This window comes from Ailuropoda melanoleuca, chromosome 4, assembly GCF_002007445.2.
Source record: "Ailuropoda melanoleuca isolate Jingjing chromosome 4, ASM200744v2, whole genome shotgun sequence".
Classification (NCBI taxonomy): Eukaryota; Metazoa; Chordata; class Mammalia; order Carnivora; family Ursidae; genus Ailuropoda; species Ailuropoda melanoleuca.
In genome coordinates, this window is record NC_048221.1 from 74,024,026 (window position 1) to 74,168,204 (window position 144,179).

The 144,179-nt window shown below is 38.5% G+C and overlaps 2 protein-coding genes and 2 pseudogenes across 5 annotated transcripts; 2 read left to right on the forward strand and 2 right to left on the reverse strand.

The window, feature by feature from the left end:
• Nucleotides 1-41,762: 41,762 nt before the first annotated feature.
• Nucleotides 41,763-43,496, reverse strand: LOC117801965 (translation initiation factor IF-2-like). The gene is made up of 2 exons (XM_034659096.1): nucleotides 42,206-43,496; nucleotides 41,763-41,821 (listed from the first exon to the last, which is right to left on the reverse strand). The coding sequence occupies exon 1, from the start codon at nucleotides 43,078-43,080 to the stop codon at nucleotides 42,211-42,213; it is 870 nt and encodes a 289-aa protein (XP_034514987.1). The 5' UTR covers nucleotides 43,081-43,496; the 3' UTR covers nucleotides 41,763-41,821; nucleotides 42,206-42,210.
• On the forward strand, nucleotides 42,482-105,911 carry FOXN2 (forkhead box N2). Of its 4 annotated transcripts, none has more exons than XM_011217289.3 (6): nucleotides 42,482-42,596; nucleotides 76,226-76,776; nucleotides 87,849-87,973; nucleotides 90,363-90,427; nucleotides 98,613-98,681; nucleotides 101,456-105,911. In XM_011217289.3, the coding sequence occupies exons 2-6, from the start codon at nucleotides 76,240-76,242 to the stop codon at nucleotides 101,977-101,979; spliced, it is 1,320 nt and encodes a 439-aa protein (XP_011215591.1). In that variant the 5' UTR covers nucleotides 42,482-42,596; nucleotides 76,226-76,239; the 3' UTR covers nucleotides 101,980-105,911. The 4 variants fall into 4 exon arrangements, with proteins under 4 accessions (XP_011215591.1, XP_034514985.1, XP_034514986.1 ...); XM_034659094.1 differs by lacking the exon at nucleotides 42,482-42,596 and adding an exon at nucleotides 42,790-42,921; XM_034659095.1 differs by lacking the exon at nucleotides 42,482-42,596 and adding an exon at nucleotides 43,530-43,845.
• A 19,563-nt stretch (nucleotides 105,912-125,474) lies between these two features.
• LOC117801966 overlaps nucleotides 125,475-144,179 on the forward strand; it is a 25,307-nt pseudogene continuing 6,602 nt past the window's right edge.
• LOC100478028 lies at nucleotides 129,931-136,059 on the reverse strand (annotated as a pseudogene).

Sequence of the window (144,179 nt, forward strand, 5' to 3'; positions counted from 1 at the left end):
TAATTAATAATTATTAATAATGTAGAATAAAAATAGCAAAATAAATAAATAGAAATTTAAAAGTAGTAACTAAAACATTTGAAATTTTTCATAATAAAATGTTGATAGGGAAAAAGTGGCATTATAGTCCCTCCCAGGCCAACCTGGTCTAGGAAACTAATGCTCAGAGAGCGTGTCTGATCCTATTACTCCATTGTTCAAGATCCCTGAAGCCTTTCCATTCCCTGTACAATAAAATCCAAGCTCTTTGGGTTGGCACACAAGGCCCTTCATGACCCATCCTCTGACCTGCTCGCTGATCACATCTTCAACCCTTCAAGCATAAGAGCAGAGCCGTAATGCCATATGCGGGCAACTGAGGTGTGTAATAATTTGGTGCCCCTTGACATTTTTAAACTAATTTTTACTTATCAAAGCAATATATGTACATAATTTAAAAGGTCAGGTAGTGCCCAAAAGCCTGTAACAAAAAACCAAGAGTATTTTCACACACCTCTGTCCCACCCTCACCATCCTATTTTACAGACACAATCACTTCCAGCTTTTATAGTTGTTTCTATTTGCCTCCGTTTCTCGGCATGTGATCCTCTCTAGTCATCGAGTTAGATATTATCTATTGATTTTCTTTCACTGCAGGCAAGGCAATTAGCATTCTTCCTCTGCCCCTTCCCCCATCCCCCAACATAGTTGTATCATATATTTTGGCTAAATCCATATTCAGTGTTAATTAATAGGACTGTAAGTACTGTTTGCCGATGAGTCAAGAATGGTGATTGCATTTTCTTTCTTGGATGTCTTTTAGTTTGTCCTGGAGTTGATAACTGCCTCTGTTCTGTCTTTTTCTCAGATTTCATTGAGCAAATTGTGTTTCCATACCCACCGACAGTTCTAGAAAATGCTTCTTACTAAAAATTCTCATATGACGAAAGCAGTTAGATAATCTAGTAGCTCCGTTTTGTTTTTCCCTGACAGCATCCTTCCAGGAGCTCTCCATCCCATTTATTTTACATGGTGACTTCTGGGCCTCCCATATCACTTACTCTATCTGAGGTCTTCTGGGACTTCATTTTGCCATCATCCTGGAGAGGCCCTTTGCCTTACTCCTGTGTTGGATTCCCTCTTCCCTGGATCCACTGTGTTCTTTCTTGAGGTTTATTTCTTCATTTGGTGGAACATATCATCTAGTGATTTCTTGAGAAACGATATGTGAAAGGAACATCTTTTTGAGATTTTGCATGTATGAAAATGCGTATATCCTATCCTCACATAATCAGTGGTTTGTTTGGGTGGGCGAGTATAGAATTCTAGGTTGAAAAAAAGTTTTACTCAGGCTTTTTTTTTTTTAAGATTTTTATTTTTAAGTAATCTCTATAATCCAACATGGGGCTTGAACTCACAAACCCAAGATCAAGAGTCACATTGCTCCACCTACTGAGCCAGCCAAGAGCCCCATAACTTTTACTCAGACTTTTAATAGTGGTGTTAGTCTTCCTTCCCAATCCTGTGGAATGATTTTTTTTTCTCTCTCTGAAAGGTTTATCCCCCTCTGAGTTGTTGCTTTTGTTATTGTTCTAGTTTCTAACTTCCATTTGGAGGTTTTCCTCGGATATCCAGTGATCTTTGTCTATCCATTTATAACTTAAAATGAGATACTTAAAAGCTGTTTGGAAGCTGTTCATTTGAGGGTGGGTTTATTTTCTAGTGAAATGTAATACATGCAGGTGGCTAGCCAACCTTCTCATTTGGTGTCCCTAATTTTAATATAGGTAGGTCTGTTTTCTAACAGCGTTGAGTTTCTCCCATGGGAGGAGGAGGGGGAAAGTGCCATTAGAACTTGGCACTGAAGTCCTCACTTCCCTCTTTTCAGATTCTAGCACCTCACTGCCAGCTGTCCTCTGTGGCCAATTTCCTGAGACTTTCTAGTTTGGCTTCTCCGAAAACTCTACCCTCATCTCTGACGGTGGGGGAAAGTTAGCCCCTTTGTAGAGTGCATGAGAACCTACAGATCCAGCTGTTCCTTACACACTCTTAAACAGTCCCCACTCCACTCCCTAGCATCACCTCTGTCTTCCAGGTACATGGTGCCACCAATTCCTGAGACTTTGTGCAGTTGGGTGAAAGGAATCAGCTCCTTCTGATCAACAAGGCCCTGCACCAGGACTTCACTTTGACCTTCTTCCTCTGTGGTTCAGAGACAACTGTCTCTTAGTTTTATTAAAGATAAACTCTGTGTTTCTTATTATTTTTCTTATTGTTTAAAGGCAATTTTTAAGAGAAAAGGGAGTGTGGGGGGCAGATCCATCTTTATTTAGTCATCTGAAAACTAGAAGTCTTCCAAATGGATATTGTATTAAGAAAAAACCCAGTCTTTCTTCCTTTGTTTCTCCTTTACTCTCACACTACTACCACACTCACAACACTTCTGGTTTTTTTTTTTTTAAGATCTTATTTTTAAGTAATCTCTACACCCAATATGGAGCTCAAACCTACAACCCTAAGATCAAGAGTCACACACTCTACTAACTGAGCCAGCTCAGCACCCCCATATTCATAGCACTTCTGATGCCAGATCTGCAGGGTGTTTTCCTTCATCATGCAATTCTGTGACACCGTCTGGGTGCCCTACAATTTAACTCCATTCTGACACTATCTATCTGGAGATAGCCTTAGATCCCACAGATGGAGGGATCAGTCCCACAAGATTGACCCCCCCCCCTTCAGATGCCAATCACAAGTAGGTCCCCAGGTTGCCCATAACTTCTGTCTGACTTGGCTACAAATTGGAGAATCCCATGGCCTCCTCCCATTGAATTCAACTATTTGCTAGAGCAGGTCACAGAACTCAGAAAAACACTTACTTAGGTTTATCTGATTATTAAAAGATATAATAAAGGATACAGATGAATAGCCAGATGACAAGATACATAGGGCAAGGTCTAGGAGGGTCCTCAGAGCAGGAGCTATTGTCCCTGTGGGATCAGGGTGTGTCACCCTCCCAAGACATGGGATGTGTTCACTGACCTGGAAGCTTTCAGAACCCCGCACTTTGGGGATTTTTACAGAGGCTTCATCGGGTAGGCATGATCAATTATTAACTCCTTTCCAGGCCCTCTCCCTTCTCTGGAGAGTGGGAGGTGGGGCTGAAGGTTCCAAGCTTCTAATCATGGCTTGGTCTTTTTGGTGGCCAGCCCCCATCCAGGAGCCCACCGAGAATTACTGTTGTCACCCAGGAAATTCCAAGGGATTTAGGAATTCCTTGTCAAGAACAGGGGTCAAAGATCAAATATTAGAACAAAGGGTGCTCCTAATACTGTTATCACTTAGGAAATTACAAGGGTTTTAGGAACTCTGTGCTGGGAACTGGGGGCAGTGACTGATATATATATTTTCTATCATCTCACAAATATTCTTTATTATTTGTTCAAGAAGTTTTTGGAGGAGAGGCTGGGGGAAGAACAGGGAAAGGAGACCAACAGTGGTAGGGAGCTGAGCTCTGCCTGCTAGTAAGTCTTATACTTTTACTGGTTTAGTCCGAAAGGGAATATACTTGCTTATAAAACCAAACCACTGAAAGGGCAGGGGTGGCTGGATCTTACTAGAACTAGACACTTGATCCTCTCAGGACTCTCTAGAGATGGCTATATTCTTCAAGTAGTGGGGAATAACTTGTGCTCATACTTTGACATGAGTAGCAACAGAGAGGAAAGAACTGCTACTTACTATTCAGCTACTGGAAGAAAAAAACTTAGATTCTTTTTTTTTTTTTAAGGATTTTTAAAATTTATTTTAGAGAGACAGTGTGTGAGAGTAAGGGGAGGGGCAAAAGGAGAGCAAGAGAGAGAATTCCAAGCAGACTCTGCACTAAGTGGGGAGCCTGACACAGGCCTCGATCCGAGGACCCTGAGATCATGACCTGAGCTGAAATCAAGAGTCAGAAGCTTACTGACTGAGCCACCCAGGCGCCCCCCTACCCTGCCCTGCCAGAGAGATCCTTTGACTGTCTTGACTTATATCATAGACAGTGGCCTGGGAAGCTCCATTTGGGCCACAAGAGGGAGGGAGAAAAGCAGCAAATTTCTAAAGTAAGGGGAAACAGGGACTCCTGGGTGGCTCAGTCAGTTAAGTGTCCGCCTTCAGCTCAGGTCATGATCCCAGTGTCCTGGGATGGGGTCCCTCTTCAGGTTCCCTGCTCAGCGGTGAGTCTGTTTCTCCCTCTCTCTCTGCCCCTCCCCCCACTGCTGTGCTCTCTCTCTCTCTGACAAATAAATAAATAAAATCCTTTAAAAATAATAAAGTAAGGGGAACAACACCTATGTTGCCTGCGGGCACCATTGGTGTCCTATACCTTCACTGAACTGTGGACAAACTGCTCACCACTCTCTTTAAAAGGACTTCTCTTTTGTTCAGGTAGCCAGAAAACATAAGCTTCACTTATTACTTCAATTCCCAAATATCTATGAACATCTACTGATGCCATTGGGTACTGGGAATAAAAAGAAAAATAAGACCCAGTCACTGGACTTAAGGAGCTCATAGTCTAATCGTCAAGACAGCCATGTAGTATACAAACAATTGCAGGATAGTATTGTGAGTACAGCACCCCAGATGCCTAGAAGATGTACAGAAAGAGGAGGCTATATTTCCTCTAAAGGAGCAGTATTTTGGAGTGGTGATATAAGCTGGATTTTGGAAAACATAAATATGAGATCGTCAGCCAAAAAGGAACTGGGAAGACATTCCAAGTAGAGAAAAGAAAAAATCAAAACAAAACAAAAAACATGTGCCAAGGCTCACTTGTTCAAAAATATTTACTGATTACTACTAGATACCTAGTACTTGGTAGGCATTGGAGATACAATTCAAAATGAAAGTCATAGTCTCTGTTCTTGAAATTTGCAGTATGATGAAGTGAGACAACCAAATTTTCATACAAATAGATTAATTACAAACTGTGTTAACTACCACAAATTTTCATACAAATAGATTAATTACAGGGGCGCCTGGGTAGCACAGTCGTTAAGCGTCTGCCTTCGGCTCAGGGCGTGATCCCGGCGTTCCAGGATCGAGTCCCACATCGGGCTCCTCGGCTGGGTGCCTGCTTCTTCCTTTCCCTCTCCCCTGCTGTGTTCCCTCTCTCGCTGTCTGTCTCTCTGTCACATAAATAAATAAAATCTTAAAAAAAAATAGATTAATTACAAACTGTGTTAACTGTATGTGTTAACTCATACAATGCTATAGAAACCAACAGGGCTGATAGTGAAATAGGGATTGGGGTGTGAGTGGGCCACGATATGGAGTATTCAGGGAACCATAACTATTTCCATGTCGCTGGATAAGAACAGGAGGTCCAGCTGTCTTGGACAGGGCAACAAGTTCATTGCCTCCATTTTACCCTTAGGGCTCTTCCGCACTTGTAAATAGTTCTTCAAAACTCATGGGCAGATGATCATAAATTCTAGAGGTTTTTCCTTCTTTCAGCAAATTTAGCTTATCTGAGAACTTCAAAATTCCTTTTGAAAATTATGGATACTCAAGTCAGACCTATCTGTCATATTGCTCCCTGCTTCCATCAACAAGTTCAAGTACATCTGGAGTTTCTCAAAATTCTCCAGTGGGTTTTCTTTTTTCCTTTTCTTTTCCTTCCCTTCCTTTCCTTTTCTTTTTTCTTCTCAAGATCTTATTTTTAAGTAATCTCTGCACCCAAAATGGGGCTCATACCCACAACCCCAAGATCAAGAGTTGCACGCTCTACCAACTAAGCCAGCCAGGCACCCCTATGTTTTCTTTTTTTGACCTGTTTTTTCTTTTTTTTTAACTTCTCCCAACCATTCTGTCATCAATTCCCTTCTCCAATGTAGAATTTTTTATTTTTCAAATTTAAGATCAATTTTTAATTTAAACATACATACCATATAGAAATCTTATCTCATAAAAATATGCCCTGTATTAAATAATTTTAAGGATACATAATTACTTATGTATAATGCTTCCAATTAGTTTATCTATTATCATGAATACTTTTGGTTCCTGAACCTGCCTTTGTTTCCTCTCCTGAGGCTGGATATAAAGTATAACTGCCCCCATGGAGAGAGCAAGAAATCAAGGGTACTAAGGAGACTAGTCTCAGTTATCATTGATGATGCCAAGAGGCAGTCAGCACTAGGACCATGTTATTTAAATATAAATGAAAAATTAAGCTATATGAGTGACCTTCAAGGGGTTTGTCACATAAAGTGTATTTCATATCACTAAAGACTTAACTACTAACAAGCTATACCTAAGTGAGTTACCTAACTATTTCTGAATCCTTGGATATAACATCAATATTCAGCTTCCAGTTTCTACCCTTTGTTGAACCTCTTGTTGTTGAATGCATTAAGCACACCAAGAGCTGGAGACATTTTTAAAAGTTGACTTTGGATGTACTCTCCCTTCCACTATAAGAAATGACTAGTATTTTATTTTTAAGATTTTATTTATTTATTTGAGAGAGAGAGGGAGAGCACGCAAGCAGGGAGAGAGGCAGAGAGAGAGTGAGAAGCAGATTCCCCGCTGAGCAGTCAGCCCAACTTGGGGCTCTATCCCAGGACCCCAGGATCAGGACCTGAACTGAAGGGAGATGCTTAACCAACTGAACCACCGAGGTGCCCCCAAAAATGACTAGTATTTTTGATGCCATTTAGCAAACCAAGGCTATCAAGTTTTGTCCTTGTGTGTGATATTATCACGTTGTGGTGGGTAACTGGTCTGTCCCACAGAGCACTGGCTTCCTGGTTATGCCAAGTTGGGTTCCTCTGATTCATACTCTAACATCTGCAGTGTCCAGATTCACATTTACAGACAGCATCCATTTAGAGAAGTCTATTAAATGCTTCACCTAAAGATCATGGACAGAAGCACTCAGACCAGCTACCAAGGGCCCTCAGCAAAATGGCAAAGTAAGTATGCTGTATCTTTGGTGTCTTCCCAAAGCCTGCAGCTTTGCCACTCCCCATGTCCCCTTCTCCACAGCTGCAGTTTTTATGCCCTTAGCTCCTGAGAGAGGCATTGAGGGAGATGCCTTAGAGGAACTCTAACAGTAAATGATTCTTTGGGTTTGGGAGTACTCAATTGTCTACGTGTCTACACACAAACTGTACTTAGACATCTTGAAAAAGAGGCCACCAGGGCAGGAGGAAGGGGTCTGTGGGAACAAGATAACGGAGGGAAGAGGTGCAGAAAGGAGGAGCTCTGATGACAGCTCCACCCTCAGAGTCAGAAAAGGAGCCATCTACACTTCTGGGTACCCGATAAGGATAAAGTTAAATGCTGTGTAAGGTTTTTGGAGATTTCATAACTTCTTCATGTTGTTATTTTTTTAGTGCCTTCTGTTTCCCCATGATGCCCCCCAAAAAGCCCTTAAAATTGAAAGGGCCTATGTACTTGTTTTGGTGCACAGCAAGAGGGGAGATACATCCCACTCCATAACCACTCTTGGAGGAAAATGAGAACCAAGAAGTATAGTAGGTACTAATAGGTCAGAAAGAAAAAGAAGGAAAGCTGAATTTTTTAGACCCGTAGGAAGGAGGAAAGAGGTTAAGGAGTCGGGTCACTGAGAATCTAACTGGGAAGAGTTCCCCAACAACCCCTAGGGCAGTATAACCTTCCTCCCCCAGTGTCTGTCCTCCTTCCTTCTTCACACTTAATCCAAACTCCCATTTGGGCAAAAGAGCTACAGGCAGTACCTGGACCACCAGGTAAAATCGAGGAAGGCTTTGCAAAAGAGGAAGACACACATGAGCTCCTTAATTTGGCATCATCTCTAACAGAATTCTTGTATGACTGTACCTTGCTGGGTCAGCATCCATGGGATCTCTAGGGCAAACATCATTTTTCAAGAGGAATAGGTACTTTCTATATAGTTTTTGGAAGGAGAGGGTAGGGCAGCGCCCATCCCAAGAGAAATATCCAGTAAAAGAATTTCTCAGAGTCTCCTTCGGAGACTGTACTTTGGAGCATGATTTCCTTGCATTTATTCCTGTATATGATTATATTAGCCAGACACAAACAGCAAACAGTTCACCTTAATGACTGTAATTTGTGTTCCTTTTACCTTGCCAAGGCAAGTGTCTGTATCTTTTCCTTTTATTGGGTTAATTATCCAGCATAATGAAAAGCATCCTTGCAGTACTTTGTAGCAATACCAGATTTCTTATGCCTTTTCACACTTATTAGGAAATGAAGACCCTCAATCAGCCCATTGGAAGCAGGAGATCCGTTTCTTTAACTGTCTCATTCTATCTCTGGTCCTGAGTGTTCTTCTGATCTAACCATATATTTATCTTCCAGTTTTCTAGGATGCCCTGCCATATACATCCTCACCAGAATCTTCAGCAGCACTCAGGCTGTACCCCATTTCCAGCCTTGGTTCCCCCTCCCTTTATTCCTTGGGTTTGGACTGGTGGCTAGAAGGAACTATGAGAGTATGGTCTGCCCTTTGAGGGTAGGGCTCTATAGAGTTCTAGTTGGGAGAGGGACCTCTGTCATCTGACAGCATGCCTCAGAATCCTTCTCTCCTCTACTAATAGTAGTATTACCTTGAGCAAATTTCTAAGTTCCCAACACCCATAAAACGAGAATCAAAAAATCTTGACATGGCCAGGGTGACAGTGGTACCAACCTAATTTCTGCTAAAATAACAAATGATATAATGATTCCAAATTGGTTTTAATAATCCCCAAATGGACCCTGAGATGGTCTTCCAATGATCCACACCTCCAGGAAGGCATGCCCTAGTGGAGTTCTCTCCCACATTATATCAGAGTTGCTCTATGTGATGGATAGAACATGGTAGAAGTGATAGAATGTCACTTATGAGGCTAGGTTATAAAAGACACTGTGGCTTTTGACTTGCTCTCTCTTTGATTAGTCCTTCTGGAGTATACCAGCTACCATGGCTTGAGGCAGCCATGTGAGGAGTCTTCTGCCAACAGTCAGTAAGGAACTGAGGCTTCTGGCAAGAGCTACATATGTCAGCCATCTTGGAAGCAGATCTCATAATCCAGGTCAAGCTTTCAGATGACTACATCCTGGCTGACACTAGACTGCAACCTCATGAGACCTTGACCCAGAACCATACAGCTAAGTTGCTCCCAGGTTCCTGACCTTCAGAAACTATGACATAGTAACAGTTTGTTGTTTTCAGCTGCTAAATTTGGGGTAACCTTTGGGGGTACACAGCAATACACAACCAATATAAAATGTGTTCTCTATCTTGAACCTCAGCCCCCAGAACCAAAACTGTGCTGTATTCCTGCCCAGCACAAAGAAATATCCATTCAGAGCTTACTATGTGGTAATAAGAATGCCTATCTCATCAGGTTGGGAGGGTTGAGCATGATAATGTATGTAAAGTACTTAGTGTGAGTCTAGCTCATAGTAAGCATTCAACCAATGCTAGTTACCACTGTCATACAGAAACACAGGCCTGTGGGTAGTTGCTCTACATTCTGGAACCTGGGAGGCTTAGGGCATAGCATAGTGAATGAAGACTTAAAGTTAAGGGGGCAGAGAAGGAAATCCTAAGGCACTTCCTTCCACGCCTAGTAGTTCTTGGCGATCAGGACCCTAGCTGCTGCAGCCACGGCTCCCTTCCATGAGAGCAGTAGGGATAGGTCAGGGGAGAGACATCCCCTTTTATCGGCCTCCAAAATGACTAAAGCAGTATGTAAAAAGGAAGAAAAAGCTTAGTCAGTGGAAAGAGGGAAAGAAAACAAGAGATTAGGGTAGTAGAAGTCATCTTCAACTGCTTCTTACTTTTGCTTTGGTACTACCCATGTTTATTTTCAGCTTCCACCGAAAGAAGCTACGCTCAAGCAGAAGCCCAGAAGAAGCTATGCTCAGAAATACTCCTTATGATGCACAACCATACACTCTGCAGTTTATAACAAAGCACAGGTCTATTGTCTGGTATCTGTTCATGACCCAGGCCATTTCTGATAAGGACTGTACAGAAATGTGGTAGGGAGCTGCAAGCCAGGAAGATTATCACTAGGTCATTTTTTTCTCAGGAGAGACACAACTGAAGGGAAAGACAAGTTTTGGAATACTAAGAACAAAGTGAAGAATATGGAGAACAAAGTAAAATTTTGTCCATCAACGGGCCAAACTAAAGTATTCTTCAGAAAAGAAAGTAGAAAACATTTAAGAGCCAAGAGTGGTCAGAGACAGACTAAAATAAAAGGGTCAGTTAAAGCAATCTTGAAATTAATTTGGTGAATGTGGCTCATACACCGAATCATTATTTTTAAATACACTGGGGTGTAAGCTTCATAATTTTTATCCATTTCAATCACTGTCATGTTCCTAGTGCCTATCAGACCCTGGCACATAGTAGGAACTTCATAAATATTTTTTAAATAAATGAATGAAGATGTGACTCAACATACGTCAAGAAGTAGGGGTACATAGAGATCTATTATTTAAGTATATATACAGACTTATTTCTTAAGTTACACACTTTTGATTCACACTGTTTTTGGTCTGTATTTTGTTTTTTGTTTTGTTTTTTACTGATTTCCGATATATCTCAGCAGTCAATGTGTAGTATGTATCCCATCTGAAGACTTGGTCAGGTTTCAAATTCTTCCTGTCCTCAAACTTTGAGCTCCACTCACTTGTTAGACAACTTAGAAAGAATTCCATAGCTTTGTGGATTGTGGAAATAGGCCAGCTAGCTGTTTCAAATATATTATATGAGAAAATGATAGCTTGAATTCACAAGTCAGTGGTAACATATTAGCACAGAATTAATTGTCCTATACTTCCTTTGAGGGTTGTAAGCTATCATATCTTCAAGGGGTAGAAATACTCAACTGGTTGTCTAACGCATGCCCTAGTCCCCAGCCCTCCCACCCAAATGATCCACTCTCAGAGAAACTGCTTTGGTAAGACCAGCTGTTTAACTTAATCTAAGGCTCTATAGGGCCACTGCTTTACTGTTGTTCCATTTGTACAAATAAAGAGGAAACCTAAGGAACTTCAGCATTTTCTCTGTCATTTCTGGTATGGAAAAGAGACACGGACTGTATTTGTTTGACTAGAATCCTTTAGTCCTGGAGGACTATGTATCATTTCAAAAGTCTCCTGTGAGGTAAACAAATCTAGACAAGGAGGTCTTGCAGCATAAAGTTCAGGTCAGAGTACACACAGGAAACGCTCTCCACAGTTCCCCACAAGTTTCACTGATTGTCTGTCCATAGCCAACTTAGTTTGAGCTTCCTCAGAGCTCAACTTGGGAACAGTACAATCATCTGGAGCCATTCTGTGCCAAATTAACAGCCATCTGCTTCCCACGTGCCCTTTCTACTTGGACAAATAAAAACAATCACCCCACATGAAAACCCATGAATTCGTATTACCTCAAAGACACTCAGCCCCACCTCGGAGCAACACAATCTCTGACAGCAATTCTTTGGGTATTAAGAATGGATCACCTAGAACAAATTTCGGAAGTACTTAGAATGTTTGTGCATTTCCACAAGAAAAAGACTCCTTATTCCTTTCTGGGAAACTTTTATCTTCCCATCTGTCTATAATCGGATTACTCAAATGATGTACAAAAATTGGGCGAACAATAATTTATAAGCCTTCGCTTACAGCACTAAATTTTGACCATAGCAATATTATTTTTAAATGATGCATGATTTTTATAATCCTATTATTTATGTTAATAGCATGTTTCCTTATCTTCATAGATAATCCACTCTTTAGATATTAGGGGTCTGGGAGTGGTGGATAAAAGAATTTAATTTAATTCATTCATTCAACAAGTATTACTGTGCTTACTATATGTTGAAGGCCTGGTGGCAGCACTGGGATACAAGGGTGATTCTTTTTTTTTTAAGATTTTATTTATTTATTTGAGAGAGAGCGAGAGTGAGAGAGCACACGCAGGGGGAGTGGCAGAGGGAGAGGGAGAGGCAGGCACTTTGCTGAGAAGGGAGCCTAACATGGGTCTCGATCCCAGGACCCTGGCCTCATGACCTTAACTGAACTGGGATCATGACCTGAGCTGAAAGCAGATGCTTAACCGACTGAGCCACTCAGGCACCCCTCCGAGAGTGATTTTACGTTTATTGAGGGCAGACCCTGTGACTTTTTCACTTTTTTCCTCACTCAGAAGGTACCTATAGCTATGTATCTATCAATTAATTAATTTTTTTTAAAGATTCTATTTTTAAGTAATCTCTATACCCATTGTCAAGCTCAAACTCACAACCCTGAGATCAAGAGTGACACACTCCACCGACTGAGCCAGCCAGGCGCCCCTAATTGATTTTTAATATTATCTGCAGCATTGCACCAATTTGCCCTATAATTTTTTAAGAACAGAGTTTTATTCTTTTTATACTATATGTATCATAAACCTGGGGCAGTTTGTCTGAGGCAAATGTATTTAGTTTTCTTGTCTGTCAAATATTATATTGTTAAAATAAACAAAATCAGGAAAACACTTCCCTTGAGAATCAATGTTGTCACAGTACTATAAAATTTGCCACTTGGACACTATTGATGAAATAAATAACCATGGTTAAGACACAGCCAAATTCCCAGGCTTGTGGAAGCTTGGGAATTGCTTAGACCAAAAGATCAGGTGGTGAGAGAGCTCCAACATCAAAAAGAGAATCATAAAGGCAGAGGTTTACAGCTTTGGCACCACCCTACCTTTGAGAAATCTCTCTAGAGGGCAAAGGGCACTAAGGTGACTACTGACTTAAAAATAATCTCCCTAGAAGAGAGAGAGAGAGAGATGCAAATACACACATGTATATGTCTACATAGAGACATATACGTACATACGCATATATAACAGTGTATGTCTGAGAGAAAGAACTGGGGAGAAGTAAAAGAGTCAAACTGTGTGAATCCCCTCCCACCCCAGGATTTTGAAAGGTTCTACCTGACTTTTTGAAGAACGCACCTCCCTGAAAGGAGAGCAATCAGAAAGAATTCATACCTGCTGAACCTGTTTTGTTTTTTCTTTTCTTTTAATTTGCCTGGTACTAAGTAGCACAATGGGCTGGGAATTCTTTTTGGACAAAGGGTAGTTTAGTGCCTGCTATGGTGGGAAAGTTCGTGATTTTAGAGTACGTAGTTTGGGGGGAAAAGATGTATCCTGGGGTTTTTCCCTCATTCCAACTATTAAAATGTAAGTTTCACAAGAGCTCATAGCTATATAACCCCAGCATATGGTTGGTCTTCAGTAAATACTGCTGATTGAATACATGGATGAATAAAAGGATCAATCAATGAGACAGTGAGTACTGAGTGTTCTCTTTTTATTTAAAAATTTTTTTTCAAGATCTTTACAAGCAGGTGGAGGGGCAAGGGAGTCTAACACAGGGCTCAATCCCAGGACCCTGGGATCATGACCTGAGCCGAAGGCAGATTCTGGAACGGACAAGCCACCCAGGTGCCCCAGTACTGTTTTCTATATGCAATGAAGAATGCAAGAAAGTCTAAGACATAACTGCTGCCTTCAGGAAGCTTTCTAACCAGATAAGGACACAAAGTTAATAATCACAAAGTAGTTGGGGAACAGTACACAATAGTGGCAATAATAAAAGCTAGGTTATGCAGTTCAGTCTAAAAGGCTTTCATGGGTCTTGGAGAGCAGAGAGATGATGTGGAGCTAGGCCTTAAATAATGGACAGGATTTAAATAACTACCTGCTTACCAACCCCCTTCTCCAAGTGGCATCTTGGGAGTTCTGGGCATATCCTCAGAACCTCTCGGGCCCGTTCTAATAATTTAAAAATTTAAGAAAAAGTTAAATCCATCTGTCAGATCTACCCGCAAGTGCAGCAGTGTTTTCATTAAGAGTGGAAGGAGAAAGAGGATGAATGATTTTATAAAATAGGTATGGTGACCATATATTTGGGGCTCCAACCCCATATTTGAAATTGAGACTAATAAAGCAAAATCATGCTCAATAAATACTTGCGACTATCTGATCCAGATCCCACGGGCCTCTCTTCACTCATTGCAGGGCATGTGTTATTGCTTATACAGTAGAATCCAGTTCTTTGCTTTAATGAATACTTCAGGAAAGTTAGCTTTCAGAGAGATCTTGCTGATAACTTAAAGATTGATTTGGGTTGCAAACTGATCTCCAGGTAGCCCTTTGCAGCTTAAGAAAAGATCAGTGGATCAAATGGATGAAAGCCACTTTGTCTAATTTGAAAGAAGTGAAGCTGTAAACCTCAACAGACAGCGAGGGATTCTGTAGTTTCTCAGAAAGCTTTTATGATACTGCTGTACGAAATGCTGCCGTATCTATACCTGTGCTTTCCCAGTTTTGCCTAATATTATTTTTTGCAGGAATATGCTTGGATGGCAAAACATTTTTCTTTTCTACTTTGCTGATCTCTCAATTGCTTTCTTCCTACCCTGCCCTTCAGTCAGGTTGTAGACAGAAATGAGTTTGCCTATTATCCCAAGAATAGGCCTTGCTGAATTTAATGGGAAATGGGGTCACAGTAGCACTTTTGGAAGACACTGACAAGTATCCTGGAATGAAAGCAACATATGGCATGAAACTCTTCTAAAGCTCTTTGTTTGCACAGCTCTTAAAACAAAACAAACAAAATCAAAACACAAGACAAACTTCTTTTACTGAGAAACAAAACAGGTACAGAAAAACACACAAAACATAAACTTAATGAGTCATTATAAGGCAAACACCTTTATAACCACTACCCAGGCCAGGAAACAGAACTCTGCCAGCCCCAGCCCCTATCCAGGAGCCCCTGCATATACCCATCCCAACGATAACCTCCTATCTTGACAAAAGTAACCGCTATTTTGAGGATTAAAGCAATCCTTACTTTATGTTTATATTACCCAAATATAAGACATCCAAGTGTGCAACCTGAAGCTACTGTTTAGTGTTGTCTACTGTAAGTCTCTTAATGTATACGTTCCTCCTTCAATTCTTTTCTTCACATCTTATCTGTTGAAGAACCCAGACCCACTTGACCCATATACTCTCCTATGCTCTAATTTTTTTTTTTTTAGGGTTTGGACATAAAACCTTATTTTTATTCTATTTATTTTTTTATTTCTTTAATTACACTCCAAATGTTGTTGACTATGCACCCATAGGGCAGTTCAACAAGCTTCTCTGTCCTCTTTATTTCCTGCATATTGGCAGCTGGACCCAGAGGTATGATCAGGTTCGTGTTGGTTCCTTTGGGAAGACTATGTGCTATGGGCTGAATGTTTGTGTCCCCTCTAAATTCATATTTTGAAATCCTAACCCCCAAAGGTGATGGTACTAATAGATGAGGACTCTGGGAGATTATTAGGTCATGAGAGAGGAGCCCTCGTAAATGGGATTTGTATTCTTATAAAGGAGATCCCACAGAGCTCCTTAGACCTTTCCACCATATGAAGATCCAATGATGATAAATCTGCTGCCCAGAAGTGGGCCCTCACCCGACTATGCTGGCACCCTGATCTCAGACTCCTAGCCTCCATACCTGTGAGTAATACATTTTTGCTGTTTTAAGCCGCCCAGTCTGTGGCATTTTGTTATAGTAGCCTGAATGGAAAGATGGTTTTCTTTCACTGGAAGCACATGTTAGGTTGTCTCCCCTTTTGTGATGTTAGCAGACTGCTGATGCTCAGTGCCTATATCCATTAATTTGCTAAGGATTGAAAAATGGTGCTACTCTAATTCTATCTAATTTCTTTTCTTTCTTTAAAAAAATAATATTTATTTATTTTGAGAGAGAGAGGAGAAGGAGGAGCAGAGGGGTTGGGAGAAGGAGAGGGAAACTCTAGCAGACTCCGAGCTGAGCATGGAGCCCAACAGGAGGCTCAATCCCACCATTCCAAGATCATGACCTGAGCCAAAACCAGGAGTTGGATCCTTAACTGACAGCCACCCAGACGCCCCCCCCCTTTTTTTTTTAATAAGTCTCCATACACAGTGTGGGGCTTAACCTCATGACCCTGAGAGCAAGTCACATGCTCTACCAACTGTGCCAGCCAGGCACCCCCATCATTTCTTTTTCAATTATTAGTTGGAATACTTTTATAAAAAGATGCTTCCCCTTGTTTACTATTTAGTAACACAATGGCACTGTTCATATAGAAAAGGTAAAACAAATAGTTGATTCTTTTATATCATCGGTTCTCATGATAATGAATTAGTTCCCTGGCATCCTTTAAAGGAGACCGGTTTATTATATATATATATATATATATATCTATCTCTGACTGAGCCACCCAGGTGCCTGACCCTGGTAATCTTAATAAACTTCCTATTTAGTGTAACAAGATGTTTAAAGTTCATTTTATATATTTACTACCTGTTATGGGTTGAATTATATCCCCAAAATGCATCTCAGAATGTGACCTTATTAGGAGACAGGGTCTTTATAGAGGTAATTAATTAAATTGAGGTCATTATAGTGCCCTAATCTAGGTGATGTCTTTATAAAGAAAAGGCAATACAAAGATACATATAGAAATAAGATATTGTGAAGAAACATAAGGAAAAGGTGGCCATCTAGAAGCTAAGAAGAGAGTCCTGGAATAGAGCCTTCCCTCATGACCTTCAGAAGGAACCAACCCTGCCAATACCTTGATTTTGGATTTCTAGTCTCCAGAACTGTGAGACAATAAATTTCTACTGTTTACACTACCCAGTTTGTGGTACTTTGTACAGAATCCCTAGCAAACAAATATACTGCCCAAAACCGGAAATCAGACATTTCCTCAAGAAGTTCAGATTTCTTTTAGAGAGAAATGGCATCATAGGATTTCAAGACCACAATCTGGCTGCTAATGATGCTCATGGCCACAGGACTGGTCATTGTTTCTAGGTTTCTTCAGTGGACAGATATATGAAAATTTAAAATGAAAACCTCCTCAGGGCACCTGGGGGGCTCAGTCAGTTACGCATGTGCCTTTGGCTCAGGTCATGATCCCAGGGTCCTGGGATCGAGTCCCACATCGGGCTCCCTGCTCAGCGGGGAGTCTACTTCTGTCCCTCCCCCTTTGCTCATGCGCAGGACACGGGCGCACTCTCTCGCTCTCTCTCTCTCTCTCTCAAATAAATAAATAAAATCTTTAGAAAAAGAAAAAAGGAAAAGAAAAACTCCTCGTAAAACCCTTTTTTATATTAAACAACACACAGACACAGAGAAACATACATTTTAAACACAAAATACTCCGAGTTAATATTGATATTTCCAAGTCAAATTCACGACTACATGTTTTGTGTTTAAGCCCTCTTGCATTTAGTCTTCCACACAGGAAAATCTGGGTTTTCAAGGGCAGAGGGTAATAGACAATTTGAATATCCCAGAATTGCCATTTACTTTATCCCATGTTACATACATCACAGGTGCAGAAAAATAGTTACTGAGAACAGATAAAATTTTTTTCACATATTCCGCTCCCATTCTCCTCCCAGTTTGTTTTTTCTCTCAGTTTTAAGAGCTGTACGGTATCTCTGTTGTCAGAGAGCCATTACATACCATAGTCTACCTTTTAGCCCTTATTTAGTCTGAGTCCTACACGTAATTATTTGTTCAATGCTCATGAGCAGGCCTTAGGTCAATGTCTCTCTAGTCATTTTGGTTATCTGAAGCCTGGTCTCTAGTAGACTCCTCAGAGAAAAATGAGAGCACTATTCCCCGAGTTCTTGCATGTTGATAAACATTTATTCGTGCTTTTGACACCTGATAGTTTTGCTAAATACACCCTTGGTTCACATTTGATTTCTTTGAGTGCTTAAATATGTTACTCCATTTATGTCTGGCATTAACGTGTTGACAAGACTGATGACAATATAATTGTGTTTGTCATATAAACCACACATTCCTTTTGCCTAGATGCTTTCTTTATCCCTTTTTCTTTTTACCCCTTTTTCTTTAAAGTCCAATAATTTGAGGCATCTGGGTGGCTGAGTCAGTTAAGTGTCCAACTCTTGGTTTTGGCTTAGGTCATCATTTTGGGGTCATGAGATTGAGCCCTGTGTCAGGCTCCAGCCTCAGCAGGGAGTCTGCTTGGGATTTTCTTTCTCCCTCTCCCTCTGCCCCTCCCCCCCACTCTCTTTCTTTCTCTCTCTAAAATAAATAAAATCTAAAAAAAATGAAGTCTAATAATTTTACTAAATTATGTCTTGATGTTGGTTGTTCTGGGTGCATATTCTCAGATACAGGGTGTACTCTTTCTATATGTAATCTAAATTCTTGTTTCTTTTTGTTTCAGTTTTCTTGAATTAATGTTTTTAGTGTTTGTTTTGTTCCCTCAATTTGATTTCTCTTTTTTGAGGACTTCCTATATATGTTAGATATTCTTTGCCTTTAATTTGTCACTTTCTCTTCAGTTGTGTCTCTCTTTGTTAACTTCTTTTTCAGTTTTAAAATTCTTATTCTCTTAACATATTATTTGTAGGGGCACTAGCTGGCTCAGTTGGTAGAACATGTGACTCTTGATCTCAGGATCATGAGTTCAAGGCCCACATTGGGTGTAGAGCTCACTTAAGAAAAAAAAGATATTATTTTTATGTTCCTTTGTGTTCTTTTTAAGACTTCATTTCTGAAGTGATTTTTCTTTTATTTTAATTCTCTGAGTTCTATCATCTCATTTCTGAGTTTACAACAAAATCTGATTTATGGTTTTTCTTTTCAAGTCTTGATATCTTTTAGATTATTTTTCTTAATACCTTTTAGATTATTTTGAAATTCCTGATGTATGCCGCGAACACATTTCTGATGTGCTTTCACTGTCTGATGTCATTGTGCTCCTTATTCTCTTTCTTTTCATACAGTAACTGATATGCTGCCCATTTTTATGTGAAAAAGTTTTTCTGAATTTTTAGAAGGTGGCATGGCTCAGCGTAGCTTGGCTAACTTCACAGAGCTCTCTCTTTTATTTCGATAAAGTGTTTAAAAATTTAACGCTACTTTCTGAGATTTCCTGGCTGTGGCTCTTCTCTTTCCTTTGTTTGTATTGTCTTTATCCTGATCAATTTTGATTCTGCTCTCAGGAATCTGGGTCAGTCTCTATTCTGGAAGCAAGTGCTCGGTGGCCAGCTACATGAGTTCATTGGGACCAAACTGTTCTAGTGCCTTCCATCCTTACTGGAGACCTCTTGCATTCATCTGCCACTAGAGTGAGGGAACTACCTCCTAATTTCATCTGCTATTCTCAAATTAGTCTTTTGTACTTTCCAGTAGACATCTGTTGGTCATTTTTCTCTCCTCTGTTTTCAGGTTCACTTAGAGGCCGTTTTGCTTTCCTGTGCTTTCTACCATAGAAATGGCAGGACTTGTGGATTTTGGTGGCTTATTTTCATTCGTTTGTATTGTGGGGGTTTTCTAGGGATACCCTGTCACCTAATTTTATCATAAATGATTTTGGTCTTGCTATCTAGGGGCTCTATATTTTGTTATGCAGGGATTTGGAGAGATTAAAAAACTATGTCACTGCGGCCATTATCCCAGAATCTTCTCAAACCTAAAACATTTTTTTATGTATATTGTCAGCACAACAGTATTGTCCAGCACAGAGCCCACAGGAAGATGGCCTCCTGACCAGGCAGTTTGCATCAGAGAGCTTAAAGCTAGATAGAGCTTCAAGAAATCATCTGGACCAGTGCCTTGTTTTCAGGTAAGAAAAGCATCACCCTAAATTCAGAACAGATAGCAGGGGCACTTCAGAATTAAGTAGGACGTGGAACCTATCGTTTAGTAGTTTTAGATTTTGTGATTTTTCTTATAGTGTTCATAAAATAGAATCTAAATATATAAATATATACCACAAAATATTGCTCACTCAGATTCAACTTGAACATTCAAACAGTTCAGAAATACAAACAGCAGGTCGTATTATATCTGCGTATGGATGAGTGTTAAAATTTCTGCATTAGTTATAGTCATGAAAGAAATATTAATTTAAAGTAGCTACTTTTTAAGACAAATCTGAAAATCAGCTAAGAGTAACATCCAATTCAATCAGTTTGTGAATAGCTTTTTGAGTGAGCGAGAATATTTTAATGCAAATTCTTGTGAATTAACTAGGGAATAAAATCTCTGGTGATGATAAAATATTGGATTAACAAATGATAGAAGGATTTTTTTTTTAAAAAAAGGAAAGACAGCTCTCCATAATAACGAAAAGAAATAACTATAATACAAGACGAAAATAACCTAAAAGCAAACAGAACATGTCATTAATAGAGTCCTTCATTATCTAGCATGGGCTGTAATGGAGACCACGGCAAGTGTAATTCTGTTATCTCACCCTAGGCAGTAGCGCACACTGTAAAATCCATCTCTTCATTTTCTGGTTGAAAAGATCATTGTAAAAAAGGACTGCCAGGGAGTGGAGGTCATGCTGATTTATTGGCAATTAAACCTGCAGGATTTCTGCACTCCCTTCAAAACAAAGTATCTGAGGCTATTCAGCCAGGATGATTACATAGCAGGCTATCTACTAAAGCCCAGGAGTCTTTCTCTTAGTGCACAACAGATACAATTGACTTGGCTGTATTTAGAAGATTACTGCTATTTTCTGTGCAAATTCTTGTTGTATCTTACTCAAATCGTCTAGGCCCAAAGAATTACCTTGTTAGTCAGTTTAATAAGCAGAATTTTACCAAATAGTATATAATTCTGCTTGGGTGTATAAGAACTTTGGTATAAGTACAAATATGGACTCATATAAAGCAAATGAATGTATTACTGAATCTATGTAATTGGCCTATGGTGCCTCAGCCCTAGCTTTCTGAAATGTTTGAGATGATGTTTTTAGGGTTTGATACTTATGATGAACTGAATGTTTGTATCATCCCAAAATTCACATGTTGAAATTTTAATCCTTAGTGTGATGGTATTAGGAGGTGGGGCCCTTGGGAAATAATTAGGTCATAAGGGTAGAGCCCTTATGAATGGGTTTAGTGCCCCTATAAAAGGGACTCCAGAGAGATCTTTCACCCTCTTTTTGTGCTGTGAGGACACAATAAGAAGTCAGCAGTCTGCAACCCAGAAGTGGGCTCTCACCAGAACCTAACCATGCTGAAACCCTGATCTTGGAGTTCCTGTCTCCAGAACTGTGAGAAATAAATGTCTTTGGTCTATGGTACTTTGTTATAGCAGCCTGAACTAAGACAATCCTGGTCCATGTAACTAGCTTTTATCTATTCCACACCGAGACACAACCCAGGTTACTTAGGCTAGCTATTTAGATTATGGGTGCTGTAGGTATATAGATATTTCTGCTGGTCCTACAGATGGTGCCAGGCAGGCTTAGGTGCTAGGAATGATGGAATCTTAGCAACACACATAGGTGGGACAGAGAAGGAAGGAATGCATTAGCCGAGGCTGGAGACTAGTGATCAGGTTAACATTTCTGCCTCTGCCCAAATGATCTGATTATACCTGAGTTCAACTCTTTAGAAAGAGGAATATGGTCACTGTACATTGTACCATATTGGATTATCTCCCTCAGGCACTAGCCTGCCTGTACCAATCCTAGCTTTCTTTCCCTCCCTGCTGGTTTGTATTGCTAAGGTCTCATTTATTCACCCAACCATCCATCCATCCATTCATTCAGTAAATATTTATTGAAATTTTAATATATGCCAGTTACTGTTCTACACCCTTGCAATATAGCATGTCTCTATAATGTACTCTGTTTAATTTTTTAAAAGATTTTATTTATTTATTTATTTCAGAGAGAGAGCGAGCGAGCATGCATGGCGAGGAGAAGCAGAAGGAGAGGGACAAGCACACTCTGTACCTAGTGCAGAGCCCGACAGACAGCTTGATCCCCACAACCCCGAGACCTCGACCTGTGCTGAAACTGGGCGCCCCTCGAGTTTCTTTCACAAAGTCATTAATCCCATGAGCCCTCATGATCCAATCTCCTCCCAAAGGCTCCACCTCCAAAATACCATCCCATTGGGGATTAGGTTTCAGCATATGAGTTTTGGGGGAATGCATTCATCTATATAGCACATGCAGAAAGCAATGGTGTTATTGTATCAGAAATACCCTACCTCTCTATATAGTGAGCGTGCTTTTTACTGCAGACCTTCTAAAATATTTTCAGAATATTTTAGAATAACATGTTATTACTTAAAATATTTAATTACAGTTTTTAATAATAAAATCTCAATCACCAGCAAGATTGCCGTCAATACAGCCCCATATTAATTTCCTTCCCGTGGGTACCACATCAAGGTAAAAGTTTTGCATCGGTGGCTAGAAAAGAGCGGGGTCATTCTGAACTAGTTATCTGAAAAAGCTATTAGAAAGTCTCAGCCACACTTTCTCTTATCAAAATCGAGCTACTCTAGATCACCACAGGACCTAGGTAACTCAAAACTAAGAAAAAGGGAGTCATTCATTAGGAAGTGTGAGAAATGTCCTAGGGTTGATTTTGTTTAAATGCCAATGTGAATTGATCATTAGCATTTGCAAGAGCTGTGCAAATAACACCACCTAAGGGGCTAAACCAACATGGGATTGTTTCAAAGCAATTAATTCACTTCCAAGCTTTTTGTATTAACACCACCTTATTTCCCCAGTGTAGATATACAATTTGTCTTAAAAATCAACCCAAAACTGTGATATTCCACCAACAAGATTACAGGGGTGAAAGCACAACCCCCTAGTCAAATGCAAATTATAGTCATATTAGTATGCTAATGAGCTAAGTGATAAACCGTGGGTCAAATTTCCCCTTCTTCAGCTTAAATAGCACTTGAAAAGGCTTATTTCTAAATGTTTGGAAAACCTAGGAGCAGCAACAATTAAGGTTTATAACATGAACATTATCTGTTCAACAATATGAAAAATTAATAGACAGGACTAAACTAAAATGAGACATAATTCTTCCTAACGATCTGCAAGTTAATGGGAAACATGGCTTCAAGGAAACATATTTAATTATTCTAAATTTGGAGTGAACTCTTTTCAAAATTCCTTGTTTTACAATTAAAAAAAAATTAGGTCTGTTTTGTCTAATCAAAAGAAATTTCAGGAGAAGCCAAGGAGGAAAATAACCGAGAAAAAAACACTGAAAGGAGATAAAGGGTTTCATGAGAAGGAATGTTTAGAGATGTCAATTTCTCTCTTCTGACCACTTAGCAAAGAAGACTTTCTTGATTGAACCACCCATCACTGGATTTCATCAGGTCACAAAACAGCTATGTGCTTTATAGAGTTTTTCTACAAATAGTCATTCTTTTCTACATGTTCCCGTTCATTTTATAAATTCCTTAATTCCAAAGCAAGTTTGACTGTATTTTGCAGCATCCAGCTCAGCTCCTTGCCCACAGGACAGGCTGGGGAAAGCCCAGGGAAGACCCCAGATGGCCAGGAAGTGTGGTGGAGAAAACCTGAAAATGGGGTCACACAGACACCCCCCCCCCACACTCTGTTTTCTGTGCGTCCATGTCCAGCTCTACCCCCTGCCACTTCCACAAGTTGTGTAGCCACGGGCAAGTTATCGAATCTCCCTGGGCCTCAACTATGACAATTATAAAAGGAACATAGCTTTAGGTCCAAGGCAGTGGTCCCAACCTTGGCTACACAGCTGAATCATCTGGAGAACTTCAGAAACACTGCTGACTGGGTCCCACTCCCAGAGCTTCTAAATTTATCTGTGTGGCTGTTGCAAGGGCATAGGGAATTTTAAAATGCCCTAAGTGGTTGTAATGGGCAGATGAAGCCAAGAACCAGTGCTGTAGGGGTGTTACATGAATTAGCTCAAACAAAGAAAAACAGTACCTAACAAGTATTAGGTCAAAAATTATTTGTTTCCTTTTTTCTGTAGTTGGTTTTTCTATTTGTGCTGATAGCTGTGTTTGATCCTAACTGGAAGCTAAGAGAGAGAATTCATTCAAAGATTTGTTTTACTTTTTTATGCTTTTTATTTTGAAATTATCTTAAACTTAAGAAAGAGTTGCAAGAACAATACAAAGAATTCCTAGACACCTTTCACCCAGATTCACCAGTTGTTAGCAATGAACTACATTTACTCTATCACTCCTCCACATTCTCTATACACATATATTTTTTTTTCCTGAACTAGTTCAGAGGTAGTTGCAGAAAACATGCAACTTTACCACCAAAGAGCATGTATTTAAGAAGAACAAGGGCATTCTCCTACATACCTACAGGACAATTATTTGGCAAATTTAACATTGTACAACAGTATTATCTAATCTACAGTCCATATGTAACTTCTCCAATTTTTCAATAATATCCTTATAGCATCCTACCATTCTCTCCCCCCAACATTCAGGATCCAATCCAGGATCATGCATTGCAGATGGTGTCATGTCTTTTTCGTTTCTTTTATTCTGACATAATTCTTCTGCCTTTCATGATACTGAGACTTTTTGAAGTCTCAGAATGTCAAATATTAGAATTATACAGTACTGTATCTGGTCTTTTAAGTCTGACTTCTTTGACTTAGCCTAATGTTTTTGAGGTTCACCCATTTGCAGCATATCTCGGTAGTTCCTGGTTTTTTTGTTGTTGTTGTTGTTTTTTTTGTTTTTGTTTTTGCTGAATAGTACTGTTGTATGGATATACCACACTGATGGGCAACTTCTACGATGACCATAGATGACCCCTGCCTTGTGGTATTTATGACCTTGTGTGGTTCCTTCTCATTGAGGGTGGGCTGGACCTAGCAACTTGCTCCTAATGAATAGAATGTGGTGGGATTTCATTCTTGAGATTAGGTTATAAAAAGACTATAGCTTCCCTCTTTGGGGCTCTTATCCTCTCTCTCTTTCTTGAATCCCTTGCTCTGAGCTGCCATAAGGCTCATAAGCAGCCTTATGGAGCAATGCCCCATGGCAAAGGAACTGATGTTTCTGGCTAGAACTAATGAGAACCTGAGGCCTGTGAACACCACAGGAGTGAGCATGGAAGTAGATACCTCCTCCTTGCAGTCCAGTCTTCAGATGAGATTTTAAACCTGACCAGCTCTTTGACTGTAATCTTGAGAGAGACTAAATTAGAGTTACCCAACTAAGCAAGGTCCAGATTCCTGACCCATAGGAACAATGAGAAAACAAACATTTGTTGTTTTTAGCCAGTACATTTTGGGGGTGATTTGGGCATAGCAATAGATAACTAATATATCATATTTTATTTATTCTTTTACTAGCTGAAGGACATTTGGATTGTTTCTGGGTTTGGGCTCTTAATATTGCTATGAACATTCACATACATGTCTCAAAGGACTTTTTTTACGGCACCAAGCTCACTTGGCTTGTACTATTCCTATAGTTTCAATTACCACTTTGGTTTTTTAACTGTTTCCCAGCTTAAAGTACTCTCTTCTCTTGTCAAATAAAATTGTGCAATCTACCACCTATGCCCTACAATAATATTTTAAATCAGGACACAGTATGTTGGAGAAGTAAATTGACTTAATTTAAAAAATCATTAGGTTCCAAACTAAACAGAGCACAAACTACTTCTTGACAGAGTATTAATATTTCAGGATATGAAAAGACTATTTGGGAACAGCAGTGGTTATTTGCTTAATTTTATACTAGATATGTGTATGGGGTAAAGGGTAGTTTTGTGCCCTGGGAGAATTAAGGTCATATTTTCTTTTTCTACTTTCTTGCTCTCCAAAGCATATATCTCTTAGAAAAAAACATTTTTAATCTACTATGCCTGCACAGTGGCACCTGCATCCCTTTAATTCTTAACTAAGAATACAGTCACCATGACTATGTTTTCAAGATTTTCTTTGCATAGCTAAGATATGGACCAATTTCTAATAGTTAGCATCTAATGAGCCCTTACCATGTGCCAGGTATTATTCTAAACCCTTTATATGCATTACATTTTATTTAATCCTTATAATGATCTTGACTGTCACAACTCCCTCAGGGAGGTACTCATAACAGGACTGTCCCTTCGCACAATTCTAGGGGATGCCATTCATATGTTGGAGTCTATATGAATACCTGCAATTATATAGTGCTAGGCTGCTTGTTGGTATTGTCCATTATATTCTCTACTCAACAGATTATGAAGCACAGAACGTTAAGTATCTTGCCCAAGCTCACCTACTTTGTAAGTGGCTGAGCTAGGGTCTGCATCTAGGTTATCTGGCTTCACCCAGGGCATGAACTCTTAGACACTCTACTCTTCTAAAGAATCTTAATTTGGGGTTTTAAAGAAAGCCATGTTAGATACGATCATTTTATTTTTATTTTTTATCTTTTTATATGGTCATTTCAGATCATTATTTCTAGGGCATTGTTTCTCAAGGAGTGATCATTGGACTGGAAAGATCAGTATCACCAGGGAACTTGTTAGAAATGTGAAATAAAATGCCCTCATTCCATCCTGGACATACTGAATCAGAAAGTCTGGGATGGGACCAAGCAATCTGCACTTTACAAGCCTCCAGCTGATTCTGATGCATGCTTCAGTTTGAGAACTACTAAGTTTTAGGAAATAATGGTGTTGTTGATTTTTTTTTTAAGGGAAAAAAGGAAAAAAAATACTTAATGGTATTTAAAATCTTTTCTATTTGCTTTAGAGCAAGTTTATTTCAAGCAACCTACTCAAATTAGTCCATGTGTTTATCATACTCTTGATTTATACTATAAGAATTAATAATCTTACAGAATACAAGGAAAAGCAAGGGTGAGAACAGGGCAGTCACTCTCTCCAACTCCCCCTATAAAAGTGATGTAGCTGCCCACTCCCTCGGTTTCTGTGTCTCCTCTTTCAAATGTTCAAAAAGGAAAATTTGATTGATTTAGCCGTGCAATGGGGTGCATCTTCTTGGGCAAGCTTAGTGTCTACCTATGGCTTACTTGCCTCAGTCTGGGGGAGGGGTGAGGTCACATAGTACAAATAGGCCAGAAGGGCTCCGTTGTTATGGAGGCAAGTCAGAATCTTTTAGAGGGGAGGATGGATGGAATCAATGATTTGCATCTTTGATACACAATTTATTTTTAAAATAGTGTGATACATATAAAAAGAACACATTCGTTCTATCATGTTTGTTATGAACATGTGGCATTTGAGCTTCTTTTTTTTATTTAAAGTTTTTTTTTAAAGATTTTATTTATTTATTCGACAGAGATAGAGACAGCCAGCGAGAGAGGGAACACAAGCAGGGGGAGTGGGAGAGGAAGAAGCAGGCTCATAGCAGAGGAGCCTGATGTGGGGCTCGATCCCATAACGCCAGGATCACGCCCTGAGCCGAAGGCAGACGCTTAACCACTGTGCCACCCAGGCGCCCCTATTTAAAGATTTTATTTATTTGACAGAAAGAGATTGAGAAAGCACAAGCAGGGGGAGCAGCAGAGGGAGAGGGAGAAGCAGACTCCCTGCTGAGCAGGGGATCCCCCCCCCCCCGCAACGTGGGCCTCAATCCCAGGACCCTGGGGTCAAGATCTGAGCCAAAGACAAATATTTAACTGACTAAACCACCAGGCGCCTCGGCATTGGAGCTTCTTAATTGGTTTGGGAAAGGATTCTATGGACCTGGGTAGAGTAGAAGCCCAGTACAGAGCAGCAATGAGTGAGGTTCAATACATTCCTCTATCAAGTGGCAACACAGACACTGAAGTAAAATGAAGGGGAAAATTCATTTGCCAGATTAACTGAATTAAAGTTGGCATTTTTTTCTCTTAAAGTTCTGAAGATATTTGCCAAAAGAATATGAAATGCAGTACTGCTTATGAGAAAATAAGTCCAATGGTAGTTCAGACTTGTTCAAAGTGGCACCATCATTAGCTGAATTGTACATTATATCTAGCTATTACTTGAGCAGTGTGTAAACTTTGAACAAATCCTTACTGAGTAGTCTGGCTTCCCTGTTTTTATCACATATGTATTCTCCCAAGCCACAGTTGATTGGATCAAAGGTAGACATCTGACCAAGAAGAAACAAGCCATTTCAGCAAATTAGGTATTCTATCTCAGTACTTCCGTAGCTGAGGCACTTTAATGGTAGAGCACTAAAGCAAAGATCTCCAAAATCTTGATACTGAGAGTCTTGAAATGTATTGATTCCTGTCTTTCCCATGGCTTAGTCGTTCTCTGCTCTTTTGTGGACTATGAAAGTATTTTTATAATGCAACTCCTTTTAAAATAACATATTGGGGTGCCTGGGTGGCTCAGTCAGTTAAGCATCTGCCTTCGGCTCAGGTCATGATTCCGGAGTCCTGGGATCAAGCCCCTCATCGTGCTCCCTGCTCAGTGGGGAGTCTACTTCTCCTTCTCCTTCTGCCGCCACCCCCATGCCCTCTTTCTCAAATAAATAAATAAAATCTTTTTTAAAAAGGAAAAAAGAATTTTTACTTGAGCAAATTCAGTAGGTTTCTATTACTTTCATGCAAACATGTTCCAAGACCCATAGTTATTAAAGATAGTTTAATAGTAGTTTTCATTAAAAAAAAATAAGAGTATGTATGTATGTGTTTAAAGCATGATTCAAATGTCATTAAGCTCTAGGGCTAGAAGAAAACTGAGAGATTTTCTACTTCATTGAAGGTCTTTATTTAACAAAGATAAAATTGGGAGCTAGAAAGATTAAATAATTTGCCTATTTTATTCTTCTAATTCAGAATTCTGGGTTCTTTCTATCAAGCAATACCACTTCCCTAACAGGAGAAGAGACGGCAATCATATCAGTAAGAAATGCATATTTCAAAGTTTCAATTATTTTTAATGCTTATTTTATTCTTAGAAGACTTGACTGCCACGGAACTGAAAATAAATTCTCCTATGTAATATAATATCTATACATAAGCAACATTTTATATCATGATTGCTGGATATCAAGACCATTCAGAAAAGAAATTACTGCAATTTAAAATGGAATTTTACTGACAAGTACTAAATTTTCTTCCCTGCTTATTCATTTTAAATCATATAATAAAGTGAATTTAATGATAGAGTGATTCTTATGGGTATAGGAAAAAATTGCTTCCCCTTTGCTAAACCCATCAAAGGTAATTGAAGATTAATAATACTATATGTTGTAAAAATTGGCTTATTTTCAATAATGGAAGGCACATCATCACTCAGATGTTACATTCTGTTACTTGGAAAGGAAAAAGAAGTAGAATGCCTACAGATAGGACTGACCACATTATTTGTAGGGCCCAGTGAAATATGAAAATATGGCACCTTGGGGCGCCTCGGTGGCACAGCGGTTGGGCGTCTGCCTTCAGCTCAAGGCGTGATCCCGGCATTACAGGATCGAGCCCCACGTCAGGCTCCTCCGCTATGAGCCTGCTTCTCCCTCTCCCACTCCCCCTGCTTGTGTTCCCTCTCTCGCTGGCTGTCTCTATCTCTGTCAAATAAATAAATAAAATCTTAAAAAAAAAAAAAGAAAATATGGCACCTTGCTCAAAAAGCAGAAAAAGTGCCAATGCACTGCAATGCTAAAGATACTAAACTATAAAACATTTTTCCTTCTTCTTCTCCTCTCTCAACTCCTCTTGGTGTTTTTAATTCATTACTTAATGTCTTGCACAGGGATACCTTCAAGATAAGGGCAGCTCCTCATAGGCACCTCAGGGCCCCATCCCACGACTGTGTGCACTCACCATCCCCCAGCTGCCAGCGTCACCTCTCCCCAGTTGTGGGCCTACGTGCTGTGCCCTGGCAGGGGCAGGAAGTCAACCTTCCTTCACATGGCCCATCACCCTATCCCATGGCAGACAGGCAACGCCAGAAGACTGCAATCTCCACACCTAAAATGTTTCTTGTGTAGCCCTGCCATGGAAAGCCTCCACTTTTGCCCCATGTCAACGCTGAAGCAGGAACCAGAACATAGTCAGATCCCTTCAAAAGAAAATCCATCCATCAAATATTTATAGGCAATGTAGATTCTGCTAAAGATTTTGTAAAGGAGCCAGGGGAGGATTTCATAAACCACAGTGAAGAGCACACACTTTATTAATGCCATCCACCAATTTGTCTTCTTTTTCTTGTCCCATGGGGAGAGGAATAGCACAAATTCATCATTTTCCCCTAGATGAGCCAACTTCCAAATCTTCCTCTGTGCACCACTACTATTCTTTCCCTTCTTTACAGCATCAGTCCCAACCTGAACTATTGGCCTGAGAATGAGTGCCTCTTAGCCAATATGTAAGACCAGGCAGCCCCAAAATAATGGCTATTTAGACACAGAATTTGTGCTCTATGAACAGATTGGGTATGGCTGAGGACTAGAAGGAGGGTGGAAAGGGCAACATGGGCAGCACTGATTCCTAGGTGAGGAAATGTGCACATCAGCTTAAAGTAGAGTTGTATTCAGGACATTTGGGGGTTTCAGCATAGCATGAAGAAGAAATTGAAAACAAAGAGAAGCTGAAAGAAAATGGAAAAACCCCAACTGATGTAATCATTGGCTTTGTTAAATTATTGTCCATTTGTTTATTCTTTGTCCAAATAAGACAGTGCAACAAACACACAAACTAATAATCACGAAACTAATAAGTTAATTCAACAAATATTTTTCGAGTGTATGCTATATGCCAAGCAGTGTTCTAGACAATTATAATATATCAGAGGACAGAAGGAAGACTTGTCCTTGCGAAGCTTACATTTTAGTCAGGGAGTCAGACTTAATGAAAACATAATAAATAAGCTATCTAGTGTGTGGGAAGATGATGATTGCTATGGGAAAGATAAGGTACAGTAGGGAAAGGGGATTAAAATTCTTGGGACATGGTTGGGGACAATTTGCAGTATTAAATAGGGAGGTCAAGGCAAGCCTCATTGTGAAAGTAAAATTTAACCACAGATTTAAAGGAAGTGAGAGAGTTAGCTAAGCAGATATCTGGAAGAACATTCCAGGCAGAAAGCAAAGGTCACAGGGCTGGGTGTGCCTGGCACTGTCAAGAAAGCACGGAGGCCAATGGTGGTGGTAGTAGGGTTAGATCATGTAAAACGTGGTGGGCTATTATAAGGACTTTGGCATTATTCTGAGTGAAATGAGGAAGCCACGGAGTAGTTTTGAGTTGAGGCATTACACGAACTGACAGATTTTAAGAGGCTCACTTCTGCTGCTGTGGTAAGGAAATACCGCCTAGGCACAAGAGGAGAAGCAGGGACTTAGTAAGCATTAAAGTCATTCAGGTGAGAGAGGACTGTGGCTTTGAGCACGGTGGTGGCAGTAGAGGTGGGGAGAAGGGGTCAGATTCTAGACCTATTTTAAAGAGAAAGAGAGGAGCCAAAGGTGACTTCAAGGTTTGGGGCTTGCACAATCAAAGAGACAGAGTGAAGCAATTGACCACTGTTACTAAAAATGCCTAACTCTAAATGCAACACTACTGGGAACAAAAATTTGTATTTGCTACAATATAATTTGGAATCTCTTTAATGCTGCCTTCCCTAAACAATTACCTCATTTATCAAAAGTCAGTTTCACAACTGCAGTATTTAATTTTGAGTAAATTCTATTTACTAGATAGCCAATTGCTATAATTTGCTTTATTCTTCTAGCAGTGGAAAAGGAAACTGACTTCTCTAGCTTCTCTTATGCAACCCTTTGAGCAATTCATAAAATTGAAGTAGGTTGACTTTTTAGTTGTAATTCATTTAAAAAATAACAAGGGCAACTGACATTTACTGAACACTTACTATTCACCAGGTCATGTGCTCCTTGTTTCACATACATTAGCCTCATAGCACCCCTCGAAGGCTGGAATTGCTCTCTTCATTTTATTTTTTTTATTTTATTATATTTTTTAAATTTTATTTATTTATTCGACAGAGATAGAGACAGCCAGCGAGAGAGGGAACACAAGCAGGGGGAGTGGGAGAGGAAGAAGCAGGCTCATAGCAGAAGAGCCTGATGTGGGGGCTCAATCCCATAACGCCGGGATCACGCCCTGAGCCGAAGGCAGACGCTTAACCTCTGTGCCACCCAGGCGCCCCTCTCTTCATTTTAGACACGAAGCGGTTAAGAAAATGTTGAAATATTTTGCCAGGGCTAGTAAGTAGCAGAGCCAGGATTCTAACCTGAGTCTAAGCCTACAGCTTTTAAAAACTATACAAATTGTCTCCCCACTTGACTGCTAAGAAGGGAGGGACCAGGGAAGAGATATGGAATTTTAGCACTTTTTTTGTCCCTAAGAATTACTGAAGCTTAGGTTTCCCTCTGTTTTAGTCTATTCGCGCTCCTATAACACAATACAGAAGACTGGGTGGCTTATAAACAACAAATATCTACTTCTCACAATTCTAGACTCTGGGAAGTCCCACCATTTGGTGTCTGGTGAGAATTCAATTCCCAGTTCGTGGCCAGTCATCTTCTCACTGTAACATCCCATGATGGAAGGGGCATGGGAGTTCCATGGGGTCTCTTTCATGAAGGCACTCATCCTAGTCCGTAGGGCTCCCGTTTCGTAACCTAATCACATAGGAATGGGGGAGGGGCAATATTCAATCTATAGCAGCCTCTTTTGATTGATCAGTATAGTTTTAAAGGTGCCTATGTTTTTTTTTTAAAGATTTTTATTTATTTATTCGACAGAGATAGAGACAGCCAGTGAGAGAGGGAACACAAGCAGAGGGAGTGGAAGAAGCAGGCTCCCAGCAGAGGAGCCTGATGTGGGGCTCCATCCCATAACGCTGGGATCACCCCCTGAGCCAAAGGCAGACGCTTAACCGCTATGCTACCCAGGCGCCCCTAAAGGTACCTATGTTTTAATTGAGTTTTATTGGTTACATTCTAAGCCTTAGTTTCCCCATCTTTGAGAGAAGGGACCTAGATTGGTGATTTCCAGGTCTTTAAAAATGTCAACTCTTGGGATTTTTGGGTGGCTCAGTCAGTTGGGCGTCTGCCTTTGGCTCAGGTCATGATCCCAGGGTCCTGGGATCCCTGCATCAGGCTCCTTGCTCAGTGGGGAGCCTGCTTCTCCCTCTGCCTGCTGCTCCCCCTGCTTACGTTCTCTCTCACTCTCTAATAAATAAATACAATCTTAAAAAAAAAATTCAACTCTCTCGAGGCAGGATATACCCTATCACTATTAGGGATTCATTGTAGAAGTTCTCAATGAGGTAGAAAAGAGAGCCTGGGAGGGGCACCTGGGTGGCTCAGTCACTTGCTTCTGACTCTTGCCTCCAGCTCAGGTCATGATCTCAGGGTCATGAGATGGAGCCTGGCAATGAAGTCTGCGCTCAGTGTGGAGTCTGCCTGAAATTCTTGAGATTCTCTTTCCCTCTGCCCCTCCCCTACACCCCCCCCCCAACCCTGCACACTCTATTTCTCTCTCTCAATAAATAAATAAATAAATCTTTAAAAAAAGAGAGAGACAGAGTACCTGGGAATTTGACAGAGGCTGGCCCTAAAGATTCTAATAGTAGTTCTGCTCAAGCCATTAGATCAGTGGTTTTCGAACTGTGTTCCTGGAGGAACACTGGATGAAAATGCCTGGGCTTTCCCAGCCTTTCTCTGCCTTTCAGTATCAGCCCATTTTGAGCCAGAGCAGGTCCACTCTGATCTGTTTCATACAGTTGGGTTCCATGTAAGGTTTCATTCAAAGAAAGCAAAACCCTATTGTTCTATTTTGAATAATCTGAAAACTGCTATCCTAATTAAGTGCTCCTTATGCTTTAGTGTGTACATGAATCATCTGCAGGAGTTTTAAAAATGCAGATTCTTGGGGCGCCTCGGTGGCACAGCGGTTGGGCGTCTGCCTTCGGCTCAGGGCGTGATCCCGGCGTTATGGGATCGGGCCCTGCATCAGGCTCTTCGGCTATGAGCCTGCTTCTTCCTCTCCCACTCCCCCTGCTTGTGTTCCCTCTCTCACTGGCTGTCTCTATCTCTGTCGAATAAATTAAAAAAAAATTTTTTTTAAAAATTTTTAAAAAATGCAGATTCTTATTTAGTGAGTCTGGGGTAGGGCCTGGGATTCTGCATTTCTAATAAACTCCTGGTGATGCCAATGCTGCTGAGTGTGCTCGGACTATACTTTGAATACAGCAAGGACTAGAATGATCTCTAGAGCTTTACACACTCTAACCATTTTTCTACTCAACCGAAAAGACTGCGTATTTTCCTCGGAATGATCTTAGTTTACCAAAATGGTAAATTCTAGATTTTTGTCTCCTCCTACTTCCCAAGTCTTTGTCTGCCTTTGTCTTTCCAACTGTCTCATTCTCTCAATGCCTCTCTTCTCTTCCTCTTTTGGAAGGTAAATACTGAACCTTTTGGACATGCATTTAAAAATCTTTCGACATACCGTGAATATGGTGCCTCAGCCAGTTCATCTCAGCAAGAGCTATCTATGGAGGGTCTGGGAAATTTGCCACGAGTGAGTTATTTAAAGGTAGTTATGGTGACACTCTCTTCTAAATTTAGCATCTTAATGAACTTCTCCCGATTAAGGAGTAACTGTCTTGCACTCTTCCACTCTTTGTGTGAAAAATTTAGCACATACTTGAGACCGATTATTTTCTTTCCTGTGTTAGAGCCTTCAAACATTTCCTTTCTCAAAATTCTTCTTCAGCTGCCTTTCCCCCCACATTATCATTTTTCTGCAAAGAGGGGGAAGGGGTTATACATTTCTCAAAGCTTCGATTCCTGGAGCTGTCTCTCCCTTAGCCCCTACAGAGCCTTATGTCTCCACATCCAATTATCCAATGCAGGGGTCACCAATCTTTTTCTGTAAAGGTCTAGATAGTAAATATTTTCAGCTCTGTGGTCCATAGGTTCTCTGTTGCAACTCTTCGACTCTTTCTTGTGACGTCAAAGCAGCCAAAGACAACACGTAAATGAATGTGTGTGGCTGTGTTCCATTAAAACTTTATTTACAAAAGCAGAAGGCAGGCCAGATTTGCCAACTCCCCTTCCACCCCGCAAGGCCATAAGTTTGCTGACCCCTGATCTACATGCATGTTGAAACTGGACCAGTCAGATTGTACAGCTCCTGGGAATTTGGAGCTGGGACTGGGAAACAGGGTTAAGTAATAACTGTGGGTTGCTAAGCAGGAAAGTTGGGCAAACTGGGTGGAGGCCAGAGGTGGAGAGCAGGGGCCGCTATTTGGGACAGCCATAGTAGCATGCAAGCAGACAAGTAAGCAGAGAAGCCTGTCTGCAGAGGAAATGAAGCAGACATACGAAGAAAAGCTCAGATTAGTGACCAGAAGATGAGAGAGAGAAAGGGGGAAGGAGGGTTCTTATAATGTTGGCCGTGCTTCCCACAGTTTTGTCTCACATAATCCCTGCCTATTTTTACATTCATTCCTCCTTTACTTTAGCCAGCTGGCGTGAGTTTCTGTTTCTTGCAACCAGATAACCCCTAACTCGAGCAACCTTTTATACTCCAGACATTCCAAATGACTGACAGTTCTCTGACTTGAACAGTCATGCTTTGCTAGGTGTGGTTCCACTCCCCACCCCCACATTGCCACTTCTCCATATCCTTTTCTTTCTGCAAACTTTGCTCAGACTTTATCTCCTGTGGCTGAATTAGGACTTGGTTCCCACTGCTCCTTATGTAAAGCTTTATCATTGCAGTTACAATGCCACATTATATTTTCTGATTTGCTTGTCTGTAGTTGTAACTACAACTTTTATCTCTGCCATGTACAGGGCCTGGTACATAGTAGGAACTTAACAGAGGTAAAGTTACCCAGTGATAAATATAAGGATAGGTTCTAACCACCCTGAGGGCTCCAGATCCTCAGTTTTCCCTTCAGCTTCATGAGCCAAAACAGAAATAATATAAATTGAAAAATTTATTCATATGTAAAGGACTATAGAAAAGTACTCAATATGCCTTTATAGTCAACTTTGCTAATTGTTGTTCAAACCTACATTCTCACCGAATATTTTGTCTGCCTATTTTATCAGTAGCGGAATATGTTAATATCTTGCGCTAAAATTGTTATCTTTTTATTCCTCCTTATACTTCTGTAATTTTTGCTTTATGTGCTATGAGGTTATGTTATTAATGGAATACAATTTAGATTTTTTTAATCTTCCTGGCAAACTAAATCTTTATCATTATGAAGAATTTCCCTTTGTCTCTAGTAGTGCTTTTTGTGTTAGAGTTTACTTACTTTGATATTAATATAGTTATTCGAGCTTTCTTTTCAAATATTTCATGGTTTAGTTTTTTCCATCTCTTTTCTTTCAACCTTCCTGCATTTTAATGTTCTAGATATATCCCTTCCAAACAGCATACAGTTGGGTTTTGATTTTTTTGTTCAGTATGACAATCTACACTCGCTGGTTAACATGAATTGGTGGGCCCAGATTTATCATACCCACTAATATTTATACCCTTCTACAGTTCCCTCCCCTTGACTCTGGGATGGGCCTGTAATTTGCTTTATCCAATAGAATGTGGCAGAAGTGACCATATGCTACTTTCAAGCCTAATCCTTTTGGAAGCCTGGAGCTTGTTTGTAAGAAGTCTGCCTATTCCCCTGGAGAGACTATGTGGAGAGGCCAAACGGAGAGGAAGAAGTCATGAACTACTTACACAAAAAACAAAGAACTCAATCAACAGTGAGGACCAAGGCCCCATACATATAATTTCAGTGAAGCTGGTCCAGCTAACCTCCAGCCATTGGGGCTATCCTAGCTGAGATGCCAGACAGGAGAGTAAAGCAGCTATCCGGGATGTTTCAGCCCTAGCAGACATCACCCAGAGATGAGATGAACCATTCCCTTTGTGTCCTATCCAAATCCCTGACCCACAGAATCATGAAATATAATAAAATGGTTGTAGTTTGAAGTTACTAAATTTGAGGGTAGATTGTTAAATAGCAACAGATAACCAAAACAATCTTTTTCATTAAATTAGGATCTGTTTTCACGTAAGGTAATTAGTGATGTATTTGGGTTTAAATCTATCATCTTATTAAGTACTTTCTATTTGTCTTTCCTGTTGTATGTCCTCATATTTTTCCTAACTTGCATTAAGATTGATTACTTTTTAAAAATATTTTATTTTTTTATTTGTTTGTTTGAGAGAGAAAAAGAGAGCTTAAGGGGTAAGAAGGGCAGAGAGATAGAATCTCAAGCAGACTCCCCACTGAGCACGAAAACTGAGGCGGGGCTTGATTGTAGGAACCTGAGATCATGACTTGAGCCAAAATCAAGTTGGATTCCTAACCAACTGGGCCACCCAGGCACCTCTAGATTGATTACTTTCAATTACTCCATTCCCTTTCTCCCCCTTTTTGATTGGAAATTGCATAATGTGATGGTTAATTTTATGTGTCAATTTGGCTGTACCACAGGGTCCAGATACTTGTTCAAACATTATTCTAGATGTTTCTGTGAAGCTGCTTTTGGATGAAATCTACAGTTTAATTGGGGGACTTAGTGTAGAGAAGACTACCCTCCATAATGTGAGTGGGCCTCATTCAATCAGTTGAAGGCCTTACTAGAACAATGACTGACCTTTCCCGAACAAGAAAGAATTCCACCAGCAGACTGCCTTTGATCTTGAACTGCAACTCTTCCCTAGGTCATCCTGCCAGCCTATCCTGCAGATTTTGAACTTACAAAGCCTCCACAACCAGTTGAGCCAATTCCTTAAAAAAGTCTCTTCCTTTGTGTGTGTGTGTGTGTGTGTGTGTGTGTGTACATCCTGTTGGTTCTGTTCCTCTGCAGAACCTTGACTAATAACCATAGTCTTAGGGCACCTGGGTGACTCAGTCGATTAAGCATTGGACCTTGGTTTCGCCTCAGGTCATGATCTCAGGGTTGTGAGACTGAGCCGTGTGTCTGACTCTGCGCTCAGTGCAGAGTCTGCGTGAGATTCTTTCCCTCTCTTTCTGTCCCTTCCCCTGCTCGTGCTCTCTCTCTCTAGAAAAAAAAAAGAGTCTTTTACTATTCTCTCAATGATTATTCTAGAGATTACAAGATGCATTCTTGACTTAACAGAGTCTACTATTAATTGTAACTTTTTTCCATCCTCTTAGACAATGAACAGATTTTAGAACTTGATTCCATTCACCCTCTCCTAACTTTTATACCATTGTTATATATTTTTAAATATGAAAGACATTACTATTATTGGATAATATAGTCACAACCAAAATTCATTTAGATTTACCCACATATTTATCATTTTAATTGATCTTAGTTTCCTCATGTATCTCTGACATTATTATAACCAGGATCATTTTCCTCTGCCTAAAGAATGCATGTGAATCTGCTGGTGACAAACACTCTATTTAGTTTGTTTCAAAATTTCTTAATTTCACTTTCATTCTTAAAATATTTGCTTTCAGTCTTTTAAAGTTTTTGTGCCATCTTTTTCCGGCTTCAGACTATTCTATTGAAAAGTCAGTTCCAAGTCTATTGTTTCTTTAAAGATCAACTCTTATTTTCTCTAACTCTTCTTTTTTTTTTTAAAAAAAGATTTTGTTTATTTATTTGACAGAGAGAGAGATAGCCAGCGAGAGAGGGAACACAAGCAGGGGGAGTGGGAGAGGAAGAAGCAGGCTCCCAGCTGAGGAGCCTGATGCGGGGCTCAAACCCAGAACGCTGGGGTCATGCCCTGAGCCGAAGGTAGACGCTTAACACCTGCACCACCCAGGCGCCCCTTCTCTAGTTCTTCTTAAGATTTTTCTCTTTGTCTTTGGGTTTTAGCATTTTTTTCATGATGTAGCTACGTGTCAACTGTACGGATTAGAAAAAAAATATATATATGTATATATCCTGCTGGGGATTCATTAATTCAAATGTTATTTCTGTCCAATACTATCCTTCCTTTCCTTCCAGAATTCCAACTACATGCATATCAAACTTTATCACTATGTGCTTTCCCTGTGTTCTGTATTTTCCATCCTTTTTCTTATGTCTCATTCTGTATAGTTCCTTCTCATTTATCTTCTAGTTCACAAATTCTATCTTTATCTGTGTTTCATACGCTATTATACCCAACACTGAGTTCTTATTTTCAGTTAGTGAATTTTTTGGTTCTAAAATTTTCATTTTATTTTTTTTTAAGTTTCTAATTATCTATCTAAATTTTTAATCTTAGGTTTATTTATTTATACATAGAAAGCATTGTTATTTTAAAATCTGTGCATGATAATTTCACCACCTGAATTCCTTTTGCTCTGTTTTTGTTCCTTGTTGTTTCTGTTGGTTTTTTGTTTGTTTCTTTGTGTGATTGATTATTTTCATTGTGTGCTAGACACAGTTTTTGCAAAGTGGTACAAATAATTTGAGGCCTAGAACGGTATTACTTTACTCCAGAGAAAATTTCGGTTTGCTTCTGCCAAGGGCTTGGTGGCATTAGCTTAAAGGAATTACCCTAATCCAATCTCAGGGCTGAGATGATTTGAAATGGACATGTCTCCCCTTTACTTCTAGGATATAACCATTTGCATTGTATTGTATTGCATTCCTTGTACAAAGCAAGGGGGCTTCAACCGAGTCATCCTCCTTCCCCCTTTGCACATCTTGAACTCAAAATCGCTATCCCCCATTCCTGTTCATACTCTCGGCAACTTTCTATGGAACGGGTAAGTGGATTCCCTGGGCTTCCATCAACCCCCAGGTCATGGACTATAATTTCTATCTTGTTAGCTCTCTAATACCTTCAAGCTGATATTTTTTTATATTTTGTTAGGTTTTTCTAGTGTCCTTAGTAGGAGAATTGGTCCAAATTACTGCCAATAACAGGGCCTATAGAAATATAGGTACTGGGGCACCTGGGTGGTTCAGTTAGTAAAGTGTCTGCCTTCAGCTCAGGTCATGATCCCAGGGTCCTGGGATAGAAACCGGGGTTGGGTATCCCTGCTCAGCAGGTAGTCTGCTTCTCCCTCTCCCTCTGCCTCTCCACCCCCCTCCCTGGTTTGTGCTCTCTCTTGCTCACCCGCTCTCTCAGATAAATAAAATCTTTAAAAAATCAATCAATAAATAAAATTAAAAAAAAAAGAAATGTAGGTACTATCGAATACAGGTAGCTGCTCTTAGGAAGTACATTGAAAAAGATCCTCAAAGGAAAAAAAAAAATTAGACTTTCATTCACAATTCCATCTTTTTAGCCCAACGGGCAGACCAGTACCTAGGACTGTTGTATCCTAGTCCTGGTATCTTGGAATTTGAGAAAACTTACTTCTTTTATCAACAAATATTATTGACCATCACCTCTGTCCCAAAAACTGTTCCAAGAAATTAGACTATAAAAATGAAAAAGATATGGTCATTGACCTCAAGGGGCTTGAAGCCTACATTCCTTATTGGTAAACTGGTTATTTTTAGAATCACCAAGTGATGATCGAAGAGTCTTTGTTAAATATATGTAATACAATGATAAAGACATTTAAAATGTAAATATCTATATTTGAGCTCCTATCACTTTTCAGCCTAAATATGAGGGTATTTCACACAACATAGTTTTCTAATGCATTTGTCTTCCAGGAAAGTTTATTATTGAATATGTTCTTTTAAAGTATTTTGGAGAATGAAGAATACAAACTTCACGAGAGATCGTATATGCCAAGATCCTCTTTTTCATAAAGAGTTAAACTGTGGTTTCATAGCCTTCTTACTCTTGTAAACTCCTAGGAAAAGCTACTCATTCTAAATCATCATTAGTTTTAATCAGAGCTTTTCCTTGATAGGTATTCAAAGTCCTTTAAAATAGCCTTTAAGTATACAAGTGTCCCTGGACTCTAAACTAAGTATAACAGATTTCCTAAGGGACCTGAGCCTTATCCACAGAAATTATTTAAATGTTCCTAGCCTCTTTACTGAATCAGTCAGTAGAAAGGACCAGCAGAGATTTCTTAGTGGATGCCAATGCAGTACATTCATTTTTTGACCTTGAACAAGTTATATAACTGTTCTGGATTTGTTTTTGCATCTATGATAAACTGGGCTCCTAAATGACATATCTTTAAAGTATATATTAATTCCAGATCTCAAATTCTGTGATTCTTCCAGAGTTGAGCAGGACTGTTTGGTCACCTGAGTTTAAAATTGATCAGAAGGAAAAATAGAAACTAAAGTTCAATATACCAAATAAGATGCTATTACAATAATCTGTAAGGAGATGAAGACCTATATTTTATTAGTGATCACCATGGCCAGCAGAGATAAAAAAAGACTAAGCTATGAGGAGGCTGTGGCTCTCCAGAAGCCACCTCCTCTTAATCTTCCTTTCTTTCCTTTGCTCCCTTTCTACTACATTCTTCCTCTAGGAACTTCCTTCAGTTTGTCCACTCGAGGGGGCAACAGTGATTGCTCTGAAGGGAGAAAATGAAGCAACTTTTGCTTTAATTGAAGCTTATTGTATATTTGCCTTGTGGCCTCTTACTCTAAATACAGTTATGAGGCCTTTCAAGACAGTGTAATGAGAAACAAATGGAACTGGCAGGTGATTTTGGATAATCATATAGACACAGCATTCTCCCCTGTGGAATGAGGGCAGGACACTTCCATTTTTGTTTTTATACATTCTGATGCCTATAATTCTTGTGTGTCTCTGTCACCCTCACAGCCTGACTTGTTTTATTGTCAGTAGGCAGCTTGTTTCATAATCAGCTCACTTTATACTCACAGCCTGGCACATAGTGAATATTCAGTTAACATTCATTGTTCCGGGAGAATGTGAAGCTCCTATCCATCAGTCACTATGCAGGTCTCTTTACCTTTTCTTTCAATCCATTCAGCACATTTGTGAGATAGGTATGGCTACTCTAGTTTTTGAAGATGTGGATATAAATATTCAGAAATTTAGTGATCAGGATCTTAATTTTGGTAAAATGGAGCCTAAGTTCTGCCACTTACCTTATATTTGTCAGGTTATTTTTCTAAGCCATGGATTCCTTATCTGTAAAGTGGGAATTTGTAAGAGTTAGGATAGAGTTTGCAGATTTAGCAAAAACCAAAACAAACCAGGAAGTGTATCCCCAAATGGAACATTCTCTTATTAAAACAATGATTCTGCATTTATCCGAAATTCTGATTTAATTGGACACTCCTGTGTTTTATCTGGCAACGCTTATCTTAGCTTTATGGTTATTACAACGCATGTAAAGAATTTAGCTCAGTCCCTACCACTTACTGAGGGCTCAATAAATGCTATGCTTATTAAATTTAGGATCTGATTCCAAAGTCCTTTTTTTTTTCACCACAAACACGCTGAGCTCAGTTTTCACTTAAAATTTCAGTCAAGCGAGTGTAATACTACTTTTAGTTCATATTAGTGCTTTACCGTTCCTACAGAGCTTTCAAAGCCTGGCCAATGGCTGAAAGCTCTTGGGGAAACCCACGGAAGCTCAGGCTGTTGGGGGTCTGCCGTGCACTCCCAGCACCAGGCTTCACGGGCCGACCCGCAGGGGAGGCCACCCTAGCCACGCCCCCGCGCCATCTCGGCCACTCAGGGGCCGCGCCGCGCCCCGCCGCACTCCGATAGGTCCTTCCCGGACAGGCGAGGCTTTTCCATTTTTCCCGCCTTCCCAGCCCCTCCTCAGCCCGAAACCCGCACTGGCCCACGACGTCTCCGCCCTGCCTTCCGTGAGAACCCCGCCCTTCCGGACACTGCATCTCCCTTCCTTCCCACCAGCAGTTCAGAAAGGCCTGCGAGGTCCCGGGCCCGCCCTTAGGTAGGAGGTGGGAGGGGACACCGAGGGGCGGACCGAGCCCCCTCCGGAGGGGTCGCGAGAGGCGGAGACCAGAGGGAGGGGCGGGGCTAATCTCCTTGGCGCCGCGTTGCCATGGCAGCGGGGGAGGGTGCGGGGAGGGGGAGGAAGCGGGCGGGAGGGGGATGTGGTGCTGCCGCGGCCGCCACCGCAGCTGCCGCTGCCTGCTCTTCGCCGCGTCTTCCCGGAGGCGGCTGCTGGAAGCCGCCGGGAGCAGCTGCGGTGCTCTGCCATATTGTGTCTTCCCCTGCCCGTCCCTCGCCTCCCCGCTGCGGCGGCCGAGCAGACGGTGAGTCCCGTGCAGAGTGGCGCCTTCCTGGGCCGGCGCCGCCGGGCCCGGGCTCCCCGCCCCAACCCGCGGCACAGCTCCCGGGCGCGGAGGCAGGCGCGTGCGGCCGGCGGCCGGCGTGGGGCGCGGAGGCGGCTGTCCCGTGACGTGCCCGGACATTTTTGTCCTGTGAGGAATTGACTCCAGCACAGGGGTCTCCCCTGAGCGCGGCTTGGGTCCCGTGTGGGCTCCCGGGGGGTGTCGAACTAAGGGGAGCGCGGCCCCGTGAGGAGTTAGGAGTTTTCCGTGAGAGGTAATGACTACCCCGGAGTGGGTGCCGCGCGGCGGAGTCCGCGGGAGGGGTGTCGGCTCTCCGACAAGGCTCGGAGGTGGCCCCGAGAACGCTTAGAGCTCGACTCAGTGCGAATCTGCTGTTAGAGGAAGTGCCCCAAGCCCCTCGGGAGTGTGTGCAGCATCCCCTCCCCCGCCTCGAAGTGGAGCGAGACGTGCGGGGCGTGGAGTTCTGGTCCGGCCCCAGGCGGCCTGGCTGGGCCCCGCCAAGTAGTGCCCAGGAAGGCGCCGGACGCTGCCTGGAGTGAACTTAAAGCCCCGCGGCTGCCGGGCGTTGGGGGCACAGGGGCGGGTCCCGGATGTGGGGGTGGCCGACCCCGGCACCCTCTGGCCCCTCCTCCAGCGCCCTGGGGGCCTTGCCGGGTGGCTGTCTTGGTGGGGTGCGAGTTAGGGTTTTTCTGCGCTGCAATATGGACACTTCCTGTTCGCCGCCTCTCTCGGGCCCGTGGTTACTTCTGCCTTTCTGTCTTGTCTCTGGGAGGGTGAGAGGTCGTGGGGGCGTATGCGAGGCCCTCCGCCTGCTGGGTTCGCCCCACCGCAGCAGCAGCGAGTCTGAAACCCGGGATGACGGTGGGAGTCGGGAAAGCGGCCCCTGTGCGTAGCCCTCCGTCCTCCACTTACTCAACTCCACCTCTTTTGCTCCTCTGCGAAATGCCTCTGTTCCCACCTTAGCTCGCGGGAATGAGCGTAGCGAATTCAGTGGGGTACACTCTCGGGATCTTCTTGGACCTGATTTCAGCTTTAAAGTCTCTTTAAAGCAGCCCCTGTACTTCGTTTTCACCTTACAGGAGAAAAAAAGTCTTAGCGTGCGAAGAAACGGCACAGTCTTTCTTCTACCCCAACTCCGAGGTGGAGGGAGGAGGGAGGTTATTTGTTTCCAGCTTAGTTTGTGCTGTTTCTCTTGTCTTCCTCCTGATTGTGACAGCCACGTGGCCCGCTGAGTGTAATAGAGTGCCCTAGAGCCACTAGGTCTGAGGCTTCACTGGTACCAGGGGCTTTGTAAACGTGCTGTAGCCTCGCATCCACATTTATTTTGGTGTTTTCTGAGATGAGGAAGTGGAAAAAGCTGAACTGTCCATGTCTGTCTCTGTTCCATCCGAATTGTAAAACTTAATCTCTGTTACCTTGTAGTCCTTGTAAGATATATATTGCCGTTTTTGCCTTCCTCTGCTGTTTTGATGATTCATCTCTAACATCTCAGCAATGTTAGGTACCATTAAGGAGTGGTGGGAGAATAGAGTAGTACATTATGGAGTTCCCCAACTCTGGAAAAAAAGTCGTTTGTATTTCAAAAGTATCAGTGAGAGATTCTAATGCAATAAGAAATAATCATGTTCTGGAGTATTTCTTTTTGAGTTTTATCTTTATCTCTTTATCTTTTTTTGTCTTATTTTTTTCTTCTTACATATAAATTCTGACCTGAAAAAATATATTATGAGTGAAAATACTTGTTTAGGGATGAAGTAAATACCCGTTTGATTTGTGTATGTGCATTTTCTGAAGCTCTTTTTGGGAAAGTTTTAATGGTTGATGTGAATGTTAACATGAACAGATTTTATTTTAAAGAATGAAATTTAACTTTGAGAATATATGAAAGTAAAGGATCAAAGGTTTGAAGATTAAAAAAATCCAAACTTTTGGAGAGTTTGGCAAGTTTTAGAATTTAGATGTAACCCCTGGGTACTAATGCATGATGTTTCATTTTGTAAATGCTTTGGTGGATTTGCATTATTTCTGTAACAAATGTTTTTATTTGAATCAGTTTTACTTGAAGGGTGCTAAACCACAGGAAACATTTAGAATGTGTTAAAGAATTATGTAGAGAAGTTACAGCAGCACCATTTATTAGAATTTAATTATGCCATAACAGTGGTTCTCAATGAAGTTAATAGATAAAAAGATTGGAGAGGCTTCAGTGCAGAAAAGATAATGTGATTGAGAAATGAATATGTGTGCTGACCACTGAGAGCAATGCTTAGTTGAGAAAGAAAAGTAAATGAGATGATGAAATACTTATAGAAAGCAGGAAGCACTGAAAACATATGCTGTACGATAACAGCATTATTAGTTATGGGATCCGACTATCGAATGAAACTTTAAAAAGTGCCATCCAAAGGGACTTACTCTTGTTCTTACGGTGGCTTAGCTACTCACAGTATGTGTTGTGTTTTGCATTTAGATTGTTGTCTTTTTGGTGACTGGGTTTTGCACAAATGCAAAAAGTCTCCCACAAATAAAGTTTCAAGGGCCCAGTGCTTTGCTGATTTCTTAGGAAGAAACAGGTCTATGATGTGATCCCTATTCTTTGGTTGAAGAGACTAGATTAACACCCATGAAAATAAGAATTTATATTGTGAGAGGATATAGTTAGGAGTTAAATTATATAATGCAGGCAAGTACTGTAAGACTTAAAAGGTGAAGGAACCTAAAGGGTTTTGATTTAGATGGGAGGCTTCTTCAAGAAATAAGGCTCTTGCTTTCTAAAGTGTAACCATGTTACTCCCCTTAGATTATCTTCCTGAAAATTGTATCATTCTTATGTCAAGCGTGAACTGTATCACCCTTTATGTCAAGCATGAATACCAAATTTCTTCTCAGGACTTTTCAAACTTTCATCCCTGTCTTCTCCCATCTTATCTTCCACTAACCTTCAGGAACTGTTCCTTATTTACTACTTCAGTGTTGTATAACAATTTTACTTCTTACCTTTGCTGGTGTAACATTTTTCTGTTGGAAACAACGCACCTGCACACATCCTCCTAACCACTGAAGAAATACTCAAGCTTGAGTCTTGGCTGCCCTGAGAGCCTTAGAACCACAGAGATAAAGACCTGCCTTCACCTCTTGAACTGAAAATTCCTTACCTTGTCAAATAGCATGTAATTCTTGTGGCTGTAGCATTCTATACTGCCTTGTTTTCACTTAATAAATACTTTCCGAGCACTTCCCATGTGGCAGGCACTGTTACAGGAACTGAAAATACACCTTTGAATGAGACAAATACTGCTATGTTCTCTGTTAATCATCTTTTTAGGTTTTAATACCCCAAGGAAATTATAAGTCTTTGACCACCCAGAAGAATCTTATTTTCTTGTGTATATGTGATACGCTTAGTGAGTATTGAATTATTTTCTGAATAAAGGAAAGGCAGGACTTATGGTATGAGGTAGAGAGATGAATGGAAGGATCTTTATGAGTGAAGGGTACAAAAGCATAAGCAATGATGGATGGCCTTGAAAGTATCACTTCTGAATTTAAATATGGTTTAGTACCCAAAAAAAGATGGCATTTGAGCCTGGGAATATGATAAAATCCTTATTTGAGGAAGGTTCATTAGATAGCAGTGTATACTATTAATTATTAACCATGGGGATGGAGAAGCATGGGAAAAAGATCTATTGAGAAGAAATTAATAACTTTGAGAGGGAGGTTTGGAAGAGGAGCATTATCAAGAAGATGGTAAGTTTAGTTAGTTGAGTGTAAGGTGAGTGGGAGATAGCAAGAGGAATATGACCTTTAAGTGACGAAAGATTAGAGATATGGAATAGTCCATTCAATACAAAAGTGACAGCTAATGTTATGAATTTTTGTCATAGAGTGAAATGAAATGTTGAGGACTAAGAATGATACTTTGGGAAACTTAAATGCAGAGGGCATTTGCTTTGGTCATATGTAACTTCATAATTAATACTATACACTTATACAGTGCCTACAGTAGTGTTTTATTAATAACTTTATTTCCACTCTAGGAGAATGCTGTCTTTGTCTTACCACCAAACAGAGAGGGACCAAAAGAATGTTTATCATCACTCGCTTCCAAGGGATTTTGATTCATTCCTTATTTCCCTTACTCTGTTTTTATTTAAATAAACTTTTTTAGATTAGTTTCACATTTACAGTAAAGTTGCAAGATAGTATGTATGAGTATACATTACTCAGTTTTCATTTCATTTTCGTTGTTAGCTTTTTATATTACTATGGTACATTTGTCATAACTAAGGAAACAAAATTGCTACATTTCTAATAACTAAACTACACACTTTATTCAGATTTCACTAGTTTTTCCCTCCTGTCCTTTTTCTGTTCCAGAATTCCAAATTCTCAGATTTTTCTTGTTTTTATGACTGACAGTTTTGGGGAGTACTAGTCAGAAATATTAGAGAATGTCCCTCAATTGAGATTTATCTAATGTTTTCCTCATGATTAGACTGGGGTCATGGGTTTTAGGGATGTTTCCCCCCACCCTTCCATATTTCACTCTTTTAGAAACAAGTTGCTAAGCATATCCCATGCCTAAGGTCTTAACCTAATTTTGATTCATGTATTTATTTTATTTCCCCCAACCTAATTTTCTTTTCCATAAATAAACATTAAATTTGGATAGATATTTTTTGAGCATCTACTGTATTTCAGTGCTAAGAATATAGTGGTGAGCAAGAGATGTCATTTCTACTTTTCTGGAGTCTGCCTGATATAAAACATAAAATAGGATTTAGACCCTCATTTACGTAGGTGATGATTTCACTGTCAGTTATAAACATAGTGTTACTATAAGGCCTAAAAGGCTAAATAAATCTCTTTACTAAGGTAAAGAGTCAGTCACGTAGAAGATATGCTTATTATCATAAAGGTTAAATATATATACCATAAAAATAACTGCCTTTTTGTACCAACACAGAAAATGGAAAATTACTTTGATTCTCCCCAAATATATTCCTGTTAAATACAGCAGTAGGATAGTTTAATTACCATTAATTATCCTCATAACCTATAAAGTTTGCAGGTTGTATAAGAAAATTCTTGGCTTCTTGAGTGTATTTTTGTAGGTATTTGGTGTTTTTGCCACTTACAAGTGGTTTGGAAGGTGTGTTGGGGAAAACACACTGGGAAAAGAACAGACCCTGCACTCTTATGAGAGGCTGTGATTATTATTGAAAAGAAAATGAAGTTGAAGAAAATAACAGTTGAAGTTTTGGAAGTGATGATAAACTTTTTGGGAGGGAAGTCACTCTATACTTAATAGAAGAGTAATGCCATTCTAACATTGGGAATGTTTTTGAGAATATTATCAATAAAACAGTGCTGGTTTTATTGGACAATAAAATTTGATTAAAGGCCTATTGAATTAGGATTTCAATTAATTTTTTTCTAGTTAACTGGGTTAACTAGAAAGTGCTCTTACTTTGAACTCTTACTGAAATTCTTTCTAAAATGTTTTTAATTGATACATTGTACCTTTCACACTATATTGTACAGCCCACTGAGCGTAATTTAATATTTTAATTTAGAATTTTGACACAGAACTAAAATAGTACTTTTGAGTTTTATTCATAACCTTGGAGGTAGAGAATTGAGAAAATTGGTAAACTTATATCCTTGTGGTTTATCTTAAAAGAGGAAATACAGAAAAAGAAGTGATTTCTTGTAAATTAAGGTTTTCCTGTTCCTTTTGTTTGCCCCTTGCCTTTGTCCAGCTCCTCCATCCTTAAAAGTTTAGTTGAATGCTACCTTTCATATGGCTATTGAACAACTTTTATTGATAATCATAGCAGCAATCAGTATCTTTTAGTGAGCACCTATTATAGTCTGACATGGAATTATACTAGACACGTATTATATAATACATAGGGTATGTATTAATTCCTCATAACAACCCTACAGGAAGTATTTTTTGCTTATTGATAAAGAAAAAGATAATGAGAAGTTATATAAATGCAGTACTGCGTATTTGAATCCAAGTCTGTCAGACTTTAAAAATGCATATTCTGGGGTGCCTGTGTGGCTCAGTTGAGCTTTGGGCTCATGATTTTGGCTTAGGTCATGATCTCATGGGTCCTGAGATCTAGCCACATGGGCTCCATGCTCCATGGGACGTCTGCTTGAAGATTCTCTTCCTCTGCCTCCCTCCCCCTTCTTTCTCTCTCTAAGATAAATAAATCTTTGGAAAAAATGCATATTCTATGTACTGTGACCTGAAATCTTTAAAAAGGGGGTATTTGCCAGGATGAGACACGTTTTGATCTGTCTCCAGGAAGGAGTAGGGAAAAATACAGGGTAGGGAGAGGAAACTAATATTTCCAGGCCATTTTCACTCATTTGATGCCTAATTTATAGAATACCTCTTCTAGCATTGCTACTACTTTATTGTTATAATGAGTTAAGTAAGTGGTGTTAACTCTTTGGGACTCTAGGAGGTTAAGTCATCTTTCAGAGTTGTATAAGCTTGTTGGTTGATGGGTCTGCTTGATCTCAAAGCCTTGCTCTTTGACTTTTCTAGTACAGGATGCTGCTATATTTATTCATTTATTTAAACATTTGCTTACTAAATGATCTGTACTAGAGCATAAAAATGAATATATTGAGTTCTGCCTGCAAGGATTTATAGTCTAGTGCAGTATTTCTTAAGTGGATGATAGACCCAATGTAGTAAACTGTAATCAGCATTTCTTAAAAAAACCGAATAGAAAATTTCAGTGTATTGTATGTGGTAAGTGTAAAAGTGTAGTATCATTTTGTTTTCGTTATATATGTATGTCATGGATCTCTATAAAAATGTCATAAATAGCAAGTAAGTTCCATAATAGGGTTCTATATAGAATGCTAAGGAAGCATGATGGAAAAAGCAAATAATTCAAGAAGGGCTGGAGAGGTGACTTTAAGCAGTTCTAACAAATGGGGTAAAGAGCCTTAAGTACATCTAAAAGCCTGAAAGAGTAAAAGAGCATAGTACATTCAGGAAACTTGAAGTGGTATGAAATAGTGGCAAATAGGAGCCAGATTTTTCCCGGAGCTAATGGGCTACTGTACCAAAGATTTTAGATTTTATTAGGCCCATGGTGTTCTGGAGTCTCATGGTGTTCTTTTGTTAAAGAACACATACATGTATGTATTCGATTGTATCATATAATCTAGAAAGAGTTTTAACAATAGAAAATTTGACCGTATAACGTGTATGCAGTGTAAAATGGTGCCCATGAACATAACTGTTGATAAAAACAATCACAACCAAAAACTGGTTAAGTAGTTTTGAGGTGACTATCAAATAAATGTTCCTCTTTTACTTTTTCTTGTGTTATGTCATCTGTTAGCCATTGCTAACAAACTAATGGTAGCAAGCGCTAACGTTTTAAGAGAAACTTTGTAAGAGAGAAAGTTGTTCACTTTTTCTTTGAATTAGGAAGACAATTGTTTTTGCAGTTTTGAGGACACTCGGGGCAAGCTGTTGGAATATTAATGTCAGACCCATTTCTGAAGGCAGAGTTTGCAAATTTTGCCTACAGCTGTTTTTTGTTTGGGTTGTATTTTTTTTCCAAATTTTGCGTTATTTCCCAACATTTAAATATTGGTACATTTCACATGAAATAACTAGAGTTCTGTCATCTCTGGAAAATTGAACTTTGTAGCAACATTGGTTTCATGTTTCTACACAGCGGTAATTGGCTAAAGCTTATAAGGAGTTGTCCTTTTGACAGTTTCCATCACTCTCTGTTGTCTTGCACTAGACAAGCTTCACTCATTTGTGGCCCACCTTGTCCTTGTAAGGCATTTGAATTGCCTGTGTACTGTACTTTGTGAAGAGTTTTTAAAGGGGCTTTTGGTGTTTGAAAGATCATTCTGCCATTACTGGGGAGGATAGATGGAGGAATACGAGAAGGGTCTGGTTAGAATTTTTACGCAATAGGGCAGGTAAAATGCCCTTTTTTTCTTCGGAACCTGCAGTACCTTGTACCTTTCTTAAAGCAAGTACTCTGTATAGCTTTCTATTATAGGTGTTACTTATCTCTTCAACTGAAGTGTAAATAACTCATACATAATATATTCTGGATAAGCGTTGAATTTAATTGTATTTATTTTGCAGACCACCATATTTGTCACAAAGATGAGTTTTCTTGGCAGTTTTAGAGTATTTCCTAAAAAATCTTTTATGCATTTTAAAAATTATTAGTTGCAGTTTATTCTAAAAATCAGCCAATGTCAGATACTTTTTAAAGTGTGTGTTTCATGTGAGAAACAGAACAGGTAGGACTATATATTAAGATAGTAGACTTTTAATTCATCATCCTGTTTGCCAAACATAAGGACAAAACACTGAGAAAATTTGTCTCTTGGTTTGCCATGTTGTTTTATGAAGTTGGTTTGAAGATTATTTCAAAAATTTTTTATAACTATTTTCTATTGATACCTAGAAGTAGTTTTAAATTAATTTATCTGTAGTTTTTGATTTTCCTAAATTCCTTTTTTATCCTTTTTGCTGTAAAATAAAATATAGTTGTAGAAAACAAATGTGTAGCTTGGTGAATTTTCGCAAGACAACACCCATGTAACCATCTTCCAGGGTAAGGGATAGAATTTTGCCAGACACCTTAGAAGCCCTTCCATATCTGCCTCTTTCTCAAATATAACTCCCTTCCTTCAAAAAATAACTGCTGTTCCTGACTTGAAAATCACTAAATTTTCTTTTTTGTTTTATTACCAAGTACATATCCCCAGACACTAGAATTAAGCTTGCACCATTCCTTCCACTGCATTTCTTTTTGATTGTTTTCTTTTCACCCTCTGTTTTTCTTAAGGCTTTATCTTATATGTTTATTTTTTTTGTTTCTTGAGTCTTCATTTCTGAAATTATTTTTTCCATTTTATTTCAGATTCTTTGTCACTTTATTTCTGAGTTTTTATTTTGATACCTGTTTTTCTCTCATGTCTTGTATAATTTTTTTTTTTAAAGATTTTATTTATTCATTTGACAGAGAGAGAGACAGCCAGCGAGAGAGGGAACACAAGCAGGGGGAGTGGGAGAGGAAGAAGCAAGCTCCCAGTGGAGGAGCCTGATGTGGGCCTCGATCCCAGAACACCGGGATCACTCCCTGAACCGAAGGCAGACGCTTAACGACTGAGCCACCCAGGCACCCCATGTCTTGTATAATTTTTTTAAGTTCATTTTGAAATAGAAGCTCATTTTTATCTCTCCTGTGAGCATCCTTTTCTGGCATGCTTTGATTGTCTGTCGGATGTTATTGTATCCCACCCCTCCCCTTTTTAAAAATTTATTGCTGTGTTTGGGGAGCGGTAAGTACACTTATGAGACCTACCCTGTTAAAAAATGTTTAAGTGTACAATACAATATTGTTACCTGTAGGCACTATGTTGTATAGCAGATCTCTAGAACTTACTCATCTTGCATAATGGAAACTTTTTTTTTTTAATTTCTTTTTTTTTTATTTTTTATTTTTTTTAATTTTATTATATTATGTTAATCACCATACAGTACATCCCCAGATTCCGATGTAAAGTTTGATGCTTCATTAGTTGCGTATAACACCCAGTGCACCATGCAATACGTTCCCTCCCTACTACCCATCACCAGTCTATCCCATTCCCCCCCCCCCCCCCCGAAGTCTTCAGTTTGTTTCTCATAGTCCATAGTCTCTCATGTTTCATTCCCCCTTCTGATTACCCCCCTTTTCTTTATCCCTTTCTTCCCCTACCGATCATCCTAGTTCTTATGTTCCATAGATGAGAGAAATCATATGATAATTGTCTTTCTCTGCTTGACTTATTTCACTTAGCAGCATAATGGAAACTTTATACCCATTGAACAACTCCCATTTCCCCCTCTCCCTTGCTTCTGTGAGTTTGACTATCTTCCTGTTTCTTTTTTCTTAATGTAACTTTGTATGATATTCAGCCTCAATACTTTGACTTGTTTCTTTATATGAAAATAGCTGTCTTGAACTTTAAGGAGGCTTAGTTCAGATAGCTCTTCTAACTTCACAGATTTCTCTTTTGTTGTTTTTGTGTATTATTAAAAAAAATGGTAGATGGCTTTCTGAGATTTCCTGGCTCTGTTCTACTGTGACACTTCTGTTCGGACCTTCTCTTTCCTGTATCATGTTTGCCCATAACCTGCTCAATTTTATTTTCATTCCCAGCTTTTCCTCTTAAGTGTAGACTCGGTCTTAGAAGACAGCCCCAAATGCCAGTTTCAAGTGACCTGAGAGGGCCAGACTGCTCCAGGCCTGTAGGCCTTATTGTGAACTGCTCGCACTTAACTACAGGAGTAATTTTAGCTTCTCACAAATTGTGTCTCACTTCTTTCCGCTGAATACCTTTTGGCTATTTTGTACTTCTGTTCTCAAGTTCTTCATACACCTCATTACTTCCCCCTGCTTTCTCTCACTTAGACACCAATAGAAAACAAGTTGGGGGAGGAGTGGGGGAAAAGAGGTTGGGGCTGTTGGTGGTTTGTTTCAGTCCTTTGTATTATGGGGTTTGTGGTGAGACTGTCAAATAGTTTTGTTGTAAAAGTTACTCATGGGTTTTTGGGTTTGCTCTCTAATTGCGCTGTTTTATGTAAAGATTCACAAGGAATCAAAAATTTGCTGCCACCACAGCTGCCATTTTCCATAATCCTCTTCCCAATAATTTTAATTTGGGGAGTGGTTGTATCTCTTTTCTCCCCCTAAAATCTCGGCAAAAAACCTTATTTCTTCTAAAATTATTGCCACTTAATGCTGTCCATTGATTTTATATGTCACAGCGCTCTGAACCTGTTTTTCTGCTCTGATTATTTCTTAGTTGAGAGAGCATTTAAAAGTCTATTAAAGATCCTTTGGGAAATTTTGAAGGGGTCATGGGATTATCTTTCAGTTGCAAATACAAGTGTTAGGGCTTTGACATTTAATGCTTTTGCTCTTTCCAATATTTAAAAGCTAACCTACATTGTTTACACCTCGGGCTATTCTTAAATTATGGAGAAAGAATTAGTTAGTTTTGAGAACTTGTTGATTTTCCTTTATATAAGATAGTAGTTCAGAAATATGAAATAATCAGAAAGCTTAATGGGATGGTCTCTTGATATTTAGAAAAACAAAAAGATTTAAATAATTTGTTCAAGGTAAAGATACTTATTTAACAAACAGCAAATGCTTACTGTATGTTAGGAAATAGATGCATGTAAGTAAATAATTGCAGTGTGATACATACCCTTCTAGACACAGATTCAAGAGTAGTGTGGGAACACAGAAAGTAGAAACCAGCTTTCCCCAAAGAGTGGGATTAGGTAAGGTGAATTTTATAGTTATAATGGAGGTTTACCAATGGTGTATCATTACCTTTAATAAACTCATTTTCTCTTTGTTTTTGTGAACTTTTCCATTAGTAGTGCTTCATACAAATAGTAACTGTAGACTTACTTTAATTACTACTTCCAAATAGCATATTGTTCAGATGGAATTAAAATAATTAATGCTTGAAAAGTTTTCTGATACTATTTTCCAAATACTTCTTAAGTAGAGAACTAAAAGTTAAGAAGTGAAAGGCTCACAAAGAAGAATGGAAGACATAATATCTGGCATAGTATTCTGTACTTGAATGTTAATTGCTCAGTAAATATTTTTTAATGAATATCATTTTACTTTTCAAATTTTTCTTCTTTGGGCAAAAAAATATCCCTTGTTTAGTTGAAAAAAATTAACAATATGCTATAATTTGGGTTTTGCATGTCTAATCTAGTTGGCATCAAGTAAGAACCAGGTTATTTGCTTAAGTACTCTTCTTAGGGTTGTTGTGTCCATTGTTTTCTAGTTTTTTTGTTTGTTTGTTTTTTCATTCTGGAATGAATGAGTCTTTTTTTTAAGGTATAGAACTTTAGTGTTTATAAAGTGGTTTCATTTCTGTTGTTTGCTTTGAGCTTTTGACACAAATAACCACAGTAAAAAAAAGGACATATAAATGCAATTGGAACATAGGAGAGATAAACATTTCTAAAAGAAGTTCAGATGGTAATTGCATGGAGGAGTTGTTATTAGGGTTTTGGCTGAATGGTGGTAGGGAAGGTAGACAATCCGGATATTAGAATAGCAGGAGCAAGAGTGTAAATAGAGAAATGCACAAGAGGTATTTGGACAGAATTAGTCTAGTTTGAACTAACTTCAAGTAGAGGAGGATTAGCTTGAGGATATAGATATTGAGTCAGATATATTTATGATAGCATGTACTTTTTTTCAGTCTTTTGTACTTATGGAGCAATCTAAGCAGGGTGAAAGCTAGTGTAGTAGTGAAGAGTGTGAGCTCTGGAGCGATACTCCCTGAGCTTGGATCCCATTTGTGCCACTTTAGAGTTTGTGATAATGAACATAACCATTTAATCTCTCTGTATTTGTTTCCATATATAAAATGGACACTAATAATAGCAACTGATAAAGTTGTTGTGAAGATTGAAAGAGTTAATACTGGTAAGGCACTTAAAACAATTCCTGGTATCAGTAAGCATTCAGTCGATTTTTTTAATATAAGAAAGTACTAGCTCTCTCATTTACATAAATCATGTGTACATGATTTATACACACACACAGGAAATATACATATGAGTAGGATATATAGGTTTTACCATGTGTGTATCTACAGGAAATCTGGTAATATTTGAATTTCAGTTTTTGATGGCATTTAGATTAGTATAGAATGAAAATCCAACCATCTCATTTTGTAGATGTCCAAGTTATGTGGTAGCAGAGCTAGAACCAAGATCTGACAGACAACAAATATTTGAGGAGTAAACAAAGCAGATAACCAGCTCTACCATTGTGCAGCTTTCAGTCAGTTAGGAAAGATACATCTTAAGCCCTCTCAGGTATGATAAGTGTTATCAAAAGTATAGAATATTATGGAAGCACAGAATTTAGGGTCCTGTCTAGTCTGGGATGTAGAGAAGATTTCCTTTAAGATTTTAAAGCTTCAGTGTGAATGATAAATAGCAGCCAGGGCTAGGTGAAATGAAGAGTGTGTCAGGCAAAGGAAGTAACATTTGTAAAGGCCCTGGGGGAGGAGAAAGCATGGCCTACTCAGATATCTAAAGAGGGGAGAACGAGGGAAAGAGTGGCAAAAGATGTGGCCAGAGAAGATAGACAGGGGCCAAGTCGTGCCAGGTCTCATGTACCATGTAAAGGATTGTGCGTTTGGACCTAAGGGTCCCCTTGATGGATTAAGGAAGAAAGGGACATTGTCAGATTTGCATTTTATAAGATAATATTGTAGGGAACAAATTAAGAGAGGATCAGGCAGAGATGCAGGGAGACTAATTAAAAAGGTATTGTCAGAGGCTCTGTGTACATTTGTGCAGAACACAATTTTAAGGGGTACCATTCATGTAGACTACTATTATAGTGGTCTAGATGAGAAATGATATTGATCTGGGCTATTGTTGTAGCTGAAAATGGAGAAAAGTGAACATGTTTCATATTTAACTATTTCTCCAAAATCTATCCCCAGATCACACCTGTCTTCTGAACTTTAGATCACATATATCCCAAATGTCCACTCTATTTGAATATCTCACAAGCCATATTCAACAGGTCAAAACAAAACACACAAATACACACATATACACACCATCACCACTACCACGAACATTGCTCTACCTCCAAGTCAAGAAAAGCAGCCATTTTGCTGTCAGTATTCTCTGTATTAAATGGAACTAACATCCATTCTGTGGCTGATCCTATCTACTGGTAGTGACAACTAGACCTCTTAGCTACATATAGCTACATTTGATTTGGCTATTTAGAGTTTAGGTTATATTCTGAGTAAGTTTATTTAGAAACTTAGTTTATTAGGTTAAGTGTTACTTTCTACAATGCCCTGGAGATAGTTTATTTAATAACATAAATATCTTTAATAATTTTTAGCATAAATGTGTTTTACTTCAGTAATTACATGTAGATGGTTAGTTGAGTCTTACTTAAAATGGACTTACTTTTAATCATACTTTTAATTAATCATACTTTTGTGTTGTTTTTAGAATTACATATAAAATCTATATATTAAATCAACTGATATAGAGTCCTAAGTTTCACTTTTGCTTTCCAAATTTGATATAGAAGGCTATTAGTAAGATAAGATATCATTTTCTGCCTTTATTAATGTATTTCCGATCTTGAATGTTCTTTTAAAAGATGCTTCTTTTCAGTGGAACAATTTAATTGGCTGTAGGAGATTTACTGCATGGCTGACTGATTATGGCTTATTTCAAAGCATTAAAAATAATTTCTACATAAATTTTGATGACAGAGTACTTCCTATTTGTATTCAAATGCCAACCAAGTTTACCCATGTACTTTAGGACATTAATCTGTTGACTTTCAGGTTTCTATAACTTTGTTCCTTTCAACATTGCTTTTCGAGTGTAGTTGGTATAGGACTGTCAAAGAACCAAAGTGGTGGTTGGTTAACTGGTCGCTGTATGGTTTGTAGCATGGTGATATTACTTCTAATTCTAGATGGCATGGGTATTTCCCTCCATTAGTGATTATTTTTATTTTTTGTAATTTCTGTGTTGTCAGTGTTTTCCAGCCTTTAACATATTTTCCTTTGTACACCACATTGATTGCAGCCCCAAAAGTTGAGAAAAGATGAGTTTTCTAAGCTAGATTTACTCTAAGAGCTAGTAGTGCTTTATTCCCCTATCATTTTTAGTAACAGGTAAATTAGTGCTATGTTTTAGATGGTAATAGAAGTTTTCAAGTTATTTTGTCATCAGCCTTTTTTAAACATTTATTAGAACTAGCCATTTTCCTTATCAGAGAAAACAATTTTCACTGCATTCCGATCTTTTGTGGTACTGTTTTTTTAGATCAGTATTTCTGTGTATGAAAGGCAGGGTTATTTGCTAGCGTTCATTTTAGGAAACGTATTTATTTGGTGTTTATACAGAAAATACCAAGTTTGTTTACTGGTTAGAAGCAAATGTGTTTCATTTTTTTACTTATAAAGCTATTGCTTCATTTTAACTTCCCCAAGAAACTGATGAACAACTGAGACACTTTTTTAAAGAGACAAACGCTGCAACAATGTGTAGGGGAAGTCTATATAATGTGTACAAGTAGCACAAAACTATTTAGATAGAAATGGCATTTAAATCATGGTTTACACTGTATACCTAGGCAAGTTAGGAGAGGAGAAAAATGGATTCAGTGGAAGGTTAGAACAGAATTTGTTCCCCCAGATTTTAGTGTTTTATGCTTTTAGCATGAGTTGGAGAAAGGTCTTTTCCTTCACTCAATTTTATTTCTTTTTTTTACCCCTATTCGTAAAACAGTTTCCCTATGAGACAAGTCTTTGACCCTTTTGTTTTCTGCATCCCCCCCTTCCTGCCCTTTCTTGACTGGAAAATGCAGCTGCACACATTTTTTGTGTGGAGACAATGGATCACATGCTGTGTCACCTAAATCTATGACCAAGAGGCAGTTTTATCCCTAAGAGACCATAATGCTTCAGTTGTCCTGGATACATGACATCATGTAGCATTATAATCAAACACACGTCTTTTTGCAGTACATTTGGTATTTGAATCTACCCTCTAATCTCAGTATTGGATTTTATGGGATAGACAGTATTTATAATAGAGAATCTTAATCAGGATGATTTTATTGTTATTCAGTAGGAAAGATTGAGTTCCTCTCTTTTATATGTCTAAATATTTTCTTACGTGAGGGTTATATTTTGAGTTAATGGAGTATCATCTAGTATGTGTTAGGTTTGTTACACAGTGCCTTGCAAATAGTATGTGCTCAATAAATGTACACTTTGTTTTTGCTCTCAGTGTGGTAAAGTAACAGGAATAAAATTGTTTTTTTTTAAATGAAGCACTCTTAGGATTTAAAAAATAATTAGTATCTGTAAACTGCTAAAATATTTTATATTGAGCTTATTATAATAAGCTTCTTAATACTATTGAAAAAGTCCTGGAAATATAATGCTGTGCTTCCAGGGTTGAGAAAAGGTATTTTACTATAGTTAATCAATGAAAATAGTTCACTCCCAAGGAGAATGGAGAAGAGGGAAATTGAGTGAAAATTTCTTTTATGTATTTATCTTCATCAGAGAAAGCTTAAATTATGGTAAAGAATTGAGATGATTGCCAGGCTGTGCTAATAAAATCACAAACATTTTGGAATTCTATACTATGCTAGATCTCTGTAGTAGATTTGTTTTTTTCTATGGCAAACATTGTTTAGTGATCTGAACTAAGTGAAAGACTATTTCCCTTTGCTAGGGGTTGTTTTAGCCCAAGTCAAATAGTTTTTTATATTGGTTACTTTAAAGTGATTGGATGGGAGAGCTACAAATCTAAGATGGCCTACTCTTTGGTTGCCCTTTGACATTTGCAGGATTGTTTGATTTACTCATGATATTAAGTTATTGATAGGGAAGAAGGAAAGTCAATAAAAATAAAGTTTCCAAATGTCTTAAGTCCATGTAAAAAGATAGCATTAGAAATTTTAAATGCATTTAATTAAATATAGCCAAAAAATATTCATTTCTTACATGCTGCATGATTTACATGTTTAAAGTATTTATAATGAGACTGATATTAAGTAGAAAGCTAGACTAGAAGAGTGAAGAGAGTGAGAAATAACTTAATCTGTAGGTCAGATGCTGCCATATTGTTCAAGGTTAATCATCACTTGCTTTAACCATAGGACTGACAGCAAGTCTTCTTCAGGATTTCTCTGTACAATTGCTCAAGTGTTGGCTTCATCTTCCTCCCAGTTCTAGTAAAACGTAACAGATGGCATGGTTCCTTTTCACTCTAGTGTAGTAAAAGCTTTTAACAGCAAAATTGATTTTCCTCATTACCCTTTTTGGGTTTTCTTTCTTTCTTTCTTTCTTTCTTTCTTTCTTTCTTTCTTTCTTTCTTTCTTTCTTAATGAGGAACTCTTAAGATTTATTTATTTATTTTTTAAAAAGATTTTATTTATTTATTTGACAGAGAGACAGCCAGCGAGAGAGGGAACACAAGGGGCGGGGGGATAGGAGAGGAAGAAGCAGGCTCCCAGCGTAGGAGCCTGATGTGGGGCTCTATCCCAGAACACTGGGATCATGCCCTAAGCCAAAGGCAGGCGCTTAATGACTGAGCCACCCAGGCGCCCCGGAACTCTTAAGATTTAGAAAATAATTAGTATTTGTAAATTGCTAAAATATTTTATGTTGAGCTTATTATAATCTTACTCTGTTGAATAAATATAGGAAATACACTAGGAAAAGAAAAATTAGCTGGGAGTACAAGTTTAAAAATGGAATAAATTTACTTTGGGATATTAGGGTTTCACTGTCATATTTTATTTATTTTTTTTTTTAAGATTTTGTTTATTTATTTGACAGAGACAGCCAGCGAGAGAGGGAACACAAGCAGGGGGAGTGGGAGAGGAAGAAGCAGGCTCCCAGCGGAAGAGCCTGATGTGGGGCTCAATCCCAGAACACTGGGATCACGCCCTGAGCCGAAGGCAGATGCTTAACGACTGCGCCACTCAGGCGCCCCTATTTTATTTTGATCTGAGTATTTTTTGGTGCTTTTAAAAAATTTCTTAATGAGAATTCCTAGGTAATATAATGGATTAAAAATAATTTTTTAACAATTAAAAAATTATTTCGCAAATAGTATCTTAGATTTAGGGTTTGAAGAGCTGTAATATAGGTAAGATAAAAACTTAATTAAAATTGAAAATGTAACATCAGGAGATTCAGTAATATTGAAAAGCACTTTTTAGAAGTAATAAACACATCATTAATAGAACTGAGTTAATTGCAATTATTCCTTATTTGCTAAGGATCTATATTACTTACTAAAGTATACACTAAAAAAGTCTCATATTCATGAGAATTGCTGGACTGAGAGCCTGACTTGGGGGGTTTTAAGTAAATTTTATATTCATGAACCCATTTTTTTATGAACCCATATTTTTAAAGTACTATAGATATGCTAAAATCATAAAACTATAAGTAATATCTTCAAAGAAGAGATTATTGTCTTGAATATTCTAACTTAATAAGAATTCTGTAACAGGATAGTAGATTCTGAATTAGTTGGATACAAATGAATGTGCTATATATGTAGATATTTGTATTCCTGTTCTGTTTTGGTTATAGCATTATATTTGTCACTATATTTTTTCTTTTTCTTATTGAGAATGTTATTAGTAGTGAAAACTCAACATTTTTTTTTACTTCAGAGGTAGTGTATTTTGTATTTATTTTTTATAAATTATTTTTTTGTGTGTGTATGAGAATGTTAGCATCAGGCAGAGCTGTTAATAAAGGAACTTAAGAGTTTTTGGAGGCCATTAATAACAAAATACTAAAAAAAGTTCTCAAAGTTTATATTGTTTGGTTTCTTTTAGCTATTTAAACTAGAAAGATTTGAAGAAGAGTTCTGTCATGTAGCATGATTGGTAAAATACTGGTGTAACATAACATATAAAGTGCATGGAGACAAATACGGTAAGGAAGTGAAAGTCGCATCATAAAGAAAATGACGAAATTGTTATTGCACCACTTTTCTGAGAAGTCCTAATTTCAGATGGCTGCCTTGCCAGTGTCATTGGTCATAAGGGAGACCCATAATGTTAGGATTTTTTTTTTAATTTCCAAACTTCAAAACAGAAAGTATTGTTACTGATTTTGTACCCTAATTTTTGTATTTGAAAGATGTACCATTTATAAATCTACCTTAGGAAACTAATGATTTAAAAAATTAATAACTAATAATAATTACCATCTCTTTAGCTAGTATTCATTGTGTACTTACTCTCTACCACTTTTCTAAGTGCTTTATATTCTCATGTTAATTTGTATTAACAGTCATGAAAGTCAGTACTATTACAATTCTAAATTAGGTCTTATAGCCTATTGAGTGTCAGAGCTGGGATTTGAACCCAGGCAATATCTCTTCACAGCTTATGCTCTTAACTCTTTGCTTTACTACCAGATTATAGTATCAAGAATAGTGATTTAGATTTTACTTTTTTTTCTAATATGAAATTGCTTATCCTTCACAATTTTAACTTCAGATACTCTGTTCCCTCAAGTTTCTGTTAAGTATCTCTTAGTATTACGTGTATTAATTACTTTCTCAAGGAAGAAGCTTTTCATTTTACAGTTGTGCCATAGTTGTTAGATTCTATGCTAAAATAGTATACAATTATGGCAATAGAGCCATGTGTGTGGTAGGAGGAAAAGGGTGTTGTTGTTGTTGTTGTTGTTGGTTTGGGTTTTTTTGTTTTTGTTTTTGAAGCTTCTTTGAAAAGGACCTAGAGAGGTTATTCTGAATGGTATATATGTTACACTTCTCTTTCTCCACCTTTTCTCCACATAGCAAGATGTAGAGATATTGTAATCATAATCCAATATAGCGAGTACATTAGCTTTGAAGTGTATTTTAGATTTCTATATACATTTAGGTACCTCTGGCATTTTAGAATTCATAATATATATTTCCTTTTATCAAGAAGTTACTTATTCTGTATCCTCAACTATTAAACTGCAAGTGGGTAAAAGGGGACCCCGAAATAGCTGGGGGAAAAAATTTAAGTTTATGTATTAAATTTATGCACCCTAAGGTGAGTTCTTTATACTTACTGATCTTACTGTGATCTTCTATGAAATTCTAATAAAAACTTTTTGGCTTTCTAGTCTATAGCAGATAATGGTAGTATAATACCATGTTAATGATTTAGAAATCCAAAATAGGGGCGCCTGGGTGGCAGAGCGGTTGAGCGTCTGCCTTCGGCTCAGGGCGTGATCCCGGCGTTATGGGATCGAGCCACATCAGGCTCCTCTGCTATGAGCCTGCTTCTTCCTCTCCCACTCCCCCTGCTTGTGTTCCCTCTCTCGCTGGCTGTCTCTATCTCTGTCAAATAAGTAAATAAAATCTTTAAAAAAAAAAAAAAGAAAAAAAAGAAATCCAAAATGCTCTGAAAACCAAAGTCTTCTCTTAGCATATTTAGTAGCAAAACATGATCTGAACTGATATAAGACTATTGATGGTCTTTATTTACTCTCTTCTTAGTGTGAATCTGCATTTTGCTGCAGAAATATTAACATGTGTATTGTGGGGTGCTGCCTCAAACCTCACTGACACGTCATACAACATATCATATTTGCGTTAGTTTCTTTCTAAACTCTAAAATATTCCGAATTCTCAAATATATCTGCCCTCAATGATTTTAAATAAGGGATCACACACCTGTGTAATCAGGTACAGTGAGTGCAGTACAAATGAAAGCTAGGATATAATGAACTAAGAAGATTAATCCAGTAACTCAAGCATAGCAAGGTGAAGCCTTTTAGTGTGGAGCAATATTTCTCAACTTGAATAATACATGGATTGCTTTTATTTATTTTTAAAGATTTATTTATTTGAGGGAGAGAGTGAGAGAGATCACAGATGACAGGGAGAAGTAGACTCACTGCTGAGCAGAGAGCCCAATGTGGGGCTCCAACCCAGGACCCTGAGATCATGATACATAAATCCCTTTTAAAGAAAAAAATTATAAGTCCCATTTTAAGAATCACTGACTTTAGTTCCTGAAGTATTTTTTTATAAGTCTTTCATTTTTCTCTTTGAAAATAGTAAAATACATTTTTATACTGTTACTGAAATAAAAGCACAGAATAAAAATTTGCAAAACTCTTGGCCCCCAGAGTATATCCCTGGAACATCCTGATTGGAGAAACACTAATAAAGTGGCAAATAGGCCTGTATATTTGAATAGCCCCTATAAATATTCTTTGCAAGTCTGTTTATAACGACAAGCCTGAATTATAGTTAAGGGATTGAAATAGCTTTCCTGTCTTTAATGAATATGATTTTTAAAACGGATGAAAAGAACCAGGTATTTTTTTAAAAATGTGCACAATTTTTGATAACTACCTTCCACTCCAGGGAAATGTCCTCTACCTGTTTCCAGTTGGGAATCACTGTCATAATGAGCAACTCTTACTGAGAGAGGAGTGAGTCAAATTCCTCAAGTGTGTTGAGGCAGAAGGAAGAAAAAGTGCTCTTAAGATACAGGATAATGTAGGTTAGTGATAGTGCCATCAGGAACTAATATAAACATCAGTTTCCAGCGGCATGGCAAACTAAATACTTGGACCAACCTTTCTGCTGAAAACAGCCTAAAATACTCGATAAAATGCATCAGTGCTCTGGCACAGAAGTAAAGAATATTTAGACCGAACACTAATTGGAAACCCGGAGAGAACTCAGTGCAGTAAGTAAGCTGAGTAAGTAAGCTGAGTACTCAGTGCAGTAAGTAAGCTGAGTAAGTAAGCTGGCTATTGCCTTGAGGGTATTTACCAAATCAAGTGAGTTTCTGTTTTCTTAGCCTTGTGGGGCTCAGGATCAGGAAGCAAAGCCCATACCCAGCCAAGGTAAAACACCTAGCAGGACATAACCTTCCTCATTACTGTGGAGCCCCACAGGGCTATAACTTCCAGACATAAGAGTGATCTAGATAGTCTTTCCATTCATGTCCTTAGAGAGGACAAAGAACGTTATCTTATAAGAATATTGCTGCTAACAGGAAAAATAAAATCACTACTGAAAATTTATTAACCACAAACTAGCTCTTAGGTTTGCCTGAATTCACACTAAACCTCAAGCTTAGAATTTAAAATGATCCTTCATTGTTACTACTCCTGGGAACCTGACAGAAACAACACAAATCATCATCATCAAAGAGTTGCTTTTAGTAAAGTTCTAATGAAAATGAGTAGCTTAGGGGCGCCTGGGTAGCTCAGTTGGTGAAGTGTCTGCCTTTGGCTCAGGTCATGATCCCACGGTCCTGAAACTGAGCCCCACATCAGGCTTCCTGCTCTGCAGGATTCTGCTTCTCCCTCTGCTCCTCCCCTTGCTCTTGCTGTCTCTCTCAAATATATAAAAATCTTAAAAAAAAAAAAAAAAAAGAAAAGAAAAAAAGAAGAAAGAAAGAAAAGAAAAAATGAGTGGCTTATAATAAAAATTTACAGTCTGAGGAAATAAGGCATAATAGAATCAGCAGAATCAGACTTGCCAATAGTTCACATCTTGGAATTATCAGATATAAAATACGAAATTTGTACATCTAATATATTCAGTGATATATTCAGTGAAAATTGGTACAATGAAAGATAGATATCTGAAGAAATCCAAAAATGCAACACAGAGAGACAAGAAAATGGAAACTATAAAAGAGATTAATAAAGGGGGAAATTTTAAGAGAAAACAGAACACCTTTAGAGGAATATCAGGTTTCAATAACAACAATGGAAGTAGAAGACCATGAAATGATATACTCAGTGGAAATAAATCTAAAAACTATGACCTATTCTAGTTTAACCTAGAATTCTATAGCTAGCAAAAATGTCTTTCCTAAACAATGGGTAAAATAAAGATATGCTTAGGTGAATAAAATCTGAAAGTTCAAAAGCAGACCATGCTTTACGTAGAAGGAAAATGGTCATAGCAAGTATGAGATTCAAGAAGGAGAGTAATCAAAGAGAGTGGTTAAGTATATGGGTTAATTAATAAAAATTAACTATAAGTAATAATATTACTTATTTAATATTAGCTGTGAATAATAAAAGCTAGAACTAAAGTACCATTTATTATAGTTATTTACCAAATATCTGTTATTTTATAAACCAGGAGGTGATTGGAGCTAGTATTCAAAAGATCTTTTCATTACTCAGATTAAGGTAACTTTGGATTTTGATAAGAATGCATGATAAAGGGGCACCTGGGTGGCTCAGTTGTTAAGCGTCTGCCTTCAGCTTGGGGCATGATCCCAGGGTTTTGGGATCAAGCCCTGTATCTGGCTCCCTGCTGGACTGGGAGCCTGCTTCTTCCTCTCCCACTCCCCCTGCTTGTGTTCCCTCTCTCGCTGGCTGACTATCAAATGAATAAATAAAATCTTAAAAAAAAAAAGAAGCATGATAAAAATTTTAAGGTAACACTTTAGTAATAGAAATAAATATGTAACTTCCAAACTAATAAATGATAAAAAATGGAACCAGGAAAAAAAAATCCAAAGAAGGCAAAAAGAAAAGAGAAAAGAAAAGAAAGAGAAAGAAAGAAAGAAAGAAGGAGTAGAACACCAAATAAGGTGTTAGAACTAAATATACGTATACCTGATATTTAAAATGTTCAGCTCTATGGGGTTTAAAGCAGAGACTAGAAGGAAACAAAAGCAAAAAATATTGAAAGTAAAATGATGGAAAAAAATACACCAGGCAAATATTAGTGGAAAGAAAGCTGGCATATCATTTGAAATAGATCTTAAAACTAGTAGAATTACTAGAGAAAAAGAATTGATACATAATGGTAAATGTTTCATTTTTGCCAGGAATAATAGAAGCTTTAAATTTGTATGCAACTAATAACCATAACCACAAAAAAAGCAAAAATTAACAGAACTACTAGGAAAAACTGACTAATTTCACCAGCATAATGGGAGATTGTAATGTATCTTCCTAACTATTTAATAAAGAAAACAGCCCCCCCAATTGATACAAATATAGAAAATTTAAACAGTGTAATTAACAAGCTTAATTCAGTGGAGGTCTATTTCATCCAATCACTGGAAACATCAGCTGAATCATGAAAGTCAACCACATACTGGGACCAAACAAGTTTTAACACATTTCAAAGGATTAGTATCCTATGGACCATTTAAGTTAGAAATTAGTTAGAAAAGTACTCACATGGCAATTAAGAAGCATTCTTCTAAATAACTCATGAATGAAAGAAGAAATGTTAATGGAGCTCGAACTGCTCTTTGGGAGGAGATGTTAGGTCATCCCTCAAGTTTGCTTGCGGCAAACACAGCCCTGAGAAATGGCCCAAGTAAAGGCTTTTCATTCTTGGCATATCCAGCAAGAATGTTCAGGGATGCCAACAGCCAATAGCAGATTGGTTCCCACAACAGAAAGGATCCATTTTTTTTTTTTAAGATTTATTTTATTTTAGAGAGACATCGAGGCAGATAGCAGGAGCTGGGGAACCTGCAAGGGAGAGAGAGAGAATCCCCGAGCACACTCCCCTCTGATTGAGGAGCCCCACGCAGGACTTGATCCCAGGACCCCCGAGATCATGACCTGAGCTGAAGTCGAGTGGGATGCTTAACCAACTGAGCCACCCAGGCACTCTGAGAAGAAATTCTTAAATGAGAAACAAACTACAGTAACTTTAAAGGAAAGGGTTAATAAATTCCATCATATTAAAGTTAAGAACTTTTTCATTCATAGGCAACTAATAGGCTAAAAAGGGAGCGCCTGGGTGGCTAAGTCATTAAGTGTCTGCCTTCGGCTCAGGGTGTGATCCCAGGGTCCTGGGATTGAGGCCCGCATCAGGCTCCCTGCTCTGCTGGGAGCCTGCTTTTTCCTCTCCCACTCCCCCTGCTTGTATTCCCTCTCTCACTGGCTGTCTCTCTATCTGTCAAATAAATAAAATCTTGAAAGAAAAAAAAAGGCTAAAAAGACAAACCCATCTACTAGTGCAAGATATTTGCATCACATATAAGGATTAATATACAAACAATACCAATGACTTAAATAGACAATTAGTAGAAGATATTTCTTTTTTTTTTTAAAGATTTTATTTATTTATTTGACAGAGATAGAGACAGCCAGCGAGAGAGGGAACACAAGCAGGGGGAGTGGGAGAGGAAGAAGCAGGCTCATAGTAGAGGAGCCTGATGTGGGGCTTGATCCCATAACCGGGATCATGCCCTGAGCCGAAGGCAGACGCTTAACCGCTGTGCCACCCAGGCGCCCCAGTAGAAGATACTTCTTGTATACAGGTTTCTCCTGCTATCCAAAAGTTGAGTGTTCCTACAAAACCTTGGGAAGCCCAGTGTAAAGTGGAGAACCAATTACCATTAATTTATATGGAAATTTATATGAACATTCCCAAAGCGGAAAAAGTAACCTCTCATAGGCTTTTTTTTTTTAACATAGTTTTTTTTTTTTTTTAAAGATTTTATTTATTTATTCGACAGAGATAGAGACAGCCAGTGAGAGAGGGAACACAGCAGGGGGAGTGGGAGAGGAAGAAGCAGGCTCATAGCGGAGGAGCCTGATGTGGGGCTAGATCCCATAACGCCGGGATCACGCCCTGAGCTGAAGGCAGACGCTTAACCGCTGTGCCACCCAGGCACCCCTCTCATAGGCTTTTCTGATACCTTAGGACACATCTTATGAAGGGATGCACAAAATAAATCAAGATAAAGCCCAGAAGCCCACAGGTCCAGTGCAAAGCTATGGCAGCTTAATGCTGAGAAGCTGAGTATAAATCCCCTGGGGAAGCAGCTTGGCAGTGCCCTCTACCTGCTCAAGGATCACACAGTCTCTATAATGCATGCATCAAACAGAACCTGAATGCTATTTTCACTTTGTGCCTTTTCCTTTGTGCAAAAATCCTCTTCAACAGGTACTAAGGTAGGCCTTTTGTAGAAGCAAAGTAGTGTAATAATAACTTCGAAAAGCGGGGAATACTCGCATATTCACCCCCCCATTACTAATCTGGGAAATGCAAATTAAAACACAAGGAGATGAAATTTCATAGTCATCAGGTTGGCAAAAAAATTTTTGGATGAGTACGTGGAGTAAACAATACACATATATTCCTGGTAGCAATTTGTCAAGACCAGTTAAAGTGGAAGAGAAGAATACTCTGTGACCCAATAATTCTACCCAATATATTTTGCTTTTAGTTGTGTACACCCTTATAAAGTTCTTGACAGTTGTATTCCAGGAGATACAAACAAGGATACCCATAACAATGCTACTTGTAATAGCCTCAAACATAAATAAAAAATGGTCCTCAACATAAATAAAAATAATAAATTTTGGTATATTCATATAGTAGAATACTAGTCATCTGTAAAAGTGAATTACTGCTGCAATAATGTTAATGAATTTGGTTGGGGGAAGCAAGTTTTAGTACAATTCAATTTTATATGATGTTTAAAAAACAGAGGGCTAAAATAATGTTTAGGGATCCTAACATGGTAAAATTATAAAGAAAAAATGTTTTTGTTTGCCTAGTCTTTGACAGTCAATTAGAAACATATAAATAAAATAAATCAAAAAATCTGTGTGGTAAAAACCAACATTTTGTGTTTGGGAGGTTTCTTAGTTATTTTGGGGAAAAGAGCTATCAATAATAGTTCTTATAATACCTCTAATACCAGGGTGATATTGAAAATTCTGTACCTTAGTTTCCCTTCTCTGAGCTCTGTCAAGCATTTCCTCTCAGACCATTGTTAATACTGACCTCAGCAAAAGTGCTCTCTAACTTTTTGGGAAATGATCCAAGAATTCCCATATAAAATTTTATTTTTCTTGTCTTAGAGTTGAATATCACTGTAATATTGAACATAGTATGGAAACATTGCAAAAGCAATATCTCTATTAGATATCTTTGAGAGATGCATGGGCTGCACGGATGTGAAAAAATGATCCATTTTAATCCTGAGCCCTCTTCTCAAGATACTGCCGTGGCCTTATACAGTGAAGCCATAGGCAGGGGTTGCAGAGTCCATTATACTGGGCTTGTTTGAACTCTCCACTTCTAAATTATTCTGGTCTAAAGAAATTCATTTTTTTTCCTGAAATGTAGAAGACCTGGGGTCTTAACACAAATGTGTACTTTGCAAAATTGTCTTGTACATTTACCTCCTTTTTTTGTAGCATTGTCTTGGTTTTAGGAATTGGTTTATTAGTGGATGTATTCATTACTTGGGTTATTCTAGTTACCCTCCTAAGAAATTAGAGTACAGTTTTCAAACCCCACATCATAGTCTCTTGACCCTAACGCTTATTTTGAGTGACATTTATTATGTGTAACAATTATGTGTGGTTTGTTGAAGTATTGTTTTTAAAAGATTAATAAAAGGAAATGTTACATCACTAGCCCACATTTCCTTTTATTTCTTTACTTGTTCTGCTTTATGAAGCAAACTTCCATGCACATTATTAATGACCTTGTTACTGAGTGGTTTCAGTTTATTTTAAGAAGTAGTTTCTCATAAAACTAGAATTTTTTTGTATAAAACTAGAATTTTCCAAACAAAAGTAAAAGATTTTTAAGAAATTTTTGGTGTGAAATACAGGTCTTTCTGTTGTAATATTACATATTATGTATTTCTGAAGACACTAAAATATTGTCTTAGCTGACGGGTCAGTTCACCTAAAACTAGGAAGCTTTGTAACCAGAACACTAAGAAAAACAAATTTTAATAAGAATATTAGAATATTTTTAAAGATGTATTAAATTTATTACAAATAAAGAAATACTACAATTTAGAATTTAAAAAAAAAAAGATGAAAATAGCCTAATGGAAGGGTATGCAAGGAAGGGTTGAAGCTACAGGGTTATGGAGGCCAGGATAAAATGCATAAAGATTTGGAGAGAAGAGCTCATTAACACTTCCAAGAAAATGCATGTGGGCAAGCTGTGCCAAGAGGAAGAACATGGGTTGAATGAGAATTGTGTACAATACTGTATTTTCAGCAGCTTGCAGCTTTCCACTATGTTAGCCTATTTTGGGTTCAGCTGTTATTACTTAGTATTGCAAAAACATAGGCTGGTAAAAATCACTTACAAACCAATGTGATTTTCACATCGTACTAAAATCTTTCCCCTATTTACCAGTGAGCTAATTTGCGTTACAGAAAAGCTTGGTAGCAGAATAGGCTGTATGAATTTAAGAGGTGTCTTCTGTTTGGGTTTTTTTTCTCTTTTGTTTTTTGGTTTTTGTTTTCTGAGGTGGCTTCTGTTTTTGACTTGAGGTCTTTGGTAAGTCCATGACCTTTTTGTGATTTGGATTCTTTGTGAAGTGGAAATACTATAACTAAAAATAATCTAGCACAACCCTTTCCCCCGTGAGTGTATTTTAATTTTTTAGTATAAAAATAATGAACACATTAAAGGAAAACTGGTAAAGTGAACAAAAAAAAATTATCAAGTTCCTAATATAAACCACTTTTAGTGTTTTATATTTTTACTTTTTCACCAATTTTTTATAAGCTTTTTTGTTTACTTGATAGTCTTCAAGAAGGTCATTTCTAATGACTAAATATTAGATTGAATAGATGCACTTCAGTTTAATTAGCTGGTTCTCTATAATAAAACATGTAAGTTGTTTATTTCTGTTGTCTTTAATAATTCTTGGATGAGAGAGAGTGTGTGTGCGTGTGTGTCTGTGTGTGTGTGTGTGTGTGTCTGTGTGTTAAAAAGAGGAGGAAGAAAGAGAATCTATTTTTCCTATGTAGGAATATTTCACTGAAGTGACTCATAAGTGGAATTATTGGGTCAAAGAATATGATTTTTTAAATTTGAAATATATTTGACATAGAATGTTAAACTAGTTTTGGGTATACAACATAGTGATTCAACAATCATATACATTACAAAGTCCTCATCACAATAAGTACATTACAATATTATTATTTTTTAAAGATTTATTTATTTTAAAGGGAGGGAGAGGGAGAGAATCCTCAAGTGGACTTCCCACTGAGTGCAGACCCCCCAAGATCATGACCTGAGCTGAAATCAACCGTCAGACCTTAACTGACTGAGCTACCCAGGCACCCCAGTACATTACAATATTATTGACTATATTCCCTGTTCTATACTTTTCATCCCCGTGACTTATTTTATAACTGGAAGTTTGTGTTTCTTAATCCCTTTCACCATTTCACCCATCCCTCCATACTCTTCCTTTTAGTAACAACCAGTTCTTCATATTTATGAGTCTGTTTCTCTTTTATTGATGTTATTTGTTTTGTTTTTTAGATTCCATATGTAAGTGAAATCATATGGTTTTTGTCTTTCTGTGTCTGACTTCTTCACTTTGCATAATGTCCTCTAGGTCTATCCATGTTGTCACAAGTGGCAAGATTTCATTCCTTTTTATGGCTGAGTAATATTCCATTACTTATCTATACCATATTTTATTTATCCATTCATCTACCTTTGGACTCTTAAGTTGCTTCTATATCTTGGCTATTGTAGGTTAATGCTGCAGTAAACATAGGGATGCATGTGTTTTTTTGAATTAGTGTTTTTGTTTTCTTCAGGTAAATACTCAGAAGTGGAATTACAGGATCCTATGGTACTAATATTTTTAATTTTTCAAGGAACCTCAGTACTGTTTTCCACAGTGGCTATACCAATTTATATCTCACCAGTAGTGCACGAGAGTTCCCTTTTCTCCATGTCCTCACCAATACTTGTTATTTCTTATCTTTCTGACACTAGCCATTCTGTCTGGTAGAAGGTTATATCTCATTCTGGTTCTGATTTGCATTTCCCTCATGGTTAGTGATGTTGGGCATCTTTTCATGTGTCTGTTGTCCATCTGTATGTCTTTGGAAAAATGTCTATTCAGGTCCTCTGCCCAGTTTTAATTGGATTATTTGGGGATTTTTTGGTGGTGGTGTATGAGTTCTTTATATATTTTGAATATTTAACCCCTGAACATGTATATTATTTGCAAAAATTTTCTCCCATTCAGTGGAGAAAACCTTTTATCTTGTTTATTGTTTCCTTTGCTCTGCAAAAACTTTTTAGTTTGATGTAGTCCTGTTGTTTATTTTTGCTTTTGTTTCTCTTGCCTGAGAAGACAGATCCAGAAAAATATAGTTGATGCCTAAGGGATTACTGACTGTTTTCTTTTAGGAATCTTCTGGTTTCAGGTTTTACATTTAGGTCTTTAATCTATTTTTAGCTTATTTTTGTGTATAGTTTAAGAAAGTGGTCCAATTTCATTCTTACGAATGTAGCTGTCCAGTTTTCCCAGCACCATTTATCGAAAAGGCTTTCTTTTCCCCATTGTATATTCTTGTCTCCTTTGTTGTAGATTAATTGACCATATGTATGTGGATTTATTTCTGGGTTCTTAATTCTGTTCCATTGATCTATGAATTATTGGGTCAAAGAATACAACATTTTTAATGATTCTTGGTACGTATTGCCAGTTAGCATTCCAAAATGGCACTACTTCCTTGCCCAAAATCATGTATTAAATATAATATTTTTTTAAACCACTGTTAATTTGGACAAAAGTAGATATTAATTTTATTACTAATATTTGTGCTTACTGCATACCAGGCACTGTGCCAAATACATTGTCATATTTAATATCACATTTGTGTTTTGCTTTGAGTTTCTTTGATATCAGTGAAGTTGGGTATTTTCTAATATATGTTTGCTATTTATATACTTATTTTTTTTGTGAGAAAAGATGATTTGCCTCTTTATTGTGGTGGACTTAGTATTCTAAGTGAATGGTGTCCGGAAGTATACTCTAAAAGGATAGTGTAGAAACAGCTCTTTTTCTGTCCTTGAAAATACAGTCATAGTTCAAACCTTCCTAAGAGAATGTCAGCCTTTCAATGTCAGTACTTAATTTTTTAACTTTGCTTGGCTGTGTACTTTGTGTAATATTTGGCATATATGCTAACATAATATTGTTTTACATCTTAAAGTAATGAGATTTTATTCTAAACTTGTAATTCAGAGGAATAACATTTGCAACCATCTGAATTAATTTCTGAGGAGAATATATGTTATTCTTATATCTGTCAACAGTATCTGTCTTAATTAGTATTGCTAAAAATATAAGTTACTTAAGAGATTGAGTGTACTCTAATGGAAAAAGAACTTGAATATTAAACTCAGTCTGGTTTATAATTTTGGCTCTACTGTTTATTGGTTTTAGAACTTTAGGCAAATGGCTTACTTCGCTTTTATTTCCTTATTAATAAAGTGAACTTCAGTTTTCTGATTTTTACCAGTTAGGATGTTTTCTACCATTAAGGATTTTCTTTTAAAATAGAATAATTCTTAAAGGCAGGTGACACAGCACTTGGTACAGAGTAGACATATATGTTGATGTAAGTTCATTTCAGTTTGAAATGATTATAATTGGAATGCCTACTCATGCCCAACATTTTGTTAAGATTCATTAGGAGTACAAAGGTAAAAAACTTACACGTTATGGAATTCATGGCTGCGAAGAAAGGACCATACACAGAACTAAGTAGCAGTGCAAAGTAAGTAGGGATTTTAAAGCCTATAGCATAGCATCTATAATAGAGTAGAATCTCAGTTAAGTGTTAGCTACTGATATTTGGTACTCTGATTTCTATACGTGATTGAAGATAAATGGAGATAGAGGTGAAAGGCAAAAGTAGAACATTGGAAATTAGTCATTGCCTTCTTTGAACATTGACTGCGAAGAGTGTTTGGGTTTTTTTTTTTTTTAAAGGAAGCAAGATATTCTTAATGAACTCTGATTGATCACATTTTTTAAATTCTTTGTGGGCAGAGAGACTTTGGTGGTAAAGTGAATAATTTGATCAGCTACACAGGACAGAATGTCATCTCTGAAATACACTATGTGCACATATGCACGCACACATGTGCATGTGTTTATGAATATGTGGTTTTCATAATTGCTGAAATACAAACCAAATTTTTACAGTTTGATCTTTTCCTTTATACAATGTCTTGGTATTTCAAATTATAGATACAGGTGTAAGTAAGAGAGGTAGGAACTGGATATGGAGATAACAGTAGTAAGATTTAAAATAGATAGGATTGGGTCATTAGTATTCACTGGTGATGAGTTTGCATTCTTACCAGGATAATGTATTAGTTAGAGTTGTGGTTCTGAAGTCAGCTGCCCAGGTTTAAATTCTGTTGTTGCCCATTACTAACCAGGTAAGCTAACACAGGATGCTTAACCTCTGAGTCATTTTCCTCATTTGTAAAATTGGGTTAATAATAGTGCCTACTTCATAGGATTTAATTGATGGTTAATTGAGATATAGTTTGTGGTATTTAGCACAATACCTGGCCCCAAAAATATTAGCTGATGCTGTTGATAATTTGAGACTACATCTATTCATTGCTTCCAGAATCCAGATAGACTCTTCTACATGTAAAATTGACTGGTTTTCATAGTTCTTGGAGTAACCTGCCAGCCTTGTTCTAAGTAAAATAAAACTGTGGGGATACTTCTCTTATTTCAGTTCTATAAGCATAAGTAGATTGGATAGGATAATGGAAGACATAGAAAGTTTTTCACTGAATTTATAAATGAGGTACTTTTAAGAACCACTAAAAATTAATTTATTAGTACATTACTTATATCACTTTTCTCTGTGGTCAATTATTTTCCCATGATGTTTTTTGCATTGAAGTATGTTTCAAAAGTGAAACAAAAGACATTTGAGAAAATAGAAGTAAAAAAGGATAGTTTAGAAATAGCTTTTTTTCCTTCTCCTTGAAAATACAGTGCTAATTCAGATTTTACTTAGAGAATGCCAGCCTTTCAGTGTCAGTACTTGATGAGATGATATAGAATTCACTTAAAATATTGAATGTACTAAAGAATAAATTTATAGTAAATAATAATTTTGCTGATAACGAATTTAGTGAATAAGAAATGTTATATTTTTAGTATAATCTATAAAAATATTAGAAATCATTTATCTCTTTATAGTAAATATTTCAGATTTGAGGAAAGGGTTTGTTTGGAATTATTATTTAAGCAATATTTTAAATTTGGCCTAATACTGAATTTAAATTTAATTATTAAATAAACGATTGTTTGGATTTAAATTTATTAAATTTAATTATTATAATTTATTAAATAAATTTATAATTTATTAAATAAATTTATTTAATTTATTAAATTTAAATTTGGTTATTTCTATATTGAGTTAAGGTCATAGATCCTCAAAATGCATGGATTATAAAATTTTATAATTCAAAGAAATTCTGCTCATTTTTAATAATAATAACCATTACTTACTAGGCTGTTACTATAGGCTGGGGACTTTGGTAAGTATTCAAAATACATTATTTACTTTTCTTAATATCACTCATGCATATGGTGTTACAATGCTGTATTTTATTTACAGCATTATAATGTATTAAAATGTCTTATAATACAAATAATATGAAATAAGTTCTCTTCCTTATATTGTAAGCTTTAATGTTTTTGTTATGTAAATATTGTGCTTAAATATTATATAGGATAATTAGTTGCAAAATTTCTGATTTGGTGATATTTAAATATGTATTTTCTTTTTCCATGAGCTTAAGAATCTTAAGTATTATATCGATTGACAATTGTTTTCTTTATTGCAGAACTGTAAGAGTAAATGGGTCCAGTAATTGGAATGACTCCAGAAAAGAGAGCTGAAACTCCAGGAGCTGAAAAGTTTGCAGGATTAAGCCAGATTTACAAAATGGGAAGCTTGCCTGAAGCTGTTGATGCTGCCAGGCCAAAGGCCACTCTAGTGGACAGTGAGTCAGCAGATGATGAACTCACAAACTTGAACTGGCTTCATGAAAGTACTAATCTTCTAACAAACTTCAGCTTTGGAAGTGAGGGTCTTCCAATTGTTAGTCCCTTGTATGACATAGAGGGAGATGATGTGCCATCCTTAGGACCATCTTGCTATCAGAACCCAGAAAAAAAATCAGCAACTGCAAAGCCCCCATACTCCTTTAGTCTTCTCATTTACATGGCTATTGAACACTCTCCAAATAAATGTTTGCCTGTCAAAGAAATTTATAGCTGGATTTTGGACCGCTTCCCATATTTTGCTACTGCACCAACAGGCTGGAAGAATTCTGTTCGACATAATCTGTCCTTGAATAAATGTTTTCAGAAAGTGGAAAGAAGCCATGGCAAGGTCAGTGTTTATGAACATTGCTGTATTTGGGGAGGTGGGAGAGAATTAACATCGAGACCTTAAAATATGGGGAAACTAAAGGAAGACAAAAAATAGTCAATTCATAGTTACTTTAGTTTGAGCTTAATTATATTCATCATTTGCTTTCATTGAGATGCTTTTGAATTTCTTAGATATTGACATAAATCTAACAATTTCAGTCTACTGTAGGACATAAATTTGTTTTCTAATGTTCTAATTTTCTATTCTTAGTTTCTGTAGTGTTCCATCACTGTATCAATATGTGTTATTTATTTATTCAATATGACTGTCTTATAATTGGAATGTAGACCATTTACATTAATGTAATTGATATGGTTGGCTATAAATCTATCATCATGCTATTTCTGTTTGCTCTATTCTTTTCTCCCATTTTTCCTGTCTTTTTAAGGATTGAGTATTTTTTATGATTCAGTTTTATCTCTACTATTGGCTTATCAGCTGTTCTCTTTTTTAGGGCTGGTGGTGGTGGTAGTTGTGGTTGCTGTACACTTTTCAGTATGGATGTCTTTAGTTTATCACAGTCTACTTTCAAATTATATCACCATTATACTATTACACCACTTATCTGGCTTTTCACAGAAAAAGTTGACTAATCCTGATGCTTATCAGGATCAGTTCCTTTTTCTTGGATAAGTTTATTTAGCATTTCTTATAGTTCAAATCTAGCAATAAATTTGTAAGAATCTTTTGTGGAGGTTAAGAAGTTTTTTTTTTCTTGAAGTATTTCAAAGATGTTACTCTCTTGTGTTCTGGCCTGTGTAGTTTCTGATAAGTCTGCTGCCATTCATATCTTTGTTCCTCTGTAATGTTAGGGTTTTTTTCTGTCTGACTTCAATGACTTTTCTCTGGTATCACTACTTTTCAGCAGTTTGACTGTGGTGCACCTAGGTGTGTTTTTCTTTATTTTTATCCTGCTTTGGTTTTTCAGAGGTTCTTGGATTTGTGGTTTGTTGTCATTTATTAAATTTAGACAAGTTTTGCTCATTATCTCTTCAAATATTTCTGTGGCTCACTTCCCACTCCTGGGACTCGAAGTAAAAATACGTCAGACCATTTGCTATTGTCTTACCTCTTGGTTGCTCTGCCCTAGTTTCTACTCTTTTCTCTCTGTTTCAGTTTGGATCATTTCTTTCGATCTTTTATAGGTTTAGTCTTCCCTGTGTTGTGTTCATTCTGCCGATAAACCTGATAAAGGACTTACGCGTATTTATCATTTCTAGCATTTTCATTTGCCTTTTTTTTTTTTTCACCAAAGCAAGGTTTCCTGAGCAATAATAAAGTGATAGTACAAAGCTCCCAAAGAGGGAGGGGAAACCCAAGAGGATTGCCCTTCCTTTGCCTTTTTAAAAGTAGTCTCCATCTTTCTGCTAAAATTTTCCACCAGATCCATAAACGTATTAATTATAGATATGGTGTCTGTCTATAGTTTCAATATGTGGTCCATCTCTGGGTCTGGTTTTGCTGACTATTTTATCTCCTGTTTTTGTGTGTGTCTCTTAATTTTGGATTAAATGTCAAACATTGTTTGAAAAAAATGGTAGATAATATTTCTGTCCAGAAATAAACATGCCTCTACTTTTGTCAGGTTGTTAGCATGAAACAGGTATTGGTCAATCTAGGTAATAATTGGGATGGGTTTAGGTTTTGTGGTTGTCAAAGTTACCTTCTGAGTACCACGGGCTTCAAATTCATTCAGAGATGGACTGCTAATATTTTGTGCTTAATGTGAGTCCTGGAGTGTCAGATGATTTTTCTTAGCATTTCTGCTCTACCTTCATCTTTCAGCTTGTGATACATTTGGGTGCAGGAAGAGGGTTAGATATTTCTGTCTGTGCTCTTGCCCCTCCCATAGCAATTGTTTGTTACTTGGTATGAGGTTCTCGAGGTGGGAGCAGGAGTTTCTTGATTCTTCTGCTCTAGTTTTAGTATTAAGCAGGCTTTGTATGCCTTTGTCTCAAAAGTAGGACTTTCCTTGCCTTCCCTTGGAGCAGACAGTCTCTCCCATCTACTCAGAGTGGAGTCTAGAACTGTAATCATCAGTAGCCAGTTACCTATATGTGGTTAGTGGTTGGCATATCGAACAGTACAAATGTATGATATTTCTGTTGTTGTAGAAAGTCCTATTGTACAGCACTGCTCCGGAGCTCAGGCCAGTTCCCTGCTATTCCCTTCAAGGTAGTTAAACTTTGCCTAGTATCAGTGGGTGGTCCTGGGTACAAGTAAGTTACCATTTCCTTTCTCAGGGGCAATAGATCTCTGGTTTGTATCATCTGGGCATGAGCAGATTTCCTGCCCATTACCTAATGACGCATGGCCATTGCTTAGTGTCAGTAATGTGTGAGGATTGTTGAATGTTGTATTTTTCTCCAGCAGTAGCCATCCTTTACCTGGGACTGGGGAGAGGAGGGTGTTTTGCCACTCTGTCAGTGGCAGACAGTTTTTGCTTCATAGTGGAGCTTTGTCCAGTATGTAGTCAGGTTGTGTGCCTGTCCCACAGTGACACCTGATCTCATCTCATGGTCATTTAAAGCCTGGAATATGGATGAGCTTTGCCTGGTATCCTTGTTCCAGCCTTAAACCTTAGTATGTTCTATATATCCATCACCATTTACAAGGGTGTCTCTCTTAGGTCTCCTTCCCTGTCTAAAGTCTTCCTATGGAGCAGTGGATGGGGGCCTGTAGAAAAATGCTGGCTAGTTGATGCAGACGCTTCTGTCTGGGAATGCCAAGAATGCTAAATTATCTTGCTAGCTCACCCTTGGCTTTTAAGAATTTGTTGTTGTTGTTGTTGTTCAAAGATTTTATTTATTTATTTGAGAGAGAGAGAGACAGCGACAGAGATAGTAAGAGAGCACAAGCAGGGAGAAGAGGGAGAAGTGGGCAGGGAGCAGCAGGGATCCCGGACCCTAACTCAGGGCTCAATCCCAGGATTGTGGGATCATGACCTGAGCTGAAGGCAGACACTTCATTGACTGAGCCACCCAGGCACCCCTGCTTTTAAGAATTTGTTAAAATTTGAGTCTTTTTTTTTTTAACCTTATTTTATGACTGCCACTTTTGCTATGCTCTCCCAAAGGTAAACAGTCCATATGTTCCATCTCTCCTAACAAGGCCCTGTCACACTTTAGGATTCAGTTCTTTCAGTTGTCTTGTGGCCTTAGCTCTCAAATGAGCTTGTAAAAAATTATGATTTTGTGGATTATTTTGTTTTTTTCTTGTTAGACTGGGAACAGTGTCCTCTAATGGCTTCCTGTACCCCCCAAGTGGTAGCAGAACTCTCCTTGTTTTGAGTAAAACAAGAACTCTTGTTTTGAATAAAAATTAGGAGCAAGTAATTATGTTTTTAAGTGACTGAAGGATTTTTCTAGGATAGTGCTGTTCAAACTTAAGTGTATGCACTAATATCTGGAAAGCGTGTTAAAATGCAGATTCTGATTCAGCAAATCTAGGGTGGAGATTGAGGCTTTCTTTTCTAACACGCTCCCCATTGATCCTGGTACCATTAGTCCATGAGTAGTAAGACATTAGGATATATCATCATCTATCATCATCTTACAGCTAACTTAAAAGGGGGTTGTATTAGTTATCTTTTGTAACATATTGCTATCTAATACACTGTCTACTACACATGGGTATTTATGAAGACCAAGTATGTGTTAGGCTATTAAAAAAGCCTCCGTAATTTCAAAAGATCAATCTGTGTCATAGACAGCCTCCGGGAGGCCCCCAAATGAGCCCTACCTTCCGCTATTCTTGCCCTTGTAGAGTTCCCTTCAGTAATGAATAGGGCTGACCTATGTAACCAGGAGGATATTGTGAAAATGATGGATCATGCCTTTTGAGGCTAGGTCATAAAAGGCGCTATAGCTTCCATCTTGGGCTTTGGATAACTAGCTATAGGGGAAGCCAGATGCCATATCATAAAGACATTTAAGCAGCCTTATGGAGAGGCCTGTGTGTCAAGGAAATGTGGCCTTCTGCCAACAGTCGTGTGAATAAGTCATCTTGGAAGCAGATTCCCCCAGCCTCAGTCAAATTTGCCTTTCAGATGACTAAAAGTTTTAGGAATGTTGGATATGTTCTTTCCAACATGTATTTGTTGATTTTATTTTGAATTGTATCATTTAATTATTTTCTAGTTTTAGAGCTACTGTGATTATACTTCTTGTGGGATACAAGAGGGGAACTGTCTAATAGGTACCTGGAAATATGGTACAGAAATAGTGGTAATGTGGGATTAAAGCTCTAAGTTTGGAAGTCATCAGCACTGAAAATCTAGGAAAAGTATGTTGTAGTGGAAGCAAAGGAGGGTAAGTTTAAGTGTGAATGAGCAACAGTATCAAATGTTGCAGAAATCTTGAAAATGATTGGTTAAGAAGAAGTGATTGAGACAAAACAGATTAGGATTCAAAATATGGTGTGCTCATATATGTGGAAGGATTGAGTAGGGGTGGAATATAGCTTTTGTAAATTTTCAGGGTATAAATATTTCCATCATGGCCAGTTTCAAGCTACCAACATTCTGTCATTAAATGTGAAGTTGATAGGAGATGTTTACAATGAGCAATACACCACTGTGTGTAAAGAATTCATCTAATTCAATAAGAAAATAAAAACTAATTTAAAAAATGGGTAAGATTATGAACAGGCAGTTAACAGAGGAGGAGATACAAATGGCCAATAAGCATGCAGAGATGTTCCTCCTCACTAGTAATCAGGGACATACAAACTAAAAGAACCCTCAAAAATAGTTGTACCCCATTAGAATGCAAACATTTTAAATGATAATATCAATTTAGATAAGGATAGGGGAAATAATACCGATATTTTCATACCGCTAATAGGAGTGTAAATTAGTATGACCATTTTTGAGGGCAACTTGGCTACAATTATTAAAATTAGAAATGTGCATATCTTTTGGTCTAGTGGATTAGATTCCAATTTCTCCCTGAGAGTAACATTCATACTTGCATACAATGAGATGTATATCCACTGTGGCGTCGTTTGTAATAAAAATTGCAGAATATGTCCAGTGTAGTTTGATTTGTGGTAGTGATCAAAAGGGATTTGTTTTTATTCTTAATCTTTACATGTGTGCATTATTTATATAATTAAATTGAGCATTTTTGAATGCTCAAAGAAAGAAGTTAAGGAAGTGAGAGCTAGCGAACAAGAAAACATACAGTCTAGAGTATGGGGAGAGTGTGATAAAGAGAAAGAAATCATCTTGTGAGATAATAAAAAATATGAGGATAAATGTAGAAATTGTAGTGTATTGGGATAAAAATTAGTAAGCTATTACCACAGGTCAGGGTAGGAGGAAAGAAACTGGCAGGTGATGGTCTTCACAAAATCAATAGCCACAGTGCTTAAATGTCTGAAGTTTGGACAGAAAGTGATACAGTCAGGTAGGATTGGTGTTGCTTGTGGATTTTTTTTTTTAATTTATGAAATACTTCTAGAATCAGTGTTTCAAAATAACAGTACTCTTGTAATCTGCAGAAGGCAAGTAAGTTGTACTTAGTTCCAAAAAATGTTGGAATTGAATTTGGCAACCTTGCCAGCACTTTTTTGATGAATAGCTCTTATCTATAGATGATAATCTCAAAAAAATGTCAAGATGACAGGGTCTGGGTCAAACTACAAAGTGGTAATGATGCGCAGTTAGCTGGATAGCTTCTGATGAGATTTTCCCCCCTATCATCCATACCATAGTTAATACTCTCCATAGACAGGTCTAGGTATTTATCTGCCTCAGTATTTTAAAATTATAAAAGTTAGACATGGTCTTTTTTTGTTTTGGTTTGGGTTTCATGTTTTAAATATTTAAACATCCAGGTCTTATATCTACTTTTCTAATTTTTTTTAAAGCCAAACTAAGACACTATAACTGTGAGACTTGAGCTGGGAAACACAAAATTAGAAATGTTCCCTGGTTTAGTACAGTTTTAGTCTGTATATTTGCATAGTGATGAATTGCTTCAATAACTGAATCCCAGGAAAGGAAGTCATGCCAACCACTATAAAAGTTCATTAAAGTTTTAAGCTATAAACAGGACTCATGAATGCCCTTTTTGATTAGTTAATTCCTTTTAATTCAGTCACTCTAAAAGCCACAGAAAAGATAGTCGGGGGGGAAACTATTAAAATGTACAGGGCAAGTATGTAAAAACATTTCAGGAATAGTGAACATTGCCTTTTCTCCCAAACTATCTCTACAACTAACATTAAGATCTTTTTAAAGTTATTTCTTAGTATATTCATTATTTCTTCAAAACCTTCAGTGGTTCTCTACCATGTAAGTCCAGAAGCCTTATAGTTCCAAAATGCAAAATAGTAAATGAGAGCATGCACATTTCCTGTTTAATTGCACGGACTTATTTTGTATAGACAAAGTTAGTTTAAAACAATACTTAATGTCTAAAACTATTATTTGTGTTCTGTCATCTAAGCACAATAATGAAGGGGCAAGATTTTTAAGTGAGAGTTAGTTTAAAATGAATTCCTCTATTCTGAAGACTCTAAAACATAATGTTAACAAATACATAATTTTATCTCTTGTTACTGATAGTTTGTGAACAGACCCAGTGAAAGGAAATGCTTCCATGGTAACATAAACCAGACTATTATTTGGAGACCTTACTCAAGATACTTAACTGCCCTGAACAGCAGGTTTTCAGTACCAGTTCTTCCCATTTACTATTTCAAGGAAATAGCAATTCTACTATGGTCAGAACAATTTGTAATTCTCACGATAGAATTTAAAAAGTAGACTATTGAACCAAACAGTTTCTAGGAGTGTAATCTCAGGAATACCAAGACAGAACCTGGCTAGAATCATTAAAATAATTGTCTTGGTCAGTATATGAAAAATAATTCATACATATCTTTTCTGTATGAAACTGAACCACTTCAGGATGTTGTGGGTGTTAATGTTTTAAAGTCTTATTTCCCTATCATTAAAAAACACATTTATCCCTTGGGCCAACTGACTGAAGACATACCTAATTTAAGTAATTTCATCCAAAAGTACATTTGTAAAATTTGACTTCCTTTGAAAAACAAATCAAAATTTCAAATACTTACTTAGTATATAGTTCATGTGTTATTTTGCTGCTGAAGGCCAGAAGAAAGTTTCACCTAATAGTATGTTGTGTTTCTTTCTATATTACAGTATGATATTACAGCTATGGTTTTTCTTTTCCTATATATTTAGGTTGCTAGGATGTTAAAAACTGCTTACGCTGATAGCATACTTTTTCTAAAGCAGCTGTTTTTCCTTCTAAATTTAGTTTATTCCTTGTTCTTTATTACCTTTTATGTCTTACTCAGAATTAATTGATTTTGTTCTTGTTGATTTTTTCAAAACTCCCTCTTAGAGGTAAAGGAGTAGGAATATGCTGCTATTAAACCATATAAACGTGGGGTGCCTGGGTGGCTCAGTCGATTAAGCAGCTGACTTTTGATTTTGGCTCAGGTTCATAATCTCAGGGTCCTGGGAACAAGCTCCACATCCAGCAGGCTCCGCAGTCAGTGGGATGTCAGCTTCAGGATTCTGTCTCTCTCTCTACCCCTCCCCCCACTTGCTCACTTGTGCTCTTTTTCTCTAAATAAATCTTAAAAAAAAAAAAAAAAACAGGGCACCTGGGTGGCTCAGTCGATTAAGCGTCTGCCTTCGGCTCAGGTCATGATCCCAGAGTCCTGGGATCAAGCCTCATGTCAGGCTGCCTGTTCAGCAGGGAGTCTGCTTCTCTCTTCCTCGGTCTCTCTCCTCACTTCTGTTCCCTTGCTCGCTCACTCGCTCTCAAATAAATAAATAAAATCTTAAAAACATATAAACTCTAACTTTATGCCAATTTCAGAATAAACCCCAGAAATAAGTATTCATTTATTTTGCAGCTCTGTGTCACTTACACATAAATTACCTTATCTTTTTTTGTTTGAAGATTTTATTGATTTAATTGAATTTTAATTTTTTAATTTTTTAAATTTATTTTTTATTTATTTATTTTCTTGCATGGCTATGGAGTTCTGTGTGTAGGCTGTGTATGGATGTGGTACATGTGTAAGGTGTACTTGTCCAGCTTCTGTTCAGGATGTGCTGTTCAGGTTGTTCAGCTAAGGAAGTAGAATAGGTTTATCCTGAAGGAAGAGTTAGCAGGTGATAGATACCACAGTTCCCAAAGTCCTTCAATTATTTCCTTTGACTACCTCAACTAGGGTGTGTAGCATATTGATGGTTTTTTAGAATACTCATCTTGATTTATCAATTCCATTCTTTTCCTGATTTCTAGTTTAACAATTATCAATTTTCATATAATATATTTACATTATATAACATTATCTGATTTTCTCTCCACCCTTCTCCAGATATGATAAAAGCTTATTTCAGATATTTCAATTGTTGTTTAAGAATGAAAGTGGATGGGGCACCTGGCTCAGTTGGTTAAGTGTCTGACTCTTGGTTTTGGCTCAGGCCAAAGTCTCAGGGTGGTAAGATCGAGTCACCAGTAAGGCTCCATGCCCAGTGTAAAATCTGCTTGAAATTCTCTCTCCCTCTGCCCCTCACCCTCATGCACATGTATGCTCTCTCTCAAATAAATAAATAAATAAATAAGTCTCTTAAAAAATGAATGAAAGTGGGGGTGCCTGGGTGACTCAGTCGTTAAGCGTCTGCCTTCAGCTCAGGGCGTGATCCCGGCGTTCTGGGATCAAGCCCCACATCAGGCTCCTCCACTGGAAGCCTGCTTCTTCCTCTCCCACTCCCCCTGCTTGTGTTCCCTCTCTCGCTGGCTCTCTCTCTCTGTCAAATGAATAAATAAAATCTTAAAAAAAAAAGTGAATGAAAGTGGATATAAATTTGCCTTTGGCCACACTCTCTTACTTTTCATATAACTATGTTTATACCCTTTATTTACTAGATAATCTAAAATTGTAGTTTGGGTATCTTTTTAATCTAAGAGTATTATAAATTTCCAAGTGGTCAGAGAATTTTTGTTGTTGTTGGATTTTTTTTTATTTTTTTTTGCCCTGGAGTCTTAAAGTTGTGAACTTTCTTTTTTTAAAGATTTTATTTATTTATTTGACAGAGACAGCCAGCGAGAGAGGGAACACAAGCAGGGGGAGTGGGAGAGGAAGAAGCAGGCTCATAGCAGAAGAGCCTGATGTGGGGCTCGATCCCATAACGCCGGGATCACGCCCTGAGCTGAAGGCAGACGCTTAACCACTGTGCCACCCAGGCGCCCCAAAGTTGTGAACTTTAAAAGGGAATTTATTTTTCCTCATGGCCTAATCAATGTTTGTAGCTTTTTCCATTAATCTTTGGAAAGCATATTCTACAAGAATTTATTAATTACATCAGTTTTTCTCATAAGTGTTCCACAGAACACTAACTTCCTCAAATATTACCCGGGAGAAGGAGGTTCTATGTCAGATAACTTTAGGAAACCATATAAAACAAGTATAATGATAGCAAGACTGCTTAGATCCCTTAACCTGCTGGTATGTAGTGTGATCTTCTATGAAGGATGGAAGTAAAATGTACAGCATTTTTCTTTTTCTTCTTTTTTTTTTTTTAAGATTTTTATTTATTTGACAGAGACACAGCGAGAGAGGGAACACAAGCAGGGGGAGTGGGAGAGGGAAAAGCAGGCTCCCCGCTGAGCAGGAAGCCCCTTGCAGGGCTCCACCCCAGGACCCCGGGATCATGACCTGAGCCGAAGACAGATGCTTAACAACTGAGCCACCCAGGCACCCCAAAATGTGCAGCATTTATCAAACCTATTTGAAGGAATTATAGCCTGGCCTTCTTCCCTGCACGTTAGATATTATTAGTGAGGTTTTCATGTGTCTTGTCCACTTACCTTCCTGTAAGCTGTTCCTTCATATTGAGGAAACTATGGATCACACAAGTCCTTCTTTCAGGCACCTCCCACTTGAAATTTAGCGGGCACTTTTGTTAATGGTTTCTCTAGTTTCTAGTAATCATAAAAATTCCATAATTTTTAGATTCTACTGATTATTTCATTGGAATCTGGGTTAGTGTGCTCATTGCCATATTATCTAAAAGTCCCTCAAATGTAACTTAATCATCTTGAGGGAAGGGCTGACTCTTCCTTCCTCTTTGTTATCTTTCACAGCAGTTTTTTCCATTTAAGATTTTATTTATTCATTAGGAGAGAGAGTGTGCACCTGAGCACAGGGATGGGCAGAGGGAAAGGGAGAGGTCTCAAGCAGACTTTCACGGAGCTCAGAGCCTGCCGCCAACACAATCCTGCGACCCTGAGATCACACCCAAGCTGAAACCAAGAGTTGGTTGCTTAACCGACTGAGCCACCCAGGAGCCCCTGAAATCATTTGCTTTTTAAATTTAAATTTACTTTAAATGAGAACTTAAGCATTACTGTTAATGCCATTAAAAAATAAAAATTATTTTTTGCTGTATCACCTATCTCATACTGCTTATCACTTTGGGGGAAATGATGCTGCATTGAAAGCTTAATTTTTCCTTTTCTTTCTGGTTTTTCTATAACAATAACAATGACTTACATTTGTTACATCTTATGTGGAGGACCAATTGTACAGCCCTCCATGCTGTTCACTGTACATCTTCGGGTCGTACCATTCTCACAGACTTTGAAGTGGTTGGCATGTCCTGTGGCCCTGTGTGCCAGGCACCATGCAGAGTACGTTATACATAATTTAATCCACATAACAGCCCTATGAGATAGGTAGTGTTATCATCCCTACCTTCCAAATGAAGGAATAATGGCCTGGAGAGGTAGAGATTGGTTAACTTTCCTAAGGTCACACAACAGGTAAATGCCAGAGCTGGAGATAAGAACCCAGGCACCTGCCTCAAGGGCTTTTGACCATACAATGCATTTATAGCAAGCTAATTCAACCTTTGCATTGTACTCAAAAGATACTCTAGGGTTTTTTTTCCCATACACATTTAGTAAAATTATTCAGGCACTGATTGTGTATGTCTTAAAGTTGCAGGTTACTAATTCTTGTGTATTTTATTTTAGGTTAATGGAAAAGGTTCCTTATGGTGTGTTGATCCAGAATATAAACCAAACCTTATGCAGGCACTGAAGAAGCAACCTTTCTCCTCAGCATTAACATTTTACACCCCTCCTGCATCTCCACAAAGGTACAGGATCTTCCGTATAAGTGTCAGTGGTGACTTGTAAGATTTCATTGTATGACATGGAAAAACCTAACAAAGTTGTAAGGTTTGGGTTTGTTTCTCTTTATTTAATAGAGAATAATTTGTGGATAAGACATTAGCCTAAGGTATTTTTACTTATAGTCTAACTTGTATTATTAGGAAACAGGTTATTTGATAGGTGAGAACATATTCTGGAAAATACAGTTACTCCCGAGTAAATTAAGTAAACCCTAAAGAAAGATGTAATAATAACTACAGGTACAAAAGGTTTAAATTATTTTAATTGCCTGCAATACTAATGCAGACTAAAGACATGGGAAATTGAAAGTATATTTAAACTTTTTAAAATACGATGATTAACAGTTTGTCATTGTAACATTTTTATGTATATACTTATTTTTCTATTTTAAGTTTGATTTTCTTTCACAGCACATTTAATATTTGAAAATTATTTTAACAGTCTCAAATTTTAAAATGTCTGACAAGTAAAATAATGCTTTGACTTTTTTATTTGTTTTGTTTCTCCTGGTAAATTTAATTGTAATTTATTTCCTTGGCTCTTGTTTTCAAACTCTGTGACTCCTATTGATCTTACAGCTTTCCCATTTTAAGTCAAAGCTGAAAATGAGACTTCAAATCAGATTTTGTTTCTGTTTCCTAAAGAAGCCTTTGGAATCTTTTTTTTTGAATTCTATTATGTACATTCGTTTGAATTGAAAATGCCAGACTTTGTTGAGATACTTTTGAGGGTGGCCTTAATGGTTAATGTGTTTTTTGGAAAAATTAAAAGCTTTTAAATAAAATACTAGATGGAGAATTTCAAACATACACAAAAGGAGGGAGAAAACTATAATGAACTCTTCAGCTGCAACAATTATCAATATTTCATACAGTGTTTAATTTCTTAAACTATCATTAAATAACTTTGGAGTGGTTGTGGCTGAAATGCAATAAAAAATTAGTAAGGTTGAAGTTGAAATTAGTAATATGTATCTACTCACTGAGACTTTAAGCTTGTTTACTAGTTAAATTGAAAGGATTATTGTCACAAGAATGATTGAGTGGTTTATCTTTATGAAATGAAACCTAGAAAAGTTATCAGAGTTTATATCCTCATTGTTGGGACTTGGTATCTTCTTTATCAGTTAATGTTGCTGCTTATGAGGTATCGTAGTTTTAAAAAAATAATTTAGAAACTAATGGTAAGTTCTGCTTGTGGTCATTTATGTGTTTTATTTAGCTGTGCTTTTTTAAAATTAAAGATTAAATGAGATAATTGAAACTCTTGTATACCATCAAATATGCAGTTCACTGTGCCTTTGATAGGTTGCATTTTCATGATTTTATCTTTTAGCTCTATCATATGTTAAATAAAAATGATTTTGTGGTTTAAAACCAGATAGATAAATGACAGCATAAAGATAATTTTTTACTTTAAAACATTACCTTAATATTTTTTAGAAACATTTTCTGTTTTTCATTGTTTGCCAAAATGATGGTTCCATCTAATAGGCCTTTTTGTAGCCCTTTCATGTCATATTGGTAAGTTCAGAAAGAGAATGATACAGTATATGTAAAACTATGAATGGGAAATAGATTTATAATTTAGTTAGCAAAACAGATTTTTTATGCTATCACAAATTCCCAAGAAGTAGTGTGTCCTAAAAATGTTTTAATTTTTAGAATTAAAAAAAAAAAAGCCAGAACTGGGGCACTTGGCTGGTTCAGTCAAAAGAGCATGTGACTCTTAATCTCAGGGTTGTGAATTCAAGCCCCGTGCTGGGTGTAGAGATTGCTTAAAAATAAAATCTTAAAAAAAAGAAGAGTCCGAACTCCTAATCTCTTTATGACTATAGCAAGTTTAATTTGATACTGATATTTTATTTAATAAAATCAAGAACTTAAGTGTTTTGCATCATTACATACAGTTCTCTTCACACATTTGTTTTGATAAACGCTTTCATTTCTGTGGTAACACCTATATGAATATCATATCAAACTTAAGCATCCAATACAAAACCAAATAGTAACTATTATGTATTGTCTATTGTTACAGGCATTTTAAATGCGTTATTATTATTCATCACAGCATCCCTATGTGGGAGGTTTAATTATTCCTATTTTACAGATGAAGAAACTAAGAAATTAATTATTTTGCCTAAGAACGTCCAAATAGTTGTGATTTTATCTTGGATCTAATGCTCTTTCTGCCTTGGCAGACTCTTCCTAAACTGAATAGTATTAGCAAAGAAAACAAGGTAAAAATAGTTTGTGTTTTTTATTGTATAAATTAGTTGTATTTGTGACTAAGTTCTATAGACAATAAAATAAAAGATTTTTATAAGCGTATTTATCTTAATCTATCTTTCAGTGGCTCTTTATCACCTCACTTCTTAAGCTCTGTACTCAAGCAGAACCAGGTGCGAACCCTCAAAGGTATGTATAAGAACATTATTTTAAATCATAACAGTTCAGGTCAAAAATCAGGTTTTTGGGGGGCGCCTGGGTGGCACAGCGGTTAAGCGTCTGCCTTCGGCTCAGGGCGTGATCTCGGCATTATGGGATCGAGCCCCACATCAGGCTCCTCCTCTATGAGCCTGCTTCTTCCTCTCCCACTCCCCCTGCTGTGTTCCCTCTCTCGCTGGCTGTCTCTATCTCTGTTGAATAAACAAATAAAATCTTTAAAAAAAAAAATCAGGTTTTTTGTTTATTTAATTTTTGTCTAATTATGAAAGTATATGTTCGTTGTAGAAGATTTGGAAAATAAAAACATAAAAAAGAAACCAGATTTTAAGAAACAAAACTGATGAACATAGGGAAAGGGAAGGAAAAATAAAGTAGGATAAAAACAGAGAGAGAGACAAACCCTAAGAGACTCTTAGCTATAGAGAACAAACTGAGGGTTGCTGGAGGGGAGGCGAGATGGGGGGTTGGGGTAATGGAGTGATGGGTATTAAGGAAGGCACCCGATGTGATGAGCACTGGGTATTAAATGTAAATGATGAATCACTAAATTCTACCCAAAATTAATGATACACTATGTTAACCAACTTGAATTTAAATAAATTGAAAAAAAGAAACTAAAATTTACTCTTACTATTATCATCAACATTTCATTTTAATTACTTTGGTTCTTCTTACACCTTATACATGAACAGATGTGCCTGCATGCACGCACACATACACTTTTTGTCCAAATGCTAGGCTCATACTGTGTATACTGTTGTATATCCCTTTTTTTTCATTTCCTTTTATGTGTATTTTTCCTTGAAAATAAGAAAATATTCCTTAGTAATACTGTCAGTATAGAGCTTTCTTTTCAAGTCTGTCTTAGACTAGAATAGAGGTTGCCACCTAGGCCTTGGGCCATATCTGGCCTGCCACCTGTTTTTATATGGCCTGTGAGTTTATAAATAGTTGAAAAATGATAAAAATAATATTTCAAGGCATGTGAAAATTCACAAGAGCAGAGTTTAGTTGCAACAGAGATCTCTCTATTGTATCCTTAGTTTTGCCTCCTCGCTGGCAAAACCTGAAATACTTACTTATTGATCCTTTACAGAAGAAGTTTGGATTAGAATATAGTTTAGAATATGTCTTTTATAGGTTAAGTGTAAAGAACTTTAAGAAGGCAGCAAGTTAACTTCCAGAATTTTGTAGATGACTGTCCAAAGTATATAAAAATTCTGAATTAGTAGTTTTTGCCCCCTACTTATAGTTAATATTATAAATTAGTGATATATTAACATAAGATTCCTTGCATTGCTGCTTTCGGGCCTAGAGACATTTCTATGACCTTTAAAAACAGAAATCCTTAGGCCAGAAGTCTTTCTGTGTATCAGATAACATTTTCACTCTTTGGAACCACACTAAGCCAAGCCTAGGAAGCAGTGTGATGATGGTCTGTAAAAATGAGGGAGGGAAAGGGTGTGAAAAAGCTGATGAGAATTCTGCAAAGAAGTTAAATGGATTGAGGGTATGTTTAGATAATGTTCTGGCTTAACATAATGCAAGTATCCATTTTCTCCTTCCTGCATGGGTAGATGTGGTTTCTCTTTACATTTAGGCATTGTGGAAACTGCATATTTTTATTATCTCAATAAGTTCTGACCTTTAGTCTTTCAAGCTCAGTTCATTTACAGATTTTGAGAACATGTTCTTTGTGAATTCTGGGTTTATTTAGAATCTCTACTTGCTCTTATTCCATTCTATCCTAATTCTGCTGCTTCTTTTGGGGAGCAGACAGTCTCACAATTTTCTCCTGCTTGTTATATGTATATATATATATATATTTTTTTTTTTTTTTTAACATTTTATTTATTTATTTGAGAGAGAGTGAGCGAGCGAGCTGGGGGTGGGACAGAGGGAGAGGGAGAAGCAGGCTTCCTGCTCAGCACGGGGCTCAATGCTGGGGCTCCAGGGTCATGATCCGAGCCGAAGGCAAACCGACTGAGCCACCCAGGTGCTCCTCTCTTGCTAGCTTTAACTGCTGCAGTTTTTCATAGCTAGAGCATAGCATTTCTCCTTCATCTAATGACTTAGACATATGGTACATTATCTCTCCAGTGCTGCTAATAGCTTACTTCCCTCCATCTCTATACTGGTGAATCTTAGGCCTACTAGTAATTAACTTGGTGGTGAGGGGGCTTGGAGTTCCCTGTTAAAACAAATGCAAGCCTGTGCTGGAACAGAATATGCAGTTCTCATGAGTTTTAAGAGGAAAACATAAGACCACACAAAAACTTAAGAAAATTTATATTTAAATCAGGTTGCTTTATGGCCTGTTGATAGACTTATGAGGAAATTTGCTCTTTCTTCTCTCGATATTATTTCTAGGGAAAAGTTTGAGACACAACACTAAATGGACTAAACATTCAACTGTTTATTCTACAAGAAATTGTTGAATTCCTACATAGTACCAAGCAATGTATGGGTGCTTTGGGATATGCAGAGATGAAAGAGACCTGCTCTCAAACCCGTACAGTTTAATTGAAGAAAGTTGACAAGATTATGCAGAGTACATAGGGGGGAAAGGAAGTAGCTGGCAAAGTAAGCTTAGAGGTAGATCAGGAAAGGCCCCTTAGAAAACAAAGTGGTGCTTGAGTTGGACCTCAAAAGTTGGGGAAATACTTGACCTTGTTGGAGGTTATCTGCTATGACCTGCAGGCCAGTGAGTATGGCTGAAGCCTAGGATTATAGAAGAAGGTTTGGCAGCCTTGGTCCAGTAGCTGTAGATGTGATCATTTAACATGGGCAAGGCAAATGAAGAAGTTTAAGTGAGCATTAGCCAAATCAAGGAGAACTTACTTAGTGTACTGAGTTTGAACTCCTCCTGTAACTGTAACATTAGTTAGCATTGAGTCCTTACTGTGGTGCTTTGAGTGCATTATCTCATTTAATCCTTACAACTCTTTGAGGTATTGTTACCTCCTTTTACAAATAAGGAAACTGAAGTTTGGAGAGATTAAGTAATTTTCTCAAGGCCACACCTCTAGTAAAAGGCATACAAGGAACTCAGAAACTCTGATTTCAGAACCTATAGTCCTACTAGGTGTGAGGCATTGGGGGAGCTGCTGAAGGGCGTTAAAGAATGAGGCAACATTGTCAGTTTTGTGTTTTATAAAGGTCACTTAGGTGTCGTTGAGCTCTAGTATTAGAATCCAGTATTAGATTCATCTGTTACTTCACAGAATCATCTTTATTAATCATTATAATAGAGCTACCTTTAAACACATAAGATCAATAGGAGAACTTATTTAGGCATAGAAACTCCAGAAATATTCACTATCACCCAAAGTAGGTGCAGCAGTTTGTTTAAAGTGTAGTTGTCTCTCTTGCTCACCTTATGATGACTAATTTTATGTGCCAGTATATATTACAGTATTGTAAAACAGAGGGCAGAAGGCACAGGAATCGCATACTGAGATAGCAAAACAAATCTTTCTTGTCAGTATTTTACTTTGCTGTATATTTAGAATAAATTCATCTGCTTAAGAAATATTTATTGATTACACTTGTGTGCTAGGCACAAGGATACATCAGTGAAGAAAGATGACAAAAATGGAACTCACATTGTGGCTACTAAATTATAGTATTTACACTGAAGCACTAGATACTACAAGCAGATAGAAACTATAGATGGTTAATGCTGATGTTAGGGGCTAAGTGCAAATCTAAGTTCAAATTTAAGATTCTAGATTAGTATAATTTGTATTTTAATAGAAATGAAACTAAACCAGTGGTCCAAGCAGCTTAAAGTATTGGCAGTTTATAAAAATTGCTCTCCTCTATATTAGAGAATCACAAGAGACAGCCTCTCTGTTTGCATGCTTTTGTAAATGTGTATGTTAGGTTTGACAGAGGTAGTAAGTCCTTACAGTTATTATTGAGCTTATAACCATTTAAATTCTGCCTATATGGTTCTCATATCATTCCTTAAGCAAATGGATTGAGAATCAGATAATAGAAACATGTCAGTTTGTGTCATAACCCTCAGTTTCACATGGCTAAACCTAGTGTCTTGGAATTTTTTTCTCAATTATTGTTAGTAATTTCCCAGCATCGAGGTGTTAAGGAAATATAAACCAGGACATACAAATTAAGACTTATGGCAGAAATTTATTTGAATCAATTATTAAATTAGTAGCATGTTTTGAACTCCAGTCAGAACTATGAAGGAAGAAAGAGAATATGACTTTGAACTAAGTTGGTTTTTTTAATCACTATTTGGAAGGCTCTCATGACTGTTAATGACAAATGACTTTCAACTAGAAGTGAATTATTTGCTTAATCTAAATAGTGTTAGAGAAAAATATACAAAAGACTTTAAAAGAACCAAATTTTTATTCTTTATGAACTGGATATGCTAGGTTACGGAGCTAATAGTATGTTTTTAAAAACACGGAGCTGCATTTTAAATAGCTAAAGTATTATCAGTGAAAAAATAACATGAAGTGTTTTCAGTTATGACAATAAACAAGTAAGTCTTCTGTTTAATTTTAATACCAAAACAGATTGGGTACTCTAAATAAAAATTGTTTGTAAAGTACACAGAGAGTTTTTGTTGTATTCTAAGAAGTTCAAGACTGTACCTTGGACAAATCATTGATAATCAGGTATTCTTGATTACTGAGTGTTTGGGGTCATTTTTCTTGCAGTTAGTCATTTTTCTAGAGTTAATTGGCAAGGCATTATGGGAAGCATACTTAAAATGTTCTAAACCAAACAAATTACATACAGATAAAATTTTTTTTGCAGGGAAGTTTTCAGTTTCATAAAGTTAATTTCATGTGGGAGAGTTTAAATTAATTTGGTTATAATAAATCTATACAAGAAATAAATGTGTTTAAGGTACACTTTTCCTGTTCTACTGTTACAAAAATAGTATCTAATTTTGTTATCATTTTAAATATTTGGAAACTAAGAAAAGAAGTGGTGTTCATGCAGCTCTCTTAGGTTGTCAGCATAAGCCTCACCAATTTTCTTTAGTTTTAGGTATTGTTTTTCAGAAATATGACTCCTTGAATTCTAATGGAAGTTTACTATAGGAAGTTAAGCTAGAGATACACTAATTTTTTGGATAAGATTTTATAGGTACTTCATTTATAAGATTGTAAATTTTCTGAAATTGTTTCCTCATTATAATGCTTTTTGGTGTTAGATTCTCCCTCCCCATCACCTCCTTTTCTTTTTTTAATGAAATTGGAAACAAGGTAGACCTTTTTTATTAAAAGAAAATTTATTTCATGGAACAGGAAACTCTCTGTCAGGGCTTTTGCACAGTGCCATGCAAGATGTGCCCTGCACAAGGCCACTTGGCCGAGGCAATGAGTGGGGTCTGAAATTCAGCCCACGCTCCAGTCTTCAAGCTGTTTGCCTTCATACAGGGAAGCATTCACCTGGAGGCAGACTTGCTTTTTTCCAGTTCACACAGAGATACAATATGGGCTAGAGTCTGCACCTTTTCTTCTTCAAAGACATGTTAGAATACTGAACTCTATCAAACTATTGTCAGGTTTCATTCTAAAAGACCAGAATTGGAGAGATCTTTCCTTGGCTATGATGTGAGAAACACTGATTCATATTCTTGTTACTTATTGTTCCTTCTGCCTTGAAATACTTTTCCTTCAGATATCTACATGGCTTCTTTTTCTCATCTCCCTGAATCTTTGCTCAACCCTTGCCTTTTCTTGAAGCCTTCTCTAACCTCCGTATTTAAAGTTCAGTCACCCTTCCCAACACTCTCTATCCCCCTTTCAACTTAGTTTCTCTCTCTTGTGTTTATCACCTTGTGACATACTGTTTTAATTATTCCTTTGTGTTCTGAGAGGTCAGGGGTTTTCCTCTTTTGTTTTTTGCTATATTCATAGCACAGCCTAGAATGATGTCTGGCTCATGACAGGTTACTCATTTTATTGAGTGAATGACAAAATAGAGAATTTCCAGTATATTCTGTAAATCCTGCAGAATTTCCTACTCTAGCCATCTTAGTAAGTATTAATGATTGTTGATTGATAGAGTACAAATTGAAGGCCTAGATTCTGGAAGTAGACTACTGAGAGGTTCAAGTCCCACCTCCATCATTCCTAGAGACCTGTCTGTGTCTGGTTTTTTTCATTTTTAAGAGGAAACACTAATAGAACCCACATCATAAAGTTGCAAGGATTAGATGAGTTAATAATACTCAGAACATGCCAAGCCCAATGATACCGTATCAAAGTTAGTTAGTAATTTGGTGATAATTAGCTTAATCTAATGAAAGGAGGTCATATACTTTATTATTTACACACTTATCGAGGACCTACTATTATTCCAGGCATTGTAGAACATAGGGGATAAGACTTAATTGGGAAGGCATTCATAGAGTCTCTTGTTACATGAGGTCACACTTTATTGAAGGGGAAAGAGTTGTAGTATTGATGTGCTCCTCAGGAACAGCCATCTTCTGATTTACTTAAGTCTTTTTGGTAAAGTTAATAACAATAACTTTTTCTTTTTTTTTTTTTCAAAGATTTTATTTATTTATTTGACAGAGATAGAGACAGCCAGAGAGAGAGGGAACACAAGCAGGGGGAGTGGGAGAGGAAGAAGCAGGCTCCCAGCAGAGGAGCCTGATGTGGGGCTCCATCCCTCAATGCCGGGATTACGCCCTGAGCCGAAGGCAGACGCTTAACCGCTGTGCCACCCATGCGCCCCAACAATAACTTTTTCTGTCTTCACAGAGTTTGTAGTCAAGTTGGGGAGAAAACAAGTCAGTATCTTTATGGCTTTATTATCTAAAATAACTATGATTAGGATTACAAATAAAATGGAAAACATTGGGGCAATAAAAATTTTCTAGCTTTCAGAAAGAAATGGGAGGTTTCATATCTGAATCTTATTTTAAATATCCTGTATAATCTAAAATTTCTAAATATTTTCTAACTTTTCCTTCACATTAGATTATATCATATTACTTTTATTTAATTATAGTTATTCAGAATAACAGATCACCAAGATGGAGAGGAACTGCCAGCAGAAAAGTAGACATGAGAGTATAATGACTTTATCTGGAATAGAACCTGCTGATTTTACCAGCCTTTTAAAGCTAATTTTCCTTATGGAATATCCATAATTATGTTTGACCTCTTATGAAGTCTGTAGTACTTGTGGCATCACATACAATTATGATTAGAAACATTACTAATACTTTCGTGCCAGCAATAATTATTCATTTAACATTTGTAAATTCACATGATCTAGACTGACCAAATAATGCATATTTTTAACTCCTGTAACTAGTGTGTAATCAATGTAGTACTTTATAATTGCAGGTAATGCACAGGTAAAGATATTTTTTAAATGCTAAAAAGGGTAGGAGCACCTGCGTGGCTCAGTCAGTTGGATGTCCGACTCTTAGTTTTGGCTCAGGTCCTGGTCTCGTGGGTGGTGGAGATCGAGCCTTACCAGTAGGAGTCTGCTTAGATGTTCTCTCCCTCTGGCCCTCCCCTTGTGCTCTCTCCCTTCCTCCCTCCCTCTCTCTTTCTGTCTTTCTCTCATTCTCTCTTAAATAAATAAATCTTTTTTTAAAAAAGGTAAATATGCTAAAAAGTAATAATGCCTTAGTGTACATTTTTAGTTAATTACAGTTGACCACTGAATAATGGGGAGGTAAGGGGTGCTGACCCCTGCCTCCTTCCCCTATGCAGTTGAAAATCCATGTATAACTTGATTCCCCAAAAACTTAACCTACTAGTAGCCTGTTGACTGGAAGCCTTAGTGATGACATATACAGATGATGAAAACATATTTTGTATGTATTATGAATAACATACTGTCTTCTTACAGTGAGGTAAGCTAGAGAAAAGAAAATGTTATTAAGAAAATCATAAGAAATGTTATTATCTCCAGTACTTCTCAGTTTTCCTTTATTTGATACTATCCACAAAACTGTTCATAATTTTAAGTGAACAAAAACAGATTGCAGAATAATATGTGTCTCATTTTGTTTAATGTGTGTGTGCGTGTTTGTATTTAAGTAAAAGAATATACACCAAATCTTAATGTTGGTTACCTTTGCAAATATTTATAATGCCTCTCTTTTATAAAGAACATTAATATTGTTATTCTTTTCCTTTTTCAGAATCTGATATTGATGCTGCCACTGCAATGATGCTTTTAAATACTTCTATAGAACAAGGAATTTTAGAATGTAAGTAATCATGCCATTCTTCCTAAAATACATTTTTGTGAGTGCTTTTTCAAATGTAATTTAGAATATAAAATATTTAAATTTTATAGGCAAAATTGTTTTTTCCAATTAAATTGTGTTTTCATTTGAATTACTTAGTTTCTATTTTATCATATTCCCATTAATGTATGTGAGCAGTTATGAGATTAAAGTTAATACTGTGATAGATATTTTTACATGGACCAAGAAACAAAGAAATAAATAGCATGTGTAGAAATTAAGGTTGAAAATTTAAATGTAAAAATGAAAGCCATAAATAAGAAAATATAGGAAAGTATATTTATAACCTTGGAATTGAAAAACCCTTCAGATACAAAGTACAAAATCCATTTTAAAAAATAGGTAAATCTAATTAAACATCAAAATTTTGTAGTTCTGACAATAAAAGATATCTGTAAGAAAAGTCACACAAGGAAAACATTGAGAGAACATTTTTTTTGCTATGTATATAAAAAACAAAGGGTTAATATTGATCATATGTATATAAAAGGACTCTACAAGTAAGAAATAAGAAAAATGTTCAGAAAAACCAAGAAAATATATGAATTATGTGGGTCTCAGAAGGAAATAAAGTGGACAATACACATTTGAAAAGATACGCAACTTCTCTAGAAGACAGGGAAATGCAAAATGAAACAATATTGAGGTACTACCTTTTTTTGTCTATGAGATTATGAAAAATTAAAATGATTGATAATATTAGGTGTTAATTGTGGGAACTGGATATTGTCATACACTGTAGGGTGTAAATTTTGGAGAACCATTTTGGAGAACAGTTTGAAAATACCAGCTACAAATGCAAATCAAAACCGCAGTGAGATCTCATACCAGTCAGAAGGTCTAGTATCAAAAAGACAAGAAATAACAAGTGTTGATGAGAACGTAGAGAAAAGGGAACCTACTGTTGGTGGGAATGCAAATTGGTGCGGCCACTATGAAAAACAGTATGGAAGGTTCCTCAAGAAACTAAAAATAGAAGTACCATACCATCCTGTAATTCCACCTGTGGGTATTTACCTGAAGAAAACAAAAACACTTGATTCGAAAAGATACATGCACCTCTCTGTTTATTGCAGCATTATTTGCATAGCCAAAATAGGAAGCAAACAACCTTTGTCCATCAGCAGATGAGTGGATAAAGATGTGATATATATACACAATGGAATATTACTCCACCATAAAAAAAGGGATGAAATCTTGCCATTCTTGACAACATAAGTGGACTTAGAGAGTTTTATGCTAAGTGAAATAAGCCAGAGAAAAACCAATTCCATATGATTTCATTCATATATGGAATCTAAGAAACAAAACGAATGAATGAACAACAGAAATGGACACCTGGGTGGCTCAGTACCTTAAGTGCCTGACTCTTGGTTTCGGCTCAGGTCATGATCTCAGGGTCCTGAGATTGAGCCCTGTGTATGAGGCTCCATGCTCAGTGCGGGGTGTGCTTGTCCCTCTTCCTTTTCCTCTGCCCCTCCCCTCACTTGTTCTCTCTCTCTCTCTCAAATAAATAAATAAAAATCTTAAAAACAAAAAACAGGCGCCTGGGTGGTTCAGTCAGTTAAGCATCTGCCTTTGGTTCAGATCATGATCTTAGAGTCCTAGGATCGAGCCTCATATTGGGCTCCTTGCTCAGCGGAGAACCTGCTTCTCCCTCTGCCTGCTGCTGCACCCCCCCCCATTTGTGCGTGCACTGTCTCTCTGTCAAATAAATAAGTAAAATCATTTAAAAAAAAAAGAAAGAAAAGAAAAGAAAACAGAAACAGACTTATAAATACAGAGAAGAAACTGGTGGCTGCCAGGGGCAAGGAGGGTCGGGGGTTGAGTGAAATAAGTGAAGGCAATTAAGAGGTTACAAATTTCCAGTTATAAAATAAATAAATCACAGGGGGATGAAAAGTACAGCATAGGGAATATAGTCAATATTATTGTAATAACTTTATATGGTGACTACACTTAAGGTGAGCATTACATAGGGGCGCCTGGGTGGCGCAGTCGTTAGGCGTCTGCCTTCGGCTCAGGGCGTGATCCTGGAGTCCTGGGATCGAGCCCCACATCAGGCTCCTCTGCTGGGAGCCTGCTTCTTCCTCTCCCACTCCCCCTGCTTGTGTTCCCTCTCTCGTTGGCTGTCTCTCTGTCACATAAATAAATAAAATCTTTAAAAAAAAAAAAAAAGCATTACATAATGTATAGAATTGTCAAATTGCTATGTTATACTCCTAAAACTAATATAAGATTGTATGTCGACTATACTTCCAGTTAAAAAAAAATACCAATTATAATCTGAAATGTATATATTCTTTTACTTAATAATTCTGTTTCTTGGTATTCTAGAAAAATATTTGCATATGTGTAAGAAGAGGCATCTAGAAGGATTTTCATTGCAGTATTATTCATAGGTGAAAAATTGGGAAAATCTAAATATCAGCAAGAAAATGGTTAGCTCAAGAGTGGTACATTCTTATTGATGCATTCTGTACAAATGTACAGCTCAAAATAATTATATTTTTCATGGAAAGGTGAAGCCATATCATTAAGTGATTTTGAAAATGTTACTAGTTAATACCTACAGGATGATATGGTCTTAGTGAAAGAAGAAACAAGTGAACAAAAACCTGCAGAACATTACTAACCCTAAAGCACTTGCTACTCAGTAATGATAGAACTGTTTAAATGGCCTGTCTTGCAATCAAATGCATTTGACCTATTGATGGACGTTTTCTTTTCCACAGGTGAGAAGCCTCTTCCTCTTAAAACAGCAATGCAAAAAAAGAGGAGTTACAGCAATGCATTTAATCATTCCAGTACTGTGCGATTGCAAGAGAGTGATTCTTTGGCCACGAGCATTGACCCAAAAGAAGACCACAATTACAGTGCGAGTAGCATGGCGGCACAGCGCTGTGCGTCCAGGTCTAGCGTGTCTTCTCTGTCCTCTGTGGATGAGGCATATGAATTTATCCCAAAGAGTAGCCACGTGGGAAGTGATGGCAGTGAAGGATTCCACAGTGAGGAAGATACAGATGTTGATTATGAAGATGACCCTCTTGGAGACAGTGGCTATGCATCACAGGCTTGTGCGGATACCTCTGAGAAGGGGCAGCCGGGCAAAAAGGTGCGCAAACAGTTATGTCAGGAAATTGATGAGGAGCTCAAAGAGGCAGCTGGATCTCTGCTCCACCTTGCTGGAATCCGTACATGCCTGGGTTCCCTAATAAGTACTGCAAAGACACAAAATCAAAAGCAGCGGAAAAAATAGAAATACTTATTATGTGAAATTACTTTAAAGTGTGGCAATACTCTTCTACTTAATTCTTTACAAGGGATATCAAAGCCATAATGGACTTCTTTTGTTTTAGGGTGGGGGAGGGGTGCTAATTACGTGTTTATTTCAAAACATTTGTTTGTTTTAGTTTTTATTAAATAATTGCTGTTAGGATCATGCCCAACCATAGATACGATGCCAAGTCCTAAAAGCATAATTTTTGTGTCAAGTGTCTCTAAGATTTGGAAGTTTTTATATAAGAAAATCTACAGCCTCTGTCTTAAAACTTGTAGGAAAAATTGTTTATTCTGTTAATATGTAAAAGTGTAAGAATTGGCAACTCTATAACATTTTTCATTTTCTTTTCCAATCTGTAATTAACTATAGTTGCTGATCCAGCTAAAAATGTTGCTGATGTCTCTCTCACATACTTCCCTGTGGACACATGCAGTCCAGTAGAATGAGATTTGGATTTTTTTATTTTGTCTTAATTTTTGTTTTTAATTATTTTTTGTTGAAGCATGGACAAAGTTGAATATAAATTGGAAAAGGTCCTAGATGTCTAGAAAGCTCCTTTACACAGGAAGAAAATAAAGCAAGGAGTTCTGAAATTTAGAAAAGGTGGTTTTGTGGTAAAATTTCATCTAAGAACACTCCAATTCCTTTTACAATATTATCTTTGAATGTTTTTTTTTTTTTTTTACTTCCCAGATGTTGCATAACTTTTATTGGGGCCTTTCGTTTGTTCCCAAAGTGCTTTGCAACCATTGTTTGAATTTTAGCCATTAGCTGGCTTTGTTGAGTAGAAACAATCCAATGAGAGGATATAGCCATAAAGTGTGTTTTGGGGTTAACACCCATTTTGACACACTTTTTGCAATATGAGAATCTTTCATTTGTTGTTAAATGGACTGCATTCTGGGAATTTTGTGGTAGGAATGGAGTGTAACCTAATATAAACATTTTAAATAGTTACTACTTAATGTCCTCTTAAAGATAGATCATTTAGGAAAAAACTTCTGTCCAAGGTTTGTATGAATTAAGTTTGTATGTATTCCTAATTAAATTTAAAAGGATTTAACAAAACTGTAGAGACAAAGTACCTTCATGAGTTTCAATATTCATAAAAAATTAAAGCTTATACAGTACACCCTTTGGGAAAGACAGTATAGTATGTATGTGCCATTTATTCTATGCTCAGATTTTATAGCGCTGTTCCAAAGGTGCATTGACTAAGGCATTTTAAGTATTTGAACAGATCTGCTTCTATGAGACATTTTTCCATATCATTTTTATAGTTCGATTATTATTTAGAAAGAACATAGGATACTAATAAAACTAAAATTACTCATTATGTATATTTTTTTACATTGGTGGAAGCAACTTTCCAAAAGTTTGATCTTATCTCATGGTACATTCTGTTTTATAACAATGACCTTGTTTTCATTTTTCTGATAATTTCATACATACATACATACACACACACACATAGATACATAGGCTCGTGATTTTGGTTGGTTACTTTCAGCTATTTCTATGACTAAAGCATTTTCTTGGATCTTTTTTTTTTTAAGAGATAAATATTTTAAGTTCTAAATTTTATTTGGGCAAAACTGTCGAATGAGAAGCATAATGAAAACATCTTCTTCAATTGACAAAACTTTAAGCCAGGGATAACAACATTAATATTGTCTGTCCTGTTTACATGTTAATTGTAATTGAACTTGGATAGCCACATTAACAGAATTGGTGCTGTTGAAATACAGTAATTTTTTAATTTGTTGATAATGAAAAATAGTTCTTAAGTATGCAGAATGAGGTATTTGGGTTTTTTTTTTTTTATTCACGTATGTCACATCTATAGAAAATGGCTAATCCAAGTTAACACCTTTTACTGTAGATGGTGACTATAACACACACAAAAAAATGCTTATACCACAGTATAAATAGTACACAGATTATAAAACTAATTTCAATAACAATATCTTAAAGCTGTTTGTGGTGGCCCTCTGGATAGACCTTAGTAACAGTGTGTTTCAGTGATCTGGTTCCAATTTATTCTGTTCTACTAAAATTCTGTACCACAGATGTTCTCTCTGGTTCCTGTCCATTTAGATAATTACTCTTCGTAAGCAGAGGGCAATGATCTAAGATAAGGAGGGGGAGAGTTGTCCCCCTTTAAGAGGGATCTTCCAAATTATTTTGGCTTAATATAAATAACAATAATTCTTTAAACTTAATATTCTCTCTTCATGTACTCTTCCCACAAATTTAGAAGTTTATATGCATCACTAGCAAGGACAATGAACACTTTCATACTAAAAGCTAATGGGAAGAAGTCACATGGTATTTTACACTTAATTCTTATTCAGAATTCAGTGCATCACTTTCCATTTGCTGATTTACCAAGGCAGTTATTTTCAAGGGGAAGTACTTTTTTAATTATGATTCCCCCATTATTACTTTTGTAGATATGATCCCATTCCTCAGGTGTGTTCAGATAAAAACTTGACTAATAACCACCCAATTAAGGAAAGTCATTTCAAGTCCTATGGACTGGAAATTGTATTTCTAATAATATATTAATAAATTACACTGTAATAGAAACAGTTTGGCAATCCCAGAGAGGTTATATATGTTCCAGCATATTTTAAAACTGTGACTTAAGCTAATATAATTTGCCTTATATCAATATAAATTGTTACAACTGATTCTGGTTTATAATAGATTTCTAGTGAAAGTTTTGAGTCAGCACAATTAATCTTCATCTTTCACATCCCAAATAGAATCAGTGTTTCTTGAGTATAGATTTTTGAAATTTATTTGTGCAATATGTTACTAAATTCATTAATATTTTATTTTACCTTTCAAATTCAGAGAAAGAAAACATTACTTGTATTAATGGAAAAGCTAATTATTGGTGGATTGCTTCCGTTTTTCCACCTTTGAGCCTTTCCTTTCCTCCCTATAGCCAGCATGACTTCTCTTAACTTAGATTCCCCTGTATATAGTAAGGTTTAGAATATATATATTTTTTCTTTTGCTTCTTTCTGAGGCATTATGTAAAGGGTTCATACTGTGTGGTCAGTTAAATATATGTAAGCACGAATTCAAAGGTAGAGAAAGTTTTGAGGGAATGTGTGTGTCTTCGTAGACCAGGAGGCCTTTCCTAGCAATTTAATCAACAGATGTGAATACTTCACAAAGCTGTAAAGACTTTTGTCTTAAATATTTCAGTAACTTAACAACCATTCGTGAAGACCATAGCATTTAATTAAACCTTGAGGCTTTCTGGTTTACATATACTTTACAGTTTTGTGGGGTTTTTTTGGTTAGTTTGAAATGTGTAAGCTTTGATTTAAACAAAGTTTAATTCACTATGTTAATGATGTACTCAATATTTATTGAAAGACAAAGTAGAGTATTTTAATGTTATACCTGCCATTTTTTCTTAAAGCACATTTTGTTTGCATCTAACTGCCAGTGCCATTGTCAAAACTTGTTTTTAAAATTGTTGTACATTTCTTATTAAACTAAGTGCTTAATTTTAAAGTATTATGTTGCCATCATATAGCGTATAAAAATGTATAATTGCCAATTCACTGTAACTATTATTTATTTTTAAATGAAAGTGCAAGAATGCTTTCCGATTCAAGAAATTTGAGTTATTAAACTGGTTTCCTTATCCTCTTTTCTAATGTAGCATAAAAATTGCCCTGAGTTTGAGTTACAACTGCCAGTAGGTGACCAGTCACAAGTGAACCACTTCTCCGTTGCCAGTCTTTGCTCATATTAAAAGCAACCTAACAGATATTTAGTTTTTGTATCTAATCTCTGATTATTAAAATGTTTATAAAGTTTATTTTTACCAAAGAGATGCAATTCATTATGATAAAATATTGCAGAATAAACCTTGTTTTATAACATTGTTGTACTTTCTCTGTTCTTTTGGGTGGATAGTGTAGATGTAAGTGTCTCATACTTATACATACACACGCCCTTTCCATTTTGGTGTTACAAAGTTGAAGTTCTACAAATGAAAAAGTTGAAATTTCAGAAAGTCTTTTTTTTAAGTATTGCTTTTCCTGGTTTTTACAGGCCATTCATTTTGAAAGCTAAAATAGTAGTGTTAATTAAATTATTCTATTCCTGAAGTTGAACTTCTTTTCCTATGCATATGTATATATGAGATATATTGAAATATAAGAAAAACTGAGGAGATTATGAAATTAAGATTATATCTAAATATAGTAGTGTTACTTCAACAATACCCAGTAATACCATGTGTTTAAAAATTGGGGCATCCACTATAAAATGAATAATAATCTACAACCAACATCTTAATTTTAAACCCCCCACTTCCCTTTGAAATTCTGTTCTGGTAATTTAATTGGTATTAGCTATGTAGAGTTGTTGATTTAAACTGAGTCAAATGAGACAGCCATATTGATTTTAAACGACCATGCTCTCTAGGCCTTATCCCTTCCAAAGCATCTTTTTGATACACAAAATCATTTATCAAAATAGCCATTTGGGAGTCATGTATTTATTCCTTAAGAGTTTTATTGTCATAATTGCATTCATCTAGCTCATACTAGTTCTGAAGAGGGAAGAAATATATACTATTTTTAGAAAAATACCTTACTAAAATATGGGTTAAAACACATTTAGTCTTTCCCTCAAGAATTTCGGGCCATGCTCATTTGATAGTTTTTTTTTTTTTTTAACTGGAAATAAAGCTCGCAAAAATGTCCAAAAACTTAGATGTGAAACTGTTGAAAATCTTTAAGAATGAAAACAATTATTAATCTTAGTAACAGCATTATTCTGTTTTATGAAATTTTAAATAAGGAACTATTAGAAGCTGTCAACTAAAAATTGAAATAGCCATGTGCTACACATGTGTTTGATAGTTTGTGTTCCAAAAGTTTGTTAACAAATATGTTCTTGGAGGAGTCATTTTTCAGTGAACTCAAGGCAAGTTATGAAGCCTTATTTACCTCATAATCTAGTGGATAAACAACAATCCCTTTTTAACTAAACGTGATTCTTACACAAAATTTTTGTATAAGTGGATTTACTTACGTTATAGATTTTCCTCAACTTTGAGATTTTGGTTCAAGTAAATATGTATAAATCAATCTTGAGGGGAAAACTTAATAAAAGCAGAGACTAGCAATCGGACAAAAGGAGACATTATAAAGAATATTAACCTAGGGGAGATTTTAGAACCTGAAGCAAAATTGCTGTCTAATGCTTAAGAGTTTTTGTTGTTGTTGTTGTTGTTAAGATTTTATGTATTTCTTTTAAAGGGGGGAGGAGCATGGGGCTCCATGCAGGGCTTGGTGCCCCCAAGAACATGGACCTGAGACTAAAACAAGAGTTGTTCGTCTCAACCAACTGAGCCACCCAGGTGCCCCTAATGGTTGAGAATTCTTTTTTTTTTTTTCTGTTTTCAAGTTTTAAGGATTTTTTTTAGATTGTATTTATTTATTTGAGAGAGAGCAAGCGGTGGGGCGGGGGGGGCGGGAAGTGGGGAACAGAGGGAGAGAATCTCAAGCAGACCACGCTGAGAAGAGAGCCCAATGTGAGGCTCCATCCCACAACCCTGAGATCATGACCTGAGCCAAAACCAAGAGTCCAACGCTTAACCAACTGAGCCACACAGGCACCCCAGTTGTTGAGAATTCTTAAGTGGAGACTGCAGCCAGTGTAAAGTACTCTGCAGTATAACTAAATTTTTATGATAATCTTATATGTCAGGAAAGGAATTGAGAAAAACTCCACACTGTTGGTGAACTGAGCATTTTTTCAATCAGGTATTTCAGTGCTTAATCCCAAGCATTGAGCTTTAACTGTTGGATATACAGTATGCACTAAGAAGTAAAAATAGACAATGCCTCTCCAAAAAAATGTAAGTGCAATTATAAATTGCACTGATTGCCATGGAAAAAAAAGGATAGGGAGCTATGAAAACATAACATTTAATCTAGGGTTTTAGGGGGGCTACCATAAAGAATGTGATTTAAGCTGAGATCTGAAAGAAACAGGTATTGGAACTGAAAGCATAGCTTTTTTTTCTGGGCAACAGCAATCACTGAGATTCTGGGATAGGAGCAAACAGCAGATTTTGGGTGAAATAAAAGGCTAATAGTGTGGCCACAAAGCAAAAGAGCTGGCGCCAGTTCTTGCAAAAAAAAGATTTGGGCTTCTGTTCTAAGAACCTTAGGGAAACCATTGAGGGTGTAGGCAGTTTAAGAATCACCCTGATACTTTGACTTGTAGCCATAATTGAGTGACAGGACTAGACTTAAGCTGCTCTGTAACAACCAGAAAACCTGACAGTATATGAAAACAAACATATGAAACATTTTTTGACAAGATCAGTAAAAGTGATATACCTCTAGCCAGATTAATTAATGGGAAAAAAATGAGGACCCAAATTAGCAAAATCAGAAATGAAATGAGACAAGGGCAGATCCTATAGATATTAAAAGAACAACAAAAGAACATTATTAAGAGCTTTAGGCCAATAAATTCAACACTGGATGAAATTAACAAAATTTTTAAAAGATGTAAATTACCAAGCTTAAATCAAGAGGAAATAGAAATCTGAATAATCTTGTAACTATTTGTAATTGAATTAACAATTATTAGTAATTAAAACCTTACAACAAGATGCGATAGCAAAAGCACAATCAATGAAAGAAAAAGTTGGTAAGTTGGGCTTCACTAAAATGAAAAATTTATGTTCTGTGAAAGTTACTGTTAAGGAAATGGAAAGACAAGCCACAGCCTGGGAGAAAATATTTGCAAAACATATATAATAAAGAACTGGTATCAAAAATGCATTAAAAGCTCTTAAAAATCAGCAATAAGAAAACAACACAATTTTAAAATGAGCAAACTATGTAGACACTTCATCAAAGAAGATATACAGATGGCAAATAAACATATGCAAAGATAGTTCAACATCATGTCATTAGGGAAATTAAAACGACATTGAGATATCACCACACACCTATTAAAATGGCTAAAATGCAAAACACTGACAACACCAAATGCTGACAAGAATGTGGAGCAATAGGAACTCATTCATTTCTTCTGGGAATGCAAGGTACTGCCACTTTGGAAGAAAGCTCGGTGGTTTCCTACAAACTAAACATATTCTTACTGTGTGATCTGGCAATTACACTCCGTGGCATTTCCCCAAATGAGTTGAAAATATGTCCACACCAAAACCTGCATACAATTCTTTTTTTTTTTCAAGATTTTATTTTTATTTGAGAGAGCACACAAGCAGCGGGGAGGAGGGAGAAGCAGGCTCCCCAGTGAGCTGGGACCCCAACATGGGCTCGATCCCAGGCCCCTGGGACCATGACCTGAGCTGAAGGCAGATGCTTAACCAAGTGAGCCACGCGAGCAATCCCTGCACACAATTCTTATAGAAGCTTTATTCACAGGGCGCCTGGGTAGTTTAGTTGATTAAGCATCTGACTCTTGATTTCAGCTTAGGTCATGATCTCAGGGTTGTGAGATCAAGTCCCGCATCAGGATCCATTCTTGTCAGGGAATCTGCTGCTTTCCCTCTGTCTCTCCCTCTGCCCCTCCCCCAACTCACGTGTGTTCTCTCTCTCTCTCTAAAATAAGTAAATAAGTCTTTTTTTAAAAAGTTGTATTCATAATTATCAAAACTTAGAAGCAACCAAGATGTCCTTCAATATGTGAATGGATAAACAAATTGTAGTATATATCCATGTATCTATATAAACTATAGTAATATCCATACGATGAAGTATTATTCAGCCGTAAAAAGAAATGAGCTATTAACATGTCTCCAAGGAAGATATAGAAATGCACAACAAGCATATGAAAAGATACTAAACATCACTAATTATTAGGTAAAATGCAAATCAAATCCAGAATGAGATACCACATCACACTCACTAGGATGGTTAGTATTTAAAAAACTAAAGACAAAGTAACAAGTGTTGGCAAAGATGTGGAAAAATTGGCACCTTTGTACACTGTTGGTGGAAATGTGAAATAGTGCAGCTCCTATGGAAAGTATATGGGAGTTCCTAAAGAAATTAAAAATGTGTATGATCCAGCAATTATACTTCTTTTTTTTTTTTTAAGATTTTATTTATTTATTCATTTGACAGAGATAGAGACAGCCAGCAAGAGAGGGAGCACAAGCAGGGGGAGTGCGAGAGGAAGAAGCAGGCTCATAGCGGAAGAGCCTGATGTGGGGCTCGATCCCAGAACGCCGGGATCACACCCTGAGCCGAAGACAGACGCTTAACCGCTGTGCCACCCAGGCGCCCTGATCCAGCAATTATACTTCTAGGCATATGCCCAAAAGAAGTAAAAGCAAGGTCTCAAACAAGTGTTTGTACACCCATCTTCATCATAGCATTATTCACAAGAGCATACAGGGAAGCAATTCAGGTGTCCATTGACAGATGAATGGCTAAACAAAATGTGGTATTATACATAAAATGAAATATTATTCACCCTTAAAAAGGAAGGAAATTTTGACACATGTTATAACACACAAGAACCTTGAGGGTATTATGTGAAGTGAAATAAACAAGTCACAAAAAGATACACACTGTCTGATTCCAGTGAGGTACCTGGAGTCATTTAATTGATACAAAGTAAAAGGGTGGTTGCCAGGGGCTGTGGGAAGAGGGAAATAGGGAGTTGTTTTTTAATGACCATGGAGTTTGAGTTTTGCAAGATGAAAAGAGTTCTAGAGATTAGTTGCAAAATTGGTTGTACTTAACACAACCAGAAACAAAAAAGAAAAAGAGCTATCGAGCCACAAAAAGACATGGAAGAATATTAAATGCATGTAGCATAAATCTGAAAAAGCTACATACTGTGATTCCAACTCCATGACATCCTGTAAAAAGCAAAGTTATGGAGACAGTAAAAAGATCAGCGGTTGCCAGCAATTTCGGAGGGAGGCAGAGACGAATAGGTGGAGCACAGGCGTTCAGGGCAGTGGAACTACTCTGTATGTTGCCGTAATGGTGGATCTGTGTCATTATACACGTGCTGAAACCCATGAATGTACAAGATCAGCAGTGACCCCCTAATGTGAATTATAGATTTTAGTTAATAAAAACGTATTAGTATTGACAATTGTCATAAATGTGCCACACTAATGTTAAGTGGGTCATAATAGGAGAAGCCTGGGGGAGGGAAAACAGGGCTGGAAGCAGGTATAGCGGAACTCTCCGTACTTTCTGCTCCATTTCTCTGTAACTTAAAACTGCTCTAAAAAGTAAAGTCTATTAGTTAAAAACAAAGTGAAAGAAAAACAAAACAAAAAACCCCCAGCCGACTGCCAACTGCAAGAGCTCCCAATGGCCAAAGCTGGAATCATTTAAGCAACAAAGTAAACAAAATAGTATTGTCTTATAACCCAAAGTATAAACTAAATATCCATGAGTACACATTGTTACAAATAATGATTGAATAAATCAATAAATGAGGGAAAAGAGACAAATCTCCCATACAGAAGGATCCCTAATAAATGGTGCAGATACTCCACCCTCAAGGAGGGGGAGCTTAACTTTCCTCTTCCTAAGTGGGGGCCACACACAATGACTTCCTTCCAAAGAGTCTAGTATGGACTGGGGGTGGGGGAGGAGGTGAGTAACTCTCCAGAGGAGGAGCCTGACAAACACTGCTTTAGCCCAGTGACCTTGGTCAACGTCAACAGTCATAAATCGGTCTCCATGAATTTGCCTACTCTAGGTGCCTCCTAAAAGTGGAATCATACAATACTTGGCTTCTTGTATCTGGCTTATTTTAACTTAGAATAATGTTTTCAAGGTTCTCCCATGTGGTAGCATGTATCAGAATTCCATTTCTTTTTAAGTTTGAATAACGTGTATTTTTTATATGTATATATACATTAAATGGTTTACACACCATATTTTGTTTATTCATTCATCTGTTGAACATTTGGGTTTTTTCCACCTTTTGGCTCTCGGGAATGATACTGTTATGAATATTGGTGTACAACTATCTGTTTAAATCTCTGCCGTCACTTCTTTTGGGTATATACTTAGAAGTAGAATTGTTAGATCAGATGGTAATTATAGCTTTAATTTTTATTTTTTAATTTTAATTAATTAATTAATTAATTTTGAGGAACCATCACACTGTTTCTACGGTGGCTGAACATTTTGCATTCCCACCAGCAATGCACAAATGTTCCAATTTTTCTATATCCTAACACTTGTTCTTTTCTTTCCTTTTTTCCTTTTTGATGATAGTAATCCTAATGGAGGTGAAGTAGGATGTCTCACATTTTTTCATGTCTTACAACAGGAACACTGACAGTCTTTTCTTCTAGACTGTATTTTTAAGGATCTTTGTATGGTGAACAGCCACGGATGAACAGATGGTGTCTCCCTCCAGAGCAAAGAACTGGTTTGGTTGCTGTCCAGCATAATAAAGAAAAAGGCTCACTTTGGGGCAAAGGTCAGACATATTTGCTTACACCCTTTGTGAAATATTGGGTTTCTTAGGTAGCAGCCCCCTGGGCTGCTTGTACAGCCCATGCACTTAAGGAGAACCAATGGGACCGTGAAGCTCATGTTGCTTGCTGTGCTGTAAGCAGTCAATTCCTTTGTCTCTGACCCAGGAGTCTCATGCTTTCTGCAAGCATCCATAAAGCTGTAGCAGGCTACCTTATTAGCCTGAAAGTACTATAACAGCTCACATCCTTCACAGTTCTTGACATTCTTCTGTCTGATAAAAGGCATCTATGAAAAACCTACAGCTAACATCGTACTGAATGGTGAGGGGCTGACTGCTCCCCCCACCTCCATTATGAATAAGCCAAGAGTATCCTCTCACCACTTCTATTCAATACTATCTAAGCAGTTCAGTAAGGCCAAAAAAATAAAATAGAAGGAGGAGAAGGAGAAGAAGGGGGATAAACTAAAGGGCATACTCCTTGGAAAGAAAGAACACCTTTATTTTTTTTTTAAAGATTTTATTTATTTATTCGACAGAGATAGAGACAGCCAGCAAGAGAGGGAACACAAGCAGGGGGAATGGGAGAGGAAGAAGCAGGCTCATAGCGGAGGAAGAAGCAGGCTCATAGCAGAGGAGCCTGATGTGGGGCTCGATCCCAGAACACTGGGATCACGCCCTGAGCCGAAGGCAGACGCTTAACCACTGTGCCACCCAGGCGCCCCAAGAAACCACCTTTATTAACAGACAACATGACTGTGTTGGTAAAAAACCCTAAGGAATCTACAAAAGGCAACTGGAACTAATAAATAAATTTATCAAGACCTCAGGATACTAAGTCAATATTTTCAAAATCAGTTGTACTTCAATGTATTACCAACAAACTTGGAACATGAAATTTAAAAAAATACCATTTACAGTGGTATACAAAAAATGAAATACAGAGGAACAAACTTAAATATGCAATTGTTGCAAATATGTGCCAGACATGTGCTATGAAAGCTACAAAACATTGCTGAGAGAATATAAGAAGATCTAAATAAATAAACAGATATACTGTGTTTGAGGATTCAAAGACTTAAATATTGCTAAGATGTCACTTCTCTCCAGATTGATCTATACATTCAATTCAATCCCATCCAAATGTAAAAGGCTTCTTTGAAGAAATTGGCAGGCTGATTCTAAAATTTATATCAAAAAGCAAATGGCTTAGAAGAGCCTTAAAAAAAAAAAAAAGAATAACCTAAATAATTGCCAAAAGAAAAAAAATGGATGTCTTGTGCTACCTGATTTCAAAATTTATTATACAGCTATAATAATTAAACAGTATGATATTTGACATGAGTTTAAATATAGAGAGAGATGGAACAGCATAGTTCAGAAATAAAAGCTACACATATATGAGCAACTGATTTTTGACAAACTTCCCAAGTTAACTCAAAGGTTTAAGGATAATTTTTTTTTAACGAATGGTGTTGCAACCATTGGGTAGACATGTGAGGAATGACAGACTTTGACTCTTACCTCTCAGAACACATAAAAATGTATTGGAAGTCAATGATAGACCTAAATGTTAAAACTAACATTGGAAGACTTTTAGAAGAAAACATGGAAGAAAATCTTTTTGACCTCAGAGCAAGCAAAGATTTCTTAGAATACACAAAGCATAATCCGTAAGAGAAAAAAATTACACAATGATCTTCATCAAAATTAAAAACTCCTACCTCTGAAGGACACCATGAAGAAAATGAAAAGGCAAACCACACATTGGGAAAACATCTTCACTACACATATATCTGACAAGCACTTGTATTCAGAATATATAGAGAGCTTCTACAACCCAATATCAAGGAGACGCAAACCCGGTACAGGAACAGTAAAAGATTGAAACAGACCATTGACCAAAGAAGATATATGAATAGCTAATAAGAGCACGGAAAGATGTTCAACGTCATTAGTCATCAGGGAAGCGCGTACTGAAACCCCAGCGAGGTGCTTCTGCGCATCCAAGGGAAAGCCTGAAATGGAAAAGTGTTAAAAGACAATTAAAAGTCAAAGCTAAGTGGTTTTTTTTTGTTTGTTTGTTTTTTGTTTTTTGTTTTTTTAATGTGGAGCAATCATGAGACATATTGCTGGTGAGAAGGGAAAACGGCACAACCACTTTGGAAAAGTTGGGCTGTTTGTTATAAATCTAAGCTTGCAGTTCTCATATAGCCCACTTTATCAGTTTGCTAGGGCTGCTGCGATAAAATATCACTGACTGGATGGCTTAAGAACCAAAAATTTATTTTCTCACAGTTCTGGAGGCTAGAAGCCCAAGATCAAGTTGTCTAGCAGGTCTTGGTTTCTTCTGAGAGTTGGCTCCTCAGCTTGCAGAAGGCTGTCTTGCTGTGTCCTCTCGTGGCCTTTCCTTCGTGTTTGTGCACCCCCAGCATCTCTTTTGTGCCTCTTTTTGTCCAAGTTCTTTCTTCTCACAAGGATACCAGTCGGATTGGATTAGGATCCACTCTAAATGGCCTCATTTTAACTTAATTTCCCATCTCCAGGAAGGAGATAGGAAGGCCCTATCTCCAATACAGTCACATTCTGAGATCCTGGGGGTTATGCCTTCAAGATACAAATTTGGGGGAGGGGCTATACAGATCAGCAGAGAACACCCAGCAATTCCACTCTCAGGTATTTACCCAGGAGAAGTGAAAGATTTGTGTTTAAATGTTCACAGCAGCCGTATTCAAGATGGCTCCAAAATGGAAACCACCTAACGGCTATCACCAGGTGAATAAACACATCATGGTGAATTCAGAGAAGAGAGCACTACTCAGAAGTAAAAAGAAACAAACCACTGATGCTAGTAACAATGTAAATAAAACCAGTCTTAAAAGAATTCAGACCACGTGATTCCAAGTACATGGAATTTTAGAAAAGACAGATGGAATGATTCAAATGTTGCTCATAGTAAGAATTTTTGTTTTTACAAGAATGTTCAGTACAGCTTTATTAATGGTAACATATTTGCAAACAACCTAAGTGTTCATCAGCAGGTCAGCAGGGTGTATTTGCACAGTGCAATGCTCTTCAGCAAGAAAAAGGAATGTACCACTGCTACTCGGGACAGCATGGATGAATTTTAAGAACATGCTCGTTGAAAGAAGCCAGTCACAAAAAGTCCATACGTATCATTTTTATGAAATTCAAAAATAGGCAAAATTAATCTATGGAACAAATCAGCATAGTGGTTCACTTGTGGCGGGGGGGAAAGAGGAGAAGGATAGAGTAAAAAGGGACCTTTGGAAATTCGGGGCTGAGGTCTATACCTGCACTGGTAATGTCATAGCTATTAGCTACATGTGACTAGTAAGCACTAGAACTTTGGCTGATTCAAAGTATGATATGCTGCAAACAAATACACAGCAGATCGAAGCCTTACGAAACACATGTAAAATACCGCATGGATAATATTTTTAAAATCAATTCCAGATTGAAATGGTAGTATTTTGGGTATATTGGGTTAAATAAAACATATTTAAGTTAAAAAAAAATGAAAAGACAGATGGAATCTATAGGGACGGATCAGTCAACTGCCCAGGCCGGGGTGAGTGTGTGTGGAGCGGGGTGTGGGCTAAGAACTGTCCACCTACAGAGGAGAGAAAAGCTCCTTGGGATTTGAATTTCTTTTTTACAAAAAAGTTCTGTTTGAACTGCAGAGTAAGGAAGATAATAGAAAAGTGTTAGTAAGCAACAGATGAGAAGTTGAAATGCGTAATCTGTGATGGGTCTGATCTGGAAAATTCTAACTCCTGAGTATTTTCTACTCAACAGCATGGTGAACACTAAGCCAAGCATTTTATGTTGCTTGTTATCTCATTTAATCTTCACATCAACTCTCTGAGGTTAATGAGGTAAATGGCATCATTTGTAGATGAAGATATCCATACCCAAGAAGCTTAAAGTGCCTGTGTTTACATGCACTAGTAAATGGATTAAAAACCAAGTCTGATTCCTAAATGTCTGCCTGCATTGCCAGGTGTTACTGCCTCTAGTTTACAAGAATATTTAGGTGCAAGAAGAATGCTTGACCTTCTATTCATTTATTCCACACATCTTCACTCAGCACTTGTGAGATGCCCATCACTGGGTTAGGCCCTGGCGGTTTGCAGTGGACAAAACAGACAAAAGTCTCTGCCCTCGTGGACCTTACATTCTCGTGCGAGGAGATTGACAAGATAAAAATCCGAAATTCAATTTCTGAAGTGGTAAGTGCTCCGAAGAGAACTAAGGTGAAGAAGGGGAGAGAGAGAGGTGACAGTTACTATCTTAGAAAGGGTGGACAGGGAGGACCACTCGTGCAGATGGCCTTGAGCAGGAGTGAGACAAATACGCAGGGGAAGGGCCTTCCAGGTAGGGAGCAGGGAAGGCTACAGAGCAGGGAGTGGCTGCAGCCTGGAGATGTTCCTACAGCATTAGCAAGAGGAACAGCGAGGGTGCCTGGAGCATCGTGAGCAAAGGAAAGGCTGGAGGAGACGACCTGAGGAGTGTTCAGGTGCCGGGCCAGGCAGAGCTCTGCGAATGCCATGGTAAGAAATGAGTATCTCGGGCTGGGGGGTAATGGAATCAAACATACATTTTCAAAGGATTGCCATCGCACCTAGAGATTTGAAGATTGTTCATCGCAAATCTTAGATACACATTCTTAATTAAATACCTTCAGACAAAATGCTACATTCTGCACCCTGTAACCTGATACAGTTACCCTTCAAGCCCAAATCTTCCAAACCCAAGAAATGGGTAATCCAGGAAGTTAAAAAAGAAGTTAAAAAAGACACACTTCAAGAAGAAGTGTGTCTCTAAACTGGTACATATATGAGCAAGATGTTTCATAGGATAAAAATCTTACCACTTTTTATTAGTGTAAAGGTCAGTCTACATTATTGAAAAACCTATTAAAGAACATATTTATTACTTTTCAAAATGTAATTGGATCTAAGCCATCCAAGTTTTTTAGGGCATTACGGGAGTAGAGAAGAATAATTTTATAATTAGCCCTCTGACAGGTTTCATTAAGTAATTTAAGCATTCCCTTAAGATCTTGTTTATAGTATTAAATCTCTTAATAGGTAGAGCAAAAGAAAATATAAAACTGGGGCGCCTGGGTGGCTCAGTCCGTTAAGTGTCTGCCTTCGGCTCAGCTCAGGATTCCTGGGTCTTGGGGTGGAGCCCCACGAACCCCACAGGACTCCCTGCTCAGGCGGAGTCTACTTCTCCCCCTGCCCTTCCCCCCCCACTCTCTCCCTCATGCTCTCGCGCTCTCTCGCTCGCACTCTTTCTCAAATAAATCAAATCTTAGAAGATAAAAGAAAATATAAAACTGAACCTTGATCAAATTATAGTACTATCAGTTCTCTATCACCATAATTTACTGCTACCAAGCAAACGTTTGAAGAACACAGGTGTTTGCTGTCTTTCTTGTCAAATGAGCAAGAACCACGTCAGCTGCAGAACTGTCCCCTCACGTGTATCAAGATTTCATTTAAAAGAATTCACACCCACTTTCTGCTTTCATTTGCACACCAGTCTCAATTCTTAAAGGAAATTATTTATGAAATTGGTTTTTCCTGAATATGTTTGACGATTATTCTGAGACTAAGTGTTGCCTTGTAACTCAATTCTGTGTCAATACGATCTTTCCCTTGTTTTAGATGAATTTTCCCCAGGAAATGTTCGGTCAGCTTTAATTCATTTTTAGAACAATGTTGATTATTCAAATGAGAAATTACAACATGCAATTACAGTATAGAATTGCAGCCAGCTCTTGGGAGAGGCAGTGGTGTACTTACACATTTCAGCTGACATACTACTGGTTCTTTATCAGTGCAGGTAAAAGCAGGGCCATATATAATTTATTAGTACTCTCTCTCTAATTGCTTTCCAGTAGAATTGCAGGAAGGAATTTGCTCTCTCCTGTTTCCCGGGGGGCTTGCCTTTGTTATAGCTCAACTATAAGCTTTATGTGGAGTTGTAGCTTTCAAAATAGAGCATTAATTGAAAGCAATTATCCAATTATACCAGCTGTGACTATGCTGTATACTGAATATTTACCAAGAAAAGAATGAATTTAACAGATGATTTAATATAGCAGCCTGGCATAATGAATCTGCAACCGACACTTCAATCACATAGCTAATGTCTTCAGTGGCTGAAATGGTCAAGAGTGCGCAAGTAGCTCAAGTCAGTGCAAAAAAAGGAAAAGAAAGACTGTCAGGCTTGATTTTCAAAACAGTGCAAACGTGTGATGTGAATTTCAAAAGTAATCAAAGAACTTTGTTTATTATCTACAATGCGTGAGATTTCTCCAACTGCTTGATTTTAAAAGTAGATGTGCTTTCGACTTTAATCAATTTTTTTTTTTAACTCTTTTGATGCCTTATGTAGGTGCTCCAAACTCTTAGAGGGCTGTCCTTGAAACTGATGCTTTGGAACCACTTTAGGTACTTCTCAGATAAGCACCAAGAAGAACCTGCCCTGTATGAAATTCCACTCTGCAGCCAATGGTGTGATAATGAGCTGCGGGATAGTCATTTTCTGCCTGTCATCTCTTCAGCTTCTCAAGTGCTGACCAAGTGCTAGGAACGAAAAGGCTTTGGCGCCGCTGGCCGCTGATTAGATGAACTTGAGGATAATCCATATTATCAAGGAATATTTTTATGGGCAAAAATCTACTAACCCTTGCAAAATGGGCTCTGCAAGAAATGGAGACAATGTTTCATTAAATGCGTTTGCTCTATATTAAAGGAACAAAACAAAGGAACCACAACACTTTGCTACTAACTCTTGAGTCTTATTGGTGCTGTCTTGACAAAGAGATGCCGTTCCTCTATGTACTATGATGTCACCTTTGTCCAATCATAACCTTCCTTACGAGAGTGGGGGATAACTCTCTGGAGACAAGGTGAGTGACAGCAGCTAGCAATGCAGCAGTCACTAGGCAACAAGATCCAGCCTTCAGTGGAGGAGAATTCTGAAACAGTTAACCCTCACGCTGTCAGGGCTTTCTGTTGCTGATGTGGCAGTAATCCGTGGACAAAAGCCCTAATGTGAATACTGCCACTTTTTTCTAAAGCTGTGCCCAGTAAAGGCAATTCAAGGACACTTCCTATTTAGAGTAAGGACATTATTCAGTTTGACAAGACTGGTAAAGTTGGAAATGTTTACAACCTCCTTTTCACAGCCGTTACAGTTTAAGCCACGTGCTTATCTCCTCAGTATGTTGGGACCTGTTAGTTGATGGCTCCCCACAAGCTGGGCTGTCATACAGGTGTGTAGTCGTGCCCTGCACAAAGTCATACCACAGGGAGGGTGAGCGGAGCCGAAATCAGCCTGTGCTCCATTTGCCAAGATGCACCCTCATTCAGGCAGTCTTCAGAAAGGTCCTTTATCAAATGTGTTGCCTTGATGAGGCACCATGTTGTAATTTGTCTGCCAGGAGATGCTGCTTTTCCCACTTTGCACAAAGTTGCTGTATGAGCTTGGGGGTGGGGGGCACGGCTACAAGTACCTCTTATTTTTCCAACTAGTCAGAAAGTTCTGCAAGATTGTCCCTCCTCTTTCTCTCGACTCTGCTAGAAAACTTAGCGCAGGTCTGGACAGACCCAGGTGCAGCCTGGTGGTATTGTTTCCATACTGGATTTCTATCAGCTCCTTCAGATGATTGTTTTGGTTTGTTTCGAGGAAAATTTGGGATTTTTCTTGTAAAGCTAACTTTTTTTTATTGATTTGAAAGATCTAATAGTTTAACATTTTTTTTCTGTACCCCAACAGTTACATAGTATAATGATTTCCTCAAGAAGAGTAATCCTTTTTGTTTTTTCTTTAGCCAGATTTTTAGTAGCCAGATACTAAATCGCTTAGCAGACAGTTTTTGGGTTGGTTTTGGTGGGGGTGAAGGGGCTATAGTTTATTATTTCACTTTCTGTGTTTTGTTTTTGGTTTTGTTTGAGTACAGTTGACACACAATGCTACATTAGTTTCAGGTGTGCGACATAGTGATTCAACAACTCTGTACGTTGTGCTCCTCACAAGAATAGCTCCCATCTGTCACCATACAGCGCTGTTACAATACCCTTGACTATATTCCCTATGCCGTGCCTTTTATTCCTGTGCCAAAGGGGTGGGGGTGGACTGGTGGGCCAAATGGGAGAAGGGCAGTGGTATATACAGGCTTCCAGTTAGGGAATGAAGAGGTCACCAGAATCAAAGGTACAGCAGACACTTTAAGTGAGTTTCTTGAGGACAGTGGGTACCATGTTTTCTCTAACAGTGCCTGGCACACAGTACATCCACATATATCTTTGCGTGAATGAGTTAGTTATTTAATTGATTAATTAGTTAATGGGATTCACTTTGGGGGGGTCCAACAGGAGAGTTATACATGTTAAAATTGTCAGATGCCTTCCACGTTATCTAGTACAATGCTTATTTTGCAGTTGAGTAAACGGAGACCCAAATAACTAACCAATCAATATATCTAGTTAAAAGCATAGCCAGGTTTCCACTTCCCTATAATTAGGTCAGTGAGGAGACTAATTTAGATGTCAAATAAATAATTAAAAGAATAAAATAAATATGTAGCTATTAAAATAAAAAAAATGTTGATCTGTGTGCCACCTAAAATTATATCAAGGCTTCAGCGATCATTGTAGCACTCTTTGGAAAATATTACATATTTTTAGATGAACAATGATATTAAACATAATGAAGCTCTGAACAATGCTATGGATTGTCCAAAAGAGGAAAAATCCGTGCTGACTACAGTTGATTTAATCTGATTCTAAGAAACCCTGCATGAAATTATATAAGATATTATAGTCTCGTGTTCAAATTTAGCTACTGGCTTGATGTTTGTTCCTAAATGGTGGTCCTTGCACCCGTGTATTTCCTCATCTATCCTAGAGCAGATTAAATTAGACGAACTCTGCAGGCTAACATTCTATGAGCTATAATCATTTGCATTCCTTATTAATCCCTCCAGTTAGATAGAAGAGCCCTGAGCACAGGGAGATCCATATAATGTAGTAGAAACAGTGACCACAGTAAATGTGAACATATTAAATTCCCTATTGAAGACTTTCAAATGATTTTTTGAAAAGAGCAAAATTAAGTATGGTGATGAGACATACTTAATTTAAAAAAAATTTAAGTAGGCTCCACTCCCACTGTAGGGCTTGAACTCACAATCCTGAGTTTGAGACTCGCATGCTCTGCTGACTGAGCCAACCAGGTGCCCCAACAAAACATCCTTAAACAAAAACAAAAACACTGGGGTGTCTGGGTGGCTTAATCGGTTGAGCATCCCACTCTTGGTTTTAGCTCAGGTCTTGATCTCAGGATCACTAGTTCAAGCTCTGTGTTGGGCTCCATGCTGGGAAAAAAAATCAAACAACACACACACTAAAAATAAAGAGCTGGACAGACCTCACGCAAGAAAAAAAGTGGTAAAATTAGTATCACACAGGACAGAATTTGAGGCAAAAATGTAGGATAAAGAGGAATATTTAATTTTTACAAATATATAGTCCATCAAGATGGTAGAATATGTTGCAAGTATTTGTGGACAAAATAAAGCAAAAATTGGTAGAAATATATAATTTGACAAAATCACAGTTATAATGGAAATTTTAATAAATATTCCTCTGGATTATACAGTACAAAGAACAGAAGGAGATAAAGTTTGGATTATATATAGTTTGAAAGCTTGAATTAATAGATACATGTAGGACTTTGTATACAACAAAAATCTCTATCCTTATCAAGTAGATATTTGAAAGGTAAAAATTATACTGTCAGTTTCTGACCACAGTGAAATAAAACAAGAAATTAGTAAGGAAAAACCTTCCTCCCATCAAATTAAATTACTCAGAATTATTCATGCAAATTTAAATCAAAGAGGATATCAAAACTGAAATTGTAGATAATTTAGACAGTAATATGTGAAAATACACAGAAGATATATTCAGGGGAAATTCATAAAATTAAATGCTTTTATTAATAAACATGAAATGTTGAGATAGAAAAAGTAGAAAGAGGGGCACCTGGGTGGCGCAGCGGTTAAGCATCTGCCTTCGGCTCAGGGTGTGATCCCGGTGTTATGGGATCGAGCCCCACATCGGGCTCCTCCACTATGAGCCTGCTTCTTCCTCTCCCACTCCCCCTGCTTGTGTTCCCTCTCTTGCTGGCTGTCTCAATCTCTGTCGAGTAAATAAATAAAATCTTAAAAAAAAAAAAAGAAAAAGTAGAAAGAACAAGATAATATGGAGGCAAAAGTAAGAATTAATAAAAAGATAAAAGAATCTAATTTATTAGGAAAAAACAACAAAAAAATAAGCTTAAATGTATAAAATCAAGAGTTATTACTTTGAAGGTCAATGAAATAGAGAAACTTCTTGCAAGTCAGTCTGATTATGGAAATAAGCAAAACCACAAAAACACAACATTAGAAGTGTAAAAGGGAGGCAACAAGAGGCACAAAAAAATTTTTTATAAGAATACATGCAGGGGGCGCCTGGGTGGCACAGCGGTTAAGCGTCTGCCTTCGGCTCAGGGCGTGATCCCGGCGTTGTGGGATCGAGCCCCACATCAGGCTCCTCCGCTATGAGCCTGCTTCTTCCTCTCCCTCTCCCCCTGCTTGTGTTCCCTCTCTCACTGGCTGTCTCTATCTCTGTCGAATAAATAAATAAAATCTTAAAAAAAAAAAAAAAAGAATACATGCAGTTTTATGTCAGGTAATCTGAACATTTAGAAGGGTGCCTGGCTGGTTCAGTCAGTCAAGCATGTGACTCTTGATCTCAGGGTTGAGAGTTCAAGCCCCACATTGGCTGTAGAGCCCACTTAAGGAAAAAACAATCTGAACATTTAGATAAAATGAATAATTTAACAGAAAAATTGAAAATCCAAAAAGACCAATTACCAGAAATTAATGGAAAACTTGTCAAATACATTCCCACCTCCATTCCCCAAAAGAGTACCAGACCAATGGTTTAACACATGGACTTTACCAGTCTTTCAAGGAGCAGATAATTTCTCTCTTATTTCAACAGTTCCAAGCAATAGGGAAAGAAGGGAAGGAAAGTGTCTTAGTTTATTTTACAAAGTTATAAAGCCCCGATACAAACACCAGCAAAATATCACAAAAATGCTATAGATTAATCTCCGAAATAGTATAAAACTGGTAAATTTTTTGAGGCTGATGTAGCTCGATGTTGGCTTGGTGTTGATACGTATATACACTGGTATAACCTTTATGGAGAGCTGTCATTACAACTTGTTAACGTTCCCATTTAAACTAGAAATTCAATTTTAAGGAATTTATCCCAAGAAAATAATAGGATAAGTGTGCAAAAATGTATGCATATTTTTAAAAGTTCATTATGGCATAGTTTACAATTGAGGAAATTTGGAAATAACTCAAATGGCCATCAACTGGGAATGTTAAGATCAATTATATTGATTACAATAAAATACTATGAAATTTTCAATAGGGACCAAATATATACAATGACATGGAAAAACATCCATGGTCCACTGTTGAGTGCAAAAAGGAGATTATAGAACAGAATGTGTAGCACTGATTTATTTAATATAAATTAAACCACCATGTTTATATATGTGTTTGTATATCCATTCAGAGAAATCTAAAGGATTCCTACAGAAATTGTAAGAGCTTATCTCTTGGGTGTGAGGCTAATTGACAGGAAGCTACTTTATATAGTTCAGTATTGTTTGAATTTTGCCCTGAGTATAAAAAGGTAAACGTAAGATTAGCACTTTTGTAAATAGATAAATAGGTAAGCACGTAGATAAAAAATAAACACATGAATATATAAATAGATAAAGGTGTTAGATAAAGTGTTCCTATCTCTCTTATTCTTACCCCTTGAGATCAAATGTAACTTTTGGCTCTACTAATTTCCACTATTATCATTATACCAGTAGCCTTGCTTTTTTTTTTTTTTTTAAGATTTTATTTATTCCTTTGAGAACGAGAGAGAAAGAGAAAGAGGGAGAGCATGAGCAGCGGGGAGAGGCAGAGGGAGAGGGAGAAGCAGGGAGCCGATGTGGGGCTAGACTCAGGGGCTGGATTCGGAGCTCGATCCCAGGACCCAGGACCCAGGTCCCTGGGATCATGACCTGAGCCGAAGGCAGATGCTTAACCATCTGAGCCACCCAGGGGCCCCACCAATATCCTACCTTTTCTCTTCCTTTTCTTGATTCTTCTTAGGGACACAAAGGAAGAAGAAATAGCTCATTTGATGACCCACTTCTGAGACGTGATCCTCCAACTTCTTCCTGAAATATCTTTCTGTTTCTTCAGTTTTCTGATTATTTTAAAGTCATTTAATACCCTGTAATGCATTTTTTGTTTCAGCCAGTTAGAATGGATTCTGTTTCTTCAACAAGACCCTGCACAGTATTAGGAGTAATTAACACACACAACAAAAATAATGGTTTGCAAATTGGGCTTGTTTTGCAGATATGCTTACAGTTGCATCATCGCAATCAATAACTGAAAAACAAAATGGACTTATTTTACTCTATGTGAAATTTGCTACACTAGCAATGAAGTTTCCGAGCTGGATGGAGATGGTTGCTTGCTGGGATTATGAGTTATGAGATTCCTAGAGTATGTGTATTCACTGAAATTATGAAAACAGTAGTTTGAGAAATAACGTCAGCAAAGTCTTTCCTTGTGGAGAAATTTCGTTGATCAGTTAGTTTTTCCTAGAGACTGTGAGTCTTCCTTTGAGTCTGTCATGAAACATAGGTGTGGGAGGCAAAATAATGCCTCCCCAAAGACATTTCTATTCTAATCCCTGGAACCTGTGACTTTGTTGCCATTATGTGAGAAAGGGGAATTAAGTTTGCTAATCAGCTGACTTCAAACTAAGAGCAGCTTTGATTATTCAGGTGGGTCTTCCAGGTCCTCCTCTGGAAGAGGAAGGTGGACGAACCGAACCTGGAACCTTCGTCGGACCGGTGTGGTGGGAGAAAGGCTTGCCGGTCATTGCTGGCTTTGCAGAAGGACGGGGGCCTGAGCCAAGGAATGCAGCAGCCTGCGTGATTGTAAGGAAATGCCATTTTCTTTTTCTTTTTAAGATTTTATTTATTTATTTGAGAGAGAGAAAGAGCTCGAGCACAAGTAGGGAGAGCAGCAGAGGGTGAGGGAGAAGAAGGCTTCCCGTGGAGCAGGGAGCTGGATGGAGCGGGGCTCGATCCCAGGACTCTGGGATCATGACCTGAGCCGAAGGTCAATGCTTAACCAACTGAACCCCCCAGGTGTCCCCAATACGCATTTTCTAAGATATACCTGAAGAGTAGTCTGAAAGTATGGGACAGGATCCCTTCTTCAGTGATATTCTAAGCATTTCTCCAGCAGTGCTAGTAATGCAGACTAAACGCATCTCATCTGAAATAATCTATTTCTGTGAGTCTGGGCCCTAAAATGTATTATGGCATCAAGAAAAATTACTTGCATGTTGAACCTCTTCAATTTTTTCCTACTTTCCGAAATTAATAACCTTCACACATCAGCATCTTGCCCATTAACCAATGTCAAAGGCTGCAGACCACCCCCAGTTCTTGTCAGGTGGTAATTGTAACCCCAATGCTGGCGACCTGGATGCCCTTCGGTTCCCGAGTTTTTCTGAGATCATCTTATTTAAGTAAAATTGTTAGTACCAAAGTAGAATTGGCCTCACTTCTACTGAAATATCTGATGGGAAATCAATGTTCTTGTGAAGATTTCCAGAGATTCTGAGTCCATGATAAGTTGTGTAGAAATGTGTTTTTTGTTTTTTGTTTTTTTGCTAGAAATCTCCATCTCCAAATTTCTACTGACCTTTCTTGATCTCCACATTGCATTTTGCCTCCCACACCTGTCCCCTATTTTATATACCGTGTGACCCAACTAGATATTTTGCTTTCCAACGTCTTCACTCTCCTGAATACCACCATGACTCAAGGCAACAGCCACGGCAAGGTTTATTAATAGTTTGAAGGAAAGGAGGGGTTGCACTGAATAAAACACAGCCACTTCATGCTGAATATTAGAATTCCTTATCTTTAAATGCACATTGGCCATTTTCAAGACAGTGGAACATCTCATCCCTCATTTTTGCTTGTTCCGTGATTCTGGGTTTCCTCTCTTCTTCCTTATCCTCTTTTTCCTCTTTATTTATTTGTAAAGATTTATTTATATAAGAGAGAGAGTGCACTCGTGGGGAGGGGCAGAGGGAGATGGGGAGAGAGAATCTTAAGCAGGCTCCACAGCCAGCACAGAGCCCGATGTGGGGCTTGGTCTCACAACCCTGAGATTATGACCCGAGCCGAAATCAAGAGTTCGATGCTTAACCAACTGAGCCACCCAGGCGCCTTTCTTTTTCCTCTTTAATGCAAAGCTCCCAAGACCCCGAACGACTGCTCAGTTTTCAGGGAGCGCAGTTTACCTATGTCTCTGTCCCCATGAGGCCATCCAGCTACTTTAGAAGAACCTCGTCTTTTTAACAAAACTGTGCCAAGAAGGGACATGCTAAGACAAGACAGATCTCTTGCTGAGAGGAATTCTCTTGTCAGCTTGCTGCAGCAATTGTTTTCTCCCTCTACCCAAGTATTTTAAAACTTTTTACATTTAAAATAAATGTCAATTTAGCAGAATATAAAATCCATCTGAATTTTTGAAGTAAAATAGGAAACTAAATATCTTTATTGTATCGGAGTTACTACTCACTGTACCCCGCAAATTCTCCTGGGGCAGGAGTACTTTTGCTTTCCTTTGCATTCAGAGGTACATACATGGAAACTTAAGAAACATTGGTTTTTTTCTATCTCACCTTTTTCGTAATAAAAGTTTTCAAGCAAACACAAAAGTAAGGCACAAAAAAATAGGATAATGAATTTTCATATATTTGTAACCCAGCTCCAAGAATTATCAACATATGATCAATCTTTCTTTTTTCTCTAAGATTTTATTTATTTATTTGAGAGAGAGAGACAAAGAGAGAGCATAAGCAGGGGGAGGGATAGAGGGAGAAGCAGACTCCTCACTGAGCAGGGAGCCTGAGGTGGGGCTCAGTCCCAGAATGCCGAGATCATGACCTGAGCCAAGTCAGACGCTTAACTGACTGAGCCTCCCAGACACCCCTCAACATGTGTCCACTCATGTCTCAGATACACCCACCTCATTCTCAGATATACCACCCCCTCCCACACTGGATTATTTTGAAATGAATTGCATGCATCATATTCTATCCATAAATAATTTCATTATGTGTATCTAAAAGATAAGGACAAAGACCTAGACAGTGTTCAAATACCCCCAGATGGCCTCACAAAAGTCTCTTTACAGTTGTTGAGAAGTGCTGTTTCCAGACCTTGTCCCTGTTACAATCCAGAAACGCACACACTCATCAGGTGCTTGCATGAGAGTAGCTGCCACCTGGTAAGGAAAAGGACCTCTTGTTTCAGGGCTCCTGGGTGGCTCAGTGGTGAAGCATCTGTCTTTGGCTCCGGTCATGATCTCAGAGTCCTGGGATTGAGTCCACGTTGGGCTCCCTGCTCAGTGGGGAGTCTGCTTCTCTCTCCCTCTGACCACCCCCACTGCTCATTCTCTTTCTCTCTCAAATAAATAAAATAAAATCTTAAAGAAAAGAGAGAGAGAGATAGTGTTTCAAGACTAGTCCAGCTTTGGTTTGCTTTTTGTTTTTAGGTTTTTTCTTTTTTCTGGAGTAAGACATCTCCAGAATGGTGTTCTATTCTCCAGGCTAGTTGAATGGCATTTTTAATTCGCTCCATGAGCAGCCTTGTCCTTACAAGCAATGAACCAATGAACAGCGTAATCATACACAAAGCCTTCTTCAGGCCTGGGCTCTCTGTCACTCAACAGCAGGGAAAGAACTTCGGGCTTTTAGAAACTGTGCCTCTAGGAGGCAAAGAAGAGAGCTGTGCCAGCTGAACCAACTGTCTCCAGAGAGGCTGGGCCACCAGGTGGAAGCTCCTTTACCGCCTGCAAAACTGGACAAATGAGGTCCATTGGAAGTCCAAGCAGTCCTGACGAATGGAACACACCCACCGTTTGCTGGAAGCTTTGCCAGGCAGATACCGTCATGTTAGCTGCCATGTCTGCAGTGGCTAGCCCCACAATAGCACATAGCAGACCCTTAGGGAGGCTGAGAGGCTCCAAGTGCTGGTCGGTGCCCTCCTGCAGCTGGGCAGGGATCCTGCGCACTGGAGGAATTGGGGGCCTTGCTGGGGAGGAGGTGCGAAAGGTGGTAACAAGAGTGGGGAACTTGAATCGGGCAGGCCCAGGGAGCATGACATAGGGGTGCCCTGTGGCTCCAGGTCTTTGGGGTGAGGCAGTTAGAGGTGAGATACAGATGCTAAGAGGATGACCAAAATGATTCAATGACAAAGTTTGCATTTTAAAATGTGCCCTGCTTTGGCTAACCCTGCAACCAGATCTGTCGTCCGGATCCTGGAACACAAACCCACACTCTTGGTACTTGAGTTAAGTACTTTAACCTGGCTCTTGTGGGAAGACCAAGGACCTGTCAGAACCAGGGTGAGGGGGCTGGGAAGGTGGGTCACATTAGGCAAGGTGAAGACTAGGAATCTAGACAGCCATGCAGGGGTAGTTAGTTGAGAGATGGACAGATGTATGACAGTGTGTCTGCCAGTTCATCCAAATGAGACTGGTAATCAGTTAACTTACAGGTAGAATTAACAAGCTACAAGGAGCTATCCCCGGGTGACACTTTTGTGGCCTGTGGGAGGATGCTGCACCCCTGGCCTCATTCACCTACTGAAGGACATCTTGGTGGTTTCCAAGTTTGGACAATTATGAATAAAGCTGCTATAAACATCCATATGCAGGGTTTTTGTGTGGCTAGAAGTTTCCATCTCCTGTGGGTGAGTACCAGGGAGCTCAAGTGCTAGATATACGGTACAGGTATGTTTAGTTTTGTGAGAAACCACCTGTCTTCTGAAGCTGCCGTACCATTTTGCATTCCCACCAGCAGTGTATGAACGTTCCTGTTACTCCATATCCTCACCAGCGTGTGGTGTTGTCAATTGTTCCAGATTTCGGTCATTCTCATAGGGGTGTAGTGGTATCTCATTATTTTGGGGGGGGATTGGTTGGGGTTTTTTTTGAGGTGATACTCACGCTTTATTTAACATAAATATAATACATTTTAAAAAAATCAACAGATATTGTACAGTTTTTCAGAAATCATTTACTCATATGCTGCTCCTTGGTTAGATTTTTAGAGTTACCCAAAGACTTCAAGGGTAGGGCAAGGGGAAGAAAAGATTCTTTCGAGTAGCCTTTTTACATGTGTTTCTCACATTCTCACTACATATGTTTGTATATAGAGGGCTTGCCCCAGTCCTGCCTCTTCTGGGTCAGTCATATGCGCTCAGGACTTTCTGTATCCCCAGCATGTTGGCAGTGGCTATGTGCTCAATGGTCCAGGGGTTTTGGTTGTTCTGTTTTCATTCCTCTTGATCTTTCTGCGTCTTCCCTAGAGTCTCATGGTTTTCGGTCTTTGCTGGGAAGGGCAACAAGCTGGTTGAGGAAACATCGTATCTCTGAATTCACCACGCCCACCCATCTCTACTGTGAGACTGCCAGGCGTCCTTCACGGGAGCCACACAGTGATCAATGGCCCCTTGGCCAACACCCATGGGTTGTCCCATAGCACTGCAGGTGATGGACTTGAAAGGGGCTGGTACTCTCAGGCAAACATGTTCTTGAAGTCCATAGAGCAGTGGATTGTCAGGTGCAGGTATTCAAAATGTCCCAGAGGGAGGTAACCACCAGCCAGGGCCAAGACTGTAAAACTGCCTTCTCTGAACTCAGGAGCTTCAGTACAAGGTCCCCGGATGTTGCTCAAGTATTGAGGTTCTCTTCTTCCTTTTGGCATGGCCCTTCCACCAAATCAAAGCGTGGGCTTTTCAGGAATGGAAATATCCTCAAAAGTTGGAACCAGGAGCAGCGTTGTTAGGCCAGCGCTGGCGGGAGGGGCTGCCCCCAAATCAGACAGCGGTGCTCAGAGGAATGGCTGCCCCGGCACAAGCCAGCAGACACTGCGTGGCCACGTGGGTCTTGTCAGTGGGGGTGGTCACAGCCACTGCAGCAAGTACGTCCACCGTGGAAGAAGGCGGCGCCCCGAGAGCCCTGGTGGAATCAGCTCAAGGCTGCTGGTATTACGTTGATTTAATTTGCAATTCCAGGGACGTCTGGGTGGCTCAGTCAGTTAACTGGCTGCCTTCCGCTTCGGTCATGATCCCAGGGCTCTGGGATTGAGCCCTGCATTGGTTTCCCTGCAGAGCAAGGAGCCTGCCTGCCCCTCCCCGCCGACTTGTGTGTTCTAGCTCTCTCTCTGTCTCTCAAATAAATTCTTAAAAAACTTAGGGAAAAAAAAAGAAGAATTGCCATTCTCTTTAAAAAATAATAATTTGCATTTCCTGATGACCTATGATGTTGAGCATCTTTTCATATATGCTTATTTGCTATCTTCTTAGATGAGCTGTCTCTTAAGGTCTTTGGCCCATTTTTTTAATCAGTTGTTTTCTAATTGAGTTTTAAGAGTTTTCAATGTATTTTGGATAACAGTCCTTTATCAGAGATGTTTATTGCCATTATTTTCTCCCTCTCTGTGGCTTGTCTCCTCACTCTCTTGATGCCCTCTTTTGCAGAGCAGACTGTGTTCATTTTAATGAAGTCCAGCTTGTCAATTATTTTTTTCATGGATCATGCCTCTGGGGTTGTATCTAAAAGTCATCACAGTACCCAAGACCACCCACATTTTCTCCTGTGTTTTCTTCTAGGAGTTTTACAGTTTTGCCTTTTACGTTTAGGCCTATGATCCATTTTGAGTTAATTTTTGTGAAGGGTGTGGTATCTGTGTCTAGGTTTTTTTTGTTTTGTTTTGTCTTGCACATGGAAGAATATTTTCCTTTTGAGAATAGTTTTTCTGGGGGCGCCTGGGTGGCACAGCGGTTAAGTGTCTGCCTTCAGCTCAGGGCGTGATCCTGGCGTTATCGGATCGAGCCCCACATCAGGCTCCTCTGCTGGGAGCCTGCTTCTTCCTCTCCCACTCCCCCTGCTTGTGTTCCCTCTCTCGCTGGCTGTCTCTATCTCTGTCGAATAAATAATAAAATCTTTAAAAAAAAAAAAAAGAATAGTTCTTCTTTTAAAATGTGTTCAGTGCAGGTACAGATGAAGTACCGATAAGCACAAAAGAGGAAAACAACTCTATGACCTGAAGATAACTGATACCATTTTGCCGCGAAGGCTTCAGAAAGTGCACGTCTACAGGAATGTAACAGGAGGTTAAAATGGGGCTCTTGTGCATACTTTTGCCTGAAGCCCTAAAGGTTGATAACAATATGATAGTCAAGGACCCCATATCCCAAATATACTAATTAAGGTGCTATGACTTCTATTCAACTGACACAAGGTAAACTGAGAGATTATGAAACAGGCTCTCAGTTTCGAACAATTCCCCCCTCTAGCATCTAACAGTGAGGGTTGTGGAGCAGTGAGAGAAAATTCCACGGAGAGCCTTGTTGGTGGGCTGTATCCCATGTCACCTCCCAAGGGGGGAGGAGTGCAGCCCCTCATCCCAAGGCAAGTGAGAAACTCTTGAGGAGACCCACTCAGAGAACTAGATGTGTGCTCCTAGAGTTTGGGGACTGGCGTCTGCCTTTTGCCAAGAGATGCCCGCAGGTGAGAGACTAGAGCTGTGCCCAAGTCTGCCCAACCACAAGGGGCAGGCAAAAATGTGGGAGCTTCACCGGGGGCCGTGGGAATCTGAGGAGGAGCTGGCCTGGGTTGTTTTAAAAGGGAACCACACCACAGGACTCTTGAGGGGGAGGGCAAAGGGCCCAAAGGAGAAAGTCAGCATAAGGGAGACTGCTGAGACCTCATGGGCTGAGAGAGGAACAGGAAGCTTCCAGCTGCGAGAGAGCGTGCTCTGCAGAGAATCCTGGGAGCAGCCTTTAAAAACACCTGCCAGACAAAAAGGCAGGAGCCAGCCATGGTCCAGGACTGTGCCTGCTGTTGAAGACTGCCTTTCCCCCAGTCTCATCCCAGAGGCCCAGCCTTGAAGGAGCAGGTATGAGAAGAAACCCTGCCAAGATGCCGAGCTCTCAGCAGCTCAGCCTGAGGGAGAAGATTCCCTTCAAGTAGAGAGAAGTTCAGATTGGACTGGACATTTTAATTCTCAAAGTAAGACTGCCCAACTTTCTGCAAGGGACCAGAAATATGAGATCTGCCTGAGATTTCATCCACGGGCCACAAAAGGACAAATCCAGAAAGCGGGTTTGACGTAAATGTGGGAGAAAGAAAACAGTTGCTTTATTTTTTGCACTTGTGCCTGTCTTGTTCAACAAAATAGTAACGAATATAAAAATTATTTTTAAACAAGCTTTGGATCATATTGGGTTCTTATATAAATAAAATGACTAATGTCTGTAAAGCTCCTAACATGATGTTTGGCACATAATACATGCATTAGTGTCTTATCTACTATTATCATCATTATGATTAATGATTTTGTAACCTGCCTTTTTCCATTTAATGATATATCCTAAATATATTTTTAGGTCAATAAATACAATAATGGCACATAGCCAGAATGTGAGATCCACATTATCTGTTTATTCAGTAATGTGCCCTTCTATTTACAACAGTGCCTGGCATATATCAAGTAATCAATACATAATTGTTAAACGAATAATTTCAAGTGGATGCAGTGTTGTTGTATGGAAAGTACTATAGTCACTGATCTTTTATTATTGGTTAGAAAACACTGCAAACAGCCACATGTAGGTGCTTTCATAGTTATAAACCAGTCTCTAAAAATGTCCTTGTTTTGTATCTTTGTGTATATCCTTAATTATTTTCTTGGTATAAAGTCTTAGAAGAGGAATTTCAGGGTCAAAGAGTATAAATGTTTCATTAAAACTTTGAAAATTCTTGCCAAATTGCTCTCTGGAGGGATTTTGAGGCTAGGGAAGAACTAGGAATTTCCAAGTACAGAGATTATTTTTTTTATCTTTGCATATCTCTGGATATTTCCCAGTTCCAAGAGTTTTGGCATGGCTTCAACACAAGAAGGGTTTCTGCAAGGTTGAAAATAAAAACATGTTCCAGAAACTTATTCTAGGGCATAGTTGACTGAGTGAAATGGAAGGAGAAACAGAGCATTTGGCAATAGAAGCGTGGTGAGTAACTCCCCAGCCCGGGAAGCCTCAGCTTGGAAGAGCTCGGATTCGTCTCCAAGCATCACAAAGAAGATGACAGGTCAAAACACCACTATTTATTGAGCACCTACTATGTATAGCACTGCACCGACCACTTTGGAGTGCAGTGGCCTGTTGCTGCCATCCCTAGGTCCCCACCCTCCACGCCCAGGCTGTCAGCTCTCCAGGGAAGAGCCGCTGTTGGCTTCATCTTGCATCCTTGGCACACAGCAGGAGAAAGGCAGTAGACGCAATACATGTTTGTAAGACTGAACAAAACTCTTCTAGGAAAATTCTAGAGGGGTTGGCACCAACTCTGGAAAGCAAACACACGTACACACACTCGAATGACTAATATCAAATGTAAGAAACGAAACCACTGTCATCTTGAGCTCTCCTAGAAGCTCCGGCAGATTTTGGGTTTTGAGCCCCTGCTCAGATTAGTCTGCTGTCCTCAGATTTGTTCAGTACCAGCGTCTAGTCAGAACTGATCATTGTAATGAGGCTTCACTGAGCTCCCTTGGGTGAAATGGCAGACAAAAATGGAAGCATTAGAAGCTTGAGACCCGGAGCCAAAGAACTCAAAAGGTTGAATACTTCTCTTAGGATCTGTGTATTGAATCTGCATTTGGGGCTTTGGCAGATTCCCTGGATATTGTCAGTGGGTGAAAGAAACAATATGGCAGGAATGGCTGTCTGCCTACCCAATGTCTACTCACTCCTGCTTCTTAAGTATAGAACCCAATATTATTATTAGAGACAGCAAAGCACCTAATTAAAAATTACATTTCCAAGCCAGTTTTGAGGGCAGATATAAAGGGAGTTGTTGGGTGGGACTTCCAGAAACATTCCTAAAGGAGGCTCATCCTTCTTCCTGACTTCCTCTCTTCTTTCTTCTTCATACCCACATCGCAGACACAATAGCTGGAGCTCCAGCAGCCATTTTGCAGTCATGAACTTGAGATTGAAAATCGATACTAGGGAAGTTAAAGCAGAAAGGATAGGAGACTTGAACAGACCAGCCCAACATTGCCTACTTTCAGCTTTATTTTACTTGAGAGAGAAACAAACCCCTATTTGTTTAACTACTGTCACTTGAGTACTCTCTTAGTAGAAGCTAAAGGTAATTGCTAATGGAATGACTTTCTATGGGGTGAAGGGCCCAGTAGTACCCCCTAGGAGCATTTGGCAGATTTTGGCAGGGGGAGGTGTATTTTTTGTTGTCACAATATATGGCACGACTTGTATTTAGTTGACAAGAGTCTGAGATAGTTTGTCCCAGATATTCATGTAGATTTAAAACAACAACAAAATGTTTATAATTACAGGTGCCTTAAACATAATCATGTTTTATAAATAAATAAAATTATTTTTTGCATGGTTTCGGACACACCTAATTTTCCAGGAATGTGACTGCCATGTAAAACAAAAATTTTGAGGATGCCTGGGTGGCTCAGTTGGTTAAGCATCTGCCTTTGGCTCAGGTTATGTTCTTGGGGTCTTGGAACCGAGCCCCGAGTTGGGCTCCCTGCTCAGTAGGGAGTCTGCTTCTCCCTCCCCCCCACCCCCTCCCCAGCTTGTGTTCTCTCTCTCTTTCTCAAATGCATAGGTAAAATATTCAAAAAAAGTTTTTTTGTACTCTTTTTTGGAACTTTATAAAGATTTGTTCACTATATGCAAAATTATATCACCAATGGACACACCAGTTGTATGCAGTGTAACACCCTATACTGATCTAAGTTTATAGTTGTCCCATTCATGGTGAATGTATGAATAATTACAGCCCCGACTCCTTTGTTATATCTCCTATTATAGTTGGGCTCGAGCATTTCCATGTTGAAAACATATTTCTTTATTACAAATTACCACCCTTTTATTTCTTCTTTGAATCTTTCCAATCAAGGCATTATGCTGATTTTATTTTTGAAAAGGTATGTACAGGTAGGTTATATCATCTATACATTTCACGTCAGTATCATAAAGTATGTTCCATTAAGCGGGGAGGAGGGCATTGGTCTTGGCAGTGCCTGTCGTCCTAACTGATGAGACTCGTACACACGCAGCCTCCATCTGCCTTCTCTGCTCTAGTGCGAAGGCGCAGAAAGGACTGGCAATAGAGAGCTGAGTGTTTGGGGTCTGCATGTCAAGCTAAAAAAGGCGTATTTTTTCACATTTATCAATGGCAAGCCTGGCTTTAGGCACAAGTGCAGAAGATGCACCATGCTCAGTGCCATCGGAGAGCCAATTATCTCTGAGAAAGTCGAGTGTTAATCCATGATCCATCGCCGACAACTCTGGACACATTAGTTTTTCAGAGGACACAGAATTAGGACAGAACTCTGTTGACAGAGGGGGAGGGAGAGCAAGACACAGTTCTGGAACTCCGGGGACTGAGAAAGGAGAGAGAGGGGAGGTAAAGAAACCACAGTGGCCATCTGGGGTAGGGGAAGAGTGCCAGGGGCAACAGCACGGCCAGGACCACTGAGGGGACCTGCAGCCAGCATGGCCAGCCCACCGCTTGCCTCGGTCACCCCTCTGGAGTGACTGAATTAACCACATCTCACACTCCTTAATTGGAGCAGATAATTGGCGAGCTGGCTTTGTGCACAGGAAGTGTGTGCAGTTAGATTTGGCGGAGCGGAACAGGAAGAATGGGGACCACCTGATTTCATCTTGTGCCAAGGAGGGCGACACAAAGCGGCAGTGTCTCCTGTAGAGCTTGGCCCAGGCCAAGCAGGGGGACAGAGAGCCCCGTGCAAACTAGCGGGTGAATGGGGTCTTCCTGGGAAGATCACTGGAGCAGATGACAGTCAGGAGCTCTAGGACTGGGCTCAGTGCTTAGGCTGCTTTGTGACTTCAGGCAAGTGATTTAACCTCTCTGTGTCTGTTTCCTCATCTGTAAGGCAACTGAGGAAATAAAAATCCCCCTTAAAATCCCATCACTCCATTCCCTCTGATCCCCTGATGTGGCTTGAATGCCTCCTCTGTGGGTACAGCTGTGCCAACTGTGCCTGGGGGGCTATGCCTGTTTCCTTGACACCCATGCACCCCCCTCCCCTCGCCTCCCCCTTCCCCCCTTGCCTGCCCACGGGAGAAGGAGGGGTGTGAAACAGACAGATATGAACAATCCTTGGTGGGAGGGGGGCTTAAATCTTTACCTTCTCCCCAGATAAATCTCAACCCACTTTTTTTCAGGTTGGGATATATCTTGGTCTAACCTCCTGACCCAGCCCTTGGCGGGTCTTCTCTCAGAAGTGCCCTGATAGGCACTGGTTAGAGAGGGCTGTTGCCAGGACAACGGAAACCAAACACTGGCGGAAGTGTCATTATTTCTGAGGATGTGGTAAGTGAGGTATTCACCTGATGACCATCCCATGACTGTCAGGCTTGTTTTCTAGCTACTTTTTGAAATCTTCATTCTTAGAAAGCCCTTTGTTATGAAATGTGCTCAGGTCCGGAAAGGAAGTGAGGATCAGTCAGCAATACCCCCAGTGTGAACTCTGGAAGAGCACTTCCTTTGGAAAGATTCATCCTCATTTTGCTCTGGGCTTTGTGCTGGTGTATGATGACTGTGTTTCCTGGGGATTTCCAACCTGAGCAGCAAGGGGCCCGGGCCCCAGCTTGCTCCCACACTGAAGACAGAGACGGCTGTATTTCTTGCGTGACTCTTTCTGTCCCACGGTGGGAGACAAAGGGAGTCAAGAGACCATGCTTGTGTGACCCTGGGTGAGTCTCTTTACTTCCCTGAGTATCAGTGTAGTAACTGAGGCATTTAATAATTCCTATTCTTGAGGGAAAGTTGAGGACAAGTTACTGAAGCACCCAGAATACCCATTTGTAACAGACATTATTATTTTTATTATTTTGCTTTTTGCTCAAAATTTATTTTTCATGACCTAACAATTATACAAGTGACCAAATGATTTTATAAAGTCATAAAATTTTAGTAAAATCATGTGGCCTGGAGTTATTCACGAATAACATTGTTATTCATTAAAAATGTTTGAATGCAGAAATGCATCAGCATTGTTCTTATTAAGCTTGGTCATCCCACATAACTTGGTCTGAATTACAGACAGCGTATTCTCATAAGAGTGATAAAGTGTCGGGACATCTGGTTGGCTCAGTTGGAAGAGCATGTGACTCTTGATCTTGTGAGTTCCAGCCCCATGTTGGGTATAGAGATTAATTAAATAAGAAAAGAGTGGTAAAGTGTAAAAAATATGGCCTAGCTGTAAAAATCATCCAACATCTACAAAGAGAATATGAATCAGAAAGCCTCATGTCATTCCCACAACTAGTCTGTAGCAGATTTATTAACCAGAGAATCCAAAATAACATTTTCCTCACTGGGCTGCTGTGAGGATTCAATGAGAATATCAAGTTATTGCTGCCCAGTGGGCATCTAACAAATGATAATTATTAATATGTTTCTACCCTCAAAACAGACACAGCTACAAACAGGCACACATCCTCTCTTCTGGTTCTTTTACAGACTGTCCAACTGGTGGAGATGGATGGATACTCTCTTCAGAGTGTGAACACGAGACATAGTCATCTATTCGTTGGTTTTTGGAGTATGGGTCATTATCAGAGATGAATAAATATCCCTTAGTGCCCCCAAGAATCAAGCCCTGGCTAGGTCAGCTCCTGAACTCACACTTCCAGGCTACCTGGGGACGCGAACCTTGTAAGTACGTACAACAATCCAAGAGTGCACTTGAGTAAGTAACAGCTGGATTTGGTGGTGTAGGTGGGGTTTGGACTTCATGATCCATCTGGAACAGTTTATGGGTCTGTGCTACAAGTGCTGTGCAGAAAGTCTTTGTGGAAGAGGTACACATGTGCTCTGGCCTTGTAGGAGAAGAGAGGCCACTCATGGGGCGGGAAGCAATGTGAAGGACAAAAAAAGTCCACTTTCTCTGGGAAAGGCGGACCATGAGGCTGATGACGGAGGTTTATGGTGTTATAAAAAATGGTGTCTTGGGACAGTCTTACCATCACTTTGATAAGAGACAAATCTGGGCTCGGTGAGTCTTGTGTTGTGGGCCAGTCACCAACATCGGGTTCCTTCTGCTCCCATCACATACACTTTAAGGTGTTACTTCAGTTGAGAGATTTGGATGTTACACATAACCCCAGCTGCATGGATTTTCAACAGCAAACTAGTGGGTCAAGTTTATAAGTTGTTGTGTTCTGTCTACTCCCCTTTCCTCTGTCTGTCCTAGCCCAAAACTAATGGCTTCTTCTCCCACCTAGAAATGAGGACCCGGTCTAAGGAAGGGCTCTGTGCTCTGTCATTTACACGGTAAAGTGAATCAATACGGCCACTCAATAGGTATATTCATACATCCAGGGAGGTGCACAAATGCGCACTGTACAGTTTGAAGAACCTTTCTATGGGTACACCTATGCAAACACCCCCTAAACCGAGAGTGAGAACACTTCCAGATCCTTCACAGGGGCATGAGCATTTTTATATAATGAATGTATTTATCCTTTGGAAAAGACATTTAACTTGTGAGATAAGTGGGGGGATGGGAGGATATCTGTGAGGATAAGACTCACATCAGTTAGCTGATTAGTTATTGAACAATCACGGACAGAGTGCCCACTGTGTTCTGTGATCCACGTACGTTCAAGGTTGGCTTTGGAACTGGTGCTGCGACGCTCAGACTCACCTCTTCCTCTTCTCTCTAGCTTTACCACCACTGTCTGGATGAGACTCTCACGTCTCTCCTGGACCAGTGATACAGCTACCTAACTGGTCTCACTGCCTCCAGCTTCTCTAGTTATTTTTTAATATTATGAACCTAATCACATACTTCTCTGCTAAAACCCCATTAGTGGCTCTCTACCACCACAGCCTGGGTCCTGGCTTCTCTTTGCGGTGCTCCTGGCTGGGAGCCTCTTCTCCAGCCCTGTTTGCTGCCTCTGCCCTCATAGCCACATGACCTTGTTTCTCTTCCCCAAATACATGGCTTTCACATGCTGTTCCCTATGCCTGGAATGCCTTTCCTCACATCCCCCCCCCCAAATCTTCCATTCAACCTCAGAGCTGTCCTGTATTGCTTTCTTTCTCTCTCGCCCCGCATCCAGTCTGCCAAGAAATCCAGGTGGATTTCCATAAATCTACTTCAGAATACTCCCAAAATCTGTCTAGGACTTGCAGTTTCCACTACCGATAATCTCTGAGACCGGCCCTCAACTTGATTATAATGCTAACCTCCTGAATGGCCTCCTGGCTTCTATCCTTGCCCTCCCACCCACCCATAGCCTGCTCTCAACACAGCAGCTAAAGTGACCTTCTTAAAACATGTGTCAGATCATGTCATACCTCTGCTCCAAACTGTCCAAAGCAAGAGTGGGCGCAATGGCTTGTCCCAGCCACTGAGGGGCACTCCTGCACATGCTCTCCCTGCTCAGTGGTGTCACACTGGTAGCCTGGAATTGGCCACCGTGGGAGTATTTACACCACAGAAATTGGCAAATGCTAAAAAACCAAGACTTCTTCTTCTTCTTTTTTTTTTTTTTTTGAGACCCAATCTGCCAGCACACCACTGCTCCAATGGTGACCCACTTCTCTCAGGGTAAGAGCCAAAGTTGTCATGACTGCCTTCAAGGCCTCTGCAGTCTGACCTTGTCTCCTCTTTCTCCTTTGCTACAGCCGCACTGGCCTCCCTGCCCTTCCTCACACACGCCAGCACCCTAGGGGCTGTGCATTCCTTCTCTTTCTAGAAGTCATCCCTCCAATGTCACCTCCTCAAAGAGGCTTACCTGACCTCTTCACCATGAATTCTAACGCCCACCTTAGCTATTCTATTCCCCCCCCCACAGCATTCTAACTACTATAGAATATGCTTGTTGCTTATATTTATTATTTACAGTCTGTGTCTCCCCCTCCTCCCGCGGCCCATGCACGCACGCACGCACGCACGCACACAGCCCGCAGAATGCCGTTTCCATGAGGGCAGGGATTTTGGACTGTTTTCTTCACTGATGTGTTCCAGTGCCACCCAGAAGGCAGTCAGTAAGCATTTCTTGGCTGACTGGCTGACTAAATCTCCAGATGCCTACCTCCTCTGTAATAAGCCTTCCCGAAACTTTGCACTTGCCCCTCTCCGTCCGCTGACGGTCCTGATTCTTTCCTTCTATGTCATACCTGCAGCTCCTGAAGTTGTTCTGCGGTATCCTGACGATTTCTTACGACCGCCTCCACCCCCCCACCCCGGAGGGCTGGCTGTGGGTTCTTCGAAGGCGCCCCCGACACGTCTACCTGCACACGGCCCCCGTTGCCAGCTGCTAAACGAACGCGTGGACGCACACAGGAGCGGTAAGCAGCGTGTGATTCGCACACGGACTCATCTTCTCATCTGGAGGCCCCTCGCGATGGCGCGGCTGGGAAGGATGAGGCAGGGAAGAGTGGGAGCGAGCGCCGAGAGAGAGGCAGCACGGAGCGCGGGGGCAGAAGGCAGTTCTCTCCTGGGCTCTGAGCGGACTGGTTATTATTTCTTTCTATGACGCTCCGCACACCCTCCCTCTCCTCGGCCGTTTCTCTCACCTTTCAAACCTCTGATCTTGGACCCCAGGTAGGGTCAGCTTTAAGTACAGGGAGAGAAGACAGCTGCCTCGGCGACGTGATCCAGGGACTTCAGGAAGATTCTTCACTCTGAGGCCACTTTCCTCGGGTCTTTTCTTTATTTTTCTTTCAGTTTCATTGAGATATACTTGATCCATAGCAGTGAATAAGTTTAAGATGTGCGGCATAATGACTTGACTTACATATATTATGAAATGATCACCACAATTAGTTAAAATTCATCATCTCACATAGATACAAAAAAAAAAAAGGTTTGGATGTTTTTTCTTGTGATGAGAACTCTTAGGATTTACTCTCTTAACAACTGTCAAACGTACACAACAGTGTTAGCCATACATCTTATCCCTGGTACTTATTTATCTTATGACTGCAAGTTTGTACCTTTTTACCGCCTTCTCCAAATACCACCTCCCCCTGCCCCTGGGTTAACCACAAAGCTGATCTCTTTTTCTATGAGTTTGGTGTTTTGTTTGTTGTCTGTTTTTTAGATTCCAAATATACGTGAAGTGGCCTAGAACCCACTGGTCTCTCAGCAAATGGCCACACAGAACCGAGAGCCCGGGAGAATCGGCCCCCAGGGTTTCTAGAGTACGTGGCAGTTTAGGGCAGTTCCCAGCCTGGGGTCTTCCCCACACAGAGCTTCTGAAGGCTGTATGTTGGTGGCCTCAGAGCCCGGGACCAGGGAGGGGTGGAGGGAGACTTGTCTGTCCCAGTGAAGCCCTTGTCCACAAAGACCAGCTCCACTTCTGCTTTGCTGCCCAGCCTCCCCAGCACAACGAAGGGGCTGCCCTGTGGGGAGAGGGGTGACTTGTCTCCTTTCCCAGCCATCAAGTGAGGAAGAAGGGTCCACACCCTAACTCTAAGCCTCAAGGGAATACAGGATGTCCCAACACGTCCTGTAGAACGACTTAGTAATTTTCCAGTTACTAATTTGCCTTACCTGTTCTGTTCGAACAGGCTAATTGTTTCCTCAGAAAGACTCAAGTGTAGTGGGATGAGGTCACCAGAGACATGCCTAAACGATTACATGGTCATGGGCGTGCCAGGAGACTAGTAACCAGCTCCTCAGACTATTGGTCTGATTTTATCTTTCCTGAAGCAAATTCGGTGAGGACGCGCCTCCTGGTGGTGACATTCGATTATGCCAGGCAGGAAGAATCTCCCGAAGTGACTCCTTCCCTGGGTAGGAGAATAACTGGGTGTAGGTGCTGTTTTTGCAACATTCTCAGTAGGGCATATTAATGTTATTTCTCAATAACTATTTACTGATTGAAATATGAAATAAATGTGATTAATATAATCCATTCATACTTGTGATCTTGGAAGGTGTGAATTTTAATCAAAGCCAAAAATCTGCCAAGGCAGAAAAGAGGGAAAATTGATCTTGGGTCTGATAAGAAAAGAGAATATAATTTTGAGAGCTTCCATATACTTTCTGCTTTTACACTGTGGATATTATATTCTCTTTTGACTTAGAACAGTTCAATTTTTTACTTAGAACAGTTCAATTTTTTATTACCAAAAAATTGAAATATACCAAAAAGTAGAATGATAAATCCCCATATAGTCACTACCCAGGTTCCAGAGCTATCAAGATTTTGTCATGCTCACTTTTTATATCCCATTAAATGTTTTTAGTTGCTTTTCCTCCTTAAACCCCAGACATCATGTTACTTTACCCTAAATATTTCAGTATGCATTTCTAAAAACTGGGCGTTTTCTTACATAACCACTTGCCATTTTTACATCTACAAATTCATAATCCTTTGGAGTCATCTGCATGCCCATACAGTCCACATTCAAGTTTCCTTGGATATAAAACTGTCTTTTTGCAATAGTTTGTGAATCCAAGACGTCCACACATTGCATTTGTTGTTTGGTTCTCTCTCTCTCTCTCTTTCTGTTTCTCTCTCCATTTCTCCTTTTCTCAATCTCCCTCCCTTCTTAATTAACTTCTCTTGATACAGAGAGAACTGCACAGGTATTAAGCACACAGTTCGGAGAGTTTGGATAAATGCGTACACCTGGTAGCCCACATCCTTATCGAGATAGAGAATGTTTCCCTTATCTCAGAAAGTTCCCTCCTGTACCTTCACAGACAGTTCTCTCTTTGCCCCCAGCCACTGCTCTGACTTCTCTCACCATGGATGAGTTTTGCCTGTTCCTTGTCGTGTGTAGCTACTTGCCCTCAGCATAATATTTTGGGGGCTCATCCCTGTTGTTGCGTGTTCCTTTTATTGTGAGTTATATTCCGTCATCTGCCTGTACCACAATCTGCCTGTGTACCTTCCTGGTGCTGGACATCGGCACAGTTTCCAATCTGGGCTACTGGGGGAAAAAAGCTGCTATGAATATTTTTGTATGAATCTTTCGGCAGACATATGTTTTCATTTCTCTTGAGTAAATACCCCGGAGTAGAATAACTTGTCACAATGAGTGTGTATGTTTAACTTTGTAAGGGAGCCCCGGGTCTCTTCTCCTGAGCACACCCTCTTTACCACTGTCTGGTAGTCTGCGTTCTGCATATGGCCAGCAGCTTCCCTGAGGTGTCACCTAACTTGTCCCTCTCACCCCTGCATTGCCTATAAACTAGAAGTTTGATTTCAGACTTCATCCTACCTCTCATTGGAAGGGACCTAAGTGACCCGGTTACCTCATTCTTAATTCAGACACTGAGACTGATCAGTGGACCCAGGGGGTGGCAGCCTGATCCCCCCAGTGTCAACTTCCCACAGCAACCCCTCATCTAATGGTTTTGAATGCTCTTTGCCTTGTATTTGTGTTAGGAATTGCAAAATGTTGA

Bases quoted from the DNA above. Each gene is read 5' to 3' on its own strand.
- LOC117801965 (XM_034659096.1), bottom strand. From the start codon at position 43,080: ATGTCCGGGCACGTCACGGGACAGCCGCCTCCGCGCCCCACGCCGGCC.
- FOXN2 (XM_011217289.3), top strand. From the start codon at position 76,240: ATGGGTCCAGTAATTGGAATGACTCCAGAAAAGAGAGCTGAAACTCCA. The intron at 87,974-90,362 runs GTACAGGATCTT...TCTATCTTTCAG, and splicing joins CCTCCTGCATCTCCACAAAG to TGGCTCTTTATCACCTCACT. The intron at 98,682-101,455 runs GTAAGTAATCAT...TCTTTTCCACAG, and splicing joins AGAACAAGGAATTTTAGAAT to GTGAGAAGCCTCTTCCTCTT.